At 43.0% G+C, this 144,179-nt stretch overlaps 6 protein-coding genes, 1 long non-coding RNA gene and 1 other non-coding gene across 11 annotated transcripts; 3 read left to right on the forward strand and 5 right to left on the reverse strand.

The window, feature by feature from the left end:
- Nucleotides 1-16,218: 16,218 nt before the first annotated feature.
- Nucleotides 16,219-20,395, reverse strand: LOC120052398. Of its 2 annotated transcripts, none has more exons than XR_005477366.1 (4): nt 19,546-20,395; nt 18,475-19,142; nt 18,043-18,276; nt 16,219-17,580 (listed from the first exon to the last, which is right to left on the reverse strand). It is a non-coding gene; the product is annotated as an uncharacterized LOC120052398 (long non-coding RNA). The 2 variants fall into 2 exon arrangements; XR_005477367.1 differs by having other exon boundaries at nt 16,219-17,773.
- A 10,234-nt stretch (nt 20,396-30,629) lies between these two features.
- Nucleotides 30,630-55,530, reverse strand: nfybb (nuclear transcription factor Y, beta b). 2 transcript variants are annotated; one of them, XM_038999279.1, is made up of 7 exons: nt 55,442-55,530; nt 53,239-53,332; nt 43,917-44,050; nt 38,164-38,361; nt 37,863-37,941; nt 32,678-32,754; nt 30,630-32,119 (listed from the first exon to the last, which is right to left on the reverse strand). In XM_038999279.1, the coding sequence occupies exons 2-7, from the start codon at nt 53,330-53,332 to the stop codon at nt 32,087-32,089; spliced, it is 615 nt and encodes a 204-aa protein (XP_038855207.1). In that variant the 5' UTR covers nt 55,442-55,530; the 3' UTR covers nt 30,630-32,086. The 2 variants fall into 2 exon arrangements, with proteins under 2 accessions (XP_038855207.1, XP_038855208.1); XM_038999280.1 differs by lacking the exon at nt 55,442-55,530 and adding an exon at nt 55,097-55,348.
- LOC120053082 lies at nt 32,509-32,621 on the reverse strand. The gene has a single exon (XR_005477447.1). It is a non-coding gene; the product is annotated as a small nucleolar RNA SNORD67 (small nucleolar RNA).
- Nucleotides 55,531-56,624: 1,094 nt separating the features above from the next.
- slc41a2a (solute carrier family 41 member 2a) lies at nt 56,625-67,520 on the reverse strand. The gene is made up of 11 exons (XM_038999281.1): nt 67,339-67,520; nt 66,186-66,662; nt 65,843-65,950; nt 63,403-63,474; nt 62,748-62,892; nt 58,826-58,972; nt 58,520-58,667; nt 58,356-58,435; nt 58,110-58,241; nt 57,830-57,975; nt 56,625-57,410 (listed from the first exon to the last, which is right to left on the reverse strand). Exons 2-11 carry the CDS (start codon nt 66,588-66,590, stop codon nt 57,228-57,230), a joined length of 1,566 nt encoding a protein of 521 aa, XP_038855209.1. The 5' UTR covers nt 66,591-66,662; nt 67,339-67,520; the 3' UTR covers nt 56,625-57,227.
- Nucleotides 67,521-70,266: 2,746 nt separating this feature from the next.
- On the forward strand, nt 70,267-91,446 carry washc4 (WASH complex subunit 4). Its single transcript, XM_038999282.1, has 30 exons — nt 70,267-70,368; nt 71,020-71,159; nt 71,477-71,530; nt 71,803-71,868; nt 72,035-72,080; nt 72,156-72,223; nt 72,334-72,416; nt 72,652-72,798; nt 72,875-72,995; nt 73,384-73,507; nt 73,616-73,743; nt 75,567-75,727; nt 77,622-77,748; nt 77,845-77,970; nt 78,082-78,189; nt 78,356-78,502; nt 78,709-78,788; nt 78,970-79,075; nt 79,339-79,455; nt 83,816-83,984; nt 84,156-84,310; nt 85,010-85,084; nt 85,159-85,398; nt 85,609-85,784; nt 86,006-86,092; nt 86,205-86,352; nt 86,910-87,006; nt 87,659-87,855; nt 88,100-88,196; nt 89,564-91,446. The coding sequence occupies exons 1-30, from the start codon at nt 70,308-70,310 to the stop codon at nt 89,623-89,625; spliced, it is 3,513 nt and encodes a 1,170-aa protein (XP_038855210.1). The 5' UTR covers nt 70,267-70,307; the 3' UTR covers nt 89,626-91,446.
- A 3,002-nt stretch (nt 91,447-94,448) lies between these two features.
- On the reverse strand, nt 94,449-100,741 carry cnot2 (CCR4-NOT transcription complex, subunit 2). The gene is made up of 15 exons (XM_038999283.1): nt 100,689-100,741; nt 99,483-99,605; nt 99,033-99,105; nt 98,586-98,733; nt 98,168-98,353; nt 97,938-98,017; nt 97,595-97,720; nt 97,060-97,184; nt 96,671-96,788; nt 96,347-96,503; nt 96,160-96,221; nt 96,034-96,083; nt 95,809-95,909; nt 95,407-95,551; nt 94,449-95,070 (listed from the first exon to the last, which is right to left on the reverse strand). Exons 2-15 carry the CDS (start codon nt 99,591-99,593, stop codon nt 94,984-94,986), a joined length of 1,569 nt encoding a protein of 522 aa, XP_038855211.1. The 5' UTR covers nt 99,594-99,605; nt 100,689-100,741; the 3' UTR covers nt 94,449-94,983.
- Nucleotides 100,742-108,003: 7,262 nt separating this feature from the next.
- On the forward strand, nt 108,004-109,727 carry lrrc10 (leucine rich repeat containing 10). The gene has a single exon (XM_038998662.1). It carries the CDS (start codon nt 108,466-108,468, stop codon nt 109,288-109,290), a length of 825 nt encoding a protein of 274 aa, XP_038854590.1. The 5' UTR covers nt 108,004-108,465; the 3' UTR covers nt 109,291-109,727.
- A 3,532-nt stretch (nt 109,728-113,259) lies between these two features.
- Nucleotides 113,260-133,591, forward strand: fnbp4 (formin binding protein 4). Of its 2 annotated transcripts, XM_038999285.1 has the most exons (17): nt 113,260-113,453; nt 114,013-114,093; nt 115,683-115,801; nt 121,600-121,780; nt 121,919-122,069; nt 123,727-123,820; nt 123,943-124,269; nt 124,478-124,673; nt 125,941-126,050; nt 126,189-126,293; nt 126,584-126,717; nt 127,688-127,845; nt 128,199-128,470; nt 128,769-128,895; nt 129,149-129,333; nt 131,921-132,078; nt 132,507-133,591. In XM_038999285.1, exons 1-17 carry the CDS (start codon nt 113,339-113,341, stop codon nt 132,598-132,600), a joined length of 2,607 nt encoding a protein of 868 aa, XP_038855213.1. In that variant the 5' UTR covers nt 113,260-113,338; the 3' UTR covers nt 132,601-133,591. The 2 variants fall into 2 exon arrangements, with proteins under 2 accessions (XP_038855213.1, XP_038855214.1); XM_038999286.1 differs by lacking the exons at nt 113,260-113,453; nt 114,013-114,093 and adding an exon at nt 121,368-121,467 and having other exon boundaries at nt 115,692-115,801.
- The last annotated feature ends 10,588 nt before the right edge of the window (nt 133,592-144,179 follow it).

A 144,179-nucleotide genomic window follows, 5' to 3' on the forward strand; every position in this document is an offset into this window, starting at 1 on the left:
CATCATGGCCTTACCTCCATAATCTTACTACATTTGCACACACTGTATATAGACTTTTCTGTTGTGTTATTGACTGTACGTTTGTTTATCCCATGTGTAACTCTGTTTGTCGCACTGCTTTGCTTTATCTTGTTGCTTTGTCTTGGCCAGGTCGCAGTTGTAAATGAGAACTTGTTCTCAACTGGCCTACCCGGTTAAATAATGGTGAAATAAAACATTTAAATAAAAAAAGTATAGCTAGCTATGTTGCTCTGACTCAGTACATTTATTAGCTAGTTAGCTAGCCAACTATTAGCATTAGCGGCTAACATGACTTGCGCTCCTTGATTGACCGGTGGCTGGGCTAGGTCTGTGTGGAAAGTGGCACGGAGAGGGAGTGCGGAGAAAGATGACTCAAGTAGCTGAGTAAATTATAAAAAATCCAACATGTCTGTGCATCAATACCGGTATATAGTAAAATATGGTATACCGCACAGCCCTAAATTTGCAAAAGCCATAGCTTTTTATATGCAAGTGTCTAGGTGAGAATTACAATTGCCCACACCTGTGTCAGGGTGGTGCATTGTGCTATTCAAAACATTGGTCAACCAACAATTGTTACAATACATATACAAATACACAGATCAGCAAAAAGTCTGCAAATAGCATTTAGATATCATGATGACATGTAGGACATTTTAGATATTGTGGGCAATTAGTTCCTAGTGCACAATAAAGCCTACAAAATAGATGCTTTGGGGTATGAAAAATATACGGTGCTTGTAGGAAAATATACATATGCATACAAATGACAGCGCAGCCATATAGTCTACAAGAATGGTCTAAATGAGAAATCATAATTTAGACCTTGAGGATGAATGGTATTTAATCTATCAATCCAAAACATCTCTCATTGTGAGAGCATTTTTAGGGAGGTTGCCTCCTCTGGTGGATGTAACCTGTTCTAGGCCCACAAAGTGCAAAGAGGAGAGTGGGCCTTGTTTGGCTTTGTTGTAACAAGAGCCTGCGGATGAAGTCACGCACCCCCAGTTGTGGGTAGTGGAAAACAGATATCTCCTAAGTACCACATTCCTGGCCAAGATTTACAGTAATGTTATTGACGGCACCACCTTACAAGCTATCACAAGAAAAAATAACCTGCTCTCCTTTTCTTCTTTTGCGACTGAGATGCCCTGACAGGGGGTCAGGAAATGGAAAACAGATGCCTTGTGCAAATCAGCAGACTGCCTGTGTATTCCAGGGAAAGAGAAGTCATGAATTTTTACTATTTGTAACAAAGGAAAATGGTGCAAGTAGCGCAAGGACAATTAAACACAGTTTATGAACAATGTACAGTTGAAGTCGGAGGTTTACATACACCTTAGCCAAATACATTTAAACTCCGTTTTTCACAATTCCTGACATTTAATCCTAGTAAAAATTCCCTGTCTTAGGTCAGTTAGGATCGCCACTTGATTTTAAGAATGTGAAATGTCGGAATAATAGTGGAGAGTTGTCACGCCCTGACCTTAGAGAGCCTTTTTATTTCTCTATTTGGTTAGGTCGGGGTGTGATTTGGGTGGGCATTCTAGTTTTTCTATTTCTTTGTTGGCTGGGTATGGTTCCCAATCAGAGGCAGCTGTCTATCGTTGTCTCTGAATGGGGATCATAATTAGGCAGCCTTTTCCCACCTTTAGTTTGTGGGATCTTGTTTGTGTGTAGTTGCTTTCTGCACCGCATGTAGCTTTACGTTCGTTTTGTATTTTGTTGTTTTTTCGGTGTCATTTAAATAAAAGAAAGATGTACGCCTACCACGCTGCACCTTGGTCCAATCCATCTCTAAACGAACGTGACAAGAGAATGATTTATTTCAGCTTTTATTTCTTTCATCACATTCCCAGTGGGTCAGAAGTTTGCATACACTCAATTCGTATTTGGTAGCATTGCCTTTAAATTGTTTAACTTGGGTCAAACGTTTCGAGTAGCCTTCCACAAGCTTCACACAATAAGTTGGGGGAATTTTGGCCCATTCCTCCTGACAGAGCTGGTGTCAGGTTTGTAGGCCTCTTTGCTCGCACCCGCTTTTTCAGTTCTGCCCACACATTTTCTATAGGATTGAGGTCAGGGCTTTGTGATGGCCACTCCAATACCTTGACTTTGTTGTCCTGAAGCAATTTTGCCACAACTTTGGAAGTATGCTTGGGGTCATTGTCCATTTGGAAGACCCATTTGCGACCAAGCTTTAACTTGACTGATGTCTTGAGATGTTGCTTCAATATATCCACATAATTTTCCTGCCTCATGATGCCATCTAGTTTGTGAAGCGCACCAGTCCCTCCTGCAGCAAAGCACCCCCACAACATGATTCTGCCACCCCCATGCTTCACGGATGGGATGGTTCTCTTCGGTTTGCAAGCCTCCCACTTTTTCCTCCAAACATAACAATGGTCATTATGGCGAAACAGTTCTATTTTTGTTTCATCAGACCAGAGGACATTTCTCCAAAAAGTACGATCTTTTTATGGCGGTTTTGGAGCAGTGGCTTCTTCCTTGCTGAGCGGCCTTTCAGGTTATGTCGATATAGGACTCGTTTTACTGTGGATATAGATACTTTTGTATCCGTTTACTCCAGAATCTTCACAATGTCCTTAGCTGTTGTTCTGAGATTGATTTGCACTTTTTGCACCAAAGTACGTTCATCTCTAGGAGACAGAACGCGCCTCCTTCCTGAGCGGTATGACAGCTGCGTGGTCCCATGGTGTTTATACTTGCTCACTGTTGTTTGTACAGATGAACGTGGTACCTTCAGGCGTTTGGAAATTGCTCCCTAGGATGAACCAGACTTGTGGAGGTCTAAAATTATTTTATTTTTTTAGGTCTTGCCTGATTTCTTTTGATTTACCAACTATGTCAAGCAAAGAGGCACTGAGTTTGAAGGTAGGCCTTGAAATGCATCCACAGGTACACCTCCAACTGACTCAAATGATGTCAATTAGCCTACCAGAAGCTTCTAAAGCCATGACATCATTTTCTGGAGTTTTACAAGCTGTTTGAAGGCACAGTCAACTTAGTGTATGTAAACTTCTGACCCACTGGAATTGTGATACAGTGAAATAATCTCTCTGTAAACAATTGTTCGAAGAATGACTTGTGTCATGCACAACGTAGATGTCCTAACCGACTTGCCAAAACTATAGTTTGTTAACAAGAAATTTGTGGAGGGGTTGAAAAACAAGTTTTAATGACTCCAACCTAAGTGTATGTAAACTTCCGACTGCAACTGTATATAACTGGAGGACTCATGAAATGTTGATATAACTTGAAGTATAATGTGACAAATTTCTCCTGAATTTCCTGTCATAAAAAGGGGTATAATGGGTATTTGCTGTAACATGGAAGGGATCTATTTTATGCAAAGCATGTTTAGAACCTACAGGCAACATATTTCATCCTAAGGACTGTTGAACTGTTTTCTGTACAGTAGAAACAAACGTTATGTGAACACTTATGAGGAATTCTCAGAATTATCTCATATGAACATAAATGTGTGGGGTTCTCCGAATCAATGGGGGGGTCCGGTGACGCCCTGTCCGGCCTATCAGAGCCCGCCTTCTGTGAATATCCTTATAAATTACAGGACTTGCAGGACTTGCAAACAGACAATAGGATCGAGTTTCCTCAAGGAGCGGCCACACCATGAGGAACCAATGACCTAACTCTCCTCGGAAGCCAAACACTGATCGACTAAGACCTATCCTACTCAGACCAAAGCAATCATCCAATAGGTGGTACTGCAAGAACGCACTGTTTGCATTCGAGACTAACTGACTGAGTTTGCAATCCATCCCGGCTGTGTCGCCTCTCTCCCTCCTTCGTTGACCGTTCTGAGTCAGAGCCTGAACCCATGGAGGTAGGGGCCACACGCCTCCCCACGGCTGAGCGATGCTGTCGGAGACAGATTGTGGTCAGGAGGGGCACCAGCTTCAACGGGTTCCGCTACGTCCAAACTCGGGAGCCACAAGAGCAGAGGGACGGTCGAGTGATCATCCATCTCCTGGGGTAGGTGTGAGTATTCCATCATCACTCTCCACCTAACCTTTTGTAGTACCCAATTTTCACTAGCTGGTTGTCCTTCAAGTGTTTCTATAGCTCTAGTGGACTACGGTGTCACAGGGAATTTTATTGACCAGGCCCTTCCCTCCTCCCTGAACATAACATCATACCTGCTCTCCTCTCCATTTCCAGTTCAAGAGCTTGATAACTGACCACTGGGATCTAGGACAATCACTCACATGACAGCACCACTCTTTATCACAGTGGGACCCCTGCACCAAGAAAGCCTTCCCTTCCTCATCTCCCAAACACCCGAACACAGTCATTATCTGCCTTTCGTGGCTCCAACGCCACGACCCCACCATCTCCTGGTCGAGGATGGAGATCACTGTCTGGGCACCTGGATGTCAGAAGACCTGGTTTCCCTTACCCTGTGGTTCTACATTGGTTGAGAGTCTTGTGGTTGCCCTCCAGGCCGACATCCTGGAGATTTACCAGGATCTCCGGGAGGTTTTCTCAAAGACCCTCGCCACCTGTCTCCCTCCAAATTGCACCTGGGACTGTGCCATCAACTTGCTAACAGACTCAGCGCCTCCACGCAACCACGTCTACCCTGTGTTGGTGGCTGAAACCAAGGCTATGGAGGAGCACACCCAGGAGGCTCTCCAACAGGATTTCATCCGCCCATCCACCTCCCCTGCATCGGCAAGTTTCTTCTTTGTGGCCAAGAAGGAGGGGGTCTATGTCCGTGTATTGACTTCAGAGGTCTCAATACCATCACCACCAGGTACCTCTACCCTCTCCAGTTGGTGCCGGCCACCATCGAACAGCTCCGCAGAGTCAGTTTTTTTTATACTAAGCTAGACCTGCAGAGTACCTACAATCTGATCCACATCCGGGAAGGGGATGAATGGAAGACGCCCTTCAGCATGATGTCTAGGCACTACAAGTACTTGGTGATGCCTTATGGATTAACCAATGCTCCGTTGGTGTTCCAAGCATTCGTGAACGAGGTGTTCCGGGACATGCTTGGGCATAGGTGGTCGTATAAATTGACGACGTCCTGATCTACTCAACCACTTTGGAGGAGCACATCGCCCACATCCGGGTAGTCCTGGGACGCCTCCTGGATAACCATCTGCATGTCAAAATGAAGAAGTGCCAGTTCCATCAGGCTGCCCTCTCCTTCTTGGGATATCGGATCAGCCCCCAGGGAGTGGTTATGGAGGAGAGGAAGGTCGAGGCAGTCAGGTCATGGCCAGTCCCAACCCCCATAGGGACTACAACGATTTTTGGGGTTTGCCAACTTCTACCGCCGCTTCATTAGGAACTTCAGCTCCATTGCCTCTCCCCTCACTTCTCTCCTCAAAGGTGGTGTTACGTTCCCCAGTTTCTGTGTTGTGGTTTGTTAGGTGTGTGTTTCAGGATGGCGTCCTGAAATCCCCCCCAAGCAGCTGATTGGTCGACTCCATGGCTAATTGGAGAGCTGACCCCGCACCCTCGTCAGGACACAGCTGTCTCCAATTACCAATGCCTTCTGAAGCTATATAAAAACCAGTGTTCTGTTGCTCAGTAGAAAGATCATTGCTGAAAGATCATTGCTGAGAGAGGAGGTTGATGGCTGAGGGTCATTATGTTGGTTGTTGCTAACAGAGATGGTTATTGTTGTATAGCACACTGTATTACTTATACAACTAATATAAGGACAGGACATGAGACGGAAGTAGAAATTAACGTTGGCATTGTTTAATGCATTTCACAGGAAGAACATTCCAAGCATTTCAACGTAGGTAAGCAAGGGGGGGTTACAGGTTCCCTAAAGGGACAAAACTAGAATATCAATACACAACAGTTATGTTCTGTGGTTGTTGCTGAGAGCTGATTTGATGTCCTGTCTTGGTTGTGGCTCAGAGACAGGTTTTGTTAAGTATTTTTGTAGCCGCTGATTTGAGGTATGTGTGTGGTAATAGAACTGTGTTTTTGATTCTTGAAATTGTTTAATTACATTTGGATAATTCTGTTTAATTTGTTCCCAGGGGGGAAACGGAATGCACCTAGGGAGTGCTTAGGCAAGAGGCCCGCGGGCATACATATACCCGTAGTATATTCACTGTCTAGGCACACTAGGAAAGACCTGGGCGGACTACCCCCTGTATTTTGGTTAGCGCACCAGGTGGTGCTAAGTTAGATAAGTAGTGGTTAGGCAGGTAAGGTAGGAGAGGGGGCTTTGATATTTACTTTCTTTGCTTTGGTTCCGTCCAGCCCCTTTTCCCCAAAATTACCGTGTGACAGAATACATTCCTTGTAAACGGTACAATTCTCTGCCTTTTGTCATCCTTACTCACACCTACAGTCCATACCTCTTTCACTTCACGGAGATTGAGTTGTAGCAGGGTGTTGCGTTACCTCTTCATAGAGGCGTGCGTAACAGGTGGTTCCCGTAAGTTGGTGTGGAGTCCTGTAGCCGTTGAGCCCTATGTGCATATTAATAAAAAAAACTGTCTCCAGCAGAAAGGAACTATGACGTCGGTGACCGGGAGTTCCTAGCGGGGGAAGTTGGCATTCGAGGATTGGAGACACTGGCTGGAGGGCGCCACAGACACGTTTCTCATCCTCACCAAACCAGGAGTACATACAGCCAAGCGAGGCTGTTGAACCCGCGCCAAGCAAGACGGGCCCTTTTCTTTACGTTCAACTTCACCCTGTCATACCGCCCAGGTTCAAAGAACATCAAAGCCGATGTCCTGTCGCCACGATTCGGGAGCGGTTCCTGTCCTGAGTGCACCCATCATACCGCCCTCCCGAATCGTTGCCCCTGTGCTTTGGGACATAGACGTGGACATCTGCCAGGCTCATGAGAGGGAACCCGTGTCTGCTACCTGTCCTACGGAGCACATCTACAGTACGTTCCCACGGAGGTAAGGGATTGGCTATTGACCTGGGAGCACACATCCCTTGGCACTGGACAACCCAAGTATCACCTGCACCACTCAATCCATCTCCGTTAAGTACTGGTGGCCCACCTTGGCCACCAGTACTCCTGCTTCGTATGTGCCCAAACCAAATCCCCCTTTCACGCTCCAGCAGGGAAACTCCTTCTCCTCCACGTGCCAAACAAAAGATTTGTTACAGTAAAGCCAAGAACAAGCACCTCAAAAGGAATTGGACATGTGGAAAAAGAAAGGGGTAATTCTACAAGATAATGTCTGGTATAAGGACAATTTATTAAAGTTACTGTTTAGATATGCGATAATATTGACACATGGGTAAAGCCATGTGTCAACAGGGGGGATGGTAGAGCAGGTTAGGAAACACTTTGTGGCCTATGGGGCCTATGGTATAACTAACTACTTGGAAGAAAAAAAAATGTTCACGATGTTTTATCTGTGCACAGAATACTCATCAAGGTAGAGTAAGAGCACCACTGGGGGAATACCGCCTAGGTAGAATATCCTTTCCAACAATTGGAAATGGACCTCATTGAACTATCCCGAAGTGAGGGAAATAAGTGGTGTTTAACAACAATAGATAAATATATTAAATGGGTAGAAGCGTTCCCAACTTACTTGGCGGACACGATTATGGTAGCTAAAATATTAGGTCCAGATATTATCCCTAGAGTTGGTTTACTAGGATCTATTTCTTTAAACAGTTGTTAGTTAATCAGGTTGTCACGTTTGTCATCGAACGTGGATCGGACCAAGGTGCAGCATAGTACGCGTACATTCTTATTTATTTAACGAAGGAACACTGAACAAACTAACAAAACGAACCGTGAAGCTATATGGATAATGCAGACAGGCAACTAAACATAGAATAAGAACCCACAAACACCAAAGGGAGATGGCTACCTAAATATGATCCCAAATCAGAGACAACGATAAACAGCTGCCTCTGATTGGGAACCATATCAGGCCACCATAAACATGCAAATACCTAGACCTACAAAACCCTAGACAATACAAAACCCCTAGACAATACAAAAACTAGCGTATCCACCCTAGTCACACCCTGACCTAACCAAAATATAAAGAAAACAGAGATATCTCAGGTCAGGGCGTGACACAGGTAGACCATATAGAATGCCTGAATTGGGAAGACCAGAGCAAGCAGATATAGAAATAGAATATACCCTAGCAGAACACATGAGAAGGTTGTTTGTTAACCACACCCGTATGTCAAAGCTTTTGTGTCCTAAAGGCGAGTTACAGAAGAAGGTGATTCCCTCGATCCAACCGGGAGACTGGGTGTGGATTCAATCCTTGAGGAGAAAAGACTGGAAGCAGCCCCGTTGGGAAGGCCCATACCAGGTTCTGTTAACCACCGCCTTTGCCATTAGATTAGCGGAGAGAGCCACTTGGGTCCACGTTACCCACTGCAAAAAGGTAGGAACACATACAAACACTGCTGAACACGCACAGAGTTAGGGAGCAGAACCGAGTACCAATAGGGTCCGGGGGTTACCTCCCTAACAAAGATTTCCTATCCTGACCTATCATCACTGTGTGTGCTCATAGAGGTGTGGGTATGGGGTGGTTTTTGGGAGTATTAGGGACTCTGAGCTGCATCATAGTCTTGGTAATCTTTCTGACACATCCAGATCCACCACCTTCCGGTACTAATTATACGACGCCGTTGTCATTGATAAGAAGTAAAAGACAAACTATATAACACACTGACCATCAAGGACGAGTGACTTACAGAATAGGAGTCAAAGAAGGTCAAGATGTAGGATTTAAGGTAAACATTAAACAATTCCATAGGAAAGCAGACAACTGTACAGGGATTGGGTTGGCCAGATTGAAGTTATCGGCCAACCCACCTCAGTTCACTTTAACTCCTGGTGAGTACCAGTGTTTTAGACACAAGAATGGCACCAGGACCCTAGGTGATTTTAATGGCTGTAGGACGGTAGTTAATGTGACTTAGATTCGGAAGCACGGGAGAAAATTCTTAACCTCACAGCCCCTATAATTGATAGGGGCGAAGGATGCATACGACAGACGCTACCAAAAGGGTAGGTAGGTACTTGCGCCCCGGTCTTGTTATTGCTCCAACCAGTTAGAGTTAGTAATCAGAGGCCAGTTATAGGAGGCCAAAGTAGGCACAGGAGGAGTTTTGAACAGGATGGTAGTAGCCCTGTCTAGATGGATGCTATTGGCATCCCCAGGGGAGTTCCAGATGAATACAAAGCTATGAATCAAATAGGTGAAGGCTTTACCACTACGTTCTTTTGGTGGTTGACAATAAATAAAAATGTGGATTGGATTAATTTTATCTATTATAATCAACAGAGATTCATGAATGAAACCGGGGATGCAGTAAAGGGGATCTCTGACCAATATTCCGCCACCTCCCTCATGACCTGGCAAAATAGGCTGGCTCTCGATATGTTATTGGCAGAAAAGGGCGGGGTGTGTAGAATGATAGGGGTTCATTGCTGCACGTTTATTCCTAATAACACATCACCAGATGGGACAGTTACAAGAGCTCTAGCAGGGTTAACGGATCTAAGTGAAGAATGGGCTGAGAACTCAGGGGTGGATACCTCACTGACTGGGTGGTTCGATAGTATGTTTGGAAAATTGAATTTTTTTATAATCACCGTGCTGTGGGCTGCATTCACCTGTATGAGTGTGTTGGTGTTGTGTGGTTGCTGTTTGATTCCGTGTGTGAGAGGTCTAATCACCAGGAGTCTGGAGAGGTCGATGACGCAACAAATGGTGAGATACGGACCGATTCCGAACTCCGACCAGTGGAATGATAAATACATGCCTCCAAGCTTAGTAGATGATTCGGATCCCTTCAACCCCGAGGAGCCCATGTTGGATGAGACTATCTTTAATGTTTAGAAAGACTGTTTCTTTAATGAAGATTATAACGAAAATCCCAAAAGGAAGGGTTATAATTGGAAATAGGCCTAGAACAGTTGTCAATGAGTAAATTATGTAAATACATGTATTGATTTGTGTGATATTTTCAATTAAGATAAATAAGAGTGTGTGTGTAATATTTAGTCAAAGGGTGGATTGATAAAGGAATTTATATGTTTAAAGTAATGACTAAAGTATTCCACCCTGAAACTGTATAACTGAGTGAAATGTATTAGAATTATAAGACTATAATTCTTTAATGTGTGTGCATAGGATAAGTTAAGACTAGGACAGTATGTTACTATTTAGCAATGTAAGCAGAAGTATAGTTGAGACATTCAAGGAGAAGAGGAACTGTCGACAGACAACTTGCGACAACTGTGAAACTGATAACAGGAAGGAGGTCTCCCCACCCAGGGAGGGGAGAAACCGTTAGGCTTGCAGACGATTATGAAACATGTTGCAGAATAAGATAAGGAATGTATGGGTAGAACATTGTGATAGAGTTAGAGAAGAGGAGTGGCATTCATAAAGTGTATGTTATAACCAAATGTGAGGTATAAAAGGCAATGTGTATTGTATGATTTTCAGAGCGCTCTCTGAATAAAGTATTTATCTATTGCAGACTGAGACTTTGTCTAATTATTCTATTAAACCCGAGCTTTACAACCTCTGGGAATTGGTCAAAGCTTAAGTGATTCTTGAGTTCTCATCATTGGGATTGAAAATTCTCGTGACAGTACCGCAGTGAGGCTCCTGTGTTAAATCCTGATGATCGTGTCTGGCTGTCTATCAGGAACCTCCTGCTCCACCTGCCCTGCCGGAATCTGAGGTAACATACCGGTCAATGAGGTAACATACCAATTACAGCTTCCCACTAACTACCGGATCTCACCCTCTTTTCACGTTTCCCTCCTCAGGCCGGTGGTTCCTGGTCCCCTGGCTGATTCCGTCCCCCATGACCCCCCCTCCACCTACCCTGGACATCGAGGGAGGCCCCGTCTATGCTGTCAGATCCTTCCTGGACTCCCGACATTGTGGGGTTCGGCTCCAGTACCTGGTGGACTGGAAGGGGTAATGTCCAGAGGAGCGGTGTTGGGTTCCGGTGGACGACATTCTCGATCCCAACATCATCAGAGATTTCCACCTTCGCCGTCCGGACCGGCCCGCTCCTCGCCCTGTCCTGAAGCTGGGCTGGGCGGGGGGGTACTGTCACGTCTACTCCCGCTCTAGCACTCCACGCTGCCGTTCTACTAACCACCGGTCCTGGCAACCCATCATTATGCACACCTGGCAACCCAACATTATGCACACCTGGCAACCATCATTACACACACCTGCGCCCCATTATGAGGCACACATGGACTTCATCACTGTAATCACTGATTACTACCCCTTTATCTAGCCCTCTGTTGAATCACCCATTAGGTAGTATTGTTTCCTGTTTTTCATGTTTAGACACTACTCCTGTTTTTGTATTCACTCTATGTTCGTTAAACTGACTGACTGCACCTGCTTCCTGACTCCCTGTGTCTCCGTTACGATTAATTTGCCAAAATCACAACAGCTTTTAAGTAGGGTTTTGCCATAGCATACTCAATATTGCCAGGGCGGATCGCTGTTTTGTGATCAGATATTCTTATTTTGACACGTATTTTTGTTTGGCCCACATAGGAACTTAAGCATTTACACAACGTTGGTAGAGTTACAATTGATGAGATGTCTCTGGTAACTTTCGACCAGGAAGAGGGTATGTGTAGTATTTACAGTTTGCCGTGTTACATTGAGCACATCTTCCACACTTATAGTTCCCTTGTAGCGATAACTAGTTTGAACGGTCAGGCTTTTGGAAAGAATGGACCAGTGTGTCCCTGATCGTGGATGCCCATCTGTATGAGAACAGAGGGGAATTTTACCAGATAGAAAGCACATTGTTTGATCCGCTCTCCCTCTCTCTGAAACTGTTGGATGATTATTTCTCAGTTTCTCTCCCTTGCTGTGTTTGCTGTACTAATGATTAGTAGAACTGGGGGCGGGAAGGCGAAATCGAACGAGGCAAACAAGAATTCTGAGGCAGAAGTATGTAGCTAGCGAGTGCTAGTTTTTATTAGTTTGTTCTCACACCACTTGTCATGACTGCCTGCTGCAGCGCTCTCTCGACACCAATGACTATGCTCCACACCCACACACCCCTCCGGCCCAAAAACCCACAACCCGTGACCAATACATTTTCACCCACAACATAATTTTAAAAGTAGCCCAATTTAGCAGAAAAACCTTGGACATGGAAAACCTTGGACATGGCAACCCTGTACGGCTCAAACAAATACATCCTAATGATGGGTTGAAAAATAGTGCCTCCCACAATGCAGGTGATGGTTGCATAGTGCAGTTGGTGAGAAGCAACTGCGGCGACTTTATCAAAAACTGCATGACCTTTGATCACATGATTCATGCAGTCGACATGTAGTCGCAAGTCTGCCAATTTTTCTAACCATAATGCACCACATTTTGAAAGGCAACTTGACAAAAGTGATCCGCTCGAATGCACCCTATGTGTCCATGAGCGGCCTGAGTCTAGATACAGTCTAGCTAACGTTAGCTAGCTGAGCTGTTTCATAAGAAAACGGCTGAAGTGACTCAAACCCTGTAGCTAGCTAGCAAGCCCTCCTCTGCGACAATGTTATTGGGGTGTGGGAATATTAGGTATGTCTTTTAATTTTAAGATAACTGTCATTGAAGTTGGTGGTTACTACTGGTTTTAGGTCCGAGGTGAGAGAAATTGTCCTCCATGTTTTGGTAATGGCTCGGAGTGATGTAAGACACCCAAGGGGCTCAACAATCACCCGACAGATAATGACTTTGCCTCAGGTGTGGGAGAATTTTCCAGTCATCTGGTGATTTTCAGTAACCTATACCGTTCTCTTTGAAGTAGAAAATAATCGATATAAGTTTAAATATTAGACGTGTAAACAGAATGAAGGCTGAGCCCATGTGAGTGTACAAAGCTGGATCAACATCGAATTGACCATTAGACATTTAAAAAACAGAACGTAGGCAGAATCTGTGTGGATGAGGCAAGGTAGACTAACAAGACGTGACTGGTCTGGACCATATCTGATCTTGTGAAGGCTACTGGACACGCACATGGGTTAATCATACATAGACAACATCGGCCTGAACTTGTGAAGACCTTTGGACAGGAACATTAGCTAATCAGTGATAGGCACCTGTAGGAGTATGCATGTCACGCCACCAATAGAATCTATGCCCCAATGTCTGAGCCAATAAGAGAATGGAAACTAAGTAAGACAACCAGAATCAGAAAGTGGAGTGACGATGTTATGTAAGGGTAAGACTGTATAAAAGCCAAGCACTAAGAATGAGTTAGTTCTTCCATGGAATTGCTCGGCTTTGTTACTCTCTGTAATAAAGTATTTTTGAATTCACAAGCTCCGGTATCTGAGAAGTATTTGATTCAATATTTTCCACAACACAAGCTATGTGACAAAATGAAAGTTCGCAGGCGGTGGCAACCAATTCCAGCTCTGCACAATTAGTGGCTATTTCACAGACACTGGAGGTGACTCTCATTTTTGTTGACCGCTGGGTCACTTTTTTTGCCTATGAACCCATCATGAACCGGCAGAGTTCGGCAATTGGTTGTAGCGTCGCTTCACCTTAGCTGACACGTCCTTTGTGTTGCGATTATAGATGCGGTAAAGAGGTCAATTGAAAAAGAATGTTGAGGTAAAAAATGGAGTATAATGCTTGTATGGATGTCAACCCCAACACATGTTCATGTCATCGTTACCAATAAACTGCATTACTGTAAAAACATTTGACTACCACTGACGATTTCTGTATGATAGCTATGTTAACCAGCTTATACAAATGAGAGTTAGCATTTAGTAGTCACTTCTTCTAAACCTGAAATAGGACAACTTCTACATAATTATGACGGATTTGACAAATATCCACTTTGTTAAATCAGATTGGTTGAATGTGTGCCAATCTGGTCAATGGAACGCAGACCTTCCATTGACTAGATGTGTTGGGGTTAACATTCATACAAGCATTATACTCCAAGTTTTACCGCTAACATAGTGTGAAATACACATATAAACAATAGCCTAAATGTAGGCAAATTTTGCTGTGGGGCAATGAGGAGAGTCAGGGTCTTTCCCCCACGCGTTTCTGAGGTAATTCCATTATTTTGGTCGAGTTCGATTGACCTCTTTACCGCATATATAGCGATCCTATTAAATTATTAGTGGGGCTATGTCATAAACCCTCAAAGTTCCAGAATGGAGTGAAAATGGCAGCCATATTTGTCATGTAGAAACCCAAACCAGTCTAATCTTATTGAATAGCAGTAGAGGTATAATCCAGATATTTTTTCTCCCTGGGGAAACCACTAACTTCCTACAATTCTACACATTTTGCCATGTAAGTAGCCATTATGGGGGATTTTCCAGTTCATATATTATGCATCTCAGAGCAGTAAGCAGAATCAACATAGGCTTATTATTGAATTTTTCAGTACATACGTGGCAATTATTTATTTCAGAAGGAGCCAGCAAAACTAGTGCACTCTATGTGCTCTAGTTCATTGGACACCATTAGACATGTACATGGTTATTCTTGTAACTGTTATGGCCAACTATGGTTACACCTCTTGGGTCTTTTCCAGAACAGGGGTTCCCCTTTCAGTGGAGTCAGCAGGATGTCATGTATTGGTTAATCCTGTAGAGTGCCAAGGTCTGTTGCTATGGTCCTACATGCATGAAACTATTTTTGTGACTCTACAGGTTGCATGTCCTAATATGAAGGTAATATGTTAACGGTTGCTGAATGCCAGAGGTGATAAGCCATTAAGAGGAGTTACTATGAGTATGACGTAAGGAGGACAAATCTATAAGTAGTTTGTGCCAAAACTGGAAGGCAGTTGTATTCATGATCCAGCTCGGCTTTTATTATGAAGTAATAAAAAGTATATTTGAACTCACATGCTCCGGTATTTGTGAAATATGATTGACCAAATATTTCCAAGACATCATGTGTGTATGTCTGGGCCATTATAGGCTCAAGGGAAGCCATTACCTAATCCTGTAATTGGCCTTAAGACATGCACTTGCATTATATATGTATGTATGTGACATTACAAGCTTAAGGAAAGCCATTACGTATCCCCATAAGTATCCTTAGACATGCACCTGCATTATGAGTATATGTCTCTATTATGTTTTTGTATCATTGCTATGGTTACGCCACCAATAGAATCTATGCTCTGAAGTATGTGCCAATAAGGGGAGGGGAAACCAAGTAAAGATGGGTGTAAACAAGTTAGAAGCAAGCGATAATGGTGGCTGAATACCAAAGGGTGTGGATCATTTACATAAAGAGGAGTGACTATGTATGTGATGTAAGAATGAAACCGTATAAAAGGAGTGTGCCGAGACTGGGAAAGGCAGTTGCTCAATGGACCAGCTTGGCTTGTTACTTTGTAACTCACAAGCTCCAGTATCTGAGAGATATTATTGAACCAATATTTCTACAACACCATACACAAGCATTGGTTTTTGCGAGCCAGGATGGCTCATAGGAGATAGGCTCCTGCCCTATTTCTGTAGCGCTAGCCAGCTAAATGTAAAAGTACACCCCCTGGACAGGATGTTAGTCTATCGCAGGGCCTTACGCCAAAATTTATCTCCATACATTTTGCCATGTGGCAAATGTTTTGTAGCTAATCTCATGCTATTCTTCACATTGTGCAATGTGGAGAGAATTTTGCATTAAAGCAAATTTCCTGCAATTTGACAAATATTGCCATGGGAAAGAGAGATTTAACTACATTTTAATGTCATAACCCATTATCCTTATTGTGTACCCTTCACCACACCTGGCTTGTCATTTTTTGTAGAACAACTGCGAGGAAGTCAGATCTGTTGGCTTTTCTACTCCAAAATGAGTTACAATAAAATTATGCTGACACCATCTAAAATACTGTATCATTGTCCACAACTGCTTGCAGCATAGTGAATATAAATATATAGGCTGAAGCATGGGGTTGCCATTGACATGAAAACCAGTAGATGGTGATAGCGCTGACATCATCCACACAGTGTCCGAAATTAACTTTTTGGCTCACCTGCCAAGTGGACTGGTAGATAAAAAAATCCACCAGCCAAGCATATTTTTTACCAGACAAAATAATAAATTGCCTTTTTGTGTCACATATACATTCATTTCAGTACATTTCATTGAGATAAGGTATTATGTTGAATACAAACTTAAAGAGGCCAGAGCAAACTTTTAAACAAAATTATTTTATATATTGATCAACGGTTAAACAAATCAAGTGTATTTGTAGAGCACATTTAAAAACAACTGTAGTTGACCAAAAGTGCTCTACAGAGTGCAAAAATGCCAAACAGTGGGCACACAATGAAATAAACAAAACATATCAAATACAATGAATAAGTGTACATAGAAGTCAAAACAGGACAACAATGGTAAGATACAATTATGAGAGTACATAGAACTGGTGCTCTCCTGACACAAAGGGGAAACAGTTCTACAAATCCTTTACTTCAGTAGAAAATCCCTGAAAAAATACAGGTAAAATAGAGACTTATCAGATGCTGGTTATTTTTGGATATGGCTAGATTTAATTTCCCAGCCTGAATACTACTGAAAAAGTCTTGAACTCAAAATTCCACTGAAGTATTTGCTATTAAATGTACTTAAGGCTCAAACAAAAGTAAATGTTAAGGTTTTGTATACCTATCAGATGCTTAATCATTTTAATCAACTTAAACCTCATCAGACTCCTCACTCTCTGTCACTACTCCTGCCGAAGTTGGCTCCTCCGCCTGTTCGGGTGGTGCTCGGTGGTCGTCGTCACCGATTCCTTTTTCTTTTCGGTTAGTTTTGTCTAATTAGTTACACCTGTTCCTTGTTGGTGTGTGTTTGCTTTACTTCCCTATTTAGGTTGTGAAACCCGTCCCTTTGTTGTGCGGGATTATTTTGATGTTCACGGTTGTGTCGTTTGGTGTTGTTTTTTGTGCTCTGAACCGTGTTACCCGTTGTATTGGGTTGGTCAGTGTTTTGCGCCCTGCGTGGTTGGGCATTTACTTTTGGTGCTGCATTAAAGTGCATCTTTCCACTGGACCTCTCTGCTCTCTGCGTTTGATTCCTTCTACACACCTAGTCAGCCATGACACTCTCTACCGCAATCACCCTCTTTGCACGGTCCTTGAAGTCTGGCCTCCTGACAGACCTGGTGCCACAGCATCACAGCTTTTATCGGATCATACTCCCTGATCTCTGGAGAGGACAGCTGGACCATAAAGAGATCTGACAGTGTATCAGACTTTAGGTTGGACCGCCAATCGGTTTTCACCTGTTTCATGGTATTAAAACCTCTTTCACATTCAGCTGTGGAGGCAGGGAAGGACAGGACCAGGTCAACCAATGCTAGCAAATCAGGTAAGGAATGCTGATGGCTTCTGTTGACATGGAACCAGGACATCTTCTGCAGGGACTGGGGCTCTTGGTACATCAGCACTTTCAGGACAGTCCACTGGTCAGGGATTCTTTCAACATGGATGCCAGAGGTCTCCAGCACAGGCTTGAAGTGGTCCACCAGGGTTTCCAGTTCAGTCAACAAAATCTAGAATAATTGTATACATTACAACAAGCATCATGCAGTTTTAATTCTCAAACTATAAAAATATGATCATGAACCTAATTGCCCGGTAATACAAAACATAAAGTAACCTGCTGCTGCATCTCCTGACTCTGGCCAGTTGGTGAAGCTGACCAGCTTGGTGGCACACAGGACCCCTACACTGGCATCCTGGAACCTGTCAGTCAAACTAGCCTGTTAAGCATTTTGTCCTGTGAGGTGACGAGGGTCTTGCTGTCACCTCTGGTCAGCAAAATTCCCTCATATCTGTTGGCCATTGTGGCCATCATGGGCACTTCTCTGATGAGAAAAGGCTCATTTTACCATCCTTTCAGAATTTTCCTTTACAACACTCTCACTCACTCTCTCTCCCTCTCTTATTGATGTAATCCTTTCTCTTAATTATCTTAAGGTAAGTATTTCTTATTGCAGCTTAAATAAACATACCTGGTTTTGTACTTCTTAATTAAGTAATGCCTGTGTTGAGCACAAGGAGCTGTGGGCTTCTGCTATGGTGATGGTGGACCTCTGCAGACAGGCGGATAGGTTGCTCAGGTGTGTCAGTGTGTCATGCAGGAAGCCACAGAAGCGGATAACAACAGCCTCCCTTGCAGTACTGTAGTATTTCCTGGCCTTGGCCTGCTGGACACCTCTGACATTTTGGGCATCAGCAGATTGAATCTGAAATACATAAAGAGCAGACATACAAATAGACAATTAATTGCCGTCCAAAAAAAACTATATTAGATATGACACATTTTATCAGTGCATAAAGCATTGAAACATGATGTTACCAATTGTAACTGTGTAGTTATTTACTGGACATTACATATTGATGATGACTTTTGGAGACTTAGCATTGCAATCTAGAGCCACTACCTGTTCCAGGTGCTGGACAAGCCCCTGGTAACCTCGCAGGAAGTGGTCCAGTGCACGTAATAGGTGTCCTACCCATCGGGTCCCGCCAATTCTGGTGGCCACCAGTTGTGTGTGCCCAAGATCCTGGAAGCTGTTTACCAGGTTTGCCCTGTTCAGTGGACTGGTGTGGTAGAACATGTAGAGCCCATTGAGGAGGTCTTCTATTTTCTGAAACATCACGTTGGACTGGATGGCATCAGAAAAGGTCAGTTCAAGGCAGTGTGCCATACAGTGGATGCAGATGATGTTGGCCCTGTACCCCTTCATCCGGCTGACCACACCATTCTTGGCTCCGGTCATCACTCTGTTCCCAGGGCAACCAACTTGCTCCCCCACTCATCACACCCTCCTTCCATGATGGCACTGATGGTGTTGCTTATGTGTGCCACGTCTGCCTTCGCCACCGACTTGATGCCAACAATCTTCGACTTGATCTTGCCCTTGTGACAGAATCTGTCAAACTAACTCCTCTTTCACAGAACTGTCTGTGGAGCCATCTGATATGGAGACAAATTTGGTGTTTTTCAGATTCTCTGATGTTGTTTCTCTCCACCTTTGCAATATGGTGCATAAACTATTTGGCCTGCTTCTCATTTCTATATACAGCGATTCCTTTTTTTTCATCCAAACTGAAAAAAAAAACCATCAAATTAATTCAATAATAATTAAATATACAATCATGTTATCTAATATAGCTGGCAGTTGATTGTGCTAAATTAGCCTTCTACCCTTTGATTACTTAAGGATCAACACTATAAGGCAGGTAAAGTCACAATGCTTTAAAATGTAAACAGCATCTGGAGACAAACATTAAAATAGAATGTTACAGAGCCATAGGAAAGCATGGAGATCCATGTCAGCATCAGTAGGACTATAATTTTATTGTATTTATACACTATTTTGAGGTGAACCAAAGCTTATCAAGAGTTGAGAAATAACCTACAATACTGGACCACGTCTGCTAAATAGACTTGAAAAAACTAGCTACAAAAGTACTAGTCGAGCTACAAGAGTAAAAACATGTTCACTTACTTGCACATCCACTCGAAATCAGAAAGAGGTATCGCTTTCTTTCCAATGGCATGTACAGTCCTAAACAGTATCTTCAACTTCGTTCTGGTCTGCTCTGACATTGCCATTAGCGCCGTCACAGATGGTGTCAAGAGGAGAGGCTCCGTTTGAGCCCGGGACACAAACACGCAGGCAAGTGACCATTCCTGAGTTCGTGGTCACGAATGTTCTCAAGCTTCATAGTTTTATTTCCGATGACAAACGAGTTGTTTCTGCTTTCATCTTTAGCATACTGGCGACACACAGAACAACTCATCACCATAGCCTCAGCATCATACTGTAGCCAGCCTCTTGAAACTCCTTTATCTCCAAACCTCCATTTCTCACAAAACGTTATTTTTTAAAGATTCGTCCTCCTTTTCGTCGGTGGGTTTTCGTTTCAAAGGTTGGCTTACTCCAGGTAAATGTCGCCACTTAACAGCTATTTAATGAACAGTAGCTAGCAGCAGACCCGTGGCAAGTGAGCGATGTAGAGTAGCTGATGTCCCGTATGGTAAACAGTGCCGCGAAACTAGGAGCACTAGAGACGGTCTGTGACTGGCAAACGAGTAATTTTCTCCGAGCCATCATGCCAGATATTTTATTACATTACTATTTTGGTACAAACATTTACCCCCCAGTATGGCGGATAGCCTTCTGAGATTTACTCGCCAAACGGAAAATCTACTCGCGTTTGGCGGATGTTAATTTCGAACCCTGCATCTACTTATTCCTATGTTAAACTCCCAATGGCGCATGAAGCCGGAAGAATTTGAAGTGCGCCATATTGCTTAATGACACTAACAAAATTGCCGTAACTAGCAAAGGATCATGGTCGATGAAGTTGTTTTAATACTGCCTGAGAGAGTCAACCTTAATTCATGTCTATGGAGCCTCCTTGTTGCCTGCCGGCCCATGATTGGTTTGTGTCAGCACGTGGTCCTGTGCGACGATAATGTAGTAGTCAGAATGGATCACTGTTTTATGAAATATGTTGATTTGTAGCGAACTTTAAAATAATTCACTGTGGGGTTCAAACTTGTTCATAAATTAATTTTAGAGGCCAAAACGTCCATCCCCCACAAAAAATAGGCCGTTCTGGCGATCGTAATTTACATAGGCTGTCTAGGGCAGACCAGGGCTTTCGGCACCGCTAGGTTGCCACACAGTAGCCGACCAGCAGAGCTTGTGACTTCACTCTCCAGACCAGACACTGGGAGCCTTGGGGGTTGTCCATCTGTAATTGTGCTAATCATCACCTAGATCAGTGCTTCCAAAACTTTTTCAGTCATGCCCCCCTTTCATCATCCGCGAATATTCTGTGCATTGTTTTTTAAATTTTATATAGTATAAGAACACAATTATTCAAATGTTAATAAATTGGCCTTTACGCATCAAGAAACAGCACATACAAACACCAGCACCTGCTTTCCCTTCCATATTGAAATCAAGAAAAAAAACTAATAAAAGGAGAAATGAACCAGCTTACTACTGTGCAATGTCACATGCATCCCTATAAATTAATTAGGGTGGGACAATTTCTATTGTAGATACTCGAATTGAAATAAAAACAAAGTTGATTCTGGAAATATTCTAATGGTGATTATTAGGTTGCATAAACATGATTAGGGCTTTCCCCCCACAATTTTGGCCTTCAAATTGGAATAATTAAGGAGGAAAGATTGCTGCTGTTGGTCAATGGTCAGAGTGTGGGACACAGGCGGACTGGCGAGAGAAACAGGCTTGCTTGCAGCCTAGTGCCCTAAGGTTCATAGAAACAGCCCTTCTCTAATGCTGTAGCCTACTTGAAACTAAATATGTTAAGGTTTATAATACTACCAAAGTTGTCTTTGAACTCCCAAAAATGAATCCAATATTCCCATTACCAATTATCACTAGTTTTGAGAAATAGCGCTCACCCACGAAATGCGTATTTCAGAATATAAACTTTCTCAAAATGTTTATTTTTATTTTTAATATAATTCTTATTCGTGCTCATGAATTTACCATGCACTATTTTATTTGTTCCAAGTTAGCTTACAGATGAGGGGTATTTTTAAAAGAGAGAGGAGAGAGAAATAGAAGAGATGTGCGTTTCTCAGCTCTCCTTACAATCCTTGCTTAACTTTTTTTCAAACCACGGCCTCTGGGGACCGGGCCAAACCAAAAGCATAATTGGCTATGGGGGGATCCAATCCTAAAATTTGAAATTCAGTAGCACTGTGTTATGTAAACACCCAGAAAGCCAGTATGCCGTTTTACGGTGGGAAAATTACTTCCTAACAATCAAATTCATCATGGTATATTATTGAGGGGGGTCATGTCTCTAATATTGGGGGGTCATGACCCCCCCTTCCCCCACAAGTTAGCTATTGCCTCTCCTCCACAACCAGATGATCATCTGACTGTCCCCTGTGTTGGTTGTCCTGTTGAGTGTTTTTTATTAAAGTTTTCTCCCACCCTGGCTGGCAGCCGCAGAGTGTGAGGCTTGCTCCACAGCTGCATTCAGTAAGGCACTAGGATCGGGACAAGGGCTGGAAAGGCAACAGCCGTAGCTAAGAGGCCTGAAGCAGGTGGAACCTAGGTTAGCTCACTAATCACAAAGGAGAGGTGTGAGTCTGGCAAGACAACAGGAGGTTCCTGTTGAGCTTTGGCCTATATTCTTCATGAACTGCAAACAACCCTGCTGTCAAATAAACAGCCTTTGTGTTCTTGAGCAGTGAAAGTCCTGTGTGGCTCAACCAGTAGATCTAGACAAAAGCATGGTAGTGGAAATGCAAAGGTGGGTTCCGTACTTCGAGTACTGCTGGGACCACCGATATGTAAAATGTATGCACACATGACTAACTTGCTTTGGATAAAAGCATCTGCTAAATGTTATACATTATTATACTATGAAGAAAAGTTTTATTAACAATGAGCTGAATACCCATCAGAAATCTAGGAAAGATACTTTTTTGCCATGTTGGTAACAAAATGTTTGTTACAGTAGGTGCTATTGTGGGTTTTAAAAGTCCTACTCGTCTCCTTTTCACTTAATTTATCATCTGATTGACTTAACAAAAGGGACATCTCAATAGGTGGTCCAGGTATCCGCATGACATGGCCCAATTGGCCTTGTCCTCTTTTGTTCTCTATGTCTCCTCTGTTGTTCCCTCAAGCCAGGGGGAGGCAGGTGACAGAGGGCACCATCGGACCAACTCCTTAAATGGCCTACTCCTTGAAGTTTGCAGTTGTGTCTAAAAAACACTATTTTGCTCAATACCCTTAAGTGTGTCTACATTACTATATTTATACGTGGGATGTTGTTTTTCAATAGGAAACGTTCCAACATAGCTGGAATTTGTGATGTGTTTCAGTTGTTGAAGACAGCTCCGGATACGATGAAATGCAGTTATATATTTAAGCAATAATGCACGAGGGAGTGTGGTATATTGCCAATATACCACGGCAAAGGGCTGTTCTTATGCACGACACATTGCGTAGTGCCTGGACATATTGGCCATATACCACAAACCCCCAAGGTGCCTTATTGCTATTATAAACTGGTTACCAATGTAATTAGAGAAGTAAAAATAAAATGTTTTGTCATACCTGTGGTATACGGTCTGATATACCACGGCTGTCAGCCAATCAGCATTGAGGGCTCGGACCACCCAGTTTATAATTAGAATGATCATTAAAATCACACATAGACATACATCACCACATTCACAATAGCATACTGGAGAGATGTGGATATAGCTATATAATGTGATGATCCCCATATCTTCCCTTGGGATTAAATTAACACTCAATCTCGTACAGTGCTACAGCAGGTACTGAATATACCCTCCTCACCATTCTCCCTTCACTTCAATCGAACCCCTCATCTTTCATCTATAGATACCATTCACACGTCTTCACCGCTCTCCATTGTCATGTAACCAGTCACATTCACACCTAACCATTCACTATTGTTTCACCACTCATCTTCCTCATTTCATCCCTCCTATCATTCACACCTCAACCATCATCCTTCTCACTCGACACAGAAAATAGGTTGACTGACCCTCTAGACTAGAGTCTAGACACTTTGCAAACGCATCCTCCATCCCTTGAATATTCAGATCTGGGCCCGTATCCACATTGCATCTTAGAGTAGGAGTGCTGATCTAAATAAATATACACAATAGGTTGACTGGGGAGGTGATTTCACACAGTCATAGTCCCGTGATAAGAGCTACACGCTAAAATTTGCATAAACTCTTCACAGTTGTGTTTTGTGGGTGTCACCGAGTAGACTGATACCCCATTTCATTGCTTCACATTCCAACCTTAACATTATATAGTCTAAATATGGCATGATTCCACCAATTATAACCTTCTGCATCACTTTCAAAGAGGTACCTTTATTTTGAAGGCAAACCGCAAATTCCACTATTGTGCCTAATCCTTATTATGGCTAGCTTCACAACACATAACCCGGTCCGGTCGAGGCTCACTAGCCAGATGAAGCTAGCTGGCTGCTTATAACGTTAGCTTTGGGAAACAGGGTTAAGTAGCTGGCTAGCCATTTATTTTCATGAACTGAAGTTCAATTTCAATAGGCGAACAACAAGTGGCTACCTAGCTAATACTTACTCACAAGGATTCCTAAATAATTGCTAAGAATAATAAAAATGACTGCAGTTTCTACTGGTCGAACAAATAATGCTTTATTGCCAACGCGGTATTGTAAACACATCGTTCGTGGCCGGTGTTTGCAGACTTTTTTGCGTGGCTTGCACGTGCAAATTCAGAACACACAATATTCTATAATAGAACTGTGTTATTTAACTCTGGAAACTCAGGGCAACATCTGAAAAATAGCTCACTTGGTAGTGTGTACCGGTGCTCGACCAGTCGCGAAAGCCAACATCACCCACGAGAGAGAACAGTTGATTGTCAAGGGCAATGAATTCCATTATCTTGGCGTTAATGGATTTCGCCTTTGAGTTGTCTCGCTGAAATTTTCTTACTCTTTCAAATGACTGCTCGACTTGTTGACTGCTCGATCCACAGAGCAGACATTGTGGGCGAGGTTAGGAATGCAGTGTTGCACGTGTAGTGCAACATTTTATGTGGTGTCATCACGTCATGTACCTACGTTATATTGGTATGCACGTCAGCTTTGACATCGGTTTTGCACGTCGCCGTTAAATTAGACATCGGGCCGATACCGATGTTGGCATTTTTAGCTAATATCGGCCGATTCCGATATGTTCACCGATATATTGTGCATCCTTAATTCAGATGCAAACCTCATAATTGAGAAGTGTAGACAAACAGAGATACATTTGTGGCTCTACAGTCTTTCATGTCACAACATAAACATGAATTCGACATGAGGCAGGGTTCCGACACCTTCTTAAACATCAAATAAAAAAAAATAAAAAAAACATGGCATAGTTTGAGACACAGATCAAGGTTAATTAATTACTGTTACAACACTGAGAATTTTTATAATGAAAACTAACAGGATTTACAGAAGCTCACAGACAACAATTAAAAAGAGAGAGGCTTGAATGTGTGAACACTTCTCAATTGTGCTGTGTTAGTGATGGCAGACTACGTGGTCTCTTGCCTTCTCTAACACAGCACAGCAAAACAATATATTGTGTAAGTTGAGCGACAGACTTATTTAAGAGTTGAAGAGTTAAGTAACTTTGTTTATTTCATTAGCACCAGTTTAACACCACAAAACATGTCGCAGAGCAAAGACATTACCTTTTTTTTCATGAACATGACCAAATGAAAAGATAAACAAAAACACATGACCATAAATAAAATGTTTTGCAACAATAAAAGATTAGATGAAAATAAATTGGATCAAAATGAATAAATTATTTTCCTAACCATTGTGTTCTGGGGTTGTTGGCCTTTTTGGTTCATTAGCAAAAAAAGCAATAAAAAGGTATCACTTACTCACTGAGCAGTGTTTTGCCTTTTCTCAAACTGTTAAAACAGTGCCCAACCCTTGCTTTTTGCTGCTATGCCCCTTCATCTGCTTTTCAGGTCATTCACTTTTTCATTGAGTAGTGTTTCTATTTCAGCTATGTGTGCTCTTATCTTTACCACCCTTTCTCAGGCTATTGGACTTGGCAATAAGAGTGAGGTTGCTTGTGCTCTCCACTTTTGAGTGCAAATTTGTCTGCCGAGGTCGAGAGCATTTATGTCATCAGTCAGTCTTCTTTTCTTCCCTTTAAGTTAATCTATAAGGTCTTTCCTCCTGTTTTTTTGCTCATCCATTCTTCTGTCTGTTCTTCTTGATGTGTCACGTACCTCTGCCTTGCAGATGCCACTGATATCAGCAGCGGTCTGTCAATGCACACATTATGTATGCCACCCACAGCTCTTATGTGGTCAACTATACATCTCTGTGCTACATATGAATCTTCCTTCAAGTTCTCCACTTCAATCTGCCGATTGATGGAGAATCCGCACTCTACTGAGGCTTCCCCGTGTGACTGTAAGAGGCGTTAGAGGCAAAGTCTCCATAGATTTCTGAGCTCTTTGACATATACTCATCTGAAAATGTGTCCACGCTCTCTTGGACAGGATCAAAGTTAACAAACTGAGTGTTGGGCCTGGACAATGTCATCAATAAAATGTGAGTATTGTTGAATGATGTCATCACAATCTTCTTCCTTCACCCAATGACTACTTACAAGGTAGGTGAAGGCCTTCTTCAATTTTGCTGCATCTTTCCATCTGTGCCTGCCATTTCCCTTGGATCCAAGAAAGATGCGAGACCAGAGAGTACTTCAATGGAAATTTCTCAATGAGTTTGTTAACAGTTGTGAGCATACACTTCTTGCAAACAATTTTAAAGTCCAATGTTTCTGTCCAATTTTCTTCCCTGCGTTCAAGTCTCACAATTCTTCGAGTAACACAGCCCAAGTTGACGTGATTGGATGACTGGCTCAACATCAAGAAGTTTTTGAGGGGTCTTCGCTTCTTTCGTGAGGTCTGGCTTTATGAATCTGCTCATCAAGTAGCTTGAACAAGTCTGTAGAGAGAAATGGCACCATGGGCTTATCGGTCTGGTAGCCTGTGAGGAATGGTGTCACTTCTTTGCTCGCTGACTAGATGAAATTCAGTTTTGCTGTCATGAGAGGGTCCTTAAGGGGCTCCTGAATCACCTCAAAGGACTTTGTGCCTGGATTTGAACATCTCTTCACTACAGCCTTCACATATGTTGCCATATGGGGTAAAAACTCTAAAGCTCTTTTAAGCACGGGCGCATTTTCAAAACACCGTGTCTTGCAAAACTTAAGTGGCATTGGGGGATCTGACGATCCAATGATGATAAAGTAGTCCTCCCCGCGGGCTGGAGTATCCTTCAGAAGTTGGTACATAGCATGCAGTACACTATCGACTTTCCACTGTTTCTTCCACTCCCTTCTGAAATGCTCCATGTACAATATGGAGACCGCAACTGCCAATGTTTATAAGGTGTACATCAAAATCTAGGTGGGACTATGAGTAAAATGACCCATTTATATTTGGTCCATCCATGGAGACCTGAACCATGTTTTTCTTTGGTAGATCTTCGGTGCTCTTCTCAGACCGCTTTAAGGTCCAATGGAGTCGCATATCCCATAAATTTAGAATCATAAAAACTCGTCACAACTTTGTCCTCATCCCATAAACGGACGTGGAAGTCACACTGCTTTGACTGTTTTCCTGTTAAGGCTCTCATCAAAGATAAGTACATAGTCCTCCCCAGTTTTTTTTAGACAACAAGTGCTTGAAATGAGGAGCCAAGCCATGTGTGCACATATAGCTGGACTTTGTTGCCCTGCGTGTGAAGGTCTTTGGCTATTGCACTGTCTGGAAACGTTGCTGAGAAGCACACCTAAGAATAAAACACTTATTTCTGTTTCCAGCATGTGTGTGTATGTGTGTGTCAGAGAGAATATGAAATATAAAAACAAACATAATATGCCCATAAAAATAATTTAATGTTACAGGTGAGTTTAAAAACCATGCCACTCACCCGTGTGTTCACTACAGTGGAAAGAGTAGTGAGACTCCATCATATTCAGACACCACAATGTCTCAGCCCACAATGTGTCCTCTTTGGGAATGCCAGTTATGACAGACTGTCTTTGAGGTGGTTGTCTTGTTTTGCACACTTTGTACAAAATAATAAAATGCAGTACTACAGGATATTTCTTAACGTAGCTCTTTATTAGCTAGCTATAACTGGCATGTTCATGTATCGCCAACCAGGATCAAACTGACCATGACCTACCCATTTGGATGGTCTTAACCAATCATAGCACAGTATGATATGGCGGTAAAATGGATCCAATTATAATTCAGTATGTTTACACATATGAATATTACATCCCCCTTCTTTTAAAACAAAAGAAAAATGTTTACATATTCTAAGCCTTTCTTTTGAAAACATGCTCTGCAGTTTGAACTCAAGGTAAGTAACCATTTATATTGCATACTATACCAACTGAATCAACATAGACTCTGAAACAATGATCCAACATACTGTTACTTTTCGAACAAGGGATTCTCAGCAACTCAGCTTTCACAGTAGAAATACATCTTAACATCAGCTCTTGTGGCGTTGCAGGTAAGTATGGTGTATGTTGTGCTGTATGTGTGTTTAGTCCATCACGTTCTCTTTCAGGGGAACAGTTCATCTCATCAGTGTGTTGTTCTTTTGTGTTCAGTAGGTGACGACGATTGCGGCGGTACACCGCTCCTTCTGCGGTGAGAACGTGATATGAACGTTCAGTGTCAGCTGGCTGGATGACGACTGCTGGCTTCCAGAGGCCATTCTCTTGGATTCTAACTGATTCTCCGTCGATCAGTGGTGGCAGTGGTCTAGCTGACCTGTCGTAGTATCGCTTTTGTTGTTGTTGTCTCTGTGCACGTTTTCCATGCATTTCCTTGTAGCTGACGACCTCAGGTTGCAGCTGCTGGTTGGTGCTGGGAAGGATTGAGCGAAGTCAGGGGCTCATCAACAGCTGGGCTGGTGATTTGAAGTTGTCAACTGGAGTGTTGCGGTATTCAAGGAGACTGAGGTAGGGGTCTCTCGTCTGCTTTTGCTTTATCCATGAGTGATTTAGCAATCTGCAGATTTTTCAGCAAGGCCATTACTTTGAGGGTAATGCGGGCTTGTGGTGACATGTGTGAACTCCCAAGCTTTTGTGAAGGATTCAAACTCATTTGATTTGTAACAGGGCCCATTGTCAGATATTAAAGTCTCTACAATGCCATGCCTGGCAAAGGCTGCTTTCAGCTTGTGTATCACAGCTGCAGATGTGGTGCTGTGAAGCTTGTCGAGTTCGAAGTATCTGCTGTAGTAGTCCATTGTTACAATGTAGTCCTCGTTGTTCCAGGTAAACAGATCGGTTGCCACGACCTGCCAGGGTCGGTCTGGGATACAGTGAGGTAACATGGGCTCTTTGGTGTTTGAGGGGCGTCGTTCAAGACATATGGCGCATTTACCAACAATGTCCTCTTTGTTTGCACATGCCGGGCCAAAACAAAATGTCCCGTGCTCTCTGTTTGCACTTTTCCATGCCCATGTGTCCAGCATGGATCTTTGTCAAAATCTCTTGGGAGCTGTAAGAAAATGTGTGTCTTGCCGGCATTAGTCATGTAACGTGTCACTAACAATTCTAGTTAACGTCCTTTAACTAAATGTAAACTTTCAGCTAACGTTAGCAAACTGTCAATCATTTGAAATGTTCACTGTCCAGCTCTGCTTGCCGCAAGTTGGCTAACGTAACGTTAACTTAGCTAACGTTAGCTAGCTAGCACTATATTGACAGGTGTGATTCTGTGGGAGATCTGACTGAGACATCTAGATAACGTTAGCTAACATAGCAAACGTTAATTTGACCAAATCATTCTGTAACGTTAAAGTTAATTTACCCAACCACGAAGAGACGGAATAATCTAGCTAATTAACGTTTAGTTACAAAGTATGGTTGTTGTATTCTTTTCTACATTGTCTTGTTTTGCACACTTTGTACAAAATAATAAAATGCAGTACTACAGGATATTTCTTAACGTAGCTCTTTATTCGCTAGCTATAACTGGCATGTTCACGTATCGCCAACCAGGATCAAACTGACCATGACCTACCCATTTGGGTGGTCTTAACCAATCATAACACAGTATGATATGGCGGTAAAATGCATCCAATTATAATTCAGTATGTTTACACATATGAATATTACATACATGTTACAAGGGGTAGGACTTTTAACTTCGAGTGCCATCCTGTGTGATGCTCTAGCAACATGGCTCGTCACAGCTGCTTTCGCCCACAAGCCAGTCTTTGTAAATGTCTGGTGAGCCACGAGTCCTGGAATTTACATTTTCCAGGCATAGCTGAAGATTCACTTTAACGTTAAGATTTCTCACTTGCTTGCCTTGCCTGTTTAACCTGGATCATTCGACTTCAATCACTCATGCACGCACGTGACTGTCGCACTTTCGAGGCAGGTGGCACGTGAAACAAGGACGCACAGACGGCGGGAGACACATGCAGACAGCGCAACATAGCCTATTACTAACATGAAGTATTTTTAAAAATCTAAAAATAACTTCAATTTCTATTCTTGCACAAAATATATAAATTAAAGCCCTTTCAATGGGCCAAGTCTATTTATGTTCATTTTCAAAAACCTTCACGGCCTTGATTTTTTTCTCTCAAATTCACAAACATTCAAGGATTTCAAGGACCCGTGGGAACCCTGATGAGGGTTCTTTTTGTCTCCACTGACCATTTCCACATTCTCCAATTTTGGTGGGAAAAGACCCTTTGTTCTACTAATATCTCTCCTTCCATACAGCTTGGCAAGGGAAGGTATTTATGATCAGCATAAAACTGGCCAACAGACCCAGGAGGGGGAGGGGGTCTTCAGACCTTTGCCTAGCGGGCACCACCGATCTCCATCTTAGGACTGGCAAGTCATGACACTAGGGCAGTGTCTTAAGTGGTGCTGTAGTATTAGAAGGGTGGAGAAATTAGGGTAAAAACTTCAGAAAAAACTAAATGGAGACTGGCATCACGCTTACATTTTTATTAAAAGGACCAACAGAATAACTTTACAGAAATTATAAAATAGTTAAATAACTGCATGCCACTTACAATTGTTTACAACGGAGTTTAGAGTGCAGATGTCAACTACTTTTGTTTTTATTGCTTTACAAGGTCGTCAAAGAGGTCACCAATTCCCTAGACAGACATTTCAACTTATGTTCATCCCCCCCATTCCTTCCCTCATAAAACTTGTAGTGATAGACAACATGGAGGGGGAAAAAAAGGATTTGGATAGTCCATCTGTAGATGCTCTAGAGACTATCAGTAACATTTCAAATATCTACTAACCCTAATCTTAACCCTTACCCTTGCAAACTGTTACTTATCAACGATGTTTGTTGATAGTATGACCCTCTGTAGTGTAGGGATGGGCACGGTTATTCCAATAACTGAACGGACCTTAGTATTCGATTACTTTGAGAGTATTCATTTTTTATAAAGAAAATAGCACAACAAATGTTTTTAAAGGCTTGGTCTAAAATTAACATTGTTACATAGCCTACAAGGATTTTAATAAAAACGTTTTACATAGCCTACAAGGATTTTAATAAAAAAGTTATGACAGTTAATAGTGCTCCCCATAAAAAAGACACACTGGTAGCCAACGTGAAGCTTGTTGTTGGTCAATCAAAGCGGCGCTACAGTCAGAGGCTCTGTGTAGCAAGAGAAGTGGGAGATTTATAATCAATGCAAAATGGAATTAACATTAGGGAATTAAGTTGGCTAAATGAGGAGTCCGCTACAACGAGAAACCATCAGGTAGGCTGTTTAATCTGAAAGGAGTTGTCGAGAATTAGCTTTGCTACTTTAGCTAGCTTCTTTACATCAATTTTATGGAGTCAAGACAGGCACTACCAGATGGTATGATAACCTATGGCAGCAACATGCTCGTCTATCTAACCTGCGTGAGTCTGTTTGGCTACCCTCGCTCTCCCGCCGTGCCACACAGACTGCCACAAACACACACCAGCCCCTGCTGCCCCAACAGGCTCTCGAGTCACGCGGGTAAGTCTCCATTGAAGTTTAAAAATATTTTTTTCTTTAAGCACATTTATTTAGACTATCCAGATATCCGAAATAGTCCGGATATTATTCGAAAACTGAAATAATTTCAAATGCCTTCCCTGCTGTAGAGCATATGCAGATGGACAATACAGACTATCCAAATAAAGTGACTCTGAAAATCTTCAATTAACAAAAAAAGCCAAATAACTGTCTCCAGATCGTCTCCTATCCGGTTCTTTATCATGACCAGAACATAAAACTGATTCTGATTCAAACCCACCTCTGCAAGTTCTGCATACGCTCCCCTCCCTTTCCATCTTCCCACCACTATCTTTTGACCTGAGTGTACAGTAATGCTGTAATCTCTTCCCCATTTCAAACGTGTTCCGATTTCAAATGGGGAATTCCGGAACCTACTCAAGAGAACTGGATCTGCTGCACTCCGGGAATCTGGAAGAAGAAAAGGAGGATACCTAGTCAATTGCACAGCTGTATGCTTTCAAATCGAAATGTTTATTCTGCATTTAACCCAACCCCTCTGAATCAGAGGTCAGGGGGGTTTGCCTTAACATCAACGTCATCGGTGCAGTTATTGTTGGGGGTTAACTGCCTTGCCGGCTTGGGGTTTCAACCTTTCGGTTACTGGCCCAACGCTCTTAACCGCTAGGCTACCTGCCGCCCAGAGAGAGAGAGCAGAACTAACATGTAGAGATCTTTGTTTCTCACTTTTTTTTATTGTCAGCTGCAAGCCATGTTTAGACATTTATGAACGATTTATTGATTAATCATGGTTTAACAAGTCCCGGGGTGCACAGTTGTGTGTACTTGTGGTGGTGGGGGGTGAGTCAGATGGCCCCTGTGCACATGGTTGTGTCCCCAGAGAGGTGCGGGACGGGACGCCTGTGCCACTGCAACCAGCGCCCGCCTGATGGTGCAACTCATCACTCTCACGTGTTTGGTCTTAATGATTACATGAAGCGTGGAGAGTAGACTCAGGAGCAACCTTACCTGTTGGTACGAGGTGGTGTAAACCATGACATTCTGTTGTCCATCAGCAGTTATTATTCCAGCAGGCAACTGGTTCGCTGCAAAAGGAAACAGATTTATACTTCAGATTATGGAGTTACCATTTCCATGAAGTAACGTTCTGTCAATCACTGTTACAAATTAATAAAATACATTTTAAACATACACTGAGTGTAAAGTACTGCATAAATTCTGATATGATAACTCCTGTTGGATTCTAGCTTGAAATATACTTATTCATGTTATCATATCAGAATTTATGCAGTGCTTTACATGTATAAGAAACATACAGTACCAATCAAAAGTTTGGACACCTACTCATTCAAGGGTTTTTCTTTATTTCTACATTGTAGAATAATAGCGAAGACATCAAAACTATGAAATAACACACATTCAATCATGTAGTAACCAAAAATGTTAAATCAAAACGTATTTTATATTTGAGATTTTTCAAAGTAGCCACCCTTTGCCTTGACAGCTTCGCAGACTCTTGCCATTCAACCAGCTTCATGAGGTAGTCACCTGGAATGCATTCCAATTAACAGGAGTGCCTTGTTAAAAGATAATTTGTGGAATTTCTTTCCTTCTTAATGCGTTTGAGCCAATCAGTTGTGTTGTGACAAGGTAGGGGTGGTATACAGAAGATGGCCCTATTTGGTAAAAGACCACATCCATATTATGGCAAGAACAGCTCAAATAAGCAGAGAAACGACAGTCCATTACAATAAGACATGAACGTCAGTCAATCCGGGAAATGTCAAGAACCATTAAGCGCTATGATGAAACTGGCTCCCATGAGGACCGCCACAGGAAAGGAAGACCCTGAGTTACCTCTGCTGCAGAGGACACGTTCATTAGAGTTACCAGCCTCAGATTGCAGCCCAAATAAATGCTTCACAGAGTTCAAGTAACAGATACATCTCAACATCAACTGTTCAGAGGAGACTGCGTGAATCAGGCCTTCATGGTCGAATTGCTGCAAAGAAACCACTACTAAAGGACACCAATAATATACTTGTTTGGGCCAAGAAACATAAGCAATGGACATTAGACCGGTGGATATCCAAATTTTCGATTTTTGGTTCCAATCAACGTGTCTTTGAGACGCAGAGTAGGTGAACGTATGATCTACGCATGTGTGGTTCCCACCATGAAGCATGGAGGAGGAAGTGTGATGGTGCTTTGCTGGTGTCAGTGATTTATTTTGAATTCAAGGCACACTTACCCAGCATGGCTACCACAGCATTATGCAGCGAAACGCCATTATCATTCGATTTCAACAGGATAATGACCCAACACCTCCAGGCTGTGTACGGGCTTTTTGACCAAGAAGGAGAGTGATGGAGTGCTGCATCAGATGACCTGGCCTCCACAATCACTCAACCTAAACCCAATTGAGATGGTTTGGAACACAGAGTAAAGGAAAACCAGCAAACAAGTGTTCAGCATGTGTGTGAACTCCTTCAAGACTGTCATCAAGTCAAAGGGTGGCTACTCTGAAGAACGTAAAAATATATTTTGATTTATTTAACACTTTTGGTTACTACATGATTCCATATGTGTATTTCATAGTTTTGATGTCTTTACTATTATTTTACAATGTAGAAGTAAAAATAAAGAAAAACCCTTGAATGAGTAGGTGTGTCCAAACTTTTGACTGGTACTGTCAAGGAATAGTAAAGAGGAACTTGGTGTGTGGAAAGTTACTGAGTGAGAAAAGGGAAAGTGCAGAAAGTTCATATTCAGTTCAAATATACAGTGAAGTCAGGAAGTAGTCAGACCCCTCGACTTTTTCCTCATTTGTTACGTTACAGCCTTATTTTAATTTTTTTATGTCGTTAATCTACACATGACAAAGCAAAAACAGGCTTTTAGAACAGGCTTTCCATTTTTTTATTTTTTATTAAAAATAATATATATAGAAATATCACATTTACATAAGTATTCAGACCCTTTACTCAGTACTTTGTTGAAGCACCCTTGGTAGCGATTACAGCCTCGAGTCTTCTTGGGTCTGACTATACAAGCTTGGCACACCTGTATTTGTGGAGTTTCTCCCATTCTTCTATGCAGATCCTCTCAAACTCTGTCAGGTTGGATGGGGAGCGTCGCTGTCCCGAAACCACTCCTGTGTTGTCTTGGCTGTGTGCTTGTTGTCCTGTTGGAAGGTGAACTGTTGACCCAGTTTGATGTAATGAGCGCTCTGGGGCAGGTTTTCATCAAGGATCTCTGTACTTTGCGCCGTTCAACAACATTTATCTGGTCTGAAAAGTCCTTTAGGTGCCTTTTGGCAAACTCCAAGCGGGCTGTCATGTGCCTTTTACTGAGGAGTGGCTTCCGTCTGGCCACTCTACCATAAAATCCTGATTGGTGGAGTGCTGCAGAGATGGTTGTCCTTCTAGTCTACAGTCGTGGCCCAAAGTTTTGAGAATGACAAATATTAATTTCCACAAAGTTTGCTGCTTCAGTGTCTTTAGATATTATTGTCAGATGTTACTATGGAACACTGAAGTATACGAAGTTGATGCAAAGAGTCAATATTTGCAGTGTTGACCCTTCTTTTTCAAGACCTCTGCAATCCGCCCTGGTATGCTGTCAATTAACTTCTGGGCCACATCCTGACTGATGGCAGCCCATTCTTGCATAATCAATGCTTGGAGTTTGTCAGAATTTGTGGGGTTTTGTTTGTTCTCCCGCCTCTTGAGGATTGACCACAAGTTCAATGGGATTAAGGTCTGGGGAGTTTCCTGGCCATGGAACCAAAATATCAATGTTTTGTTCCCTGAGCCACTTAGTTATCACTTTTGCCTCATGGCAAGGTGCTCCATCATGCTGGAAATGGCATTGTTCGTCACCAAACTGGTCCTGGATGGTTGGGAGAAGTTGCTCTCGGAGGATGTGTTGGTACCATTCTTTATTCATGGCTGTGTTCTTAGGCAAAATTGTGCGTGAGCCCACTCTCTTGGCTGAGAAGCAACCCCACACATGAATGGTCTCAGGATGCTTTACTGTTGGCATGACACAGACTGATGGCAGCGCTCACCTTGTCTTCTCCGTACAAGCTTTTTTCCAGATGCACCAAACAATCGAAAAGGGGATTCAGAGAAAATGACTTTACCCCAGTCCTCAGCAGTCCAATCCCTGTACCTTTTGCAGAATATCAGTCGGTCCCTGATGTTTTTCCTGGAGAGAAGTGGCTTCTTTCCTGCCCTTCTTGACACCAGGCCATCCTCAAAAAGTCTTCGCCTCACTGTGCGTGCAGATGCACTCACACCTGCCTGTTGCCATTCCTGAGCAAGCTCTGTACTGGTGGTGCCCTGATCCCGCAGCTGAATCAACTTTAGGAGACGGTCCTGGCGCTTGCTGGACTTTCTTGGGCTCCCTGAAGCTTTCTTCACAACAATTGAACCGCTCTCCTTGAAGTTCTTGATGATCCGATAAATGGTTGATTTAGGTGCAATCTTACTGGCAGCAATATCCTTGCCTGTAAAGCTCTTTTTGTGCAAAGCAATGATGATGGCATGTGTTTCCTTGCAGGTAACCATGGTTGACAGAGGAAGAACAATGATTCCAAGCACCACCCTTCTTTTGAAGCTTCCAGTCTGTTATTCAAACTCAATCAGCATGACAGAGTGATCTCCAGCCTTGTCCTCGTCAACACTCACACCTGTGTTAACGAGAGAATCACTGACATTATGTCAGCTGGTCCTTTTGTGGCAGAGCTGAAATGCAGTGGAAATGTTTTTGGGGGATTCAGTTCATTTGCATGGCAAAGAGGGACTTTGCAATTCATCTGATCACTCTTCATAACATTCTGGAGTATATGCAAATTGCCATCATAGGCAGCAGACTTTGTGAAAATTAATATTTGAGTCATTCTCAAAACTTTTGGCCATGACTGTGGTTGCAATTCTAAAGAGAGAAACTGTAGATTCTTCTAACAACTTTATTATAAGATGAGCAAAACTGGAGTATTTTAAAAGTTCAGAGTAGAAAATCCAATGAAAAGAGTTGGCTCTCTCCTTTTATAGAAGGTACATCCTCTTATCTATGTGACAGTTAGCACATGTGCAGAAACAGGGCCGGGGAACAGAGTTGTAAAAAGGAATTTAGCTCATCTGCGCAGATCAAGATAGCTGACATCGCCACCATTCTCTGTTCCTCCCTGCAATTCCCACATAGCTAAATTCCTGTCCATTGTAAACACAGGAGGTCACATACTGCTGTGGGACCCAAACGGCTCATAAATCTGTACACTCAGACTTATGACGAAGTCACACAAAACAAGTTTGTATCAGTAAAAAATACTAGCATATAACAACGGATAATTCTTTAAGTAAAAAACAGCATAGTATGTCTAATTAAACAGCATAGTACGTAATTAATTTCCTCCACATATAGCAAGTATTTCAAGTTAGAATCCAACAAAAGTAATAAAATGTAGAAAAAGGGAAGGGGTCTGAATACTTTTCAAATGCACTGTATTATTGTTGAATATGAATGTCCCTAAGGAGGGAGGCAAAGTGCAACAGTCTAGTTTCAGTTCTTGATAAGGCAGGCCAGATGCTGCGGAACCAGGACTATGAGGGATGAGCAACTCAACTCGATTGAAGGTTAACAGTTGAAGAGAGAAGATACTGCTGGAAGGGGACCCACATCGAAGAACATCTGATTACAGTCCTATCGCACACATACATACTCACTTCCACGCCCATGAGGGTCCTAGAGTTAGGCAGGGCCATAACACCAGTAAGAGGAACCTACTGTGGTTCTACCTAACACCAAAGGACGGGTTCTCTTAGACATGCAAGGTGTCTCCGCCTAGTCGGAAGGTATAAAGATGTGTTTGTGTGACTTGTATGTTGTCTTTGCAGCTGTATGACCCAGTGGTTGAATAAACTTGGTTTGAGCTTTTTACTGTTTGTTGAAAACTTAACAATCCTCAGGGTAAGAAATTGCCTGGGGCCCAGGGCTGGAGAACTGCAGTAAATAAGGCCATCATGGCAACTAGACCATAAACTAGCTTATGATCCTGTAACATGAATAACAAAGGAGTACATGTATGCATTCAGCACCTCTCATCTAGGCCTAATCCTAGAGCTTTTAACAGTGTTGGAGGATAACAGCAAATGTTAATGATTTCTATTGGGATTGAGACCCCACTTACCGAAGCTGTCGTCTGTGAGTTCTTCTCCGAGTCCCTCTGTTACAGATATGCCGCCGATTCCCTTCTCCCCTTTCATCGCCTACGGATAGAGAGAGACACATTGAGAACTTGTTAGGGTTATGAATTGAGCTGTATTTCCACAGCACCAACGGTGTGATGCCTAGAAAAGGACACAGCGATAACCAGACCTTTGTGTTTGAGCCAAGGCTCAAGGATAGTGCATAGCATATGAACTCATACACACCAGTCTGGAGAGCATGGCATGAGTTATGGCACTTGGCGCACACACACTTCCTCTCACCTCTCGGAACTTCTGTAGGTAGAGTTTGAGTGGCTCCACGTACATGTCAAAGCCCAGGGTGGACATGGCAAACAGGATGTCCTCTCCGTTGATGGTCTTCCTTTTCTCTTGGTGACAGCGCTCGCTGGCCTCCGATGTGATGAAGCTGATGAACTCGCTCACACACTCCTGAACACACTCCTTGGCATCTTTCGCTATCTGGACAGAATTAATAGGGGAAGGGGGATTTAGGTCAACATGCAGCCAAAGGTTGATGTGTAAACTACATTCAGGGCCGGTTTCCTGGACACAGATTAAGCCCAGTCCTGAACTAAAAAGCACGGTCATTGGAAAATCTCCGGAAAGTGTGTCGGGGAAATCTAACTCAGTGTTCACATAAAAATCCATATTAGGCTTTACAATAATTTACAAAAAGACATATTTAAAAAAAGATCTATTTAAAATGACAAAACATTTTAAATAAACAACAAGTAAGCATCTTTAAAAATAACTTGCAGTGTTTTGTGTTGGGGTTTGTCATATGTGTCTGTTGATGGATTTGGTAAAAAACAGATGGCCCTGTCAACCTGACCTGTGCAATTTATCAGGCATCGAAGCTGTGCTTTGGGTGGGAAAACACTGAACTAAAGTTGGCAGCAAACCTTTGAGACATTTACCACCTGGAACTAGGGAGTACCAAGAGTCTCAAGGACATGTAGCCTACTGTATGAAGTAGAATCCACAGTAACTGGAAGGGTGAGTATTATCAGTGTGACTGGTTGATGGCCAAGAAATGGACACAGCAATAAACCCTTTGTGTTTGGGCTAAGGCAGAGGAGAAATACATCAACACTGGCAAATATTCAGTCTTGAAAGAAGATACAAATGCAGTGTGTCCTTGGTGACCTGAAAGGCGCTGCTGTGCTTAAATTGAGCATTTCCATACAGGATTTACCCCAGTGTTTTACCCAAAAGGCTCAGACTTTTCTGTTTCCATCTACGCGGGCCGGCTCCCGTGTCTCACTGAGCCATGGCTCCGGCTGACCTGCTCTCACTTGGCTCTAAAGGCAGGCCACTGGTACTAGGGCTGGGTGGTATACTGTATTTTATGATATACCGGTATTGATGCAGGGACTGGTTTGAGTTTTTACTTTACCTTCTATACCGGTATTTAAATGTTTGGTTTGTTAAATGTGATACGCCATGTGTAATGTCAATTTTTATAATTTACTTCGCTACTTGAGTCATCTCTCTCCTCGCCACTCTCCACACAGACCTAGCCACGCCCCTTGTCACTCAAGGAGCGCATTTGATGTTCCTCAACCACGAGACACTTGCGTTCAGTCTACATGGCAAACGCAGCAAATGCAACAATGTTGATGACAACAATGCTGTTTTCACTTTACTTCTTAATATAAATCCACTAGCGTTCTATAATGACAATATTAGTTTGTGTTTCTTACATCAGCAAACAGCTAGTTTGTCATTTCTTAGCAAGTTGCCCTAGAATCTTGTGAGACGCTAATTGTTAGCCGCTAATGCTAATATCTAGCTAGCTAATAAATGTACTGAGTAAGAGCAAACATAGCTAGCTAATACAGCCTGATAATACCAGTGATGGTGTAGACCTAAATCAGCATGTTGTTTGTGCAACAGTATCTTCTAAATCAAAGAGGAATATGCAAAGCAAGAATATGTTAGCTACATGAAGCAGCTAAGAGAACACATGCAATCTAGCCAAAGCTTATAGGGTCCCCTAGGAAACACTTATCACAATAACTCCTCCCTGGCATTTTAATTTGTCGTCATCTCAAACAATGTATTCAAAGTGCCCACTATTATATTCTAACTATAGAATTAGAACAGTCATCTATTTCCATGATTCCAACAGTTTTGCTCGCAAGTCAAATCGCAATTGCAACATTTGGTTAAAAATAAGTCCAAGATTATTTGCCCATATCGTGCAGCCCTACGTGGCAGTGTGGAAATTCTCAATTGAGCAATGGTGTAAAGTACTTAAGTAAAAATACTTTCAAGTACGTACTACTTAAGTCGTTTTTGGGGGTATCTGTACTTTACTATTTTTGACAACTTTTACTTCACTACATTCCTAAAGAAAATACTGTACTTTTTACTCCATACATTTTCCTTGACACCTAAAAGTACTCGTTACATTTTGAATGCTTAGCAGGACAGGAAAATGGTCCAATTCACTCACTTGTCAAGAGAACAGCCCATGTCATCTACTGCCTCTGATCTGGAGGACTCACTAAACACAAATGCTTTGTTTGTAAATTATGTCTGAGTGTTGGAGTGTGCCCCTGTCTATCTGTAAATAAAAATAAATAAAAAATGGTGCCATCTGGTTTGCTTAATATAAGGAATTTGAAATGATTTATACTTTTACTTTTGATACTTAAGTACATTTTATCAATTACATTTACTTTTGATACTTAAGTATATTTAAAACCAAATACTTTTAGACTTTTACTCAAGTAGTACTTTACTGGGTGACTTTCACTTTTGCAATTTTCTATTAATGCATCTATACTTTTACTAAAGTATGACAATTGGGTACTTTTTCCACCACTGCAATTGAGTGCAGGAAATGCAGAAATGATAAAAGTGCTGAAATTTGTTTTGGTTGAAGTTGAATTGAACAGTATAAAACAATCATAATGGAGACAGACTCATTGAAATAACTTAGAATGTATGTATGCTTTGCCACCCTAGGATCACTCACTACTCAAAGCAAACGTAGAACTTTTATTATTCAAAAACAAAAAATACCGTCAAACCGTCCATTTTTTAAAATGTTTTTTATTTTATTTAAACGCCATGATATAATATTTTGGCCATATCGCCCAGCCCTAACTGGTACTTTCACCTATCATTTACATAACAAGGGCTAACTGAACTAACACTTTCTCACAAAGCAACCATTTTGATTATGCAGAGGTTGTTGATTCCGCTCTTGTCGTAGAAATATTTGCTCAATAATATTTCTCAGATACCGGAACTTGTGAATTCAAATAGACTTTATTACAAAGTAACAAGCCGAGCTGGTTCATGGATCAACTGACTTTCCAGCCTCGGCACACACTTTCTATAGTTTTCATCCTTACGTCACACACATAGTAACTCCTCTTTATGTTAATGACTCATCCCCTCTGGCATTTAGCCACCATTATCTTTTTGCCTTGCACTCACTTCAGCTTGGTTTCCATTTTCTTATTGGCACAGACATTAGGGCATAGATTCTATTGGTGGCGTAACCATAGCAATAGTACAAAAATAAACAGACACGCACAATCCCAAGCAACATGCATGTCTAATGTTGCTTAGGTAATACAAACCTATGCTCCTAATGCATGTCTAATGAGCCTCACTGGACTACGTAATGGCGTCCCTTAGCCTAATGACCCAGACACATATGGCTTCCCTTAGCTTAATGAACTATTGATTAATGGCTTCAGAGTGCACGTCTACTGACCCAGACACATATGGCTTCCCTTAGCCTAATGACCCACACATACATATAATAGTTAAGCTTGCATTGAATCTTCTTACTCCTCTAAGATGTATAATGTCCACACATGTGAAGAGTATTGGGAATTTTCTAGTACAAGTCCTCACTTTCAGCCCTAACTATGGAAACACAATTTCACTAGTATAACATAAGGGTGTATACACTGGGGTAACAGTCAAAAAGGAGCAACAGTGTACTCAGTCTAAGTGTTTCCTCTACCATTGCATAGGTTGGATGAGTCCTTCTCACTTCAAAATACATAGCCTCAATTTGGTTATGATAGTACATAAATATGTTAACGGTTAGCCGCCGAAATACATGACCAATCATGCTTATCGGTCTACAGGTTAATTTGCATTATTTTGTGGAATTAAATTGGCACGTGTATTTTCATTAGTCATCATGCATTTTATTTATCACACGTGCACAGCATACAGAGCCTAGTTTGAGGAGTAGAATAGTCTACCACCTGTCAGACAGTGCGAGAGTAGGTCCTCAAAAAGCCTGTAGGCTACTGGAGTGAAACCTTCTTTTGTAATCCCAGTCATTGCGCAACAAATAACAATTCTAAATGCAATCGGGTGTTAAAAACACGATTAAAAGGTGCTATTTTTGTTTTCTCTCAACTCGTAATTAAAGCGCTCCTTCCATTCGCTATTCGGATGCATAGGCTATAGCCTGCCTACCGTTGACTTTCAGCACGTCACCCACCACTTCGCAATGTGAGAAGTTTAAGGCAGTATAATTGTTTGAAACCTGAATTTACTTAACTTCAAATAATGAAGCATGTCTTACCTTGCTTCAAAGTAGCTTTGTGAAAATCCATCCATAGAAACGGGGAGGCAATTATTTTATAAAGACTTCCTCATGCCATTAACCAAATTTCTCTCCTGTTCTATTGACTTTCTTTTGTTGTCCAGAAGCTGAAAGGCACAATCCTAGACATATTAGCAATCCATCATAGTAGTTGCTATTAGATTCCCCCTCTTTCTACACTGAACTAAAATATAAATGCAACATGTAAAGTGTTGATCCCATGTTTCATCAGCTGAAATAAAAGATCCCAAAAAGGTTCCATAAGCACAAAAAGCTTATTTCTCTCAAATGTTGTGCACAATTTTTTTTACATCCCTTTTTGTGAGTAGTGAAGCTGATTAAACAGGATGGTCATTACACAGGCGCACCTTGTGCTGGGGGCAATAAAATAAAATGATTGCAGGGATGTCTGTGGTGGAAAATGAGTCATGCTAGAATATTCTCATTATTTGCTCGTTTTTTTCCCTAACCTGATACAAACTTGTCTGTGTGACTTAGGCATAAGACTGGGCGTATAGCTAAGATCCGTTTGGGTGCAACCGTCAGCTGTAAGGCAAACTTGCAGAAAGGAGCACATAGTGTGAGCTGTGGCAAATGCAGTTAGACAGTTGAGCCCTCGTGCCATCTTAATCTGCAGACAAACCAATCGCTTTTTACACACTATGTTCTGCCCATTTCCACACATCTGTTAAACTGCCACGAAGACAAAGAGGTTGTACTTCCTATGAAAGCCGAGAGCAAACTTTGTTCGTTGGGCTTTTAACTCTGCACTATTGAGTGATTGTTGATTGCTCCATTTTTGGTAATCTTATAATAAAGTTAGTTGCTGTTTGAGGAATCTAGTCTCCCTCTTATATAATTTTTCGACAATAGGCATGCCATTGTTGATGTTTCCATTAAGCTATTAATGAAAAATGTCCAGTCCTTGTAGTATCAGAGAGGAAGAAACCAAGCGAAAGGTTTTACTCTTGCCCAAATCTGTCCAAAATAAGCCCAATGGGAATATTCTATGGAAATATTTTGGGCCTAAGCTTCACCTCCCTTCCTGCCTTGGGACTCCCCCCATTGTTAGGGCGGAAACATAAGCATCTCGTCATTATATACAGATCTCCGATAGTATTCTCTGTTGGTCAAGTCATTTGACTGTTTGGGAGAAAAAAAGAGAAAAAAACTTGACTGTTTAATGAGATTCAGTCGGCAGCAAAATTATACGAAATTTGCATCCCTAATAGTCATTTAGGGGTGTTGGCAGCCCTAGATGATTCTGTGGTCTATGTATCTGGCTTTGTTGCTGTTTCAATCTTGAATTGTGTAGATTTATGGACTCACAGAATCCAAATACCTGTTAAAAGTAAAATAAATAAATAAAATAAAAAGATTAAATAAATAAATAATAAGCAAAAAAAGCAAAGCAAGTCATGCTCCATACCTTTCCTGTCTGTGGAACAGCGTTCTTCATGATGCGAGCCACGTTAGCGATTGGGAGGTAGATGTCCTGCTCACGGAAGTTTTCCTTGCTGCCGTTGCCTTCCTCATGGTCATGCAGGCTCTCATCACAGTCATCTGTGTCAAGGAGAGGGGCATGTTACATCTACATATTTTGCCTATAAAAATCTTCTCTACTTCTATTCACCAAGCAAGTTTAGTCTGATTGAGATCAAGTCTACATGTGACTTGATCCATGTCAAACATTGTCATTTAGAATTACTACAGTAAGTAAGCCTGATTATTTGTGAAGCGCCTTTGAAAGGTGGGAGTGCCCATGTCTGTATCTTTATATAGGGGTGCTCTGATGGTGTCCTGCATCATTGGGATACCATGTTATTCTGAAAAAGGGATTGGGACTGTGCACGTCAGAGAATAGGTAGCTGGGTTTCTCAACTCAACGCCGTGTACATCTCGGTGGAGTTGGGTTGAGACGACTGTGGGCGGAGTGTACCTCCGACTACAGTCAGTGGTTGTATTTGATTAACATTTTATTAAAAAGTAAGGGATTCCAGCAAACAGGCAGTGATTGGGAGTCCCGTAAGGCGGCGCACAATTGGCCCAGCGTCGTACTGGTTTGGCCGGGGTAGGCCGTCATTGTAAATAAGAATTTGTTCTTAACTGACTTGCCTAGTTAAATAAAAAATAACAGGCATGCAGAGGACAGAAAAAAGGCACAGAGTGGACAAACAAAGGAACACGGCAGTGGAGGCTGCTGAGGAAGGACGGCTCATAATGGCATGGAACAGAGTGAATGGAATGACATCAAACAATGTTTCATTCCGCTCCAGCCATTACCACGAGCCCGTCTTCCCCAATTAAGGTGCCACCAACCTCCTGTGGTACACCGTAAGGGTTTAAGAATTTCGATTTTTAGAAGTATAGCCTGACAGCGACTATGTAGTCGGAGATACAGTCCACACACTCGTCTCAACTAAATTCCATTAATGTAGAGTTGAGAGACTCAGCTAGAGAAGAGGGTGCTTCTGTTCTATATCGTGGAGCTCCGCCCCATAGGGGAGCTCTGCTCCTAGTGGTTTACCCCACTGCCTAGGCAGTGAACAGCCTGAGAGAAAATTATGCACACACCTGCAGCCAATAGGAGAACAGGTGTCCCTATATAAGGGGATGCTTCCCCACAATCAGCCTCCCATAATCTTCAGCAACAGGACTGGACTGAAGAAGCCTAGAAGAGAAGAGAGAAGTCTCAGGACGAACCCGCTGTCGATCTCCTGGTCTCGACGTCGTCCTTTATGAGCATGCCTTTTCCACCCCCAAAAGCTCTTTTAACCTGTTTGGGCTGCAGGGGCAGTATTGAGTAGCCAGATAAAAGGTGCCCATTTCAAACGGCCTCGTACTCAATTCTTGCTCGTACAATATGCATATTATTATTACTATTGGATAGAAAACACTCTAGTTTCTAAAACCGTTTGAATTATATCTGTGAGTGAAACAGAACTCCTTTTGCAGCAAATTTCCTGACAGGAAGTGGAAAATCTGAAATCGATGCACTCTTCTAGGGGCTGCCTATTAAAGTCCTTGTTATTTATTAGTTTAGATGCACTTCATACGTCTTCCACTAGATGTCGACAAGCAGTGAGAGAAGAAATTGAGTGTGTAACTTGATCTGGCCTCGAATTACAGCTCTTTGTATGACGTGTCACCAGTTTCCTGTTTTCTGGAGAGCGCGAGGAGGCACCTGGATTTGCCTTCTGATAAGCTGACGTTATGGATGACTAATATCTCCGGCTTTGATTTTATTTGATACATGTGACCATATCATCGTAAAGTATGTTTTTTCAATATAGTTTAATCAGATTATTGAAATTTTTTCGGGAGTTTTGCCGTGTTCCGTTCTCTGAGTTTGTTGACGATGGAGAGATTGGCGCCACTTGGCAAGTGTGCTTGCTAAATCGAGAGGGAAAGGCCGTTCTAAATCCAAACAACGATTGTTCTTGACAAAGGACCCCTTGTCCAACATTCTGATGAAAGATCAGCAAAAGTAGGAAACATTTTATGATGCCATTTCATATATCTGTCGTACATGTGAACTAGTCGTCGGCGCCCAGCTTTTGGGTACTCTATCTATACCCAACGCTGTATGTCGTAATGAAGTTATTTTTTGAATTCTAACACGGCGATTTCATTAAGAACTAATGGATCTATCATTTCCTATACAACATGTATTTTTTAGTTATGTTTATGAATAGCTATTTGGTCAGAATATGTGTGTCAGAAAAAGTGTCAGAAAAATATCCGGACGTTGTGGGAAAAAGTAGCTACGATAGCACAATGTATAACCACTGATTTCAGCTCTAAATATGCACATTTTCGAACAAAACATAAGTGTATGTATAACCTGATGTTATAGGACTGTCATCTGATGAAGAATATCAAGGTTAGTCAAATTATATATCTTTTACTGGTTTGTTACGATCGCTAACATTTGCTACTGGGAAATGGCTTGTGTTTCTGGCTATTGTGGTAAGCTAATATAACGCTATATTGTGTTTTCGCTGTAAAACACTTAATAAATCGGAAATATTGGCTGGAATCACAAGATGCCTGTCTTTCATTTGCTGTACACTATGTATTTTTCAGAAATGTTTTATGATGAGTATTTAGGTATTTGGCGTTGGTGTCTGTAATTATTCTGTCTGCTTTCGGTGCAATTTCTGATTGTAGCTGCAATGTAAACTATGATTTATACCTGAAATATGCACATTTTTCGAACAAAACAGATTTATTGAATAACATGTTATAAGACTGTCATCTGATGAAGTTGTTTCTTGGTTAGTTTGGTTGGTTCTTGGTTAGTTAGGTTGGCTTTGTGCATGCTACCTGTGCTGTGAAAAATGTCTGTCCTTTTTTGTATTTGGTGGTGAGCTAACATAAATATACGTGCTGTTTTCGCTGTAAAACATTTTAAAAATCGGACATGTTGGCTGGATTCACAAGATGTGTATCTTTCATTTGCTGTATTGGACTTGTTAATGTGTGAAAGTTAAATATTTAAAAAATATATATTTTGAATTTCGCGCCCTGCACTTGAGCTGGCTGTTGTCATATTGTGGGCGGCCTCGGGCTTGCAGCCAGAAGAAGTTAAAGAGCTCAGTGTCGCTGCGCCACTATGGCCGCTACAGACCCACTCAACTTATGTTTTGTGTGCTTGGGTTCACAGCACGCTAGGGGCGGCCTCACAGATCCCCCAGAATGCCATTGCTGTGCCCTCCTTTAAAGGCGAGGAAGCAGCAGTGGGCGTTTAACAGGGTAGATCTCCCTCTGGAGGACGCCATGTCTGTGCTAGCCTCAGGTTCTGAAAAAAGGCACCCTACTGACCGAGGCTGAAATGATTAATAAAGAATGTGTTCCATCTGACTTTGTCACAAGAGAACCTCTTTCCCATAACAAACTTGAGACCGTTCAGGTTCCTTCTCTCTCTCACATCACTCGGGTGTAGTACAGCCCACTATGAGTGCGTAGCTGAGGACGTTGTGAGTGGAAATGACATGAGGGCAGCAAAACAGACGCTCTTGATGAGCCGCCATGCTATACCTCATGAAAACCCAAAACCATACACTCTCAGGAGTAATGTGGATAAGGGTTTGAGGAACATCTTGCGTACACAGCCCCATGTTGGGCCGATGACGCAATCGCTGTTGGGGGACGGCGCACTAACTCAGGCAGATGCCTCAGTGTAGCTCAGACCCGTGCTGCGTTCACAGAGGACTGGAACCACAAGGTGTATAATGTGTATAACCAAAGTGTTGGCGCCCCCGTTTCTCACAGAACGCGCTAATATTTCCTCCCCTTTTCGAGGAGGGGCCCACCTTGGGCTGTCCCACCACTTCGGTGTCGAGGGACAGCAGCCGTAGATGAATACAAGTCCATCCTACTGTCTGTACCAAAGCTTTGCGAGCTCCCGCTCTCAGAGCATTACTACGGCACTTTAGAATGCTTACGACAAAACGTCTGCTGGAATGTATCCACAACAAGGACTTTTGTATATGCGTAGACCTAAAGGACGCATACTTTCATATGCCGGTGCATCCGCGTCACAGGAAGATTCTGCATTTCGCCTTCCAAGGGGTGGCGTACGAGGATGCGCCCTGACACCTCATCTTTTCCAAATGCATGGAGGCGGCATTGGAACCGTTGCGTCGTTCAAGGATAAGGCTACTAGTCTACCTAGACGACCTACTGGTTCTCGCCCCGTCAGCAGAGCTGGCGATTGCACACACGACACAGACAGTGATTAATCTCACACGTCTGGGGTTCGCTGTGAATTGGGAGAAGAGCGCGCCTTTGCCCAGTCATCGGATTGTCTACCTGGGGTTACAGCTAGACACTGACCATGAAGGCTCGAATTTTGGATCCTCAACGGGCTGCCTTATTGCTAGCCCTACAAAGGTTTGATCCGAACCGCACGGTGACGGCGCATTCCGTCATGACACTTGGGTCTCATGTCGTCTACCCACTCCGTGGTTCCGCTGAGACTTTTGCACATGCGCAGAACACAGCGATGGTTTGCCCAACTACGACTGGACCCAGTGAGGCACTGTTAGGAATAAATAAATGATTTATATATTTAATGACTAAATGATTTATACGTTTAAAGGATTGTGACATTTAACAGAATTCTACACTGTCTGATAAATAATGTTTCTACAAATTGTGACAAAGAAGTTGTGGCCACTGTGAAACTAATAACAGGAAGTAAGTCTCCCCACCCAGGGCGGGGAGAAACCGTTAGGCTTGCAACAGATGGTGTGATATGTGATAGCATAAGATAAGCAATGTGTATGTGTTGGAATGGAATTTAACAGCAGCTTTGTCCTTGTCAGAGAGGAGTAGGGACATTTTTGATGCTATGACGCTGTGTGTGGTATATAAACTAATGTGCATGGTATTTTGAGCAGAGCTCTCAAGAATAAACGTCACCGGCTATTTTTAACTGGTCTCCGTCTGTTTCACTTCCCCCAGAACCTTACAAACTCTGGGTGCAGACTGAGTGTTTTAATTGAATTGGTTAATGAATACATAGGAATTAAAATTCCTCTAACAGGCACCAACATCAGTTGTTGGTAGTTCCCTTCTCGCTCAGAGCGGACCTGAACTATTGGAGAGACCTGTGTGTCCCGACGCAAGGGGTCACAATGGGCAGTGTCCTCCTACATTCCAGTGTTTACAGAGGCTTGTCTGACTGGATGGGGAGGGACATGTCAAACTCACGGCGTCCCGAGGGAGGACACACCTCCGACCGCCCTTCAACCTCCTGGAGTTGGAGACAGTTCTACTGGTTCTGACCCATTTCGTGTCTACCCTATGGGGTCATGACGTGTTGGTCTGGATCGGACAACCGAACCACAGTAACCTACATACCGTAATTTCTGGACTATTAAGCGCACCCGAATATAAGCCGCACCCACTGAATTAAAAAAAAAAAGTATTTTGTACATAAATAAGCCGCACATGTCTATAAGCCGCAGGTGCCTACCGGTACATTGAAACAAATGAACTTTACACAGCCTTTAAAGGAAACACGGCTTGTAACAAAAATAAAATAGGCTTTTAAACGAAACACGGCTTGTAACAAATTTAAAAAAAATTGCAGTAAACAGTAGCCTACCAAGAAAGTCATTGGTCACTATCTTCCTCCTGTGCACTGAAACCACTGAAGTCATCTCCTTCGGTGTCGGAGTTGAATAGCCTCAGAATTGCTTCATCCGATGTTGGATCGTTTTCATTGTCGCTCTCGTCACTTTCATCCGGAGGCAAATTCCCCGCTGAGTTCATGCTGCCCTCTTCAACACGCAGCAGTCCAGCCTTTCGAAACCCGTTGATGATAGTGGATTTTTTTATTTTTTTTGACAATGCTCCACGCTGTCAGGACCCACTGGCAGACTTGACCATAAGTTGCTCTTCGCATGCGGCCCGTTTTAGTGAAGGATTTCTCCCCACTTGTCATCCAAGCCTCCCACTGAACACGGAGCGCCACCTTAAATGCACGATTTACACTGATGTCGAGTGGCTGCAAATACTTTGTTGTGCCCCCAGGAATCAAAGATAGCGGCATCAGTGAATTTGCGGAAGTTTGAAACTTTTTCCTCGTAGTCGGGAGGGAGCTGCTGACACAGACTCGTCCGTACCCTGATGGACAGGCCTTTACGTCTCATAAATCTTAGACACCAAGATGGTCCACCTCTAAAATCCTCAAACTTCATTGCGGTGGCGATTGTTTTGGCTTTCAGTCGGATCTGCACAGTTGAAACACCTCGGCCGTCTGCTCTCTGTGTGTTGACCCAGTCTTCAAGCTCATTTTCTAGTTCGGGCCATCTGCTTTTCTTCCCTCTGAAAGCTTTTGTTGTCTTTTTGCACTGAGTCAGTTCCTCACGCTGCTGTTTCCAACGTCTTATCATCGACTCATTAAGGCCAAGCTCCCGTGCAGCAGCTCTATTTCCTTTTCCAACAGCCAGATCGATCGCCTTCAACTTGAAAGCTGCATCATATGCATTTCTCCGTGTCTTTGCCATGATGAGGGTGACAAAATGACTACCGTAATCAGAATGATGGGAAGTTTGAGCGCGCTCGATTTACGTCACAATATGTGACGGTGCTCACTTTTTTGGCGGCATGAATCTTGTGAAAGCGGGAAAACCCATAAATTAGCCGCGTCATTGTATAAGCCGCGAGGTTCAAAGCGTGGGGAAAAGTAGCGGCGTATAGTCCGGAAATTACGGAAAATAGCCAAGGACGAGTCAGGTCTCCTGCACTCCACCAGCTGGCAGAGGAATTGCGGCTGTGGGCTCACGAGCACCTTCACTCGTTGACAGCAGCACACATTCCAGGCTATCAGAACGTTGGAGCAGACCTCATGTCTCGAGGGGTTCACAGAGACGACGAGTGAGCTGCACCCCGACATTGTTCTCCAAATATGGGAACGGTTTGGGAGAGCCGAGGTGGATCTGTTCGCGTCACGTGTGAACGAACAGTGATCCCTATGGTTATCCCTACGAGCCCAGGACGAACCGCCACTAGAGATAGACGCCTTTGCGCACTAACCGTGGCCAGATGTTCTCCTGTACGCATTTCCACCACTGTCCTGCATTCTCCCACTGCTAGCCCGCGTGAGAACAGGAGGGCTGTCAATCATATTGATAGCCCCCGATCGTCCAGGGGCTTCGTGGTACGCGGAGATGACTGAAATGTTGATTGCGCCATCATGGCCAATTCCACCGAGGATGCGATGTCTCAGGCGGGAGGCATGATAGAGAAATTGCCTCTAATCGGCCAACCACTGAGGGTCTGCCCCGAGAGGGACAGGTTAGAGCGCTGTGGGTCATCTGATTCAGTAATCAGAACCAAACAGGGCTTGCGTGCCAGTTCCACATCCAGGATGTATGCCAGCAGATGGTGTGCCAGAGAATGTGGACCGCCCGTATGCTGTCAGGTCGAGAGCATGCTCTCTTTCCTACAGTTCATGTTTGACAAGCAGCGCTCACCCTCTGCTATTAAGGTGTTTGCGGCAGCGATTTCAGCTTGTCGTGAGGGGTTTGGCAGAGACACCATCTTCAGCCACCCTCTAGTGAAACGGTTTCCATTGGGAACGCCGCGACTTAGGTCAACACCTAGAGCCACGCTGCCCAAGTGGGATTTAACTTTGGTACTTGAGGCACTCAGACGACGTTTGAGCCAATGAATCAAATCCCCCTCAAGATGTTATCTCTGAAAACGGCACTGTCGCTTGCTTTGACTACAGCCAAGCGCGTCAGTGATTTGTGTGCTCTTTCGACGAGACAGGACTGCCTTGCCATAAATGCCGATTTGAGCCGAGCGGTGTTACGTCCCAACCAGGCATTTATGCCGAAGGTTATTAAGAGCTTATAAAGGTCACAGGTCGTTGAGCTGTCGGCCTTCTCCCCCCTCCCCATGCGGAGCAGAGAGGAGAGGCTTCATTAACTGTGCCCGGTACACGCCTTGGCGTGTAGCACACAGTGATGATTAGGTCATCGCCTCAGCTGTTTATGTGTCACTGTGCTAGTACACCACTTTCAAAACAGCGGCTGTCTCATTGGCTTCGCAAAAGCATTGAGACGGCTTATGAGGCGCCAGGGCGACCACTGCCTCAGGGCGTAAGAGCAGCGGCGCCTACGGCCCTTTTCAGAGGAACCTGGGTACAGGATATTTGTGCAGTGGTCGTCACCGTCTCCTTTTATCCGATTCTACCTGTTAGACATGTCGTCTAACTCTCTAGCTCGTTCTGTACTCAGCGTGGCTGAAGGAAGAACTTGAGTTAAGAAAAGATGCAGAACGACTGGGCATCGTTCCCATTAGGTCCACTCTTTTTGTCAAGGAGAGACGTGTGCGACATGACCTTTGTCTGACACTGTCAGTACAGCTGGGAATATCTAGACTGCCCACCAGTGTATCACTGTGTTGGGGCGGAGTGATGAGGCAAATAGTACTGTAACTAGTATTACTTCACTATTAAACCGGTCAATGAATTTGATAGAATATTGAGGTATCATCCACCTGCTGAGGCAGAGTAGTTGGCCCAAATTCAGTTGTTATCTGCCCACGAATTATTGGCTTAACTGGTGTTACAGTACTATTAGACCAATCTTTTAATATTGACAGAGTTATGAGTTCATCTATCTGCTTGTACAGATTATTATGACTCGTATTCAACTGCCCCTAGACATTGGCTATGCCTCTCGACTGAGTAGGGCGGATTAGACCGAGGACGCAGTACATTGTAACACAGTCTGTTTTCACAGTGTGTTACAGTACTGCGGGATTTGGTCGCAGCCACTGCTGGGCCCGACCTTTTCATTAAGTGTTAGGCTCGGCAAGGAGTACATTTTGGAGCGTTGCGCTCCGCCTTAAACCACTAGGAGCAGATATCCCCTATGGGGCAGAGCTCCACGATATATAGAACGATAGTTACCAGAGTTGTAACTCCAGTTCTATGAGTGGAGCGAAGCCCCATAGGACTTAGGCCCTGCCGACCCCCAGTCTCGCTGAATATTTTTCTTCCTGGAGGCTGATTGTGGGGAAGCATCCCCTTATATCGGGACACCTGTACTCCTATTGGCTGCAGGTGTGTGCATAATTTTCTCTCAGGCTGTTCACTGCCTAGGCAGCGGGGTAAACCACTAGGAGCAGAGCTCGTCTATGGGGCTCCGCTCCACTCATAGAACTGGAGTTACAACTCCGGTAACTATTGATTATGGTGCTTGGTCTGTGAAGGGAGTTCCATCACTTACCATCCTGTGACTGGAGAACGTAGTGGCTTCCTGCCATGTACTCCCCTGGCATGCCCAACTGAGAGGCATCTGTGGTTGAACCGTCTCCCTCCATCTATAAACACAGACAAAGAATTTATAAGCCTGTTCTTTTTAGATCATGATTTAAGAAATACAGAAGGATTGACTGTATGCTAAACTGGTTCAGCTACATTAACAAAACACTGTCTGGATGAACTATCCAAATAGTCAATCAAAAACTGAACGCACAGGTTGTATGTATCTAACTAACATTAGCCATGTGCACCACACTGTAGGCTGGACAGATGAAATTTTTAACAATGCTTTTTTCTGATAAAAACTAGTTCATTGCATCCGCCGTGGAGCTCAGTTTCATAACATTACCATATGTTCCAGCTGCCTGCCGTTGTTTTGAAGTAATCACAAAAATACAGGTCTTATTTTAGGGCATTTTTCACCCTGCCAGCTCCTGTTAGTTCTATTGAGCATCATGGCACCAACTCGCCTTCCAAACTTCTATTCCCAGCTTATTGTTTTACCGTTGCCTGCTTTGCTATTGTTGGCTATGGAGACCTGCCCACATTGTTCACAAAAAATGACTCATGGAACTCTGAGGTCGTTCCATTGTTAACTATAGGGAAATATAGGTATGTCTGTCTATTTCGACAAATATCTCACAATGTGTATTTAAAAAAACAACAACATTGATACCATTTTAATCATGACAATACACTCTAATTATGTAATGCTGGACTGTGTATTTCGTTGTTATCAAACGCTAGCCCCGAAATACCTTTTGCCCTTGGAACGCTGAGCCCCCCCCCATTGTTTTCCTATGGAGAGGCATGCTGGTATATTTCGCCATGTGTGAATTTACATTTTTTTCAAGTCTTACACCATTTTAAATCATGAGAATCTCATCTTTCTAATTATGTGAGGCTGGGCAGTGTATCTCGTTGTCACCAAACGCTAGACCAGAAATAGTTATAAATTGCTTTTTTTTTTCTCTACTTCCTCGTTTTGCAGACATAATCACACATGGCACCGTCGAGGTGCGGGTGTTTACTTTCTACACGAGTTATTGTTCAGTATCGTACAAATAACAGATTGTAGTGGTAAAATAAAAAGGGATACAATACAATTGAATTCTAAGCGTCTCTCCAGTCAAAACAGGCCCTGCGAACGTTTGATTCCATTCATTTGCTATGGGCTCGCGCTAGTGTTCCAGCTTAGCCAACGTTATTCTGCCATTTTCAGCCTTGGGTGAATTTTGCCTCGTTCTATTGTGCAGCCGAGAATGTAAATCGGCGTAACGTTAACCGTTACAGTACATTGTCATTCTTCCAGTTGCATAAAATCTACATGCGCAGTGATTGTTACTAGTTCGGCCGTGGATGGTCATGAATCGATGAGCCGATTGCTATCCAGTTAGCGTCTAGTTAGGTTTTACCAAGTCAGCATGGCTCTGCTTTGGCTTTTTCTAGCAAACTGCAACATTCCCTTTTGTTCCCGCGTTGATTGACAACTAGCCAGCGTGCAAACAAAAAAGCTAACGTTAGCTAGCCAACTGGCTAGTTAGTACTACTAGTTAGCGTAACTGGCTAATGTTGTACCCAGATAAGCGTGGGGGAACAGTTATTTTTACATAAGAAGAAATGGCTACAGTAGCTAGCTAAAGACGAAAACCCGGACACAACTTTAGCTAGTTGCAATAGCTACCTAGCTAACGTCAGCTATGCTAACAAGCTACTGTCGTTAGCGATAGCAATGTGCGTTACCTAATGTTAGTTATTAACCTTAATAGCTAGCTAACCAACTCACATACAAAGCAAAAAGACTGAATCGATGAGTAACTCACGATTTCGCAAATTCGTCATGTTTACACAATATTCAAGACATCCCGTCTACTTCAACAGTCTGATTTGAGCACCCACATGGCAAACATAACATCTGCCAAATGTAACATGCTAACGTTAGATGTCTTTGTGGAGGGCCTGCTGTGTGACTGAGAACCCATAAGGGGAGACCATTTACTAGCGAGTCCTAGATAGAATTCCTCAACTCGCAGAATTCATTTCTACTTTCCCGCTGCTAATTCCCTCTCACGCTACCATCAAATAAACAGAAACAGTCAAAAGCAGAGATTTCGATTCGAGGTAACGAGAAATCGGATAGCAATCATTGGCCAGAGCCAGGCACAAACCTCCGATACTGCCCTGGTTGGTTAGCTTCTCAAAACGGCCGTGTGGTTGGACAGAAAATGGCTGCGAAGGAACCAGTCCCAGCTCGAAGCTCTGCGTCCCAAAAACACTATCTTACTTTGCCGCTAGGGGAGCAATGTTATCAAATCATAGTTCATTTGTCACGTGCGCCGAATACAACAGGTGTAGGTAGACCTTAGTGAAATGCATACTTACAGGCTCCCACCAAGAGTGCAGAAAAAGGTATTAGGTGAACAATAGGTAAGTAAAGAAATAAAAACAGTAGAAAGACAGTAGCGAGGCTACATACAGACACCGTCTAGTCAGGCTGATTGAGGTAGTATGTACATGTAGATATGGTTAAAGTGACTATGCATAAATGATGAACAGAGAGTAGCAGTAGCGAGTGGCGGGACACAATGCAGATAGCCCGGTTAGCCAATGTGCGGGAGCACTGGTTGGTCAGGCCAGGCCAATTGAGGTAGTATGTACATGAATGTATAGTTCGTGACTATGAATTAATGATAAACAGAGTAGCAGCGTAAAATAATTTTTTTTGGGGGGGGGGGGGGGGGGGGGGGCACACAATGCAAATAGTCCGGGTAGCCATTTGATTACTTTTTCATGAGTCGTATGGCTTGGGGGTAAAAACTGTTGAGAATCCTTTTTGTCTTAGACTTGGCACTCCGGTACCGCTTGCCATGCGGTAGTAGAGAGAACAGTCTATGACTGGGGTGGCTGGGGTCAATTTTTAGGGTCTTCCTCTGACACCGCCTAGTGTAGAGGTCCTGCATGGCAGACAGCTTAGCCCCAGTGGTGTGCTGGGCCGTACGCACTACCCTCTGTAGTGCCTTGCAGTCGGAGGCCGAGCAATTGCCGTACCAGGCAGTGATGCAACCAGTCAGGATGCTCTCGATGTTGCAGCTGTAGAACCTTTTGAGGATCTCAGGACCCATGCCAAATCTTTTTAGTTTCCTACAGGGGAATATGCTTTGTCGTGCCCTCTTCACGACTGTCTTGGTGTGTTTGGACCATTCTAGTTTGTTGGTGACAATAGAGTACTGTCAACACTTGTACCTGAAAGGTAGACTACTCAGACATATGCACCTGCAAGAGGCAGAAACAACTATTGTATGTTAAACTATATGCAGGAGTGAGGAAATTACCTATTAAATATCAACAAAATGAAATCCTATTTTTCTTTATTAGACAGGTTGGACCCGTTCTCAACTCTCACAAAACAATGTAATAACATACAAGAGTCACACAATAAGTAAGTAACACTGCAATATTATTGATTCACATTGTGAAAACTCACCTATGTATGTAGCTTAAAGGGAAATTATATTCTATAACAGACATTTTAGAAAACATGTATATTACATATTATGTTACAATTAAAATGCTGCCTGCCCACAATACTGAACCAAATGTACATCGCCCTCATTTTCGTTGGCACAGAATTTCTTGACGCAATATCCAAAATGCCTATTGAAGTACCTCAGCTGGTGAGGAAATTCAGCAGAAAAAAATCCAAACAGGGGGTTGGACACAGGCCCCCTTTGAGAAAGAAACCCTGAAATTAAAATAATTCTGCTGCCAGATTTTAGTAGAGCCACCTGCTTTTTCCTAAGGCCTTGCGTTCTCAGGCCTTGCTTGAATGCATCCAACCTTACTTTAAAACAAATCACAGATCCAATAGGGCTGGATTGGTGAAAGCAGTTGAAATGTCTGCTTTCACCCAGGCAGAATGAAAGGAGAATGGGAGAATATGAAGCACCCAGGGTGTCAGTCTCCAGTGGGAACTTTCTCCCCTACGAGCCAGAGCAGGAAGAAGGCCAGAACCAGGAGGGCTGTGCCCAATAGATCCGCCAGAGCAGTGAGGTAGGGGATGGAGTAACTGTCAGGGTCTTTGCCCGTCCGCCACAGACAAGGGATCATCCAGTCAGCAATACATAGCAGTGTGAAGACCTAACAGAAGGGAGAGAGAAAGATTCAGCCCTTTATTATGAACTGGGTGGTTCGAGCCCTGAATGCTGATTGGCTGTCAGTAGTGGTATATCAGATCAAAACCATGGTTATGACAAAATATTTATTTTTACTGCTCTAATTACGTTGGTAACCAGTTTATAACAGCAATAAGGCACCTCGGGGGTTTGTGATATATGGCCAATATACCACTGCCAAAGGCTGTGTCCAGGCACTCCGTATCACGTTGTGCGTAAGAACAGCCTTTAGTTGTGGTATATTGGCCGTATACCACACCCCCATGGCCTTTATTGTTTAATTATAGTATCAGTGTTAATGAAGGGGCAGAGGAGAAAGAATCCACGTATGACTACTGAGACACAGATATTGACCTAACTGATCTCTCTTGCTTCCTGATTTACCTGTAGGAGGGCTACAGCTAGGAAGAAGGTGATGAAGACAGGTGTGGGAGAGGTGCTGCCCTTCATCAAGTGGATTGTGTACAGGAAGATCAGGTGACCCGGTACGACCAACAGGAGCAGCACCTGGGCAGAGCGATGATTGGCTCCTGTCAGAGGTAGATATGGTTAACTGACAGATAGAATACACCTGACAACAGAACATTTCATTCCTTTTGTGTTCACAGGTATGTTAAATGGACTGGTCATGTGCATGAGCCTGTCTACATGTGTGTGTCATTACCTGAGCCACAGAAGGTCCTGCATGGGTTGTAGCAGCTCCTGCGATCCTCAGACACCTGCCTCGGTGGGCAGTGGTGGTACAGATCAGTGGCTATACGACTGGACTGGATGGCAACCAGGTTCCCCCCAATACCTAGATTGAGATGAAGAATACACAATGATCATACATTTGGAGAGATCTTGTGACTTACCATTTTCTTGAAGGTTCCTAAATGTAAGCTTCTAAAAATCCAGATCCTTGTCTCACCATTCATAACTGGCGTGTAGACTATCATTCCCACCATGTTCGGGTCAGATACAGTTGTGTCCAAGATGAGTCCTCCGATACTAGAGAAAAATACTTATTAAAGGATGGTATTTCCATTTGAATGCTGTGACTGGACTTCAGGGGCACGGAACAGGGAAGCAGACCTGCTGATGACCATGGCAGTGATGATTGGTTCCCAGCCTGTGTAGAGTAGAATGCGACTTGCTGGGTTTCTGGAGGAGACGACCACCCACAGAGGGGTCAGTCCGAGGAAGAACAGACACACCAGGTACGACACATAGGGATACAACTCTGTGTGGAGACAGGGAAAGGAGCAGACACACACTAGCTAAACAAATTCAGTTGATAGCTAGCCAGATGAGTCAGAGCTGTAAATGTAGCCATGACATTCCAGTAAATGGGCCCAGACTGTCCCCTAGTGGCCTAAAGCTAAACCTCTTGATTTATACCAATGCATTCGTAGAGCCCCTGGCTCAGGCAGGCCAGGATGGCCAGGGTGATGACGTCACCAAAGCTGGCAGCGATGGGCGTGGCCACGTTGTCTGGGTTGATGCCAATCCTCTTGGAGCCGATGATCACTCCCACCATGATGATCCCTGGGAGAAAACACAGTCGAGTCAGATTCAGGCTACTGTTCAGAGTTGCACAACTCTCCAACCAAGGTGCATGAATTGAGCAGCCAAGAGTTGCACAGATGAAAGCAATGTGGTGACAGCTGGGAGAAGCGTCAAACTGGGGGAAGGGACAAGGGACTGTAATGGCCTACAGTGGTATTATTCACTTCTGCTTTTATCAAGTGGTAAATGCAAATCAAGTATCTGTAAACACAGATGGTCAAGTTGAATTAGTTGATACATATTTACATTCCAAGGCAGATAAAATAGCATGTTATTCTGTGGACCGATCAGTACCCATCATTCCAATGAAAATAAACCACATTAATAATTCATTTGGGTGTCCTAGCTACATCACAAACTCTGCCTTACAGAGTCAGGTCTGCCTTTCAGATCCCAAGCATGAGTTTTATTTGAGTCATAACAAAATGGTTTTGCAACAAAAATGTCTGATACGGAAGAAACCTACAATGTCAGTTGTAGCTAAGCTTCCTGGTCTCAGATGATTATATTCTGTACGTCTCAAATAGAAAGAGCATTCAGGCTTGTCCAGGAATACAGCAGAAGTGTACTGTATTGCAATTAAGTTGGAATAATGGTACATGTAAATGGATGAGTAAGAGAATGTGCCTCAGAGAGAGGTTATGGTAGTGTATGTAGAAAAAAATACTATAGTATACTATGGTCTAAATACTGTAGTATTACTATAATTATATACTATAGTGTTCACTGTATGGTTTTTGCAGACTTTACTGTAGTGTTCACTCTAGGACAGCAGGTAGCCTGGCGGTAAGGAGTGTTGGGCCACTTGCCCTTGAGAAAGACAATTAACCCTAATTGCTCCAGGGTCGCCGTCAATAATGGCTGATCGTCCGTGACCCCATTCTCTCAGGGGGAGTGAGATATGCAAAAAAAAAAAAAAAAAAAACATTTCCATATTACACCTCACATCTGTACAGGTTACCCACTTATACATACAGTGAAGAGGGCACGACAAAACCTATTCCCCCTCAGGAGACTGAAAAGATTTGGCATGGGTCCTCAGATCCTCAAAAGGTTTTACAGCTGCACCATCGAGAGCATCCTGACGGGTTGCACCACTGCCTGGTATGGCAACTGCTCGGCCTCCGACCGCAAGGCACTACAGAGGGTAGTGCGTACGGCCCAGTACATCACCGGGGGCAAGCTTCCTGCCATCCAGGACCTCTATACCAGGCGGTGTCAGAGGAAGGCCCTAAAGATTGTCAAAGACTCCAGCCACCCTAGTCATAGACTGTTATCTCTGCTACCGCATGGCAAGCGGTACCGGAGTGCCAAGTCTAGGTCCAAGAGGCTTCTAAACAGCTTCTACCCCCAAGCCATAAGACTCCTGAACAGCTAATCAAATGGCTACACAGACTATTTACATTGCCCCATCCCCTACGCTGATGCTACTCTGTTATTATCTATGCATAGCCACTTTAAAAATCTTACCTACATGTACATAAATACGTCGACACCGGTGCCCCCGCACATTGACACATTGACTCTGTACCGGTACCTCCTGTATATAGCCCCGCTCTTGTTATTTACTGCTGCTCTTTAATTCGTTTTTATTCTTATCTCTTACTTTTGGGGGGGGATTTTCTTAACTGCATTGTTGGTTAATGGCTTGTAAGTAAGCATTTCACTTTATTCTGCCCATGTGACAAATACAATTTGATTTGAAACAGGACTATATATTATATAGTGTTTTTGCGGACATGACTGTAGTATACTATAGTATTTACTAGCGATTGCCATTAATTACGTATGTTCATTGCTGTTATTGCCTGTTATTATTTGCACCTTTTTGTCCTTTTAGATAAACCATACAACGCCAACCAAGTCTCAATTCAAGACAAGCGTCTCATGTCTACAACTGTCAATCATTCCCTGCCATGTATCATCTCCATTACCTGAATCTAGAAAGACTTTTAAACTGAACTGCATCTCTGCCTCCACCTGCTCAGTAGATGGACATCACCATAACCCTCACCTAAACCTCAGTGTTTCCCTTGGGGACCCTTATTATGGGAGGACATGTAGGAAATGTAGAAAAGCACCCCATGGTCATGTTCAGGTGAGAGCTTTTTACTTTGAATGTCCTTTGTGTGTACAGGTTGTATGGTGTTGCTGGTGGTTTATTTCTGTGAGGAACCATTTTGTGACTATGTTGTCTTGAAGAAATGTTTGGGGCGTAGTCGATTGTTCTGAATGGTAAATGTTGACTTTGACCATCAGTGAGTTTTTTCTTGAGTGACAATATTTATGATGTTCATTATGTAAGGCCACTGCAATAATGGCCTTTTATTTGAAGTAGCTTTGGAGTGGCGTTGCTGGTTTGAGGTACAGGCTGTTTATTGGCAGTGCCCTCCGATAAGGGGTCTGTCTAAGTAAAGTCATTTGTATTTCTAAAATATCTATTTATGTAAATTCTGTGGTTAACTGTTCTTTATTTTGTACCATCAGAAGTACAGTATTGTTTGTCACTGTTTCTGGTAATCTTGTGAACTTGGTCAATTGAATCTGTGAAAGCACTCTAGTATTTCAGAAAGCTATCTAGTGGAAGTAACAGATCTATGAAGTCATTTTGGTGTACTCTTGTTAATGTGTGTTATTTATCTGTGTCAAACAAGCAAACCTAATCGTCAGCTTTACCAAACTTTGCTTGTTCTTTATCTGCCTCTGTAGTGTTTTCCTTTAATGGGTCTAGAACCTGTGTCTAACGTTTAGATGTTACAATTTCTCAGAACTTTTGCCCCAACTTGGTGGGGGTGGCCTGTCATGAACCTGTGTGTCTTATGTTCTGGTTGAGTTATTCCCCTAATTAAACAGTAACTGGGGTAGTCTTGTAGTTGTGCCATTTTAGATAATCCTAGTCGGCAGGTGTTGCTACAGTCATGTCTGCAAAAAAACACTACAGTGAATACTATAGTATATAAATATAATACTACTGTATTTAGACCATAGTATACTATAGTATTTTTTAATGTGGGTTAGCTGTAAATGTGTAATATGTTTGAACTAGGACCCCTTTTTTTGTATTATTCTCATCAAATTTCTAAATGCATTGTATCCACATTTGTGCTTATATTGTGTCTTTAAAAAGTCAAATAAAATAATAAATCAAGGGATACTACAGTGTGGAGTATAGTATTCTACAGTATACTAAAAAATTATATAGAAAGCACTACACGATCGAGGGCATGAACTCCCTAAGAACGCCAGCACGTTCAAATCAAAACCGCATTGACAAAGCTAGCAGTAAAGCTAGCTAGCAGTCCAATCGATCCAAAAAGTCTAAAGTAAGCACTATGTGATCGAGGGATACTACAGTGTGTAGTATAGTATACTACAAAAGTCTATAGTAAGCACTACATGATCGAGGGATACTACAGTCTACACAGTGTGGAGTATAGGATTCTACAAAGTATACTACAGTTTACTACAAAATTATATAGAATTCTGTAGTAAAATGTAGTATTTTTTTATGTGGGCTACCCTATAATGAAGAGACTGTCGCCTCACACTAAGATGCTAGTGAAAAGGGCCTCTGCATGCATGATCCTGTGTAGGAGAATGAGAGGTGCAGTGGGGATAGACAGGAACGGATAGCTCGTCCGTTCCTGTCAATACCTAGCTAGCTGTTTGAGCCGTGACTTAAAACCCATTGTGTGGGGGTACTGTAGGTGTGATGTGGGTTAAGGGTTTGGACAGGGCTCGCTGTTCTCCTTACCCTGCAGCAAGGAAGCAAGGAAGGCAGTAGTTACGCTGGCTGAGCAGAGGAGAGCAGCGTGGTTGAGAAGCATATCTCCCTCCAGTACCCAGCCCAAGACCACCGCTGCCAGGGCAGCCAGTAGACCCAGCACTGTGGCTTGCATCTGGAGAAAGAAAACACTCTTTGGACACTAGGCATTTGTTAAGGCTAAGAAGTACAAATTAAGGTTTAGGGGACATCTTTAAAGTAACTTTCCAGTGAAAATCTCGCTTTTAAAAGTTAATATTCTCTTAACTCATACCCAAATAATGTTGTTGACTCATACTGTACTTGTATTTGTGGCCAAAGCATAAATTGGAGAAAAAAACACTTCAAAACCCCAGCTCACACAGACCATTTAAAAAATGCTTGCCATTTCCTCATAGAGGGTGATGACATCCTCCTGAGGACAAGCTAGCCAATCAGCGGTCTACTCACATGAATGACTGGTATACGCCCACACCATTCTGTTAGGGTACGCCCACACCATTCCAACACAGAAAAGCTTCTTTTTAACATAACTAATTAACATTTTTTTTAAAGGAATACTTTCCACTCATATTGTAATTCATTATAGATCATATTTCATAGAAATCTGGAAACACTAGACAGTATCAGCCATAAAGTAAATCACCTGTTTTAGTGCCAGGTTCCCAATAATCAAACTCCATTTCTCTCTGGCGGTCTCCATTTTCCCCACGTTCACCTGACAAGGACAAAATCATAAATGTTATCTTTTCAGTGTAAAAATCCCCTACTTAGTCTTGACCAAAGCATCAACATATCTGTGTCATGACTATGACCATTTATTAGGCCTGACAGCTAGGACAGGCCTATTGAAAAGCAAGCTTCCTGGAAGCCTGTGTTTCAGACATAAAGAAGCGGATGGCGGAAAATATTTACTTTTAAACTCAGGCAAAACAGAGATGCTAGTTCTAGGTCCCAAGAAACAAAGAGATCTGCTGAATCTCAATGGTTGTGCAGTCGTCGCAAATAAAACTGTAAAGGACCTCGGTGTTACTCTGGACCCTGATCTCTCTTTTGACCAATATATAAAAAATATTTTTAGAGCAGATTTTTTCCATCTTTGTAACATTGCAAAAATCTGAATTATGCTTGACTAAAATCACAAATTGACAAATTTGATCATATTACTCCAATGGTAGTCTCTCTACAGTGGCTTTGTGTTAAGGCTAGGGCTGATTTCAAGGTTTTACTGCTAATGTACAAAGCATTACTGTCACGTGTGCTCCCTCTCCGGCCTCTAAGTCACCAGGCTGCTTGTTATGGCGCTCACCTGTCACCATCGTTCCATGCACCTGTGCATCCTCAGAATCACCTGGACTCCATCACCTCCCTGATTACCTTCCCTAATACTGTCACTCCCCTTGGTTCTTTCCTCATGTGTTATTAACTCTGTTTTCATGTTGGTGTGTTGTTTGTGTTACATGTTTCATTTATTTAAAACACTCACTCCCTGAACTTGCTTCACGACTCTCAGCGCACTCGTTACAATTACATGGACTTGCTCCTACCTATTTCTATGAGTTGGTCCTGCCGTACATACCTACACGTACGCTACGGTCACAAGACGCAGGCCTCCTTATTGTTCCTAGAACTTCAAAGCAAACAGCTGGAGGCTTTCTCCTATATAGCTACATTTTTATGGAATGGTCTGCCGATCCATGTAAGAGACATAGACTCGGTATAAACCTTTAAGTCTTTACTGAAGACTCATCTCTTGAGTAGGTCCTATGATTGAGTTTAGTCTGGCCCAGGGGCACGAAGGTGAATGGCAAGGCACTGGAGTGACGAACCAACCTCGCTGTCTATGCCTGGCCGGCTACCCTCTCTCCACTGGGATTCTCTGCCTCTGACCCTGTTATAGGGCCTGAATCATTGGCTTGTTTGTGCTCTCCAATGCCATCCCTAGGACGGGTGCATCACATCATGCCAGGCTTTTTTCGCTATACTTGACTTGAGTGGGTTGTCCCTGACGTGATCTTCCTGTCCGGTTTTGCGCACCCCTTGGACTCTTGTGGTGGGGGAGATCTTTGTGAGCTATACTCAGCCTCAGGGTCACTATCTATCTAAGGGTAGTCAGTTAGTGGTCTGTTGATATCCCTTTGGTGGCTGTGCTTTGGCAAAGTGGGTGAGGTTATATCCTGCCTGGTTGGCCCTGTCTGGGGTTAACTTTGAACAGGGCCACAGTGTCCCCCCCGTCTCAGTTCCCAGTATTATGCTGCAATAGTTTATGTGCCGGGGGGCTAGGGTCAGTCTGTCCTATCTGGTGTAATTCTCCTGTCTTATCTGGTGTGCTGTGTGATTGTAGGTATGCTCACTCTAATTCTCTCTCTCTCTTTCTGACCCTGCTGGTCATCTATGAATGTTTGAACATCTTGAGTAACGATCTGGCCTTAATGGTCAAGTACTCCTATCTCCACCTGGCACAGGCAGAAGAGGACTGGCCACCACTCAGAGCCTGGTTCCTCTCTAGGTTTCTTCCTTGGTTCCTGCCTTTCTAGGGAGTTTTTCCTAGCCACCATGCTTCTACACCTGCATTGCTTGCTCTTTGGAGTTTTGGCTGGGTTTCTGTATAAGCACGTTGTGAAAACTGCTGATATAAAAAGGGGTTTAAAAATAAATGTGATTGATCTTTCTCTCTCATCATAAACTTATTAACACCGATATTCATACTGTATGATTGATGAGTGGGAGAGCGTCAATTACTAGAGCAGGTCAGGCATTCTAGAATCAGAAGCAGAAAATGCTCTCATGCCAGTCAGCAGATTGTTAAGTCTTGGTCAAAAGTCCAATAACACACCACACATCCTGTATGCACAATAGACAGTTAGGGAGGGTAGATTCAGAGTCATATATGCAGTATAGGTTGTAGTCAGATTAGTCCAGTCTTGTACTGCAGGGAGTTGTGCAGTGCTATTTTCTTCACAGGCGGGTGAGGACTTTCACACAGGGACAGAGAACTCACAATACAAGAGAGAAGCAATGTAAGGAATGGACTTCCCACTGTGTTGGTGTATGGATTAATTGTGTGTGTTTATGTGCGTACTCACTGCTGTTGAAAGTCTGGAGGCCAGGGTCATCTCTAGGTTTCCTTTCAGGCCCAGTAGAGCTGGCACCAGGATGAAGATCTCTGTGACTCTCTGGAACACCTCCCAATGCTGCCACAACAACACACAGTGGATTAATACACCAAAATATAATGCAATAGACTGACGCACGATGCAGTGGACACACCAACACCCGAAAAACTAGACAGACCAACACACAATGCCACAGAATCAACATACAGACACACAATACAATACATGAACATACCATGCAGTAGACACACCAACACATAATGCAAGAATAGATAAACAAATAGAGAAACCGTGCAATTTATAAGTAACTCACCTGAACTACGTCCAGTAACATCCCAGCTGACACCGTCCCCAGTCCAGCCAGTAGGAAGGGCACCAGTATCTGCAGAACCATGGACCTGACAGACTCATTGGGCATCTCTCTGACACCATCCTGGGTACTACAATCCTCTGGGTCCTTCTCCATAACTTTCTCATTGACCTTGGAGCCAGGCATGTGTCCATTGGGGAAAAGTGGATCTGTCTCGGTGTATGGACAGAGTTCATTAAAGATGTTGCTGTTGGATGGGGACTGAGCTCTATTTGGGAGTCGATGGTGACCCCCTGGATGTTGTGCATCTGGGGCTGGGCAGGACCCATAGTGGTGCCTGTTGTGTTTTCCTGCACCCACGCTGTCACTCTGGGCCAGTTGGTCATCCTGTTGCCCAGTGTTGGCCATCAGAACAATGATGTGTCCTGAGGGAGTTAGACACTCCTTCTGCTACTCCGAAGAAAGGGTAAGTTGATATGACTGGGTCAAAGAAAACCAGCAGGAGGTAATTAGACAGTTACAGTATATATCATCCTTGATATTGATGTTATCACTGAACACTCACGGTACTAGTCATAAACTGCTGGCAAAAAAATATATATATTTTTTTACTTGTTGCTGTGTAAGAGGTGTGGCAAAGGTAGGCTTAGTGTGTAATTTAACACACCTGTGACGCACAGACGCAGATAAATGACTAAGATACATGCCATCTCTACACGGGAGCATATAAGACAGACAAGCATACAAGAGAGTCGTGGCTATAGCACGGCAAATGCGTAACATCTGGTGCTTGTATGGTTTAATTCGTTAGGTATTCTCCCACATGGTTTTCCATGCCATCACAAAGCCGCCCCTTGTCAGACATGGAAACGATGTGAGGCCTCATGGTGCTAGCAGTCACACAATTACCAAACAACTTAAGGGAGACATTTAATTCATTATCTGGTAAGTCCAAATTGCATAGAAATCTCTCGTTGTATCCAGCACTGTACATCTGAAAACGGCAGACAATTCCCCAGGAAGTATTCAAAGTGACTGCGTCTATCTGGAATTGAGTGAGATTGACCAAATCAAAACATGTAAACACACCAACTGTAGAGAGAAAAACACTTACAAGTTCCAAGTGGCAGTACGTTAAGAGAAACAGGTGACTTACCTAAAGTGTGAAACCATAGCATATTAGAGATATGAGAGACGAAGAAATAGATTTTGGAGAAGTAGATACTCCTTCACTCTGCTTATTCTGTCCATGAGTTATTTTCCTCCTCCCTGAATGGCTGAAGCTCCTTCATAGCTATGTCATTGCTCTCTCTCTTTCACTCACTCACACAGACACACTGTGAGGAAATCCCTCCTGATTGAGCTGGTCTGTGGTTCACTGATAGCAATCTCCTATCAGAGGGATGATGCAACCTCCAAAGTATTCCAAACAGAGGACTTTATTGATATAATGCGGATTGGAATGATCTACACAGGAATAAAAATAGGAATGAATATGTAATCACAAACCTAATAGCAGAGAAGAGTACCACTGAATAGAACAGTATGAATGGATTAATGATAGTAAGTAACAACAACAAAAATAGCAGGAGTAAAGCACTGTATAGAAAATAGTGGACTATTACGCAGTAATAGGACTGTATTACACAGTAATACATGAGAGAAAAGGACTGTATTAGGAACGCAATAGATAATTAATAAGCATTAGAAAAGTGTGACTAATTATAGCAGACTATAATCACAAGGACAACACCAGGAGGAAACTAAAATATGTCGACAACTGAGGCCTATATTTATACCCTTGTAAGAGCATGGATCGGGCTAACTGACCAATAGGAATCTAGAAACAGAACTTAGCACAAGGGTGAGGTGCATGGCTACTAAATTATTGTTTGAGGCCACAATCTATCGTCTCTGACGTGAGGGGGGAGAGAGGTGAGGATGGGCAGGGGCTCGGCTTCTCTGAGCCACCAAACAAATTAACAACCAAGATGCACATGCCCATAATGTCCAGGAGGGGGTATTCTTGCACACAGACACTCACACACACAGTTCTCCTTCCACATGGTGATGTTGTTTCAAAATAAAAGTATGCCACCTGGTGTAGGCAATGCTGTTATGACAGACAAAGTAATGAGAGGAGTTACCAGTGGTTAATAATAAATCCCCTTGGAGTCGATTTCCGTGGCCCCGCAGAAATGTAATTTGCATAATAAAAAAATCCACATCAAAATCCTTCAATTTAAAATAGAGATTGATGCGTCTCAATACACCGCATCCGCCGATGTTGCTATTCCGCACCTGGGCTGAAAGGTGGCAGAGCTAGAGCAGTGTCAGACCTTGAACCAAAATCAAATCGGTCTTTTCACTAAAACGTCTGAAGTATCCCAACGGATTGGCCTACAAACTATTAGTTTGTACGTGTCTCTGGAAAGATGAGTCTCTCACGAACATCTACGTGTCGGTTGTTTTGCTCTAGGATGCCCCAGAAGACATGTCTGAAGGTTCCCCTATACCAGTTAAAAAAATTAATGGGAGTATATATGGAGATAGGTTAGTGCCAAAAATAAAGATTTAACACTCCTGTTGTGTTAGTTTCATGTTAATTAATTCTGTGTTCCCGGTCCAAAATGACCGCCCTATTATAGCTGATTATATATCCATAATAATACATATATTATCACCTAATGTTGTGTTAGATCTTTTTATCAACTTAAGTTCTTGTGAACATTACAAGTTTTGAACTTCTATTTGCTATTTATGGCCTGTAGGCCTCATTGACCTGAGCTCATATGTCTCGTTTTTGAGTATACCAGAGCTGTGAGAAAAGCATCTTCACTGTCAGTTTCCTGGCTTCTCTCCTCACCAGTGTCATGATCAAAGATATGATCAAGAGCCTCACATACAGTATATCGTTTGGTCATTGTGCTGCCACAGAATGAATTGTGAGCAAGAACTCAAAAAAGCTTGATTTACCAGAGCTGCGAGAAAAGTTCTATATATTATTGAAACAATGTTGTGATTGTTTGTGAGAATGCCAACAGGTGTGGTTCCCGTGGGGGAAAGATTCTATTGGGGAAAGGTTCCCGTGGGGGTTGTCATGGAAGCCAAGAAGGGGAGTGAGGTGTGTGTGTGTGCTCAAACACACATGCACGTGTACATTTTATACAGTAATTGTAGTCTCACCCATTTATTTCTAATGACCGGTCATTTTTGACCGGGAACACCACAGGTGTACAAAAGTTAAATAAAACACCCTAAATGTTATGAAAATCATCCAAATGTATTTTGTGGGTTCAGATGCTCTGTGTGGACAAAGTCATGAAACCTTATGACAATCAGATTAAATGAACTACATTTTTTCAGAGAGAAAACTTGTAAGTTGGTCCAATTCGACCAGAACACAACAGGAGGGTTAAATACATGTAAATAAATATTCGATTTGTTGGGGGGACTATCTGTTGTTCCATGTAGTGAATCTGTTATTCAATGTGTTTGTATGGGCTAATAGCAGTAAGGCCAAATTCAATGTTTCATCAAATAATTAAAAATAATTAAATAGCTAAATGATCCTTGATATGACCTTGTTAAAACAATTCCATATAGCTTAGTAGACACCTGCCTTTTTGTTGTCACAGCCTTATTGTATATCACGGTGGAGTATGAACAAATGGGTTATAGAGCAAACAACGCAAATATCACAACATAGGTTGTAGTATGGCTTTTTCACTGGCATGGCTTGGCTTCCCCAGTGATTTTACCCATCCACCGCTCCGGGGCTACGGATCTTTGGTAGGCCTAATATTCTCATACCATTGTGTTAAATAATAAGTATGATCGTGACACAATAAAATAGGCTATATACATTTAGGGGGAAAAAACATATTTCTCATTGTTGTATGGATATGTAATTGTCCATGATAAACCACAGTGTATATCAATTTGAGTAGTATCCCCAACACACCTGTACCAAAGACAGTACAGGTTTAGAAACACTGCGCCTGTACAGTATTTTGTAAAAACTACATTACCCATAAACACCCTGAAGTCATGGGGCAAATCATGGGATTCACGTTCACTTTCTCCAACGGTTACCGCTAACATCAGTGGAGCAATCGCACTGCGATGGCGGTGGAAGCGATTTCTCCTGACTGGGAATTCGATCGATTTGATGATGGGTCTACGAGTAAGTAACTTTTAGTTAGATTTTTAACTATCCGGATAGAAAAGTATGATTTGCTTGCCGGTGAAATTCTCATGGGCTTGAAGCCAGGCAAATTAGCTTGAGTGGCTAGTGATCTACGTTAGCAAGTTGTCTGGCCCAGCTTCGCTTTGCCTGAGCCGCAATGGGTTTTTTTTCTTACCAGACGATAATGTTAAAGCGCCTGTCAAATGTCAGAAGTTAGCTAGCTAATTTATTATATTTTGCGATGGTTGGTTTAAACGTCTTGTTAATCCTAGTGTTGTTGTTGCACAATACTGGCCAGCAACAGGCCGTCATGGCTGTCATGTTGAATTCATTATCTAGGTAACCATTGCCTTACACAGCTAGATTTTCAGGAAAGATACAGTGCACGTTTGACCCATTAAAAAAGCAATAACGACCAATTCTGTTAGCCACGTAGCTAGCTAACTTAGACCCATAACTCTCACCTCCGCATCAGCTAGCAATTCATTCATATGATTGACAGTTGAGTTGACAGGAGGCTACAGTACAGGCATCACAGTAGTGCTGTAACTTAAAAGCTAATGCATCCAAAGTGTATCCTCTTTCTTCCGGATTTACATTGCTGTGCTGCTAATCTTATGATCATGTCTTGTCTGTTTGTCCCTCCAGAGATCCATACGGAGGTGCAGCAGAAGAACTATGGGAAGTTTCTGGAGGAGTACACCTCTCAGCTGAAAGGCATTGAGGACGCTCTCGACGACTCCATAGGAGACGTGTGGGACTTCACCCTGGACCCCATAGCCCTGAAGGTATCTCTCCCTCTCTCATCCTGACATTCATTCAGGTTAACTTTCCAGAGACATTGTCCTGCTGGAACTGAATCTGGGCCAGTTTTCCAGTGCTCGTGTTTTGGCTGCAGTCAGTGTCATGACTTGGGGATCATGTTGACTGAGAATTAAGTGACCTTCAGTGATGGTGATCTCCATAATAGAATGAATAGAACAGACAGCTCTATCGATAAATCATAGAGCATGGATTTTGATTGGACTGTCCATTCTCCATTATTCTATGTGGATTCTATGGGGACATGAAACAAAACAATTTTTCAATCCTCTTCCTCTTTCAGCTTCTCCCATATGAACAGTCCTCGTTGTTGGAACTGATTAAAACTGACAACAAGGTAAATGAAGCCAAGATAAACTTTCCTCAGACATTTGAATTATGAAACTGTAATAATAGTTAATTAAGCCAGAAATATATTTGTTTCATGTATGTTATTTTGTTAGGGGAGTATTGTAAATCCCTAGCAGCACGATGCTATGAATTTGCTGGCTGTGATCCAAGAGATCATAATGAAGTCTTGCAATTTTACTAAGAAGGGAACGGGTCTAAGATTGCAACTCAAATGTACAAGTGTGCAGTTGATATTCCTTTGGTCTTTGCTCTCCACAGGTTCTGAACAAAGTCATTACAGTGTATGCAGCCCTCTGCAGTGAGGTTAAAAAGCTGAAGTATGAGGTAAGCTTGATGTTTCTTCATTGATAAAAGGTCTTGTTCAACTTTAATTGCACACTGTGTGTGTTGTTTGCACATGTAACTATTTCAGGAATGGCAGCGAGTCATTGCAACAGTTTTTGATGTATACAACTTACTGTATTGTATATGCCTTTGTCTCCCTCTGTAGGGGGAAATCAAGTTTTACAACGGCTTGCTGTACTATGGTGAAGGAGGTAATCATCTGTGATTTATGTAGCTTTATTGAATTATTGTTATTTTTTGTCTATCTAACTGTGTGTGTGTTCCAGTGTCAGACAGCTGTGTGGTTGAAGGAGAGTCACAGGTTCAGATGGGCCGGTTCATCTCCTTCTTTCAGGTCAGTAGTGAGAGAGTAAAACTGAGGAATTACCCAGGGGAGATTTATTGTAGTTCTAGGAATGTCCCTCCCTTTATCTCTCAATTTCTTTTCCTCATTCTCCGCTGTAGGAGCTGTCCTGTTTTGTGTCGCGGTGCTTTGAGGTGGTGGTCAACGTTGTCCATCAGCTGGCGGCGCTCTACAACAGCAACAAGTAAGACATGGACTCATCTTGGCACCCAGAACCAAATATCATGTGTGCGCTGGCCAGCCACTGGACAAGCACATATGCACCCCCATACAGACACACACACACGCGCACATACACACTTACCCATGCAGACACTCACACACTCACCCATGCAGACACACACACACACACACATGCACCCCCATGCAGACACACACATTTACTGGAGCTTTATTTTTTACTGTTATTGATCTTTCAGGGGAGTCACAAAAATCATTGAGTCGTCCGGAGTTCATTTTCAGACAGTGTATGAGCACCTGGGGGAGCTGTTGGTGGTTCTGCTCACTCTGGATGAGATCATGGAGAATCACGGCACCCTGAAAGACCACTGGAAGATGTACAAGAGGTACAAACACACAGATGCATGATGATATACAGAAAGATAAAGGAGATATATTTATTTAGTCTCTCTTCCGTCCTAGGTTACTGAAGTCAGTGCATCATAACCCTGGGAAGTTTGCCATCCCAGAGGAGAAGCTGAAGCCGTTTGAGAAGCTGCTTTTGAAGCTAGAGGGACAGCTGCTGGACGGCATGATATTCCAGGTGGGTACGCCCTTCAGTGGTTTCATGTTGGTGACATCACTTCCTGGTAAAGGTGACTTGGGTCTCATTCAAAATGCCTACATGTACATATTACCTTGACTAACCTGTGCCCCCCGCACATTGACTCTGTACCGGTACCCCTTGTATATAGCCTCGCTACTGCTATTTTTACTTAATACCTATTTTTCTTTAAACTGCATTGTTGGTTAAGGACTTGTAAGTACGCATTTCACTGTAAGGTCTACACCGGTTGTATTCGGTGCATGTGACAAATAAAATTTGATTTGAATATGCATGAAGGTTTCAGATTTTGTTTCTGAACACCTTGCTGAAAGGGGGTACTACTACTACTCCTGAACTCACCCATCTGTCTGTGTGTGTTGGCCAGGCGTGTGTGGAGCAGAGGTTTGACGACCCAGGAGAGGGAGTGTCAGTCTCTAAAAACAGTGCCTTCGCTGAAGAGTTTGCCCTCAACATCCGCACCATATTCACCAACGTGGAGTCAAAGATCGGTCAGTCTCTTTGGTCCAACACATTTCAGCGTTGTTTACTGGACAGAAAATGAAGCTTGAAATCTGATGTGTATATTTAGTTAGTTTGTGTGTCTGGGGTCTGTTTAGGTGAGCCCTCAGAGATAGACCAGAGGGATAAGTATGCTGGGGTCTGTGGACTTTACGTTCTTCACTTTCACATCTTCAGAACTGTCGACAAGAAGCTCTACAAAGCCCTGCTAGACATCTGCAAAAAGGTGTGTGTTTGACTTCAGGTTCTGTAGTTGTATTTGTGTGTGAACATACATTGAACAAAAATATAAACGCAACATAGACATATTAGCAACCCATCATAGTAGTTGCGATTAGATTCCCCCTCTTTCTACACTGAACTAAAATATACATGCAACATTTAAAGTGTTGGTCCCATGTTTCATGAGCTGATGTAAAATATCCTAGAAATGTTCCATATGCACAAAAAGCTTATTTCTCTCAAATTATTCTGCACAAATTTGTTTACATCCCTGTTGGTGAGCATTTCTCTTTTGCCAAGATAATCTATCTACCTGACCGGTGTGGCATATCAAGAAGCTGATTAAACAGCTTGATCGTTATACAGGTGCACCTTGTGCTGGGCACAATTAAAAAGCCAATTTGACATTTTGCCACAGATGTCTCAAGTTTTGAGGGAGTGTGTAATTGGTATGCTGACTGCAGGAATGTCGCGGCAGGTAGCCTAGTGGTTAGAGTGTTGGGCCAGGAACCGAAAGGTTGCTGGATCGATTCCCCGAACTGACAAGGTAAAATCTGTCGTTCTGCCCCTGAACAAGGCAGTTAACCCACCGTTCCCTGGTAGGCCATCATTGTAAATAATAATTTGTTGTTAACTGACTTGCCTTGTTAAATAAAGGTTACATTTACATTACATTCACAACTGCAGACTGTGAAACTACGCCAGCCCAGGACCTCCACATCCGGCTTCTTCACCTGCGGGTTGGTCGAGCCACCCAGACAGCTGAACTGTGGGTTTGCACATCCGAAGAATTTCTGCACAGAAACCGTCTCAGGGAAGCTCATCTGCATGCTCGTTGTCCTCACCAGAGTCTTGACCTGACTACAGTTCGGCGTCGTAACGTTCAGTGGGCAAATGCTCACCTTTGATGGCCACTGGCACACTGGAGAAGTGTGCATCTTCACAGATGGCAGACAGTGTGTACGGAGTCGTGTGGGTGAGCGGTTTCCTGATGTCAACGTTGTGAACAGAGTGCCCCATGGAGTCGGTGGGGTTATGGTATGGGCAGGCATAAGCTACGGACAACGAACACAATTGCATTTTATCTGGGGCCATATGAATGCATAGATATACCGTGTCGAGATCCTGAGGCCCATTGTTGTGCCAGTCATCCGCCGCTATCACCTTATGTTTCAGCATGATAATGCACAGCCCCATGTCGCAAGGATCTTTACATAATTCCTGGAAGCTGAAAATGTCCCAGTTCTTCCATGGCCTGCATACTCACCAGACATGTTACCCATTGACCATGTTTGGGATGCTCTGGATCGACATGTACGACAGAGTGTTCCAGTTCCCGCCAATATCCAGCAACTTCGCACAGCCATTGAAGAGGAGTGGGACAACATTCCACAGGCCACAACCAACATCCTTTTCTGATCCATATCTGTATTCACAGTCATGTGAAATCCATAGACTAGGGCCTAATGAATTGACTTCTATTAACTGATTTCCTTATATGAACTGTAACTCAGTAAAACCTTTGAAATTGTTGCATGTTGTGTTTTATTTTTGTTTAGTATATTTATGTTGTGGGAGTGCGGTGGTTTAACCCTTCTCAATCCTCTCCCCTTTCTCTCCCTCTCACATCTTTTCTCTCTCCCTTCTCTCGCTCCCTTCTCTCCCTCTCGCTCCCTTCTCATCCTCTCCCTCTCTCTACCTTCTCATCCTCTCCCTCTCTCTCATTTCTCATCCTCTCCCTCTCTCTCCCTTCTCATCCTCTCCTCCTCTCTCCCTTCTCCTCCTCTCTCCCTCTCTCCATCCCTCTCCCTTCTCCTCTCCCCCCAGGTGCCTGCAGTGACTCTAACGTCTAACATCATCTGGTTCCCTGACACCTTCCTCATGGCCAAGGTCCCGGCTGCAGCCAAGCTTATGGACAAGAAGAGTGTTCAGAGCGTTAGAGCACAGAGAGACGCATATCTGCAGCAGAGAGCACAGACTCTCACCAAGTAGGTCCATCAGTCAATCCATCACATTTACACGATTTGTTTTGCTTTAACCCCTGGATTACAGTTGAGCATGAGGGGAGTCATAGTTTGTTTCCTGTGTCTTCTGAGTTAACATATACAGTACCAGTCAAAAGTTTAAACACACCTACTCATTCCAGGGTTTTTCTTTATTTTGTCTAATTTCTACATCGTGGAATAATAGTGAAGACATCAAAACTATGAAGTAACACATACGGAATCATGTAGTAATCAAAAAGTTTTAAACAAATCGAAATCTTTTTTTATATGTGAGATTCTTCAAAGTAGCCACCCTTTTCCTTGATGACAGCTTTGCACACTCTTGGCATTATCTCATCCAGCTTCATGAGGTAGTCACCTGTAATGCATTTCAATTAACAGGTGTGCCTTGTTAAAAGTACATTTGTGGAATTTCTTTCCTTAATGCATTTGAGCCAATCAGTTGTTTTGTGACAAGGTAGTGGGGGTATACAGAAGATAGCCCTATTTGGTAAAAGACCATGGCAAGAACTGCTCAAATAAGCAAAGAGAAACGACAGTCCATTACTTTAAGACATGAAGGTCAGTCAATCCGGAAAATTTCAAGAACTTTGAAAGTTTCTTCAAGTGCAGTCACAAAAACCATCAAGCCCTATGATGAAACTGGCTCTCATGAGGACCGCCACAGGAAAGGAAGTCCCAGAGTTACCTGTGCTTGAGTTACCTTCTTTCTTTAACTGCACTGTTGGTTAAGGGCTTGTAAGTAAGCATTTCACGGTAAGGTCTACACTTGTTGTGTTCAGCGCACGTGACAAATAAAGTTTGATTTGCTGTAGAGGACAAGTTCATTAGAGTTACCAGCCTCAGAAATCGGCAATTAACTGCACATCAGATTGCAGCCCAAATAATGCTTCACAGAGTTCAAGTAACAGACACATATCAATATCAACATCAACTGTTCAGAGGAGACCGTGTGAATCAGGGCTTCATGGTCGAATTGCTGCAAAGAAACCACTTCTAAAGGACACAAATGATAAGAATAGACTTGCTTGGGCTAAGAAACACGAGCAATGGACATTAGATCGCAGGAAATCTGTCCTTTGGTCTGATGAGTCCAAATTTTAGATTTTTGTTTCCAAACGCCGTGTCTTTGTGAGACGCAGAGTAGGTGAATGGAGGATCTCCGCATTTGTGGTTCCCCCCGTGAAGCATGGAGGAGGAGGTGTGATGGTCTTGGGGTGCTTTGCTGGTGACACTGTCTGTGATTTATTTAGAATTGAAGGCACACTTAACCAGCATGGCTACCACAGCATTCTGCAGTAATACGCCATCCCATCTGGGTTGCGCTTAGTGGGATGATCATTTGTTTTTCTACAGGACAACGACCCAACACAAACCTCCAGACTGTGTAAGGGCTATTTGAACAAGAAGGAGAGTGATGGAGTGCTGCATCAGATGACCTGGCCTCCACAATCACCCGACCTCAACCCAATTGAGATGGTTTGGGATGAGTTGGACCGCAGAGTGAAGGAAAAGCAGCCAACAAGTGCTCAGCATATGTGGGAACTACTTCAAGACTGTTGGAAAAGCATTCGAGGTGACTACCTCATGAAGCTGGTTGAGAGAATGTCAAGAGTGTGCAAAGCTGTCATCAAGGCAAAGGGTGGCTTCTTTGAAGAATCAAAAATATGAAATATATTTTGATTTGTTGAACACGTTTTATTTTTTATATAAAAAAAAAAATGTTGGTTACTTCCTAATTCCATATGTGTTATTTCATAGTTTTGATGTTTTCACTTTTATTCTACAATGTAGAAAATAGTAAAATAAAGAAAAACCCTTGAATTAGTTACTTTTAACTGGTAATGTACATGTATGATTTATCTCTCCCTGTCAGGGATGTTCAGTCTTACTATGTGTTTGTGACGTCCTGGATGATGAAAATGGAGGCCATCTCGTCGAAGGAGCAGCGCAACGACAAGCTGTCAGAGGACCTCAGTAGCAGGTGTAACGTCTTTGTGCAGGTGTGGACTGACTATTAACTAACCTTTCAGAAACTGCTCAAACGTACCAGGGGGATGATTTTATGTCATATATTATTTTCCATGTCTCCCCTGCAGGGTATCCTGTATGCCTACAGTATCGGCACCATCATCAAGACTACCATGAACCTGTACATGTCCATGCAGAGACCCATGACCAAGGCCTCCGTCAAAGCCCTCTGCAGACTGGTCGAGCTGCTCAAGGTGTGTGTGCTAATTTGTTGTGCATTATGATAAATAATTGTAGATAAAACATTGTGAATGTATCAAACACAGCTGTTTAAAGAGGTGTGATGTCACTTCCTCCCTGGTCAGGCAGTGGAGCACACGTTCCACAGGCGGTCCATGGTGGTGGCTGACTCTGTCTCCCACATAACCCAGCACCTGCAGTCCCAGGCCCTCAACTCCATTGGCACCGCTAAGGTAACACTACTCTCATCTCAATTCAGTATCTTTTTTGTGTAGGGAAATTCAATTTACACCCAGGGGATTACAGAAATGCAACATTTATACACCTCATATTCACATCTGACAAAGAAACACATTTCTATAATTTCTCCCATCAGTTTGAATATGTTTCTTTCTGTAGAAAAGGGTGATCTCTGACAAGAAGTACAGCGAGCAGCGTCTGGATGTGCTGTCCTCTCTGGTGATGGCAGAGAACGCTCTCAATGGGCCCAGCACTAAAGAGCGCCGCCTAGTGGTCTCCCTGGCCCTCAGTGTGGGAACACAGATGGTATGACCATTATTCAAGTTTCTTCTGCCTAGGGTTGAAAAATTCTGGTAATTTTCCAGGTTTTCCAAGAATCCCAGTTGGAATATTCCTAGAATCAGGAGGGAATAAGCAGAAAATCCAGGAATCGTCCAACTGGGAATTTGGTGAAAATATTTACGTGAACTGAAGGTTATGTTGCGATGGTAACTTCCGACAAATTCTTCAAGAAAACCTTCAAAGACGAGGAGCTGCTCCCGCTGCAGTTGGTGCTAAAGAAGCTGGACCTGATCAGTGAGCTCAAGGAGAGGTGAGGGGAACACACTGCCCGGTAAAGCCTAGGCATTAGCTATAGGACCTAACACAAGTCTTCAGTTCTATTTAAGCAAACTAAAAACCCAGGAAAAACACCTGAAACCTACATTTTTTGATAAATGTAAGTATATGAATGTAATGTACCGGTATGTAATATATCACTGTTCTCTGATCAGGGTGAAGGTCCAGTGTGACTGTAGTTTCCTGTACTGGCACAGAGCTGTATTTCCCATATATCTGGATGATGTGTATGACCATGCTGTAGATGCTGCACGGATACATGTAAGCACTGAACACACCTCTATTCTCTCAGCTTCAAGCGATATCCTTACTCTCACTTTCATAACATACTATCCATAAACATGATCAACTGCCAGCACTTCTCTACCAATATGTAGCTCGCTGTTCTGCTTCTCATTGGTTCCTGTTGTCGCTTTTGATGCATTGATTGGTCCCCTTGGCTGTCCCTTGTCCTGGTCGTTGGATATGTTTCACCGGTCCTGCTGTCACTCCTACCCGTGACTGTTTATGATTGGCTCGTGCAGTACATGTTCAGCGCCCTGAGGGACAGCGTACCCACCATGCTTCACGCCAAACACATGGAGTCATGTGACCAGCTACTGGAGAGCTACGACACAGAGATCATGGAGGTGTTCAATGAGGTGAGGAGGGAAGAGGGAGGGAGAAGCAGCTGAGAGGAGAGGTGAGATGGGGTTGCTTAGGGTAGCTTTAAAAAAGATATATATACAGTGGGGCAAAAAAGTATTTAGTCAGCCACCAATTGTGCAAGTTCTCCGACTTAAAAAGATGAGAGAGGCCTGTAATTTTCATCATAGGTACACTTCAACTATGACAGACAAAATGAGGGGAAAAAATCCAGAAAATCACATTAATGAATTTATTTGCAAATTATGGTGGAAAATAAGTATTTGGTCACCTACAAACAAGCAAGATTTCTGGCTCTCACAGACCTGTAACTTCTTCTTTAAGAGGCTCCTCTGTCCTCTACTCGTTACCTGTATTAATGGCACCTGTTTGAACTTGTTATCAGTATAAAAGACACCTGTCCACAACCTCAAACAGTCACACTCCAAACTCCACTATGACCAAGACCAAAGAGCTGTCAAAGGACACCAGAAACAAAATTGTAGACCTGTACCAGGCTGGGAAGACTGAATCTGCAATAGGTAAGCAGCTTGGTTTGAAGAAATCAACTGTGGGAGCAATTATTAGGAAATGGAAGACATACAAGACCACTGATAATCTCCCTCGATCTGGGGCTCCACGCAAGATCTCACCCCGTGGGATCAAAATGATCACAAGAACGGTGAGCAAAAATCCCAGAACCACACGGGGGGACCTAGTGAATGACCTGCAGAGAGCTGGAACCAAAGTAACAAAGCCTACCATCAGTAACACACTACGCCGCCAGGGACTCAAATCCTGCAGTGCCAGACGGGTCCCCCTGCTTAAGCCAGTACATGTCCAGGCCCGTCTGAAGTTTGCTAGAGAGCATTTGGATGATCCAGAAGAAGATTGGGAGAATGTCATATGGTCAGATGAAACCAAAATATAACTTTTTGGTAAAAACTCAACTCGTCGTGTTTGGAGGACAAAGAATGCTGAGTTGCATCCAAAGAACACCATACCTACTGTGAAGCATGGGGGTGGAAACATCATGCTTTGGGGCTGTTTTTCTGCAGAGGGACCAGGACGACTGATCCGTGTAAAGGAAAGAATGAATGGGGCCATGTATCGTGAGATTTTGAGTGAAAACCTCCTTCCATCAGCAAGGGCATTGAAGATGAAACGTGGCTGGGTCTTTCAGCATGACAATGATCCCAAACACACCGCCCGGGCAACGAAGGAGTGGCTTCGTAAGAAGCATTTCAAGGTCCTGGAGTGGCCTAGCAAGTCTCCAGATCTCAACCCCATAGAAAATCTTTGGAGGGAGTTGAAAGTCCATGTTGCCCAGCAACAGCCCCAAAACATCACTGCTCTAGAGGAGATCTGCATGGAGGAATGGGCCAAAATACCAGCAACAGTGTGTGAAAACCTTGTGAAGACTTACAGAATACGTTTGACCTCTGTCATTGCCAACAAAGGGTATATAACAAAGTATTGAGAAACTTTTGTTATTGACCAAATACTTATTTTCCACCATAATTTGCAAATAAATTCATAAAAAATCCTACAGTGTGATTTTCTGGATTTTTTTTTCTCATTTTGTCTGTCATAGTCTGTCTATGATGAAAATTACAGGCCTCTCATCTTTTTAAGTGGGAGAACTTGCACAATTGGTGGCTGACTAAATACTTTTTTGCCTCACTGTACATACACACACACACACAATTTTTCTTGCCACTGTGTATGTGAACCCTTTGGAATTACCTGGATTTCTGCATAAAATGTGATCTGATCTTCATCTAAGTCACAACAATAGACAAACACATTCGGCTTAAACTAATAACACACAAACAATTATACGTTTTCATGTCTTCATTGAACACACCGTGTAAACATTCACAACGCAGGGTGGAAAAGTATGTGAACCCTTGGATTTAATAACTGGTTGACCCTCCTTTGGCAGCAATAACCTCATCCAAATGTTTTCTGTAGTTACAGAACAGACCTGCACAGCAGTTAGGAGGAATTTTGGACCAGTCCTCTTTACAAAACGGTTTCAGTTCAGCAATATTCTTGGGATGTCTGGTGTGAACCGCTCTCGAGGTCATGCCACAGCATCTCAATCGGGTTGCTTCAATTAACCGACAGAGAGCCTTACATTCTCCTGCAAAATGTCTTGATAAACTTCAGAATTCATTTTTCCGTCAATGATAGCAAGCTGTCCAGGCCCTGAGGCAGCAAAGCAGCTCCAAACCATGATGCTCCCTCCACCATACTTTACAGTTGGGATGAGGTTTTGATGTTGCTGTGCTGTGCCTTTTTTTGTACATCAGTGGCTTCTTCTGTGGTGTCCTCCCATGAACACCATTCTTGTTTAGTGTTTTACGTATCGTAGACTCGCCAAAAGAGATGTTTCCATCTTCCAGAGATTTCTGTAAGTCTTTAGCTGACACTAGGATTCGTCTTTACCTCATTGAGCATTCTGCATTGTGCTCTTGCTGTCATCTTTGCAGGACGGCCACTCCTAGGGAGAGTAGCAACAGTGTTGAACTTTCTCCATTTATATTACAATTTGTCTTACCATGGACTGATGAACATAAAGGCTTTTAGAGATACTTTTGTAACCTTTTCCAGCTTTTTGCAAGTCAACAATTCATCTTAGGTCTTCTGAGATCTCTTTTGTTCGAGGCATGGGTCACATCAGACAAACTCAAATTCAAATTTTGCGAGTGTTTTTTATAGGGCAAGGCAGCTCTAGCCAACATCTCCAATCTCGTCTCATTGATTGGACTCCAGGTTAGTTGGCTACTGACACCAATTACCTTTTGGAGAAGTCATTAGCCTGGGGGTCTTTCCAATCTGCACTGTGAATGTTTAAATGATGTATTCAATATAGACAAGAAAAATACAATAATTTGTTTGTTATTAGTTTAAGCACACTGTGTTTGCCTATTGTTGTGACTTAGATGAAGATCAGATCAAATTTTATGGCCAATTTATGCAGAAATCCAGGTAATTCCAAAGGGATCACATACTTTTTCTTGCCACTGTATATATATTAATTAATTAATTAATTATACAGTACCAGTCAAAAGTTTGGACACACCTACTCATTCCTGTTTTTATTTATTTATTTTTACTATTTTATGCGTTGTAGAATAATAGTGAATACATCAAAACTATGAAATAACACATGAATCATGTAGAAACCAAAAAAAGTGTTAAACAAATCAAAATATAGTTTATATTTGAGATTCTTCAAAGTAGCCACCCTTTGCCTTGATGACAGCTTTGCACACTCTTGGCATTCTCTCAACCAGCTTCATGAGGTAGTCACCTGGAATGCTTTTCCAACAGTATTGAAGGAGTTCTCATATATGCTGGGCACTTGTTGGCTGCTTTTCCTTCACTCTGCGGTCCAACTCATCCCAAACCATCTCAATTGGGTTGAGGTTGGGTGATTGTGGAGCACTCAGTCACTCTCTTTGGTCAAATTGCCCTTACACAGCCTGGAGGTGTGTTTTGGGTCATTATCCTGCTGAAAACAAATGATAGTCCCACTAAGCGCAATCCAGATGGGATGGCGTATCGCTGCAGAATGCTGTGGTAGCCATGCTGGTTAAGTGTGCCTTGAATTCTAAATAAATCACAGACATTGTCACCACCACACCGTCACACCTCCTCCATGCTTCACGGTGGGAACCACACATGCGGAGATCATCCGTTCACCTACTCTGCATCTCACAAAGACACAGCAGTTGGAACCAAAAATCTCAAATTTGGACTCATCAGACCAAAGGACAGATTTCCTAAGGTCCAATGTCCATTGGTCGTGTTTCTTGGCCCAAGCAAGTCTCTTCTTCTTATCGGTGTCCTTTAGTAGTGCTTTCTTTGCAGGAATTCGACCATGAAGCCCTGATTCACAGTCTCCTCTGAACAGGTGATGTTGAGATGTCCCTGTTACTTGAACTCTGTGAAGCATTTATTTGGGCTGCAATCTGAGGTGCAGTTATTCTAATGAACGTATCCTCTGCAGCAGAGGTAACTCTGGGTCTTCCTTTCCTGTGGCGGTCCTCATGAGAGCCAGTTTCATCATAGTTGCTTGATGGTGGAAAGCTGTCATCAAGGCAAAGTGTGGCTTCTTTGAATAATATAAAATATATTTTGATTTGTTTAACTTGTCTAACTTTTTTTGATTTTTTGGTTACTAAATGATTCCATATGTGGTATTTCATAGTTTTGATGTCTTCACTATTATTATACAATGTAGAAAATAGTAAAAATTAAGAAATACCCTTAAATGAGTAGGTGTGTCCAAACTTTTGACTGGTCCTGTATATCCCCTGTATAAATCTCACCCTCCACCTCCCTCCCTTCATCCCTTTCTCCTCTCAGCATCTGTTGGACAAGCTGTGTAAAGAGATAGAGAAGGACCTGCGTCTGTCTGTCCACACACACCTGAAGCTGGACGACAGGAACCCCTTCAAGGTGGGCATGAAGGACATGGCCCACTTCTTCTACCTCAAACCCATCCGCTTCTTCAACCGCTTCATACACATTAAAGGTAGCTACGTACTGCACTGGGTGGGCCCCTGGGATACAGCACTGTGGTGTGTGTGGTGTGTGTGCGGGGTTTTGCAAGTCCTTTACCAAGATGTGTGTTCAGTCTATTCTATGCATATTTGTGTGTCTTTGTCTCAGAGTATGTCTCACCGTGTGTGTGTCGTCCTCACAGCCTACGTGACTCACTACCTGGATAAGACGTTCTATAACCTAACCACAGTGGCTCTGCATGACTGGGCCACCTACAGCGAGATGAGGAACCTGGCAACACAGCGCTACGGACTCATGATGACAGAGGCACATCTACCCAGCCAGACCCTAGAACAGGTGTGTGTGTGTGTGGTGTGTGTGCGGTGTGTGTGTGTCAGTCAGTCGATGAAGTCTGCTGAGGCCAGGATTCAATCCGAGCGGCTTTTCCGGCTATGCACCTTTTTAACGCATTCGCCGGAGACTGTATTCATGGTAAAAGCTACCTAGGCTATGTCGGCTCAATCGGAAATTACCTTTTAAATGGTTTTAGGTTCTAAAACACTCAACGGACATTATGAAAGCTTAACCAAGTTTAAATCTTCCCAGAGGGTCAATACAGCTGCATTCAGACAAAACATGTTTCCATCAAAACAAGTATATTCCTCCTATTTACTCGCACTTCTCCTTCTCTCCAATCCTTACATATTTTATGGTTCGACAGGAAGACAAAGTGATAGGGTAATAAACCATTGTTTCTCCCTTAAGGGGATCTGACCTGACCTCAACCCCCTTGATGCCTTATCCAAAGATCTCCACCCGTATCCTCTATAGCAAACCTGTGACTTCCTCCCGTCCACCCAACACATTCCAAAGCCATCTGGCTCCTACAGATAACCATTAACTTCTGATGTAAAAACCACTCTCTTTCACTCGTCAGATACTACACTGCTGAGTATAACAATGTTCCAAGTTTAACCCAGAATCTAACAATGGCGAATAGTCGACACAGCGCTATTTGATTGAATCCTGGCCTAAGTGTCCTTTTGCTTTGTCCAGGGACTGGACGTGTTGGAGATCATGAGGAACATCCATGTGTTTGTATCCCGCTATCTCTACAACCTCAACAACCAGGTAAGATCTGTCTCTCTCTCCTACCTGTTCTGTCTGTCTCACCGGTCTGTCTCACCCGTCTGTCTGTCCCTCAGATCTTCATTGAGAAGACAAGCAACAACAAGCACCTAAACACCATCAACATCCGCCACATCGCCAACTCCATCCGCACCCACGGCACGGGCATCATGAACACCACGGTCAACTTCACCTACCAGTTCCTGAGGAAGAAGTTCTACATCTTCAGTCAGTTCATGTACGACGAGCACATAAAGTCCAGACTCATCAAAGACATCCGCTTCTTCAGGGAGACCAAAGACCAGTCAGACCAGAAGGTAACGGGGCTCACTTCACCTCTTCAGTTGTGGAAAAACCTGTTGTGAAGTCATACATTTATGACCGGTCTTTCCCTTTAGCTTGTAGGGAATAGAAGAACTAGTCACAAAAGGCTCCGGTTTTAAAAACAAACAGGAGTGTTGCTCCCGGTCTGACATGTCCTCTGACTGTATTGCCATATCTGTATGTCTGTGTTATGTTTGATCTAGTACCCGTTTGAGAGGGCAGAGAAGTTTAACCGTGGCATCAGGAAGCTTGGCATCACCCCAGACGGGCAGAGTTACCTGGACCAGTTTAGACAGCTCATTAGCCAGATCGGTAATGCCATGGGCTACGTTCGCATGATCCGCTCTGGAGGACTCCACTGTTGCAGCAGCGCCATCAGGTACCAGACACAGGGCATTGATAGTACGTTATAACACTTTAAGATATGGAATGTTCTACACTGTGTTTCCCAGGTTTGTTCCAAGCTTGGAGATTTAGTGCTGTAAGGGTTATGGGTAATGTTGTTTTTGGAGATGTAGTACTGTAAAGGGGGTTGTGGGTAACCTAGTTCAATAGTAAATGGTGAACCATAAACCCACTTGTATATTGTGTGTTTCACAGGTTTGTCCCTGACCTGGAGGATATAGTGAACTTTGAGGAGCTGGTGAAGGAGGAGGGGCTTTCAGAGGAGACCCAGAAAGCTGCCAGGTATGCTTGTGTGCACCTGATGATGTATTTCAATTCACACAGCTTTAACCAAAACAATTGCTCTCTATGGGCTAAAGTATTCTTATCTCTTCTGAATGTGTCTTCCTCTCAGCCTGCTGGACTCTGTGCTGGGGGATCTGACCAGTAACTCTGCCGAGGGGACAGAGTACTTCAAGATGCTGGTGGGAGTGTTCGCCCCCGAGTTCCGCAGCATCAAGAACATGCACCTGAGAAACTTCTACATGATCGTACCTCCTCTGGTGTGTCCTTTCACGCATCTCTCTATTCATCTCTTTCACCCACTCATGTCTGAGCACTTCTTCTCTGTCTTTCAGGCATTCACCCATCTCTGAGCAGTCTGTCCATCCTTCTCTCTTAGTTTGTCAACTCCTCTCTTTTGGAATATATCCTTCTCTCCTTTATGTGTATCTGTTTATTACATTTACATTTACATTTTAGTCATTTAGCAGACGCTCTTATCCAGAGCGACTTACAGTAGAGTGCATACATTTTATTACATTTTTACATACTGAGACAAGGATATCCCTACCGGCCAAACCCTCCCTAACCCGGACGACGCTATGCCAATTGTGCGTCGCCCCACGGACCTCCCGGTTGCGGCCGGCTGCGACAGAGCCTGGGCGCGAACCCAGAGACTCTGGTGGCGCAGCTAGCACTGCGATGCAGTGCCCTAGACCACTGCGCCACCCGGGAGATATCTCTCGTTTATCTCTCATTCTCTCTCCCTGTCCATCTAACTTTCTGTTCTGAAGCAGCAGATACCTTCTCTTATACAACCTTTCCTTTTCTCCTTCAGACGGTGAATTTTGTGGAGCACTCCATCGGCTGCAAGGAGAAACTCAACAAGAAGAACAAAGGAGGGGCAGCCTTCACAGACGATGGCTTTGCCATGGGTGAGTCAGTGTGGTATGATCTTTCACAGATCACTGTATGTAGTAGGATAGGATAAAACTTTCACATTAGCTGTTGATGATTTTCACTGATCGTTGTTATCTCACTCTCACCTCTCTCTCCCTTCCTCTTCTCCTCTGCTCTTTCCCCTTCCTCCCTCATACCCTCCTCCACCCTCTCCTCCCTCTCCCCTCTTCTCCTCTGCTCTTTCTCCTTCCTCCCTCATACCCTCCTCCACCCTCTCCCTCCTACCCCTCCCTCTCCTCCCTCTCCCCTCTTCTCCTCTGCTCTTTCTCCTTCCTCCCTCATACCCTCCTCCACCCTCTCCCTACTACCCCTCCCTCTCCTCCCCATCCCCCCATCTCCTTCCTACCCCTCCCTCTCCTTCCTACCCCTCCCTCTCCTCCCTCTCCCCTCTTCTCCTCTGCTCTTTCTCCTTCCTCCCTCATACCCTCCTCCACCCTCTCCCTCCTACCCCTCCCTCTCCTTCCTACCCCTCCCTCTCCTCTCTCCTTTCTCCCTCCTACCCCCCCCCCCCCCCCCCCCCCCCCCTCTCCTCCCCATCCCCCCCCAATCCCTCCTACCGCTCCCTCTCCTTCCTACACCTCCCTCTCCCTCCTACTCCTCCCTCTCCTCTCCACTCTCCTGCTACAGGTGTGGCCTACATCCTTAAGCTGCTGGACCAGTACTTGGAGTTTGATTCCCTCCACTGGTTCCAGGCAGTCAGGGAGAAGTACATGAAGGAGATGAGTGCTGTGGTGAAGGAGCAGAATGTCCAGGCCACCAGTCAGGATGAGAAGCTCCTGCAGACAATGAACCTCACCCAGAAGAGACTGGACATCTACCTGCAGGTACATGGCTGACCACTGACCTCCGATCTAGAATTAGATTATTCAACGTCAAGTCCTAGCCTTGACCATCATGGGGGTTTGACAATATCTGATCCTGGGCCAGTGATTATGGGGAATGGGTATCCTACCTACTGCTGCAAAAAGAGCAGAGGGGAATATGAGCTTGGCAGCTTTGTGTGTTGACACTGAAATAATCAATCCAACCAATCAATCAGTAATGCCCCCTCTCTGTTGTCTCCTATAGGAGTTTGAACTGCTTCACTTCTCCTTGAGCAGCGCTCGGATCTTCTTCAGAGCTGACAAGACGGCCGCCGAGGAGACCCAGGAGAGGAAGGACAGAGGTCAGGGGTCATGGGGGTGGGCAGGTAGTCTTGCCGAGGGCAGCAGGTAGCCTAGCGGTTTGTGTTGGGCCAGGAACCGAAAAGTTGATTGTTCACTTAGTCGGCTCTGGGATTCAAACTATCGTTTGATCTGCCCTTGAGCAAGGCATTTAACCCTATTTGGCGCAGGAGGGTAGGGCTGCAGTGTTATCAGCTCTTAACCAACCATGCTATTTTGTTGTTGTTTGTTGTTTGCGGCCTCCGACCGCAAGGCACTACAGAGGGTAGTGCGTACGGCCCAGTACATCACCAGGGCCAAGGTTACTGTTATCCAGGACCTCTATACCAGGCAGTGTCAGAGGAAGGCCCTAAAGATTGTCAAAGACTCCAGCCACTCTAGTCATAGACTGTTCTCTCTGCTACCGCACGGCAAGCGGTACCGGAGCGCGAAATCCAGGTCCAAGAGGCTCCTAAATAGCTTCTACCCCCAAGCCATAAGACCCCTGAACAGCTAATCAAATGGTTACCCAGACTATTTGCATTGCCCCCCCCCCTCCCCGGAACGCTGCTGCTACTCTGTTATTATCTATGCGTAGTCACTAATAACTCTACCTACATGTACATATTACCTCAATTACCTCGACACCGGTGCCCCTGCACATTGACATTGACTCTGTACCTGTACCTCCTGTATATAGCCCTATTGTTATTTACTGCTGCTCTTTAATTATTTGTTTTTCTTATCTCTTTTTTTATTTTTTATTCTTAACTGCATTTTTGGTTAAGGGCTTGTAAGTAAGCGTTTCACTGTAAGGTCTACACCTGTTGTATTCGGCGCATGTGACAAATACCATTTTATTTGATTTAATTGCTCCAGCTGTCAATAATGGTTGATCCCTAGCCATGACCCATCTCTCCAAGGGTGTCTCGGGGAGTTGGATATGCAAAAAAACTATTTCACACCACAGACTTGTACATGTGAAACAGAACAAATATAAGCCCCCCCTCCCATTTGACCTTTTGAGGAGGGTTCACTGGGGGAGGTCAATCGTGTTTTTATTTAATTTTCTATTTTACCTTTATTTAAACAGGGAGCCCTGCGCATACAATTCATGAGACAAAATTTTATCAAAATCAGATCAGTACAAAAACAATCAAGACAAATAGCCACATTCCTCAGAAGATTGTTCCTCAATCAATAATTTCTATTTTGTAGAGGAGAGATGTGGAAATACATTTTCTATTCATGTAATGATGGTTGTGTTTTGCATAATGGCTTTATAAAGAGAGTACCAATGCAATTTACAGGAAGATCAGCTGACGTTATGCCATCAGCTAATGGTGAATAATGTTATGTAAAAATGACCGTCTTTATTTCTGTCTTTCAGAAGCGGCTGCCAGAGCAGTGCCCACATGTACAGATGGCTCTGAACTTCTAAGGGACTGCTAAGGGACACTCATGAGTTCATTAGGTCAGAGTTCAAATATCAGTTCTGGGACTAATCTGGATGACAGGGGTACTCCACTGGATGGAGAGGAGGGCAAGGTGGGGAAAAACGGGGCAGAAGACTACTGTCATGTCTTGTGATACAAGAGGGAAAGTTGAAGACTGGAGTGTGTTCTTAGAGACATGGAAGCCCCCCTTAGCAGAAAACAGGACAATGATGCAGAAAAATCCATTCTTTGCCCCTGAACTGCTTGTCCTTTTAAGCTCTGGATTGGTCCTGGGAGGCTCTGGTGAGAGAGGCAGAGAGGGTTCTAGTAATGATTTGCTTCATGTGATTCTGGTCCCATGTCTGCGAAGCATCTCATGATTATGCCCCCATGGAGGTGTCTCATCGTTAATAAAATATAATCTCTTTCTCAAATGCTCAAACACTCGCTCTTTCTCTCTTTTGTCGGTCTCTTTCTCTGTATGTATGGATTAGCTACTTTGTGGCGTTAACTGGACTGCTTATCATTTATTTAGGGGGAATGAGTAGTTCATGTCAGGCAAAATGTTATTTATTTTCTGTGGCTACATTTAATTGGTTGTAATAAATAATGAGAGACAGAGGTGTGTCTTCAGACTGTTTAATCAGCCTGAATAGACTAGATGTCCAGTGGCACAACAGGCCAGAGATTATTTTGATATGATAAAATCAGCAGCTCTGTAATTAATGACTCCGATATCAGGGAGATGATGATGTAATCAATTACATTGATGGATTTGTATGTGTGTGTACATGTTACTTTCCACTTTTTGTCCTTAGACATAATGCTGAAGCTCACGTCTAAATCCTAACATGTCTGCTTCCTCTTCTGCAGTGCTGACATCATAGCCTTTGTCCCTATAATGTTGAGCATCACAATGAATGAACACACAGGATAATCAGATGTTCTTGCAGAAGAGAAGAGTGATTTGTTGTGGTAGCTTTATTCTCTGTAATGTCTCCATAGAAGATTATGACGTTGTGTGCGCATCACATTTGACTTCATGAATGTTTTCAAAGACAGACATGACTTGGTAGACATTTTATGTTTATATGAAATTCTATTGGATTTCACTCCTTGCCATTGTGATTTTCTTTAAGTACAGGCCAGGGTGCCTTTTTGATTGTTCAATGATGACTTATATTGTGTATGTTTCTATACATAAAATACTAGTTGAGAATATACTTCATAAATACAATGAAGAGTAGAAAAAATACTAACTCCCTTTACTATTTGGTTACAGTCCATTTAGAGTTTTTCTCAATGTCATTTTATGACTCAAAGCACTTAATCTTTTATGTTCAAATCAATATTTTCCTTTAAACACAAAGGGTTCCTGTATCATCATAAAGATCTATGTTTCCTTGTTGCATGCTGTCATGTTAGTAAAGGACTTGTTTTTTTGTCTACCAATGGTACGGCTAATGTGGTTTTGATATGTGTTCTTGATAGCCCTGTCTGCTGAGTATTTCATCGGTTAAAGCAGGGTCTTAACATGCCAAGTCATGATGTCATAGGGTCCTGTGTTTTGGGCAATCATGTCACATGACCTGGATTGTAACCTTTTTTTTTAAACTGTCCCCTTTTCTTTTTATGTAAATTAGCGCAGCAGCATCCTCAGACCGTTGTTTTTATTTTTGGTGTAATTCTCATTTCTGTAAAAGGCTTCAAATAAAGGTTCAAATCTTGGTCATGTTACATGATAGCAGTGTTGGAAAAAGTACCCAGACATCATACTTTAGTAAAAATACCTTAATAGAAAATTACTCGAGTGAAAGTCACCAAGTAAAATACTACTTGAGTAATAGTCTAAAAGTATTTGGTTTTAAATACACTTAAGTATCAAAAGTAAAATTATTAATAATTTCTAATTCCTTATATTAAGCAAACCAGATGACACCATTTTCTTGTTTTAATTTACGGATAGTCGGACACACTCCAACACTCAGACATCGTTTACAAACAAAGCATTTGTGTTTAGTGAGTCCTCCAGATCAGATGCAGTAGGGATGACCAGGGATTTTCTCTTGATAAGTGTGTGAATTGGACAATTTTCCTGTCCTGCTAAGCATTCAAAATGTAACGAATACTTTTGGGTGTCAGGGAAAATGTATTGAGTAAAAAGTAGATTATTTTGTTTAGGAATGTATTGAAGTAAAGGTATTAAAAAATATAAATAGTAAAGTACAGATACCCAAAAAAACAACTTACAGTAAGTAGTACTTTAAATTATTTTTACTTAAGTACTTTACAACACTGATGATAGCTGAAAACACAGGGCCGTAGACCATAAGTGCACATTGAATAGAGAAATGTAGGCAAGGTTGATCCCTCAGGCTTTGTTTTTGGTTCAACGACATGCCTACAAGTGTCTGTCCACCTTGATTATTTGATCTGAACTACATGCACAAAATTATGCTTTGATTCTATTATTGAATGAAGATGAGTTATTAAGAGAGAAAAAACTATGTTGATGAAATGGTAGCTATAAGTGATAGCTAAAATCTAAGGGACCAGTTCTGAGTGTCTTTTGACCAATCAGACTAGCTCTGAAAAAGATCTGGTGTTAAAAGATCTAATGTGATTGGTCAAGAAAACATTTGGTGGAGAAAAAAAAAATCTGAATTTGACTGCCTGTGTAAACGCAGCCATTGAGAGTGACAGGGTTGGAGTCAGTAAGGACTTTTGGGCAGAACTGTGACCCTAATCCTAACTGTAGAAGAGAGAAGTAGGTCAATGGATTGGTTTGATACCCAGGTTGGTTCATTTCAGCCATCAGCTTGGCATCCTAATTCTAATGTCTTGTTTATGTTGATTAACCTGTAGTAAATCCAAGGCATTTGTGTTTAATAACCATGATTAGTGTATTGTATACTTACAGATACGTCATGGTAATAAAAGAGAGTTCTAAAGAAATGCATTGTGTGTTTACTAATCTCTCACGAACACACTGCATCTGACCAAATTACACAAGATTTTAGTTCTGGGTTAACTGAGGTTGTGTTTACTTGTATAATTCCTCATTAGGCACAAATCACAAACCAATTATGACTTCAAGAAATATCCTCTATTTTGTGATTATCACATCTCTGTTCAAGAATGATCTATTATCAGCCTAGACCTGTATTAGTCCTACCTATTCCAACCCTACTCCTTCCTTCCACACCACTGGCCCAGAAATGGTCCTGTCTGTATCAGCAGGTCAGTAATACACTGGTTATACACAGATAATACAGATACAACTCAGAGGACCGTTGGAAATCGTTTTGTATACACTGAGTGGACAAAACATTAGGAACACTTTCCATGACAGGCTGACCAGGTGAATCCGGGTGAAAGCTATGATCTTGGCAGGTAGTCTAGTGGTTAGAACATTGGGCCAGTAGCTCCAAGGTTGCTGGTTTGTATCGCTGAGCTGACGAGGCTCTGTCGATGTGCCCTTGAGCAAGGCAGTTAACCCTAATTTCTCCTGTAAGGCGCTCTGGATAAGACCATCTGCTAAATGATGTAAATGTTAATGTCACTTGTTAAATCTACTTCAGTGTAGATGAAGGGGAGGAGACAGGATAAAGCAGGATTGTTAAGCCTGTAGACATGGACTGTGTGTGCCATTCAGAGGGTGAATGGGCAAAACAAAATATTTGAGTGCCTTCGAATGGGGTATGGTAGTAGGTGCCAGCACACAGGTTTGAGTGTGTCAAAAACTGCATCTCTGCTGGGTTGTTCACGCTCAACAGTTTGCCGTGTGTATCAAGAATGGTCCACCACCCAAAGGACTTCCAGCCAACTTGACACACCTGTGGGACGCATTGGATATGGTCCAGCTTCCCTGTGGAATGCTTTCGACACCTTGCAGAATCCATGCCCCAACGAATTGAGGCTGTTCTGAGGGTAAAAGGGGGGGTGCAACTCAATATTAGAAAGGTGTTCTTAATGTGTTGGACACTCAGTGTAAATATAGTGTCAAATGTGTTTGGTTCTCATTAAGAATGCCCCCCCCTCAGAAACCAGACAACAGTAGTTCAGGAAAGCCTTTTTTGCTTTATTAAAAAGAAGCTTTGAACGTCAGAAAATACAAGATTGGTCTGTGTGATTTTTTCCCCTTCAAATTATTATTCATTTTTCCTTTTCTTATGAAAGGCTGCTGTTTAAACAGCTTTGAGTGAAATGTGTCCGTCTGTCCTCTTGCTTTGGACTTTAGGGGTGGATGTCCTTGTTTTTCCTGAGAATCAGGCCTGTCCTTGTTTGTCTTTTTAATTTGTATTTCTTCGTAAGTGCCCACAGTGCCGAGTATGATGCCCTGTCCAGCAGATCCAGAAATGTCCTGTTTTATCTACATATTGTACTCCATGCTGACCTCCTAAAGATGAGGTACAAGGCAGGGCAATTTTTTCTCCAAAATAGATGCCATATATATATATATGTATACACATACATATATATACACATTCGTACATATATATCTTTATTCATGTGATGTTCAAAATGTTTTTTTTTGTTTTGTTTTTTTAAATGTACACGTTTACAAAATCGTAACAAAGACTGGAAAGTGTTTCGCTCGCTCTGGAACAATGAAGCTGGGTAGGTAATCTAACAACACTTCACTAAAACGGTCTCTGATTTGTATATTGAAGCCAGACAGAAAATACCAGTCAAAAGGAAGGAAAGAAAGGGATGTGGGGCTGGTGGAGAAGAAAAGAGGGAATGTACAAGAGGAGAGATGGAGAAAAAGAAGTGGAGAGAGATGTGTAGACAGGCTACTTATCTTTCCAAAACAAAACATGGGGGAGTGTTTTCACATGAAAAAAAAGCACAAACAATCTTTGTGTTCTTTTATTACTAAATAATGCAACAATGAACATTGCACTTCTTCCGCCCTTTCGTTCTCACGTGTGGGATGGTACTTGTTGGCTTAGCCTTCCCCACCTTTCTCTGTTCTTAACACTTGGGGGGTGGGGGGGAGATGAGGCATAACCCTTGTTCTGTCACTGTAAAGTGTGTCGGTATTGTCCGTTTTCCTACCTTGGACCAAACAGGCTTCTGATTCAGAGACGTAAACAAAACACAGATCCTGGTCAAAAACAAAACAAAAACGATGAAAGGAAAGGAATAAAAACAGAACAAGTGGAGGTGTTTGGGCAGCACATAATTTGGGAAAGGCAGGGCTCAATTTTCCCCACCCTTACGCGGTGGTGAGCGCCTCCTCTGAAGTCATTTTAGCCAGATCCTCAAGGAATAAAAACCAGGATGGATGCCTGGGCCGCAGCGCACCATCCTCTTCAGGCTGGGAGGAAGGTATGCAGGGACAGCGGTCCCCCTGGGACTGTACTAGGCCTCAGAAGGCCTGCTGAGCTGGGTTGTAGTTGAAGGTAGATGGGACGTGGGGCCTCTCTTCTAGCTTTTCGTACTCCAGGTGGAACTCCTGGAGGGATAGAGAACACATAATCAGCAATGGAGACGGAAGATTCCTGTTGAGTTTATATTGCCTGAGTGAGAATACTGATCATCAATATCAAGAGCTGAAAACTCAGTGACAGACATCACCAGTAACAGAGATACAAAAAGTCTATATTGAACCAACGTTAAACACGTACAAGTTCCAAAAAATATATAAAACTAGGATGTCAAGCACGTAACTCCATCAAAGGAGATTCACAACTCAAAACATACATGTAAATCTAAATAGCACACTAAGCACTTTCTCTTCATGTTAAGTGTATTAATTGAGGGTAGCAGATACTAAAGCCAATACCTTTACCTTGGCTACCTTCCTCCAGTTAAGACAATCAAAGAAGTAGTAGGTCCCCCTCTCATAGGTGTTGGTCTTTAGTGTGGGCTCCATGCCCGGCGCCCGCGTGATCCACACCCGCTCCTCTTTGTGGTACCGCCAATCCCGGTTAAAGCTGCACCAACACCAGACAGGCAGGAGAGAGATGCCATTAACGCACAGTGAGTCAGTAAAGAAAAAGGCACAAATAACTCCTTGATAACAACATATAGAAACTATGAACAACTAAGGAAAGAAACCGATAAGGTGATCCTGGGAAATAAGGTGTGCTAATGAATCCTAGTCTAATTTAGATAAGATCCATGTTCAAAGACACCTCTCTCAAGGGTGCCTTCGTGAAAGTGCCTTCAGTACTGATAGTACAGCACTTACAGCTCTACTGCTGCCAGGAGCTGTAGCAGGTCTCCTCCGTTCATGTAGTACAGATAGAACAGCAGGTCTTCACCGTACCGCGCCAGTTTAATAGCTGCCAGCTGAGGAAGAGGAGAGATGGCTTTATCAACACCATCATTTGGTTTATCCAATTATGACATTGTGCTTTCTTCCAGAGTATAAGATCAATACCACTTGAAAGGGGATTACTGATTTATCACTTACCTTGTCCCTTATGTGGATGTTGGTTAAGTACTCAGAGGGGACGTGGAAGTCTGAAAGATAGGAGGCACCAGGGTCACCAACAGGCTTAGTGTGGGGTATGTGTGTGTGGTCAGCGTAATATCTTACCAATGTCTTGAGGTCGACACGGTGCTGATGCCCAGGGGGAAGCAAACTTGGGGTACAGGTTTCTGTCAGAAGAGGAGGGGACATGTTACTATCAACAGACTTAAGATGAATAAAAACATCTAACAAAACATTGATTTTGACTTCTGTAGCCATTCAACCTAATGTTCAGACAGAGCAACCATCTTACTCTGGAGAGTTGAGGTTGAGTCCAAGCGTTGTGAGGTCACTCCCCAGTGCCAAGTGCACCATGCCCGGGTCCGTCTCCGCTGCTCGGATAAACGTCAGCAAGCCAATCATCCCAAACTGGTCCGTCACCATTCCCCCGGGAATGTTCGTCACCCGCCCTACAGATGTGGGAAAATCCACAGTGAGGGAAAATAATAACCAAGTAGAGCTTTCCCTACAGCTAATGCAAATGTGGACCATACCAACGGTCATGTAGGAACCATGTCAAAACCCACTGAGGTACCCAGGTTGAGACCGAGAGGTGTGATTGGTTTAGCGGGCTCACCGTCAGGTAACACCTGGATCCCTTTCTTCTGGCTGTTGTTCTGTGCTGAGCTCGTCTTGTCTCCGGGGAACTTAGGACCGTCTGCACTGGACGTGCTCTTGCCTGTAGAGTTTAGGTTCTGCACAAAGCAAAAAAACAATGAATGAATAATTCTCTTTTTTATTACATCTATAAGCCACATGACATCATGGAACATTGCTTTGAATATAGGATGTCCACTACTAATTCTATGGTGAAAGACTTGAATATGCAGTAGTTGTTGTTACTCAACATAAGGAGGCCTTGTATGGTTGCCTGTCCATGTATGGCATGACAACGACCAATGAAAACAGACTGACAACCAGGCTAAAGGCAGCCTGTCTGTCTGTCTGTCTGACTGTCTGACTCACTGTTTTGCTGTCATCGTTGCTCAACGTGGAGTCCTTGTAGTTGGGCCCAGGCAGTGCAGGGAAGTCCTCGTTGTGGATGGAGAAATCCTGCGTCGGCTCGTTCGATGGCTTCGTCACCATGCCAACTGATGAGGTCATGAGATGAAGAGAAGAGGCTTCTTAAATAAATCACCACAATGAGAAAGAAGTTTAGCCTTGGGTTATATATACACACACCATTGGAGAAGGCCTTCTCCCTTTCTTCATCACAATTTGCCACAGTTTATATTTGAAGAGAGACTGAAGTGGGTTGAGTATTTACACTGAGAATGTGTCTAGCAGTGCTGACTGGCCCACAGTAATATGACGAGGCAGTGATGCTTTGACATGTGCACTGCCAAGTTCCCTTTGCATCCAAGCCAAGTGCATTACAATGAGCCCTTCTTACAGGGAGCCCTTCTTTCTAGTGCACTACACTGAGCCCTTACAATGGGTAGCCCTCCTAGTCTAGTCCACTATTATAAACCCTTACTAGCGCACCATACAGAGTTCTTACCATAGGGGGCCCTTCCAGCTAGTGGGTTAAGTAGTGGCGTTGGGTTTGCGCTTCCTTCCCTCCGACTCCTGTCTGCTAACGCAGGGAAGTCAGACAGGTCTAGCCCCGTCACGTTTTCACTGCCGTCTGTGAGGGGCAGGTTAAAGACTTGTAAGAAAGTAAAATGGTGTTACTCTTCATGCTGACAGCATCTTATAGAGTGTGTGAATTTATAGGTAAAGTGGATGTTGTAAAAACTTGATGACATAAAGCCTACAGGTAAACTGCGCTGAATGTGATGTATCATTGGATGGCCAGACTGAGCATCAGATTGCTGGTTATTTTGAAGAGACACACTACTAACCTGTGCCATTGAAGATGTTGCTTGATAACGAGTTGTTCATTCCAAACGCCTGGTTCCGGTTCATCCCGAATCCCGACATGCTACAAAAATACAGAGGAGAACTTTAGCCTCCAACTGGATCACCTTCATATTCAATCATCACAAAAAACTATTGATGATTTAGACATTTAAACAGAGAGTTGAGAACAGCAGAGCTTTCAGTTGTATTGCCAGCCAGACCGAGACTGTACCTGTTGATGGTGAAGGGCTGCCGTGCAGGCTGCTGTTTGGGCATACAGATAATGCTGGGGGGGCTGCGGTTGGGGCTGCCCAGCCCTGAGCTGCCCATGCTGTTGGTCCTGCCGCCGCCCATCCCAATGCCCTGGCCCACCTGGGAGTGGTTCAGCATGTTCCTCGAGTTCATCGGCAGGATCCCCCTGTGGAGGAGACATGACGGGTTAGAGTTAGACTAATGGGTGAACAGAATGGCTTGATATGAAGCCAGGTGATTAGTTTACTAATAATGTCCTGTCCTGCTCTGGAACTACTGAACTGAACAGCTAACTAACTAACAGCAGAATAATGATTCCATAGCATTTAAACACAATGGCTTATGTGGTCTCTCGGTCTCAAGAATCTCTTTCTCCAGCATCTCCATCTTACACACACCTGCTTGGCGAGGGTGGAGTATGGAGGGACATGGTGGGTACCCCAGTGGTGGGGGTGATATGGCTCGGTAGCGGAGTGCCTTGCGTTAAGCTGCGGTTTAACTGAGGCGTGTTGTTACCCATGCCCCTTATCGAGAAGCCTAGTGCACCTGCAACAGGAGAAATAGAAACAGTCAACATGGGACTCTCATCAAATTCCAAAGTGACCAAAATATTGGATATTTCTCATAGCGATATTTTGAGATCAACAAGAAGTGTTGAAGTCTGTTTTGAATTGGGTATATTTAAATCGGGTACATTTACAGGGTAATTATTCTAAATTTATCAAATAGCTCCAGGTATGACTTGACTACAAAATTGTTACAGACCAAAATGTATTACAGCCTTAGTAGAAAAGACACTGAAAACCACAGACAGAAATGTAAGTGAACAGATGCAGCCAGCTTACTCTGTGGGCCATATAAACTGGCCCCAAGCTGGGATAGTTGACCTGATGACGACGGTGAGGGAGACGAGAGCATCTAGGAGGACAAGGAGAGAGATAAACCACAAAGTGAGAGGGAAGGACTGGAAACAAGAATACCAACAGATGACAATACCCTTATCAATAACACATAATTGCACATTAGGGCAGTTCGTATATCATTATTTACAAATCACATTACATTGGAATTACACTGTAATTGGGGTATTCAATTTAAAGGATAATAATAATAACAACATCAATGCTAAGGCAAGTTATAGTCATATAGGATGATGGAGTAGCCTAAATCTCCCTAAATATGAAAAATAACCATAAACAGATTTACATTATAGAAGGATGTGAAAACAATTTACTTACTTCAAGATCAAAGGGAGCTGTAGTAGGGATGTGCGATCGAGCAGACAGAGCACTTACGTCTTTGTCCGACCGATGTGGGTACATGGACGGCTGGCTGTAGTACATGTTCTCATCAGGGTAGTCACTTTCCACCCCCTCTACAAACTTCTTTCTCGTAGCACTGAACATGCCGTTTGTCACCTACAGAGAGTGGGAAGAAGGAACAGGTTTAAATATCTCAATTCCTCAACAGTCCATAGAAATTGAGACTGTCGACCAGCATGTCTGGATCCACTGTCCACACTGTTTATATCAGATTTAAAAAACGATAATGGACAGGACAGGAGAGAAACACACAAGCCACGCAGTAGTGTACTATGACTATGGTCTACTACACATTCAGTTTCAACTGGTCCGACATCACATCTCACTACCAGACAACACGCCCACACCTTGCGCAATGTGTGCATACCAATGCTTGACTTGGAATTAAATAGGTTCCAGTACTCATTTTGGGTGCCGGTACTGTTTATATTTAGGTGCAGGAGCTCCACAATAGTTGATAGGTAATATACTACCGTATAAGACGAACAGGAGCTCAAGCAGTAGACAATCTGACGTGCTGGTTACTCAGCTCCACTGAGCTCCTGCCCAAGTCAAGTACTGGTGTATACAGTGTGCCTTACAAAACTCATTTACAATCGCGTATATAGTGTTGTTGATTTTCCACTCACTGTTATCATGCTGGTGTGTGAAAATGCATTGGTCAACATACAAAAACTGTGTCCATCCCTGCAGCGTTGCCTCAGAACAATTCAACAAGCTTCTGCTCAGGTGACACTATAAGGTTCAGTTATTATTCTCTACACCAAACTTTCCGTAAAGCATTGTGTGGCTAACGTTAACTAACAATACAGCGCGAGTCTGATTAGTTATAATAACAGTTAGTTCAACAACAAGCATCACTAGACTAACGTTAGCTAGCTAAATCCCTCCAATTCAACAACCCTTGTCAGGCAGTCTGCTTGCCTATAGGTAGCGATGTGCAGGTTGGGCCTGTTGTGTCTCCTATCCAGTTCCCAGTACCTTTCGGTCTCAATTTACGCTAGGAGCCACAGACAAAAACAGAGCGCAGAAGACTTTTCGAATTCAAATCTGCCAACCCGGTCCAAAACACACCAAACCGAATGACAAGGACAAAAAAGATGAATGTGTTGTGATGTGACGATTCGAGTCGGACCAAACGGGGTTATATTTGAGGGAAAAATACTGTAAAAACCTCACCGCATTAATTTCCCTTCTCCTCGTAGCTAGATCCAAGATGGCTGTGTATTCAGTATTCCACAATCGAGAATCCTGGGTGAATAGCCTTTGCCCTCTGACCTCTCTACAACCTCCTAACCATTTCCGCACACAAATTTTGAACGTTCTACTTCTGTGGGTACAAAGTGGCTAATACACTACAGGATGTATTTGAATGGTCTGCAGTATTATTTTTCTAGTTACATATATTGTTGGGTGAACTCACTATCGGTAGAAAATGATCAGTGTATCAACAAACTCAGTAGGTAAACAAATCCAAAAATGATAATAAGCCACTCTCATTTATATTATTTTCAAAACATAGAGGCAATGAACCCAGGCATAAGTGATATGACATCACGGTAGTAGCCTATACATCAGGGATCATCAACTAGATTCAGCCGTGGGCCGATTTTTTCTTGAGTGGATGATCAGGGCTAGTGGTGCACGACTCCAAGATTTTTGGAATCGACTTCGACTCCTGTGGATGGAGTTGAAAGGAGTCGACTCTTGCTCAAAACGCGCTGAAACGGATGCGAACACACGTACATACAACCTCATTATTGCGGAGTCCTACTAGGAAGACTACATTTGCGTTCTAGAGGACTGACATAAGCATGATGCTGCCCATTTGCTCATCAATTTAGTCTATAAAAAGCCTGTTTTGTTTGAATATAGAAGGTGATGTGTAGGAACTAGACAATTTCATTGATATTTCTGCTGTGTGCAACCTTGACCATCCCATGGGTTGATGTGTCACACTCTACGATGATTACCGTTTTCTTTGCCATATTATAGCCCGATTCCGACGGGTATTACTAAAGAGGTTGGTTTTGTCATTATTACCCAAGTATGTGCATTATTTATTCCAGAGGACGATTCACACAGGATTCGTTTTTTCAAAACTAATTCATATGTATATTCACTACCGTTCAAAAGTTTGGGGTCACTTAGAAATGTCCTTGTTTTCCATGAAAACATACATAAAATTAATAGGAAATATGGTCAAGACGTTGACAAGGTTATAAATAATGATTTTTAATTGAAATAATAATTGTGTCCTTCAAACTTTGCTTTCATCAAAGAATCCTCCATTTGCAGCAATTACAGCCTTGCAGACCTTTGGCATTCTAGTTGTCAGTTTGTTGAGGTAATCTGAAGAGATTTCACCCCATGCTTCCTGAAGCACCTCCCACAAATTGGATTGGCTTGGCTTGATGGTCACTTCTTATGTACCATATGGTCAAGCTGCTCCCACAACAGCTAAATAGGGTTGAGATCCGGTGACTGTGCTGGCCACTCCATTATAGACAGAATGCCAGCTGACTGCTTCTTCCCTAAATAGTTATTGCATAGTTTGGAGCTGTGCTTTGTGTCATTGTCCTGTTGTAGGAGGAAATTGGCTCCAATTATGCTCCGTCCACAGGGCGTTGCAAAATGGAGTGATAGCGTTCCGTCTTCAAGATCCCTTCTACCCTGTACAAATCTCCCACTTAACCACAACCAAAGATCCCCAAACAATCACATTGCCTCCACCATGCTTGACAGATGGCGTAAAACCCTCTTCCAGCATCTTTTCATTTTTCTGTGTCTCACGAATGTTCTTCTTTGTGATCCGAACACCTCAAACATAGATTTGTCTGTCCATAACACTTTTTTCCAATCTTCCTCTGTCCGGTGTCTGTGTTGTTTTGCCCATCTTAAACTGTTATTTTTATTGGCCAGTCTGAGATATGGCTTTTTCTTTGCAACTCTGCCTAGGCCAGCATCCCGGAGTCGCCTCTTCACTGTTGATGTTGAGGCTGGTGTTTGCGGGTACTATTTCATGAAGCTGCCAGTTGAGGACTTGTGAGGCTTCTGTTTCTCAAACTAGACACTCTAATGTACTTGCCCTCTTGCTCAGTTGTGCATCGGGGCCTCCCACTCCTCTTTCTATTCTGGTTAGAGCCAGTTGGCGCTGTTCTGTGGAGGGAGTAGTACACACCGTTGTACAAGATCTTCAGTGTCTTGTCAATTTCTCACATGGAATAGCCTTGATTTCTCAGAACAAGAACAGACTGACAAGTTTCAGAAGAAAGTGCTTTGTTTCTGGCCATTTTGAGCCTGTAATCTAACCCACAAATGCTGATGCTCCAGATACTCAACTAGTCTAAAGAAGGCCAGTTTTATTGCTTCCTTAAATCAGCACAACAGTTTTCAGCTGTGCTAACATAATTGCAAAAGGGTTTTCTAATGATTAATAAGCCTTTTAAAATTATAAACACAACGTGCCTTTGGAACACAGGAGTGATGGTAGCTGATTATGGGCCTCTGTTCGCCTATGTAAATATTCCATTAAAAATCAGCTGTTTCCAGCTACAATAGTTATTTACAACATTAACAATGTCTACACTGTATTTCTGATCAATTTGATGTTATTTTAATGGACCAAACATTTGCTTTTCTTTCAAAAACAAGGACATTTCTAAGTGACCTCAAACGTTTGAAAGGTAGTGTATGTCTAGACGATAATAGACTACACTAATAACTCGTGCTTGGCTGCCAAATGTATAGGTCTCCCAATAATATTTAAATTGATGAAGTGTGATCCTAATCATTATTTTAATGATCTATGGTAGACTTCCTTTCTAATTACAATGCCCCCCCCCCCCACAAGATACCAAGATGCCTATGCCCACGGTTCTGACTATCTGTCTGCCTGCTCCGATCCTCTCTCTCCCTCGTGGTTGCCCTTGCTGGCTCGCCTGCTCCTCTTTCTCATTGCTATGAAAAACACTAGTGTGTGTTTGGTCATCGGTCTGTTGTGTGTAGAATAGCTCAGCCTACTCGTTAATAGCCCCTATGTTAGAGCCGATTTGGACATATTTGTATAAAAGACAGAACATACAGAGCTCCATGTACGTTTGTGTAAATATATTAAATATGAATGTATATGATGAAATATTAGGTACGTACCTTTATGATTTATATTTACCTGATTGAGATATATTCATTTGTTATTAGTGTAACTTAGTTTTTGGCCCCCCCTCTTGCCCATTCATTGCACTGTGGTAAATGTGTTAGGATAAAGGCAGGAAGTTGGGCCTTCGGTGGGAGGAGTCCTAGCTAGACGCGGGAGCATTATAGTCTTCTGACCATACAGACAGGTCATATTATGTATTTTCCATGTCAAGTAATCTTTGCTTAAAGTTGATTGGAGAATCAATTTTTTTGTTAGATATAAGAAGAATAAACCTTTTTGTTGTACCATATCCCTGGATCTCATTGAGTGTTTTGGCTGTTTGGAAACCTTGAATGTGGACTGTATGCGTACGAAACAACCCCGCTTTCAGGCTAGGGCAGTGGCTATGGTAAAGAGGAACGGAAGCCACTACACCATACTTTACTGAACTTGAGTGAGACATTGCAAATCAAAAAATTGCTAAATACAGGATTGTGAAAGCCTACATCTTTGTCATAAAAATTATATGAGAAACCTATCATTAGCATCACCATATCCTGTTCCTTAATTGTTTGAAACCTGGACGTTTTACTTCATATTATGAGGCATGTTTTACCTTGCCAAAATCCTACCATAAAAACCTGGTGGCAATTATTTTTTTATTAAGACTTACTAATATGTGTTTCCTGCTCTTTTCTTTAAACGTTTTTTAATTGTCTAGCTGCCAAATGCATTATCCGAATCTTATTAACAACCCATGATAGTTGCTGCACCTTTAAATCTTTCTAACTGATATTTCCATCTTTGTCCAAGAAACCACTTGCATGTGCGTTTTAGGACCGTGTTTTCTGGAAATTGCATTTTGGAACGTTCACGTGTAACCTACTGCCATGCTGTACATTGCTGCCCCTACAATGTGAATAAATAATATTTTATCAACATTTTAAGCTAAACATTCCGATCTGTTCCATCAGCCGTATTAATTGATGTGGCGTATGCCTTGACTAAACTAATTTGATACGTATCAGTCTGGATTAAGAAGTGAGTATTTGCAATGCCCACTGAAAAGTAAGTGGGTATACGGCGTATACCCTCCACTAAACCACTGGCAAATAGTTTCCTCCGTTACAAAAATACTGAATCTTAGGAGTCAAGCTTGACACCCAGAAATGCGAGTCGACGGGCAAGGAGTCAGGGAATCGATTATTTTGGAGTCAACTCCCCACCATACATGGGACCAGAACATAATTACCAATCATTTGTAGATTGCAAATTTACTGCAAGAAGCCCAAACAGATAATACTTTACTAAACACAGTCATTTCAAACCTTGCTTACATTTGGGGAACCCTGCTATACATGATATCATATTGTATCACCATATCATATTGATACAGTATGTCACTCACTAGCTACGAATCACCTTCACTAATGAATGTCAATAAGGATTCAAAAAGTATTACCTTATATCTATTCTATTTCTAACATTTGAAAGCATCTGCAAGGATTCTGATTGTTCTCCATCATTCCATTGTTCTATGTGTTATGCATAACACATTGTATAATTTAATTTATGCCATAGGCCTATCGGTTAACAGAGCATGTTGGATAAAATAAGTTGTCCTCTCCAATCTCTCTACAGTATTACATCCTATGGAGGGACCACCATATTGCCCACATTTTCTCCCTCATCAGTCGGTACCGTATTTCTAAGCCACCAGATGAAGAGTAATGTGCTGCCTAGAGAGGAGGGCTGGAGCTAAAAACAGTCTATCAGAGCACAGTCTGCCCCCCCAGGCCTGATAAGGGAAATTAAATTCCTGCCCTTTATCTGGAAAATAGCCCCTAATGAAGGTACAGGAGATAACGTAGGAAATTCACACTTCAGAGTGTACTAACGAGACAACAGATGATACCACCTTCCAGATTGCAGAGAATTACGTAACAGGGTTATGTAATTGAAAATGGTTCCCATGCACATGGTAGAGTAAGACCAGATTAAGTCACATAGTGTGGCCAAAAACAAGCTCAAACTCACTCTACAGTAGGGGAGAGTGGGGTAAGTTGAGACAAAGGGGTAAGGTGAGGGTCCTTTGTTTCTATTTATTTGTCATCTTCTTTTTCTTCTTCTATGGTATTATGGCGGTCAGCAAAGAAATGTTAGAGGTGCATGCCACCACCTACTGGATGGGTGAAAACTGATCAACTTTAATGCATAAATAACAGGGGAAGAGGAAGGGTGAACAAAAACTTCACTCCTTCAATCTCATTCAAATGTCGTCTCAGATCCCTACACAGGTTCAGGAGCCTGAGAGGGGTTGAACCTCTTTATTCAGTATTCCCTGTCATGTTTTGGCCGTGAAGTTCTGATGATCCCAAAATATTTTTGCCGCCTTCGCAATGATTTCTAGTTTCTTTGATTTTTTTATTTGTTTGTCCAGTGCAATTTATCACTTGTGCGATAAACACAATAAAGTCTACCTTCTTCACTGTTAGTATCCCAGGATCCCTCTGATGAATGACATTCACTGAGTGGCATCCACTCTCATCTTATATCCACTTGCTCCTTCCGCTACTTGCACTGCCTCCACATAGGAGACCTGCTGGATAGCCCTGATCCTAGCTAGCTACTACAACCGCTTTTACCCTATCAGGGCAATCTGGAGCGTGATTCCCATTACAATTACAGGACCATGCATCCTCAGACTCTTCAACAATAACAAATACTTGCCACATGTCCAAACGTTTTACAATTATAACACTGAAGCAGATTTTGTACATACTGTCTTCACTGAATATCTCACATTCCCAAATGTTATATGAGTCAGTAGAAAAACTTAATCAAACGACAGCAAAACTGATAGGCTTTCCAACTTCTTTCCGTCAATCATTGAGATTTAACGACGTGCGTCTACCACTCCAGGTATGTTCTCCCTAATCCACAAAGCCTCAATGTCCTACAAGACGTCAGAGATGACACCTTTATTCGGTGCCCTACTCTCAAAATCATAGCTTTCCACATCATACATTAATAGTTTGTAGAGCCACAGCGCTCTCTTTCTGTTCTCTTGACACACAGGAAATCAACATACCGCTTCTGGTCACCCTGACCGAATCCACTTTTCCCAATGTGTCCTTTACCATCTTTGAGACCACGAACAAACAGGTCACCCAAAAAAGCATCCTTGCTGGTGAAACGCACTCCAACAATATATTTATCTTAATTTCCAACTTTAGACCTATTATTTCCATTCTTCTTTCTCACCATTGTCCACTTATCATTCTCATCAACTCCACTCGCACCAACAAAATCAGACATTGTATCTGCTTCCACCATTACATGCATTTGTAGGCGGTTTAACTTACCCTGTCATGCGGCTCAACTTACCCCATACCCGGGGTAAGTTGTGGCAGGAGACCACTTTTTTTGGACAAGCTATGTTTTCAAAACTGTAATGTTTACATGAATTCTGATTATGTCCAGGGAAATACAACATCCGGAAATATATGTAGATATCTTTGATAGAAAGAATACTATATTTCCCTTGACAGAGTGATGCTGAATGTAAAAAATGGCTCAACTTATCCCACTCTCCCCTATGCAGTCTGGCTCTGGACTGATTGCATCCCACTTTAATCTTCTTTAAAAGGAATTGAAACAGAAAGACTACATACAGTACACTTCCCAGAAGCTCAGTAACCCCAGCCACCAGCTGTGGCTAGGTGTCCATAGCCCTCACACACTCACAGCTCACACCAAGTCAACGTGTGAGCGAAGCAGACAGGACTCCTTAACTTGGGGTTGACAAAGCCCAGGCCACTCTGGCATTTACATCCCCCTGATATGCCTCTTTAATTTTTTGGAGGCTGTTACTTAATTTTCCACTCCATGCAGCAAACATTTCAAACCACCCGATGATTTAAAGCTTTTCCAGCTTGACCAAAACACTCTCTGGCTCTCTCACACGGCTGCTTGCAACACTGTGCCATAGTTCAGAAACATGACAGCCTCTGCTAACAGTCACAAATTCTGCACATTATTTAAGAGTGAAAGGCCACTTGTGTGGCGATGATAAAGACTTGGCTCCCAGGCTCTGTGAGGGCTTGTAGACGGACAGAATGTAGATGACCTCCCGTGCTCTTTGATCACTTAACACCTCATACGCTTATCAACTGACTACATTCTGTTCTGCAGAACATAGACCACCCCACCCCTTGCTCTCTCACGTTATGCAGAGGGGGAAAGTCATTAAGCACAAATGGGGAGGAGTGAGCAGCTCGTCATTTGCTACTGCTTAAGAGCCTAGGCAAAGCTCAGAGCCACAGACAGAAAGAGAGCGAGCCAACAGAGGTCTGTGCAAGGGTCTGGGAATATCGGCAACACTTTCACTAGGTGGGATACAACACTGACATACCACTATTTGGGGGAAAGCTGGCAAACATAATTTGGAAGTCTTATTGTGAGAAGGATCCCCTCAATCCGCACGACTCTCTAAAGTAGGTGTTTTTATAGAGACAGTCAAGTATAATCTCCAGCTTTGTGGGGGTCACAACATGCATGGACTGGTAGTTTGACATTGGAATTGCCTTTCTGGGTTTCAGTCAAGTTGTAAGGGATTCAGTCATCTAGTCATATTTCCAGTGTTATTCTTGTTGTTTTTTGTAAAATGGCATCAGACTTGACAGCTTCTACTGCTAATCATGACAGTTAGAGAATGGACTTTCCTGGACATTCTTCCATGAGCTGCTCACTCCCCCCTCAGCTCTGCGGCTGAACCAGAGTGGGTGTAGGGCAGCATCAGGGACACTCAGGCTTCTCATGATGGGGAACGTCATACGTGGCGCTGTGGCCTTCATCCCCTCCGAGCGCTGCCAGCGTTTCCTGGTGGGCGACCTGAAGGAGATGCCTCTCGATCGGACACTAGACCTGAGCAAACTGCAGCTGCGTCGTCTTCCTGTGGCTGCCTGCCTGTTCAATGAGCTGGTCAAGCTCTACCTAAGTGGCAACAACCTGAGCACCCTACCTGCAGACTTGCAGGGCCTGAGGAAGTTGCAGCTCTTAGCTCTTGACTTCAACTGTTTCGAGGAGCTGCCTGCGGCTGTGTGTCAGCTACCTCAGCTTAACATCCTGTATCTGGGCAACAACCAGCTCTGGTGCCTCCCCCGGGAGCTGGGCGAGCTGAAAGAACTTAATACCCTGTGGTTGGAGACTAACTGTTTCACTGAGTTCCCCAGTGTGGTCTGCGACCTCCCCAACCTCAAGACGCTTCATCTGGGGTACAACCAGATAAGCAAACTGCCCATGGAGCTCGGTGGGTTAGAGGAGCTGAGGAGTATCTGGCTAGCCGGGAACCAGCTGTGTGAGTTCCCGCCAGTGTTGCTCGCCATGCACCTTCTGGCCGTGATCGATGTGGACCGCAACAAAATCCGCCGCTTTCCTGGTCTGTCCCACTTGCAGGGGTTGAAACTGGTAATCTACGACCACAACCCCTGTGTGAACGCACCTGTGGTCGGGGAGGGGGTCAGAAGGGTTGGACGCTGGGCAGACAGCTCGGATGATGAAGAGGATGGTGAGGATGGGTCGAAAGTGTGTGAGACTCCGACTGAGGTGAAGGAACTTGCCTCCGAGGGACAACTGGACTAACTACTTGAAAAGGGTTGTGGAAGCATCTGACCTTCAACCGTGGCTAAACTGGAGAACAGGATGCCAGTCAAGTGGAGCACTTACTAGAGAACGGCCACTTACTGGAGAATGGCCAGCAGCCAGGCCTGATGGTGTTTTGTTCCAAATATGGTCAGGCCAATGATATGGACCTAAACACGGATGACAAATAATAAGCTGTTACGATTGGTTTTCCATCATGATGAAGCATGGACCTCACGAAGAGCGCCAGGAGGAATCTGATATGAAGTTCTCTACTTTTACATCACTGTCTGCAGACTTGAATGATTTTATTTTGCTCGTATTCAGTTAATTTTACAGGTGATTTTCCAATTCAATCCATTTCTGGAGACATGACCCCCTGGGCACACCACGTCATTTCAACATGGAAATTGGGGTAATATTGTTGAGACGTTGATCAATGAGATTTCAACCTTTAATCACCCACTCAAAAAGACAGACAGAAGTTTGTTGTATTCCCAATGTGTTATCACTATGGTTTCAACCATCTGAAAGCACAACCAAATTCCAATGGAAAAACAATGTCTGATTTTTTTGTTTTGTTGTCATCTAAAACGTGTTATCACAGCACTTGAAACCATTTAAAAGCACAACAAAGTTAGAATGGTAATACAATGTCAGATCTTTTGTATTTATACAACAACTTAATGTGTTATCACTGTGCTTCATCTAATAGCAGAACCAAATGACTTGGATTGCAGTTGAGATTACATTAAAAGTACATATTGCAAGTGATCAATGCTGTTAGAGATTCTGCACAGATTATTTAAGCATTTGTGAAGATTTCCACAGACCTGCGACCTTTGCATCTTGAACAAGCATGCTTTCTATGATTACATAGGAAGACATTTATAGTTACATTACGGTAACCTCAACATGGGGCCATGGATGTGTTACTCATTTTAAGGTTGAATAAGTAATATTACATTAGTTTGTAAAATAGCCTTAACTTTAGGCTATTTACTGTCTTACAAAAGTAATATTGAATTGTGTTTGGTTGACAACGCAACCAAATATCAACATTTAAAGGATATCTAATGCTTGCATAGTTTCATCTGAGCCACTGGCTAAATCATATGCTTTACATTTTATTTTTGGTTTAGTTGGAGATGTGAATCCAACATAATTTGTTAACTTGTCGACAAGTTAATAGGCTATTTACTGTATTGCAAAAGTGATATTGAATTGTGTTTGGTTGTCAACGCAACCAAATATCAACATTTTAATGAGATTTATGTATCTTTTGTGCCACTGACTTGGTCTGACTTTAATTCCAGTCTGTCTACAAATTATTAATTGATATGTTGGATTAAAGTCTCAACCAATAATCAAGTTAAATAATAGGAATACATTTAAAAAAAACTTTAAATGCACTTCAAATAAAGATTGATTTAGTTCCATTCATTAATTTCGATTTTTGGTTAAGATGGAAACATGAATCCAACATATCAATGATTAACTTGTAGATTAAATTTGAAATCAACCAAAGCTTGAAACTCTAGGCCTTTATGTATTGTCTATTTTTAGTTGAACCCTGGGTTGAATTGAAACAATAGCGGTTGATTACTTAGCAAATGTTATAGGTCTGAATAGTATCATTGATGATATATGACAAATAGAGTATGGTTACCCTTTAGAATGACTTTGAGAGTAACAGTGAATATATTTAATTATTAAGAGATCTATCAATAATCATTATCATGATAGCACATTGGTAGTCGTCAGTGTCAAATATCAAAGGACTGGGCCTGCTTAAAAAAAACCTGGATGGGATATCAAATGAATAGCTGTTGTAGATAGGTCAAGTAAGAGGTGCTGCCCGGCCTATAGTTTTTTTTCTGATAGTGGATATACAATTGAAGATCTGACATTGTTTCAATGGTACAAACTCAACATGTCTTACACAAGGTTTGCCTATGTTGAAAATTACATTGATAAATTATTTCAAATCCTATGTATTTTCCATGTAGATTCCACATCAAAATAAGTTGACAAATTACATTGACACAATGTTGATTCAACCAGTTTGTGCCCAGTGGGAAGGAAATTCTGCCAGGTGACTCTATTCATGAACCTTTGTTGGGGACAGCATACTTACTGTACAGTGCATTTGGAAAGTATTCAGACCCCTTGACTTTTTCCAGATGTTATGTTACAACCTTATTTTAATATGGATTAAATAGTTTTCATTCAGGATGTCTCTGTGCTTTGCTCCTTTCATCTTTCCCTCTGTCCTGACTAGTCTCCCAGTCTCTGCCGCTGAAAAACATCCCCACAGCATGATGCTGCCACCACCATGCTTCACCGTAGGGATGGTGTCAGGTTTCCTCCAGACGTGACACTTGGCATTCAGGCCAAAGTGTTCAATCTTGGTTTCATCAGACCAGAGAATCTTGTTTCTTATGGTCTGAGTCCTTTAGGTGCCTGTTGGCAAACTCCAAGCGGGCTGTCATGTGCCTTTTACTAAGGAGTGGCTTCCGTCTGGCCACTCTACCATAAAGGCCGGATTGGTGGAGTGCTGTAGAGATGGTTGTCCTTCTGGAAGGTTCTCCCATCTCCACAGAGGAACTCTGGAGCCCGGGTTCTTGGTCACGTCCCTGACCAAGACCCTTCTCCCCCGATTGCTCAGTTTGGCCGGGCGGCCAGATCTAGGAAGAATCTTGGTGGTTCCAAACTTCTTCCATTTAAGAATGATGGAAGCCACTGTGTTCTTGGGGACCTTCAATGTTGCAGACATGTTTTAGTACCCTTTCCCAGAGCTGTGCCTCGACACAATCCTGTCTTGGAGCTCTATGGACAATTCCTTCGACCTCATGGCTCCAATCAAGATGTAGAAACATCTCAAGGATGATCAATGGAAGCAAGATGCACATGAGCTCAATTTCGAGTCTCATAGCAAAGGGTCTGAATACTTATGTATTAAGGGAATTTCTGTTTTTTGTCATTTGTCATTATGGGGTATTGTGTGTAGATTGATGAGGGGGAAAAAATATTGAATCAATTTTAGAATAAGGCTGTAATGTAACAACATGTGGAAAAAGTCAAGGGGTCTGAATACTTTCCGAATGCTTAGTATGTACTGTATAGTATTGTGAGTAGGTATTATTTTCATAAAAAGATTGAATACAGATAATGTCGTCATAGGCTATTATAATTCACAGAGGCAGTGTTGAGTCACTTTTTGGTTATCAGTTGACTAATGACTTTACATAGACCTACCTAATTTTCCACATTTCTCCAGCATATGAAAAACTGTCCCTACCTGCCAAGGCTTATTTCTGTGAGGTGATTAATATCTATGATGGATGGTTAAAGTCAAGCTATGCACCTTTCATCCAGTTATGCATAATTTAGGTTATCTGACAGATAGGGCCGTATATTTGATTCAAATACTTTTAATGGGTTTTAATATTATCACAGGAGCTTCTTATCTATAATAAAATAAAATAAAAACAGCTGTATGAGACTAGCTCTAGATATGACACACAAGTGGAATATTGTGCTATCTGAGATTGAGTAATAGGCTACAAGAACAACAAATGTTGCCTAATCAAATCATGTTGAATATTTTTTAGTTATCACACTGTTGGCAGTGCACTATTGTAAGAAAAGCTTGTGATGAAGTTATGATTATGATGATGGTGATTTTGGTCTTGAAATATAGCAAACATATGAATGTACTTCATTTAGACTCTACTACTTTAATCCAATCAAATGTTCACAAATTAAATTTATATAATCTACTACTAACGCCTACAGGACTTCCGTATGTCATCTTCCCTCAATGATGTTCCCTATACACATGTAATATAAATATAAGAAATACACAAAAACAGGTCTTATAAAACAGCATTAGAACTTTTGTACAAATACCCTCCCTTTGACACCGGATGTGTTGTGGATAGTTTCTATTTTTTATTTCCAACGGTACAAACAGCAACGCCTTTGGCTCGGTGGGCTAGTGCATAGACGCTGCAACCATATACCTCAGTGGGACCAGAGACCAGCGATGGGAAAGAAAACTCGCACAGGAACAGGAGGACGCAGAACAATACTGCAGCTTTTCCCACCTCGAAGCGGGGCCGTTTCTGGAAGAGAAGACTCTTTAGGTTCAGCATCCGAAGGTAAAAACACGATGACCATATCATATTTTATGTTTTGGTTTTCGTTCCGTGGATGATTCGTTCAAAATCGGGCCCATTTTTCGCTGATCACACATTGTAGAAGCTAGCTAACTGGCCTAGCCGGTGACGTAGCCTAGCTAGGTTGTCTAGTCAGTCGTTCAAAATGTAACGTTATGTTCCGGAAATGAATGCATTGTTTTACTTGTTCACTATATTTAAATAACTAGAAGAATACAGAAGAAGTAAAGGCAACACTATAGATTGTGGGGTGTTTCTAAAGTGTTAAGTAGCTAGGTAGCCTAGCCAGCTAACGTGAATATGTTAAGCTAACATATTGCGCAAATAGCGATTTGTTGTCGCGTGCGGCCTGTTGTCTGATTTGGTGACAAAACACTTAACACAAACTAGCACGATGACAATTTATACAATTAGCTATGCCTATCAATGGTAGCTGGACTTGCTCTACTGAGCCCTCTGCTCAATCCAGACCACATATCTAGCTAGCTAAATAATCCATTATTCAGCCATTTTAACAATTGCAATTATGCGTGTTTTGCAGACGAGCAGGAGGGTAACGGGGATGAATACAGTTTTCCAAGAGAAGTAACCACAGAAATGAGGATGCCCGTTAAGGCCACAGGTAAGATACAGTGCCTAAAGAAAGTATTCCCATCCCTTGACTTGTTCCACGTTTTGTTACAGCCAGAATGTAAAATGGATAAAATTGAGATTTTGTCACTGGCCTACACACAATACCCCATAATGTCAACGTTTGTTTAACAAGTAACAGCATAAGTTGCATGGAATCACTGTGTGCAATAAGTGTTTATCATGGTTTTTGAATGACTACCTCATTTCTGTACCCCACACATACAATTATCTGTAAGTTCCCTCAGTCGAGCAATGAATTTCAAACAGATTCAACCACCAAGACCATGGAGGTTTTCCAATGCCTCGTGATGATCACCTTTTGGTAGATGGGTTAAAATAAAAAATCTGACATTGAATATCATTTGAGCATGGTGACATTTATTACACTTTGGTTGGTGTATCTATACACCCAGTCACTACAAAGATACAGGCGTCCTTCCTAACTCAGTTTACCGGAGAGGAAGAAAATGGCTCATGGATTTCACAATGAATTAAATGGTGACTGACTATAAAATATTTAGTTTAATGGATGTGATAGAACTGAGGATGGGTCAACATTGTAGTTAATCCACAATACTAACCTAAATGAAAGTGAAAAGGAAGCATGTACAGAATACAAATATTTCAAAACATGCATCCTATTTGTAATAAGGCACTAAAGTTATACTGCAAAAATTTTTGCAAATAAACTTTATATCCTGAATACAATGTTTGGGTCAAATCCAACACATCACGGTGTACCACTCTTCATATTTTCAAGCATGGTGTCAATGTCATGTTATGGGTATGCTTGTCATCGGCAAGGACTAGAGTTTTTAGGATTTAAAAAAAAAACAGAATAGAGCTAAGCACAGGAAAAAATCATAGAGAACCTGGTTGTCTGCTTTCCAATTCACCTTTCAGCAGGACAATAACCTGAAACACAAGAAATCTACACTGCAGTTCCTTACCAAGATGACATTGAATGTTCCTGCTGTGCCTAATTACAGTTTTGACTTAAATCTGCTTGAAAATCTGTCAAGACTTGAATGGCTGTCTAGCAAAGATCAACAATCAACTTGACAGAGCTTGAAGATTTTTATAAAGAATGGGTGAACCTTATACAATCCAGGTGTGCATAGCTCTTAGACTAACTCCCAAAACACTCACAGCAATAATTGCTGCCAAAGGTGATTCTACAAGGTATTGACTCGGGTGTGAATGGTTACATAGATTTATGTATTTCATTTCCCCAAAATTTGCCAAAATGATTACATTTCACTGTCGTGGGGGGGGGGGGGTTATTTAATCGATTTTGAATTCGGGTTGTAACACAATATATAATAAGTCAAGGGGTATGAATACTTTCTGAAGGCACTCTATGCCATATTGGTGTGTGTGTCCTGGCACATCTATCTCTGCTTGTGTGAATTTGGTTCAAACCCAGGTCTCCTGCCAGACAACTGTTGTCCTGCTGAGCTCAAGCCTATGCATTAGCTGGGGGAGGTAACAAGATGTCTTCAGGGCTGTTTACTAATTGCGTGCACAAGCATAGTTGTCTATGTACATTACCTGACCAGTGACTGCGTTTCTCCTCAGAGGGTCTTTCCCTCTTGGGGGCCTATGAGGACAGTGATGAAGAAGAGGATGCCGACCCACAGCCTCCCACTGTCAGGACCCAACACCAGTCTGCAGATATACTCGCCAACTTCATGGCCGTGAGTATATCAATACTCTATTTCTGTTAGGGCTGTCCCCGACACCACATTTGTTTTGGGTCGACAGTAGTCTGTTCTTTCAACCAATCGCAATTGTTTAAAAACATTTTGTCTCTATATAGAGACACAGCCTATGTTTTAATAAATCAACTAAACTAATCAAAAAAATAAACGTCTGTTTTTCAGGACTGTCTTTCAAGGATAATTTGTAAAAATCCAAATAACTTCACAGATCTTCATTGTAAAGGGTTTAAACAATGTTTCCCATGCTTGTTCAATGAACCATAAACAATTAACGGTCGTTAATACACTAACAGCTTACAGACGGAGGCAATTAAGTTCACAGTTATGGAAACTTAGGACACTAAAGAGACCTTTCTACTGACTCTGAAAAACACCAAAAGAAAGATGCCCAGGGTCCCTGCTCATCTGCGTGAACGTGCCTTAGGCATGCTGCAAGGAGGCATGAGGACTGCAAATGTGGCCAGGGCAATAAATTGCAATGTCTGTACTGTGAGATGCTTAAGACAGCGAGACAGGACGGACAGCTGATCGTCCTCGCAGTGGCAGACCACATGTAACAACACCTGCACAGGATCGGTACATCCGAACATCAGACCTGCGGGACAGGTATAGGATGGCAAAAACTGCCCGAGTTACACCAGGAACGCACAATCCCTCCATCAGTGCTCCGACTGTCCGCAATAGGCTGAGAGTGGTTGGACTCAGGGCTTGTAGGCCTGTTGTAAGGCAGGTCCTCACCAGACATCACCGGCAACAATGTTGCCTATGGGCACAAACCCACCGTCGCTAGACCAGACAGGACTGGCAAAAAGTGCTCTTCACTGACTAGTCGCGGTTTTGTCTCACCAGGGGTGATGGTCGCATTTGTATTTTATAGTCGAAGGAATGAGCGTTACACCGAGGCCTGTACTCTGGAGCGGGATAGATTTGGAGGTAGAGAGTCCGTCATGGTCTGGGGCAGTGTATCACAGCATCGTACTGAGCTTGTTGTCATTGCAGGCAATCTCAATGCTGTGTGATCCTGACATGACCCTCCAGCATGACAATGCCACCAGCCATACAGCTTGTTCTGTGCTTGATTTCCTGCAAGACAGGAATGTCAGTGTTCGGCCATGGCCAGCGAAGAGCCCGGGTCTCAATCCCATTGAGCACGTCTGGGACCTGTTGTATCGGAGGGCTAGGGGAATTACTATCTTGTCTCATCGCTACAACTCCCGTACGGGCTCGGGAGAGACGAAGGTCGAAAACCATGCGTCCTCCGAAACACAACCCAACCAAGCCGCACTGCTTCTTAACACAGCGCGCCTCCAAACCGGAAGCCAGCCGCACCAATGTGTCGCACCAACCGTGCACCTGGCTAGCGCGCACTGCGCCCGGCCCGCCGCCGCTAGTGCGCGATGAGACAAGGATATCCCTACCGGCCAGACCCTCCCTAACCCGGACGACGCTAGGCCAATTGTGCGTCGCCCCACGGACCTCCCGGCTGCGACAGAGCCTGGGCGCGAACCCAGAGTCTGGTGGCACAGCTAGCGCTGCGATGCAGTGCCCTAGACCACTGCGCCACCTGGGAGGCCACTCTCAGTTAAGTTTGCTGAAAATAAATGCTGTTGACAGTCAGAGGACGTTTCTTTATTTGCTGAGTTTATATGCACCAAGCTTGTCTGTTTTTAAGGGCACTGTTTGAAATAATTAATACACACATGACTCCAGATAGACAGATAAAGATGACCAGAACCTGTTCCTTACCCTCCTCCTGCTGGCCTTTGCTGATTCTGCCATTACGCTCCTGAAGTTGCCTGTAATATGCTACACCAGGGGTTGGCAACCTTTCTCATGTAGAGTGCCAATTTACAGTTTCTACCAATCTAGCTGCCACTTCTGATTTTTCATATACACACTTTTGTTAACATGTTTTTTTTTTTTAAATATTTTTTTTTTTGTATTGCCATCTAGGTAAAAATAGCCTCCATAAAGCCAACAAACATTGCAGGTAGAAAATATTCTGATTTAAAATATATATATATATAATTCCTATGAATCATATTGGAGGTTTGTTCATTTTCGTTCAATCACATTCGTCCCTCTACTCTGCCTGTCTGCATCAAACTTGAAACATTGTATCAACTGGGACTGGCCGACAGCTCATGCTTAAACATTGTATTAACTATTCTGGGACCTCAGTTTCCTTCGTCAGTGAGCTCCAGACACTGCTGTATTTGCGCAAGGGATAAAAATTAATCAGATATACAGTAACAGTCAAAAGTTTAGACACCTACTCATCTTAATTTTTTTTACTGTTTTCTACATTTGTAGAATAATACTGAAGACATCAAAACTATGAAGTAACACATGGAATCATGTAGTAACTAAAAAAGTGTTAAACAAATCAAAATAGTTTTGAGATTCTTCAAAGTAGCCACCCTTTGCCTTGACAGCTTTGCACACTCATGGTATTCTCTCAACCAGCTTCATGAGGAATGCTATTTCCAGTCTTGAAGTAGTTCCCACATGTGCTGAGCACCTTTTGGCTGCTTTTCCTTCACTCTGTGGTCCAACTCATCCCAAACCATCTCAATTGAGTTGAGGTCAGGTGATTGTGGAGGCCAGGTTCTGATGCAGCACTCGTCACTCTCCTTGGTCAAATAGCCATTGTCCTGTTGGAAAAACAAATCATAGTCCCACTAAGCGCAAACCAGATGGGATGGCGTATCAATGCATAATGCTGTGGTAGCCATGCTGGTTAAGTGTTCTAAATAAATCACTGACAGTGCCACCAGCAAAGCACCATCACACCACCACCTCCATGCTTCATGGTGGGAACCACACATGCGGCTACTCTGCGTCTCACAAAGACACAGCATTTGGAACCTAAAATGTCATTTGGACTCATCGGACAAAAGGACACATTTCCACCGGTCTATTGTCCATTGCTTGTGTTTCTTGGCACAAGCAAGTCTCTTCTTATTGGTGTCCTTTAGTAGTGGTTTCTTTGCAGCAATTTTACCACAAAGACCTGATTTCATGCAGTTTCCTCTGAGCAGTTGATGTTTGTTACTTGAACTCTGAAGCATTTATTTGGGGGCTGGTAACTCTAATGAACTTATCCTCTGCAGCAGATGTAACTCTGGGTCTTTTCCTGTTGCGGTCCTCATGACATCCAGTTTCATCATAGCGCTTGATGGTTTTTGCGACTGCACTTGAAGAAACTTTCAAGTTCTTGACTTTTTCTGTGTTGACTGACCATGTCAAAGTAATGATGGACTGTCGTTTCTCTTTGCTTATTTGAGCTGTTCTTGCCATAATATGGACTTGGTCTTTTACCAAATAGGGTGATCATCTATATACCCCCCCCTACCTTGTGACAACTGATTGGCTCAAACGCATTAAGAAGGAAAGAAATTCCACAAATTAGCATTTAACAAGGCACACCTGTTAATTGAAATGCATTCCAGGTGACTACCCCATGAAGCTGTTTGAGAGAATGCCATGAGTATGCAAAGGGTGGCTACTTTGAAGAATCTCATAAAATATATTTTGATTTAACACTTGGTTTCTACATAATTCCATGTGTAATTTCATAGTTTTGATGTCTACGCTGTTATTCTACAATGTTGTAAAAATAAAGAAAAACCCTGAAATGAGTAGGTGTGTTCAAACTTTTTTGACTGGTACTCTATATCAAAAATATAAACGCAACATGTTAAGTATTGGTTTCATGAGCTGAAATGAAATGTTCTATACGCACAAAGCTTATTTCTCTCAAATTTTGTGCACACATCTTTTTACATCTCTGTTAATGAGAATATCTCCTTTGCCAAGATAATTAATCCACATGACAGGTATGGCATATCAAGAAGTTGATTAAACAGCGTGATCATTAAACAGTTGCACCTTGTACTGGGGACAATAAGGCAACTCTAAAATGTGAAGTTTTACCACTCAACGCAATGCCACAGATGTTTTGACGGAGTGTGCAATTGGTATGCTGACTGCAGGAATGTCTACTGCAGCTGTTGGCAAATTTTACGTTAATATCTCTTAGCCAGCAGTATACCACCCTGCATCCCACTGCTGGCTTGCTTCTGAAGCTAAGCAGGGTTGGTCCTGGTCTGTCTGTAGATGGGAGACCAGATGCTGCTGGAAATGGTGTTGGAGGGCCAGTAGGAGGTGCTCTTTCCTCTGGTCTAAAAGAATATCCCAAAGCCCCAGGGCAGTGATTGGGGACATTGCCCTGTGTAGGGTGCTGCCTTTCGGATGGGATGTTAAATGGGTGTCCTGACTCTCTGTGGTCATTGAAGATCCCATGGCACTTATCGTAGGGGTGTTAACCCCGGTGTCCTGGCTAAATTCCCAATCTGGCCCTCATACCATTACATTTGGCTCATTCATCGCTGTAACTATCCCCCCCCAACTTATCAGGTCAAATATGAAATGAATAAAAAATACCATAACCACGCTAGCCCAGGACATCCGTATCCGGCTTCTTCACCTGTGGGATCGTCTGCGACCCGGACAGCTGATGAAACTGAGTATTTCTGTCTGTAATAAAGCCCTTTTTGTCAGGGGAAGAACTCATTATTATTGACTGTGCCTAGCTCCACAGTGGGTGGACCTGGCTCCCAAGTGGGTGGGCCCATGTCCAGTGACGGGAAATCCATAGATCAGGGCCTAATGAATTTATTTCCTTATGAACTGCAACTCAGTGAAATTGTTGTATATTGCATTTTATATTTTTGTTCAGTAATAATTACGTTTCCACGTGATCAGAGCATGATATTTTTCCATTTCACACCGAGGTTCAGTGGCTATCGAAAGGGAGAGCGCTGGAAAGACTATTCTCAATGGATGTAAAAAGACTTAGTTTGCTTGCTGTTTTGAGGTGAAGAGATTACTTTGAGAAGTTACACGGGTCATTAGTGGTTGTGAGTTAAGGCAATCAGAAATACTATCAGACATCCCCAAATGGGCACATTTATACATTTGTCCGCAGGCCGTGTAGCCTAGGCCTACTGTTCCTTACTCAACATTGACAGGAGTGCTCCAAACAATACAATAACTACATTGACCACTTAAATTATACTGAAACTTGTTTCTCACAAGTGTAGTGTAGGTTGTGAGCTCTGCACACAACTTGTCCACTCCGACAATGAGAATGGTAAAGGACGATAATGTATTAAATTGATTAACATAATTTCTAATCGGTTTACACTAATTTATGGGAATTAGCTGTAAATGTACTACTGGTGATATAGGTAACATTGAATGATACAATTCACACAATGAAGTTATGAAACAATTTAATGCGCATGAGTTGGCGAGAGTGCGTTCTGGAGTTGGCGAGAGAGACGCGCCTTGTGCAAGCCACGCTTCCCTTCTTGACTCAACATTTTAAAATTATACCTAAGACACGTTATCTTCACACATACTGTAGGCCAAAGGAATATTCTCTCAAACGGTGTCTGGTTCAAGGCAGTAGCCATTTATGGAAAACAATGCAATTTCACTTTTTGTCCTTTTTTATCAACTTGCTTGGCATGCCAAGGCTAATTCCCTCGCGGCACGCGTGCCTTACGTTGCTGATGCCTGTCTAGAGTGATGTGCCATCCCCGCAGCCTCCGCAATGGATTAGTCTACTGATTCAGGTGCGAATCAGACGCTATACAAGTGATTGCCACGTGTTGGCCTTTATTTCCCTGATTTGTTAATGTCATTAGGCAAATTTTATCCTTTTAACAAACTAATTTAACTGTGCCACCCCCCCCCCCCCCCAATAGGAAATTGACGCAATCACTACACAGCCGGGCTCAGAGGAGCCCACAGGGGATCTGTCGGCCCCAGCCCCCACCCCACCACGTCCGGAACCCAAAGCCCAGCAACATGCCTCTGAGATGGGGACAGAGCTGGAGAGTACTGGGGCGGACTTCCAGTATGATACCCATACTTCACTCGCTGGAGGTGACCAGTTTTATTGTATTTCATACATTTGTGCAGAACTTACCTGAAGTTCAGTTGGCCAGTTGGACACATTGTTTATGACAAGTGTGCGGTTCTGCTGATCTAGAGTTCCTTCCTTATTTGTTTCCTGTCCACCAGTGGGAGGATTGGAGATGGGGGACTGGCAGGAGGTGTGGGATGACAACACAGGTTGTTACTACTACTGGAACACTCAGACCAACGAAGTGGCCTGGCAGCTGCCTTATTACCTGGCCCACCAGGTGCAGGGCCTGCAGCAGTACACAGACAGGTGAGATGTTAATTACTACCTGGTAGAGGTCGACCGATTTTTATGATTTTTCAACGCCGATACCGATTTTATTGGACGACCAAAAAAGCCGATACCAATTATTCGGCCTATTATTTTTTTTGTAATAAATGACGTTTACAACAATACTGAATGAACAAGGAACACTTAACTTAATATAATACATAAGTAACATCTATTTAGTCTCAAATAAATAATGAAATGTGTTCAATTTGGTTTAAATAATGCAAAAACACAGTGTTGGAGAAGTAAAAGTGCAATATGTGCCATGTAAAAAAGCTAACATTTTAAGTTCCTTGCTCAGAATATGAGAACATATGACAGCTGGTGGTTCCTTTTAACATGAGTCTTCAATATTCCCAGTTAAGTTTTAGGTTGTATTTATTATAGGACTATTTTTCTCTACCATTTGTATTTCATATGCCTTTGACTATTGGATGTTCTTATAGGCACTTTAGTATTGCCAGCCAAATCTCGGGAGTTGATAGGCTTGAAGTCATTAACAGCGCTGTGCATCTCAGCATTGCTAAGAGCTGCTGTTTGAATGAATGCTTACGAGCTTGCTGCTGCCTACCACCGCTCAGACTGCCCTATCAAATCATATACTTAATTATAATATAATAAACGCACAGAAATATGATCAAATCATTAATATGGTCAAATCCGGAAACTATAATTTCGAAAACGAAATGTTTATTCTTTCAGTGAAATACGGAATAGTTCCGTATTTTATTGAACGGGTGGCAACCCTAAGTCTAAATATTACTGTTACATTGCACAACCTTCAATGTTGTAAAGTAATTATGTAAAATTCAGGCAAATTAATTACGGTCTTTTGTTAGGAATAAATGGCCTTTCAACAGTTCGCAACGATCCAGGCGGCCCAAACTGCTGCATATACCCTGACTCTGCTTGCACTGAACGCAAGAGAAGTGACACAATTTACCTAGTTAATATTGTCTGCTATCATGAATTTCTTAACTTCATATGCAGGTTTTTTTTTTTAAATATACTTGTGTATTGATTTTAAGAAAGGCTTTGATGTTTATGGTTAGGTACTTTATTGCAACTATTGTGCTTTTTTTCACAAATGTGCTTTTGTTAAATCGTCAAGTTGAAGTAGGATGTGATTCGATGATAAATGAACAGGCACCGCATTGATTACATGCAAGCTAGTTAACCTAGTAATATCATCAACCATGTGTAGTTGACTAGTGATTATGTTTAGATAGGTTTAATGCTAGCGAGCAACTTACCTTGGCTCCTTGCAGCCACAAGGTCCTTTTGATGCTGCACTCGCGTAACAGGTGGTCAGCCTGCCACGCAGTCTCCTCGTGGATTGCGATGTAATCGGCCATAATCGGCATCCAAAAAGGCAGATTTACCGATTTTGTTATGAAACTTGAAATCGGCCCTAATTAATCGGCCATGTCAATTTTTAATTGGTCGACCTCTACTACCTAGCCCACCAGGTGCAGGGCCTGCAGCAGTACGCAGACAGGTGAGGTGTTAGTGGATGGTACAACATAATATAGAAATGTTAGTCATACAAGTGGATTTGTATGCTACAGCATGACTCTGAAATGTGTTTTTGTTCTTAGAAAACAAGTTAAATCTAAAACTGTTTCATCCCCTGTAGCTCAACAGTCAATGGCAATGGAGCTACACAGAGTGCAGGTTGCTATGCTGAACAACACTCCACTGTTAGTGCCCTAACATCCAAGACAAAAATGGTGAGTTATTTGACTGCTTTTGTGCTCAGTGATTCAGTGTGAATCCCCAAAAAGTACTTGACTGCCCATTTGTTGGCAAAAGTGTGTCCGTGTATGTCTAACTTTGAGTGTCTCTTTGACAGGAGGTGATGGAGAGTGTGGTGGCCCTTACCAGTGAGGAAGAGGAGCGACATGGTGTGGCCGCCTCCCTCCTCGCCCCCCTCATCCCTGCTGAGGTGAAAGAAGCGGAGGAGAAGTGGAGAAAAGGGCTGGTGGGAGGGCTGGAGGAGAGGGAGAACAGCTTGGAGGATAGCCTCCCAGGGTCCCCCGCTCCTCCACTGAATGAGCCAGACACCCCCACACACCCCCTGAGGGACCAACGCAGCAGGAACCAGTCTGAGGAGGACTCTGATGCAGAGGAGACAGAAGAGGACACCATGGAGCTGGAGCTGGCTCTGGACAGGAAAAAGGTCAGCTTATGTTTTATTCATCCTTTATTTAACCAGGGATGTTGCATGTACATCTCTTTCAAGGGAGTTTATATATTGTAACTCTTTTGAAAAGGTCACAAATGTTGACAATTTAACACGTGCAGAACTAGTGTGTACGGGTGGGAGTTATCCTTTACAACGAATCCAACATGAGTATCTTTCCTCTTTTTGTCCCTCTGCCCCCTAGGCTGAGCTGCGGGCGTTGGAAGAGGGCGATTGCAGTGTGGGGGGCTCCAGCCCCTGTTCTGAGGCCAGTCAGGAGGCCGCCGCCGGGCCTCATAGCCTGCTTCCGAAAAAGGCCATGTGGAAGACGGCCTTCCTCAGAGCAGCCAGCCCCGATTCAAACAGCAGGGACTCAGATACACGGGAAGATCCAGACACAGGTGAGTGTCTGGAGAACTGTTAGAATGCGATCCAGTCCAGATACACAAACTCTGGGCAGATTACATTATTATATTGTTCTGATGTGGTTCATCCTGGGATGTAAACTCTTCTCTAGGACCAGGGCTGGACATCCACTTTTTTACCCATTAGTCTTTTGAACAAGTAGGACTTGAGCTCAAGTCACTTGGTCTGTAACACCATAGTCCAAAAAGGTAACTGAAAATTGTTGTATGTTGCAAGGAACCACTTCACAAAATAACATTATTACTGGTATTGACAATGGAAGGCTGCTGGTCTGATCTCATGTATTACATCTCCTGCCTTTGTGGCCTTGAGCAAGCCACTTAACCCCCCCAACAAAGTAAAATACTGCACTGATGGGCTACTGTATAAAACACATGTGGTCCGTCAACCCTCCATCTGGAGCGCTACTGGGTGTGCAGGCTTTTCATCCAACCCTGCTCAAACACCAGCGGCGGCTTATCTAGGTCCTGTTGAGCAGCTGATTTTTATTTTTACTCTTTTTACAATGTGGTATGTTCAAGCAAGACTGGCTCAAAAGCCTGACACATTACAATTACATCCAACTACTTACAGTTTGTCTTCATAAAATAATTCCCTCATTCAGTGAACCTGGAATAAAATGGCTAAGATGGGTGAGGTAGCTAATTCAGTGTTCAGAGGAGTTCTTGACAGCATAGGAGTTAATTTCTCAGAATTACATATGCCAATATTGAGACTGTTTTACAACTGGAGTATGCAGCATTGGTTTTATTGCTGAACCAAAATGGATTAAAACTGGGCAAATAACTCACTAGCAATTATCAACAAATGTGCAAACGCGGCTCGCTTTGATCTCAAAAGAAAGACTGCTCATGCCTGTCAATGCAGGCCTACAATTATTATAGTCCAACACGCTCTGTAGAGATTGGTAGGGCAGAGAGCAAAACATCGCATCCGGAGGACCCTTTGGTCTAAATCTGATCCAATGTTGATTGGAGTAGCCTAATTGTTTTTGATATCATGACTTTTTTACATGATCTTTTTTACTTGTCCATTCAGACAACGGCTCTGTAATCTGCTTGTTTGTAAAAAATAAAAAAAATAAAAAAATGTTATAAATATTTTTTTTTACTTGCCCCTTGCAAGCGGACAGCGTTAATGTCGAGCCCTGAGGACTTAAGATCTGATATGCTGCCCAGACCAACTCTGTCATACACATGTAGGGTTAGCCTTAATACTAGTCCTCTTATGCATGTTTTGCAGCACATTCCAAAGTCCCAGAGAAGGACGGGGAAGAGGAGGACAAGGAAACTGGGGACAAAATGGTTACTAATGTGCCACCAAAGGAGGAAGTCGAAACTCCAGAGCTCAAGGTACTGAAACTTTATCAACTCTCGCACCAATTTAACTCTTTGTAGTAGGGCCTCGGCATGAGAACCGTGTGCCTAGTCATGAGTGATTTTTAAAATAACTGGTGGCTAACTAATTAATAAAATGTTTTGAATGTTCAGTTTCAGATCGGTGAACTTGCCAACACCTTAACCAGCAAGATGGAGTTTTTGGGGATCAACAAGAAAACTATCTCCAACTTCCAGCTTCTTCTGTTACAGACTGAGGTAGGAGGACCATAGTCTGTCAGTTTACCTACAATGACAGCCTATATCTTCAGGTCCAGATTATATTCTCTTGGCCTTTAAACTGCATTAGTTGGCTAGCTGCATGACTCAATGATGGGAACTTTCACAGACCTGTACTGAATGACTGATTGCAAGTTATTGTTCTGATGGGAGGTGTTTTTTATTTTTTTATTAATTTGATCACCATCCTCGTTTTAGAAAACAAGGTGCATCTCTAACAGTCATCCCCCCCCCCCCCCCCCCCCCTCTTTTCCCTTCCTTTCTGTCAGACGCGGATCGCTGACTGGCGGGAGGGGGCTCTGAACGGGATCTATCTCCGCCGCAGGCTGCAGGAAGCCGCCGAGCACATAAAACATTACGAACTTAACGCCGCCCCTAAAGGCTGGTCGTGCCACTGGGACAGGTACGCGCTCCTTACCTTTTAACATCTTTAATCACCCCCCCCCCCCCCAACCCCTGTGACAACGACCCCCTCAGAGCTGGGGTCGCCACCTTTTTAACCTGATATGGGGGAGATCCTAACCAATCTGTGGATTACATGAAATGGAGACACTGTGATGCAATGCTGGCACTCTGCACTGCCAGTTAAGGGAGCAGCCTGATCCCCCAACACTACCACCAGAGACAGGACAACCTGTCCTGTCCAACCATAGCCCAGACTCTGGCTCTTGTATTTTGGGGGGGAGCTCTGTAGACTGCTTTGGGGGTCCACTTAGTGGAACAGGGGTACGGTAGCTAGGAAGGTGGTTGTGCGCGAGAGCTTTGCACTTTACAGGACTACAGCCCCAGAATGCATTGCTGGGCGACAGTGACCCCCCCGGAAACGAGGAGTGTCACAAACCGTTTCAGTTAAAGCGAAGACGGAGCGTTGACGAGGACCCAGCAGGTCAGACCAACTCTATTTCATATGTTTCCTGTTTTTATTCCTTGATTGACTGAAAATTGATAGATATTTCTGATGTAAAAAAAAAACATGTATAAAGTGTTTAGTTTCTTTGCATTTGGTTGTTGAGTTGACGATGAAGATGCCTATATCTCTGGCATATATGTTTGGGGGGGCAAAAGGTTGTTTGTGTATGTTGTCATGACAAACATTATGTGAACATCTGAACCCTGCTTTGATCGACTTTACAGGACCCAAGCTGTTTGTTTTGGTTTGTTAATTTGGTTTTGAGAGCGTTAAGGTGGGTTCCCCATCAATCCAATCCGGCCCTTCTCCTGGATGGCTAACCTGGCTGTCCAGCCCAACATTCCCCCTCTGTGGCAGTCCCATCTCCCTACACCCCCCCCCCTGCCCAAAGTATACAGCGACTCAGCCAGTTATGAGGCCAGCTGTTGAGACTGTCTTGTATCTCTGTTCTCCCTCCTTCTAGAGAGCAGAGGAGGTATTTCTATACCAATGACCGCACCAGTGCCTCCCAGTGGGACTTCCCAGCAGAGGAAGACGTGGAAGAAGTAGAAAATACCAAGACATCCATAGATGGGGACCACAAACCCCCGCCCGTACCCACTGGTGGGCTTGCAGTCGCAGGTCAGTCCCCAAGACCCTTCACTGTCCTCTTACAGGCCCATAACAGCCACCGTATCTACAGGTCCAGATGAATCTCTTAGCCTTGAACCACACTAGTTGGCTAGTTGCATGACTCTCAATGAACTTTCACGGACCTGTACTGAATGACTGTGATTGCAAAACAAATCTGAAGGGAGATGGACAGCTTAGCACATTTGGCTTTCAGCAGCTAACTAGCAAGTCTTGAGCTATGGAACCTGCCATGGTCATATGTTACTAACTAGTCAATATTTGGTTAACCTTACTCCTCCCCTCTGGCAAAGAAAGGGTACACAACTAACCCCAGCTTTTATACATTTTCTATCATATTGCAGGAGCTTCAGTCTTCACACCCATCGTCCCCCCTCAGCCTGGCCTTCCCTCCTATTGGTCTGTGCCTCAGCCCCCACTTCCCCCTGACCAGCCCCCTCCCCCTGCCGACTCTCCCCCGCCTCCCCCTCCACCCCCAGAGTCACCTCCCCCTCTCCCCCCTCCTCCTCTGGAGGATGATGGAGAGATAGAGGAGGTAGAGATGGAGGATGATGATAGTGAGCCTCCAGCACCTGGAACAGAGCCGCCTCTCCCCCCAGGGGTTGTTGGCATGAAGGTATGTGACCATTCTACTAATCCAGACCTCAAATGTCATCTAGTAGTCTTGTGAATAGACTAAGAACACTTTTTAGATGACAGCCTAGTCCAGCAGTTGCCAAGTGCCAGTCAGTGGGCCTGCTGTTTTTTGTTAACTTAACTCTAAATGATAACTTTCACAGACCAGTACTGAATGAATGTGATTGCAACCCCCAAAACATCTGATCGGAGATGTGCATAACAAGCATTTCGTTGTACATTAGCATAAGATGGGCTTTTACTGTAAGCTTATCTTTTTCAGTATTTTCTCTCCTCAGGTTGTGGAGTCTACAGCCTCGCTGGGTAAGAGTCAGAAACGCAAGGCTTCAGGATCAGGTCAGCTGACCAAGGCTGTAACCATTGGCAGCAGCGCCATCATCTACACACAGACCATCGCCACAGCAGGTAAAAAGCAATGATGTCGTCAGCCTGCTGGTTTTCATGTTAACATTACTCTTGAAGTAGCAGGACTCTCAATGATGAGAACTTTCACAGACCTCTACTGAATTACTGTGATTTAAGTATTTTTCTGGTGGGAGATATAAGACACTGTCTCACAGTATAGGTGTTTGGTGTTTAGAGATCACATGGTTTGCAATTAAACTGTGTAGGGCTTGTATCAAATAGTTGACTTTTGTGTTCTGTCCTGTGATGTCAGGAGCTGCCTACTGGGGTGTGTCTGCGGTAGCTACACCTCCACTGCCTTCTGAAACCGTGGCCCCACCTCTCCCACCTCCCCCTACCCGCCCCCCGCTACCCCCCACTCAGGCCCCCTCTGCCCTGGACCCCACAGGGTTTAAAACACTGCTAACAGACAAGACCAAGAAACTAAAGAAGGATAAGGTGGGTGTCTTTGATTTTCATATCCAATTAGTGATGAGACAAAAAATGCTTGACGTTTTAAACATTAAAAAAAAAAAAAAAAAAAATCGTGATGATGCGAATTCACAATCCAGATATGGTTCTGCGTCTAACCGCTAGGTGACAATGCAGTTCAATCTACCGCAGTCCTGGCTACCTACCGGTCGTCACGAGTAACCACAGCCACAGTCATAAAGCCCACCTACTTCTACAATTTCCTGTTTTCATAAATTCTTACAATCTAGGCAATTTTGACTTTATGGCTGTGGTAACTTGTGGAAAGCCTACCTTATGGCGCTCAGCTTACTGCTGTTTTCCACCCACTCAGCAACAATGGTATTAATGCCATTTTAGATTCTCGTGTGCCTCTCTTCCATTTTTCTTAGTACGTACTTCATGTCCCACTTCTCATCAATATGATGGCTCATTTCAATAACATGACAGCATGTTAATGGATGGCCAACAATCTGTCAGCGCCACGTATGGTCTTTGAGAGTTTGCAGAGAACAGTCAAGCTCTCAAAGACCATACGTGGCGTTGTATTTTTATGATGCTCAGGACCTATTAATTGTGGTTGTGATAACTTCACTGCGACGTTGTACAAAAAAGGGGGTGGTTTCAGTTAGGATTTTTATTTTGGACGTTATTGATCCCAAATTAGTTTAAATGTCACACCCCTATATACAATAAAGCCCAGCCGTGAGCTGCCCAGTAACGTGAGCCTACCAGACGAGCTAAATGCCTTTTTATGCTCGCATCGAGGCAAGCAACACTGAAGCATGCATGAGAGCACCAGCTGTTTCGGACGACTGTGTGATCATGCTCTCCGTAGCCGATGTGAGCAAGACCTTTTTTAAGCAGGTCAGCATTCACAAGGCTGCAGGGCCAGATGGATTACCAGGACATGTTCTCGGAGCATGCGCAGACCAAATGGCAAGTGTCTTCACTTACATTGTCAACCTCTCCCTGTCTGAGTCTGTAATACCTACATGTTTCAAGCAGACCACCATAATCCCTGTGCCCAAGAAAGTGACAGTAACCTGCCTAAATGACTACTGCCCCGTAGCACTCATGTCGGTAGCACTCATGTGGCCATGAAGTGCTTTGAAAGGCTGGTCATGGTTCACATCAACACCATCATCCCGGAAACCCTAGACCCACTCCAATTCGCATACCGCCCCAACAGATCCACAGATGATACAATCTCAATCGCACTCCAGACTGCCATTTCCCACTTGGACAAAAGGAACACCTATGTGAGAATGCTTTTCATTGACTACAGCTCAGCATTCAACACCATAGTGCCCACAAAGCTCATCACTAAGCGAAGGACAATACACCTCCCTCTGCAACTGGATCCTGGACTTCCTGATGGGCCACCCCCAGGTGGTTAGGGTAGGCAACAACACATCTGCCACGCTGATCCTCAACACAGGGGCCCCTCAGGGGTGCGTGTACAGTCCCCTCCTGTACTCCCTGTCCACCCACATGCGTGTCCAAGCAGGAACTCCAACACCATCATTACGTTTGCTGACGACACCGGTGGTAGGCCTGATCACCGAGTATGATGAGACAGCCTATGGAGGATGTCAGAGACCTGGCAGTGTGGTGCCAGGACCACAACCTCTCCTTCAACGTGAGCAAGACAAAGGAGATGATCGTGGACTACAGGAAAAGGGGGGCCGAACACACCCCCATTCTCATCGATGGGGCTGTAGTGGCGCAGGTTGAGAGCTTCAAGTTCCCTGGTGTCCACCAACGAACTATCATGGTCCAAACACACCAAGAAAGTTGTGACGAGGGCACAACAATGCCTTTTCCCCCTCAGGAGACTGAAAAGATTTGGCATGGGTCCCCAGATCCTCAAAGTTCTACAGCTGCACCATCGAGAGCATCCTGAACGGTTACATTACCGCTTGGTTTGGCAACTGCTCAGCATCCGATCGTAGGGCGCTACAGAGGGTAGTGTGTACGGCCCAGTACATTACTGGGGCCAAGCTTCTTGCCATCCAGGACCTATATACTAGGGCAGGTCAGAGGAAGGCCCAAAAAATTGTCAGACTGTTCTCTTTGCTATTGCATGGCAAGTGTTACCGGAGCGCCAAGTCTAGGTCCAAAAGGCTCCTTAACAGCTTCTTAACCCCCCCCCTTTTGTTTTTACACTGCTGCTACTCGCTGTTTATTTTCTATGCATAGTCACTTTAACCCCTACCTACATGTACAAATTACCTCGACTAACACATTGACTTGGTACCGGTACCCCCTGTCTTTTTATTTTTTACTTAAGAAAATATTTACTAAATAAACTTAACTGCATTGTTGGTTAAGGGCTTGTAAGTAAGAATTTCACTAAGGTCTACACCTGATGTATTTGGCACATGTGACTAATAACAATTGATCTGTTCTATGCATTGAGGAGAAAGGATTGTAAAAGATCAGCAGTCTAATTTGATGTATATAAAAAAAAAAGATATATATTTTGCAGCATCTCCTAGTACAATCAAATCACTGATGGCATTAAATGACAATCCCCCACTCTCTCCGTTATTCCCCTGGTTGCTGTGTCCAGTCGAAGAAGAGCAAGACGAAGATGCCGTCCCTGGTAAAGAAGTGGCAGAGCATCCAGAAAGAGCTGGACGAGGAGGAGCAGGCTAGTTCTAGCGACGAGGACAGGGACCAGCTCAACAAGAGGAGCATTGAGGAGTGGAAACAGCAGCAGTTACTCACGTAAGAGCCCCCCCAATTTTTATAAGTTGTACATTTCTTGGGCCTTATTAAGAATCGCACAGTAGGCTTGCTGATCTGGGATCAGGTCCCTGTCCATGTATCTTATTCATAATGATCTAAAAGGCTGATCCTACATCAGCACTCCTACTCTGAGACACTTGATGCATACAGCCTCTGATTTTTTTTTTTTTTTTAATGTAGAAGTCTGTTTGATCTAGTCCAGCAGTGGTTACTGTTCCTTAGTGTACCTGCTGTTTTTGTTGACATGCCTTTCAACGATGAGGACTTTCACAAACCTGAGCTGAATTACTGTGATTGCACACTATTTTTGTGTTGGGAGACATGCATTAGGTTTTTATATTTTAACTTGTAATGCACACGTTTTTGGTGAAAGGCAGTAAGAAATAGATTTATCTGTTGGATTGCAGGGGTAAAGCTGGAAAGAACGCAAACTTTGAGGCTTTACCTGATGACTGGCGAGAGAGGATGTTGAAGAAGAGGAAGATGATGAAGAGCACGTAACACACACTCCCCTCCCCGCCTACACACTCCTCCTAAACCTGACTCCAAACGTTGGATAAGAATGAGAGGACTGACTGTGCACTTGACTCTCACTGTCATTTTGAAACAGGTTTTGAAAAGCCCCTCATATCTTCGTCTGTGAATACATTGGATGGGCTTGAATGTTTTTTTTATTTTCTTGGCTGTAAAACCCACTAGTGTTTTTATATGGTAACCTGGACTCTCCTACCAAACTTCCCCCTCTACCTGTTTAAAGCATAAATGCCGTTTTCTGTGAAACGTTTGGCACTAAGAATGCTGGAGTTTCTAAATCTTTGTTTGTAATGGAGATCAACTCTTTGTTTTGACCTCCCCATCTTCCTCTTGCCCATTTTAATAAACTATCAATTAATAACATCTTCCTAATAACTGCTGTTTCTCTGAGTAATCCACTGTTCCATTTTATTAGAGGGCGGATGGAAATGCAATGCGCTGTCTTTTCTAATGCTTCAACTATAGTAATTGACAGTACTTTTAGTTTATTCATGGTATGTCCTGAACATACCCTTTCATCAGGTTTTCTTATCTGACTTCAGATGGGAGTTTTAAGTGATGTATAAAAGTGAATTATCACATGGCCCTATAGTGGAACCTCTAAATTGCAAATCTTCTCTGCAGTTTTTCAATTTAAGCCAGTAGGTGAGTATGCAACCAGTACCCATCCCACTCTCTTTTCTCCTTGTCAAAAGCTAACAAATTCATGATGACACTCTAATAATACAAAATGTGCCAATTTATTATATATCCTAATTGCAAAAATATATTTTATAATTCAGAGGTCTTTTCTTGTGCTGAAAACCATCAAGACTAGTTTGGTGGCAAGGGGATTGTCTTTTTTTGGTGGGGGGGGGTGCAGTTTTTCAGCTGTGTGAATTGCTTAGGCCTATGTCCTAGTAAAACACTGGCAACAATTTTGTATTCAAGTTATTAAACTTTTTTTGGGAAACTTTAATTGTCAGCTCATTCTTAATTTGACAGTGCCATCATGGGTGTCTTCATTGACTGTTCACCTTTTTTTGAGGACTGAATTATGAGTAACCACAGGGTCAGTTGGGGGTGATGGATCATGGCAAGAAGGGATGCAGCAAATGTCAGTGACATCAAATGTTGCATGTTTGAGTCTTGCCTGAGAATCTTTGCTAACCCATAACCTGATTCTCCTAACCTGCGTAAGTTCTAACCTCTTCTGACATTGGGCTTGTTTGACGCAGCTGACAGTGCAGGGGACTGCCGACTGACTGATCAACAAATCACCTTGCATCATAAATAACGACACTGAACAAAAATCTAAACGCAGCGTGTAGTGTTGGTCCCATGTTAAATGAGCTGAAATAATGTCCCATATGCACAACATGCTTATTTCTCAAATTTTGTGTAAAGAAAAATGTTTTACATCCCTGTTAGCGAGCATTTCTCCTTTGCCAAGGAATGTCCACCAAAGCTATTGCCAGATAATTAATTGTTAATTTCTCTACTATAAGCCGCCTCCAATGTCATGTTAGAGAATTTGGCAGTATGTCCAACTGGCCTCAACTGCAGACTACGTGTATGGCATCATTGTGGGCGAGCAGTTTGCTGACAACGAACACAAATGCATTTTATTGATGGCAATTTGAATGCACAGAGATACCGTGACAAGTTCCTGAGGCCCATTTGTTGTGCCATTTATCTGCCGACATCACCATGTTTCAGCAACGATGGCGACGTGGTTGTGCACAAGATTGCAGTGGAGGAGTTAGCTGTTTAGGGTTGTATTGCACAAAGTGAGTTAATTCATGGCTGCAAGAGAGACCCTCCAGAGGCAGAGGGAATGAGATCCCAAGCCCTACTAATTGCCTACAGGAGGGGGTAGTGGGCAAACTGGCCCGGAAGATGCTATTTCAGGGCCTTAACATCCCTGATGTTCCCATGAAACTCTAAAATGGCGCCGGAGCAGAAGGCAGATGTTTTACGTGCCCCTAATCAATACGAGGCAAATAACACTGAAACATGCATGAGAGCACCAGCTGTCCGGGAAGACTGTGTGATCACGCTCTCCGCAGCCAATGTGAGTAAGACCTTTAGACAGGTCAACATTCACAAGGCCACAGGGCCAGACGGATTACCAGGACGTGTACTGCGAGCATATGCTGACCAACTAGCAAGTGTCTTCACTGACATTTTCAACCTCTCCCTGACCCAGTCTGTAATACCAACATGTTTCAAGCAGACCACTATAGTCCCTGTGCCCAAGAACACTAAGGTAACCTGCCTAAATGACTACCGACCCGTAGCACTCACGTATGTGGCCATGAAGTGCTTTGAAAGGCTGGTCATGGCTCACATCAACACCATCATCCCAGAAACCCTAGACCCACTCCAATTTGCATACCGCCCCAACAGATCCACAGATGATGCAGTCTCTACTGCACACCACACTGCCCTTTCCCACCTGGACAAAAGGAACACCTATGTGAGAATGCTATTCATTGACTACAGCTCAGCTCAGCATTCAACACCATAGTGCCCTCAAAGCTCATCACTAAGCTAAGGACCCTGGGACTAAACACCTCCCTCTGCAACTGGATCCTGGACTTCCTGACGGGCTGCCCCCAGGTGGTAAGGGTAGGTAACAACACATCCGCCACATTGATCCTCAATACAGGGGCCCCTCACGGGTGCGTGCTCAGCCCCCTCCTGTACTCCCTGTTCACTCATGACTGCATGGCCATGCACGACTCCAACACTGTCATTAAATTTTCCGATGACACAACAGTGGTGGGCCTGATCACCGACAACGAGACAGCCTACAGGGAGGAGGTCAGAGACCTGGCCGTGTGGTGCCAGGACAACAACTTCTCCCTCAACGTGATCAAGACAAAGGAGATGATTATTGACTACAGGAAAAAGGACTGAGCACGCCCCCATTCTCATTGACGGGGCTGCAGTGGAGCAGGTTGAGAGCTTCAAGTTCCTTGGTGTCCACATCACCAACAAGCTAACATGGTCCAAATAGACCAAGACAGTCGTGAAGAGGGCACGACAAAACCTATTCCCCTCAGGAGACTGAAAATATTTGGCATGGGTCCTCAGGTTCTCAAAAGGATCTACAGCTGCACCATCGAGAGCATCCTGACTGGTTGCATCACTGCCTGGTTTGGCAACTGCTCGGCCTCCGACCGCAAGGCCGAGGTTGGTGCGAATGGCCCAGTACATCATTGGGGCCAAGCTTCCTGCCATCCAGGACCTCTATAACAGGCGGTGTCAGAGGAAGGCCCTAAAAATTGTCAAAGACTCCAGCCACCCAAGTCATAGACTGTTCTCTCTGCTACCACAGGGCACCGAAGTGCCAAGTCTAGGTCCAAGAGGTTTCTACCCCCAAGCCATAAGACTCCTGAACATCTAGTCAAATGGCTACCCAGACTATTCACCCCCCCCCCCCCCCCCCCCCCCCCCCCCCCTCTCCACATCACTGCCACTCTCTGTTGTCATCTATGCATAAGTCACTTTATTTCCTCTTTAGTCACTCTACCTACATGTACATACTACCTCAACTAACCGGTGCCCCCGCACATTGACTCTGTACCGGCACCCCCTTGTATATATATATTTTTTTTACTGCTCCTCTTTAATTACTTGTTACTTATCTTATTCTTACTTATTCTTATCCATATTTTTTGAAACTGCACTGTCGGTTAGCATTTCACTGTAAGGTCTACACCTGTCGTATTTGGTGCATGTGACTAATAAAATTTGATTTGATTTTGAATTACCTTTAATATACATTATGAACTGGTGGCGAAGCTTTGACCTCTGATGGTAAGCACAATCATGCGGACTCTTCCCCTGGCTACAACTATAAGCAATCAATCACCTATTCAAGAAGCAGTGTTGTCTTCCAAGAAATTCCATGTGGAACAGCTGTGTGAGACAAACCCCTCAAAGAGAACACCGTACCCAATGTCTGAGACAAACGTCCTGGTCAGAAGGGACCATCTTTGAGTAAGATTGAATCCGGCATGCTCTCCCAGTCTACATTCCACACTGGAGATTGTTGTATACCTGGTCCCAGATTCACATTCAATTAAAAATAAATCCAATAGCTTTATTTTCAAGAACCAAATTTCTTAACTTTTTGCTTAAGGAGAAACCTAAACGGTGCAAGAACATGGAATTGTTTTAATTAAGATGGTCATACCATGGATCATTTAGCTATTTGATTTGGAATTGTAGGACCCCTTTAGGTATATCTTTTTATTTAATTTGATAAAATATAGAATTTTCCCTTTACCACTATAGCCCATAGAAATGCATTGAATAGCATGTTTATAAATGGCAAAATATACAGTAAAAAAGGTCATCATAAGGAATAAGGTTTTGAAGTGTCTTGTCTAGGAGATATAATAAAGATCAGGAAATATATATTGTTTTACACATTTAAACAAGGCTGTCAATTCAAGGCTGTTTTCATTGCCTTGTGCTGTTTGGGTACCTTTATAGCATAGTATCTTTTGTAGTGCTTCATTTGTGCCATAGCATTGCATCAACTTTCTATGCACAGACAACACCATCTGAAAGAGGTCTGTTGCCTTCAGGCAGACATTGGCTACACTCCACCCGTTCTTCACCCACACTCACAGAGCACTAGTCAACTTGTTAGTCACGTCCTCAACTAGGATCCAGCCAGTTAATCCTTAAGAGTTGCACATGTGCGTCAATCTAAGAAATATAATTTAAAAATCTGCATCAGAATCTGTCAGTTTAAGCTAGAGATATCAAATTTTTTGCATGGACTTTGTCCCCCTTCCGCATCTGCGGTGGAAGGTGACCGAGCTACACCGGTGTTTGCCAAACCATGAGACATCCCAAAAATCTGTATTCTCACGAAAACGTCTGTAGCGTCCGACCAGTTTGGCCTACAAACTGTTCTAACTCTTTGAAAAGGGGAGAATCTCCATTTTGTTGTACAAGTGTCACGGGACTCTTATGAAGTCGGTAACAATGATGTGCCAGCTTCTGTCTGTAGTGTCTAAACCGTTTGAGATACAAACTAGTATAAGGGGTTAAAGAAATGACGACCTGTCAATCTTTGAATAAGAAAGCTGAACAGAGCAGCATCAAAGCTGAGATTGAACAGCAGTTGAACAAGTGACATCCGGTTTCTCCAGCTTCATCAGGGAGCTTCTACTAGAAGTTCTGATGAAGCTTGTCTAGAAAATATGCCGCATGCCAAAAATGACCAAGAAGCGTCAGTGCATTCAAATAAGTGATCTGGTCACAGAGCTGACGAGATTGGTTGACGGTGAAGTGGGCAAAATATCTGATTTAGGACATGAGACAAGTTTGGATTCCAAGATGGCATCGAAGCTGCACAGACCTTGGGAGGGTCAAGTGTTTGAAACACTACTTGAAAATTTAGGATTTGTTTGAGGATCAGGCGATGCTCTCCATTGTGCTCAGTGCCTACCCCATATGACAGCGAGGCCTCAGACCTTGAGGACTCATGCAGTACGTCCTGCAGCAAGGATGATGTGGAGGAGGACGAATCTGAGGGGGTGAATTATGCCACTGGTAGAAAGGTAAGACAAGCCCCAGATTACTCTTGAATGGTCATTGGTTGTGCTTTTTGATATCGGTACCAGTAAGTATAATTGTATAAGTAAAGGAAGTGAGATTGAAGTTGAATTGTGCATCCTTGAATTCTGATCACAGTCCAGGGTGAGCATCGCCCTTGAAGACACTACAGACCAGCCAGAGGTGGACATTACTGTGAATTCTCCCCATGTGTGTGTATTCCTGGGGGAAATGTTCTCAGACTGGTTAGCTGACAACGTCACAGAAATGATGCTCACCCATCGCAGAGGCAGAAGGATGGGTGTTATGATTCTGAAGGGTGAGATAGCTAGCAACAAGCTTGTTGTATTTTGTTATTGATACCATGTCTTGTTTTGAGGTGTTTTGAGTCATGTCTTTTTTTATATATATATAACTCAGGTGTCCCTAAAGATACTCCATTTGAACCAGACTGGTAATCGACTAGCCAACTATTCGTTTCTACTATAAGTATGCTACTCAACACCAAAATTCCCTCTAGGTTTTGATCCCTTATCAGCTCCTACTCCGGTAACTAGGAAGGTGGTGCTTTTCAACAGGGATTGATACTGCCATACCCTCGATTGTACATCTACACCAATTTTTTTGATGTATTTTCATTTAAACTTTTGGGGCTTTGGGGTGGGGGTAATAATGTAATTTTTCAATCACTTCCATATTTTTTGCATAGCAGATTTTGATTGTATTTTTAATTTTAGTGTGTAGGTATTCATTTGAAGACATTGGACTAACGCTTCGATCACACCAACAGTGCTTTGCAATTTGGTACACCAGAAGTACATTCATTTCCAATGGAATGCTGCGTTTCAGAGGCAGTTTCAGAGCGTTCTGTGTGGTTCATATGTTTAATTTATCGAACGTATGCTTCAAATTGTATGGGTAGACGGCTTGACAGAAATGGTAGCAGAAGGTGAATGTTGAACTTTTGTTATGTAACGGATGTGAAATGGCTAGCTAGTTAGCGTGTACGCGCTAGTAACGTTTCAATCAGTTACGTCACTTGCTCTGAAACCTATTAGTAGTGTTGCCCCTTGCTGTGCAAGGGCCGCGGCTTTTGTGGAGCGATGGGTAACGACGCTTGTTGTTGATGTGTGCAGAGGGTCCCTGGTTCGCGCCCGTGTCGGGGCGAGGGGACGGTTTAAAGTTATACTGTTACATTGATGCTGTTGACCCGGATCACTGGTTGCTGCGGAAAAGGAGGAGGTTGAAAGGGGGGTGAGTGAAACGGATGTGAAATGGCTAGCTAGTTAGCGGGTACGCGCTAGTAGCGTTTCAATCAGTTACGTCACTTGCTCTGAAACCTATTAGTAGTGTTGCCCCTTGCTCTGCAAGGGCCGCGGCTTTTGTGGAGCGATGGGTAACGACGCTTCGTGGATGTCAGTTGTTGATGTGTGCAGAGGGTCCCTGGTTCGCGCCCGTATCGGGGCGAGGGGGACGGTTTAAAGTTATACTGTTACAGTTACACACATATCCAGATGGTGCTGCGTACAAATTGAGCAATAATACTATCGGTGTGATCAAGGCGCAAAGCCTAGTTTATACCCTACGTCCTTATGCAAGTAGCTACGTAAACTGGCGTTGCGTAGCAAAAGTACGCAGACGTGCAGCTCCACAATTCACTCGACGCAGGTCGCCATTTTGCGAAGCGTTCTTGCGTTGGTTACGTCGGGTATAAACTAGGCTAAAGTCATTTAATTACTTATTTTATTGTATATAGTGGTATACATAGTATAGAGATATTTACGTACTCAACAAAATCTATATTGGTGTGAGACGGTCTCAAGTTGCATAACATTCATGTTTTTCATGAGTGTAAAAACTGTATAATTGGCACTTCCCTGTAAGAGGTCGAGAAAGCCTCAAGATGGCGACAAATGTGTTCTCTATCATCTTCTTATTCTGCCATGGCAGAAGAGGGCTTGATGAATTGTATACAGTATATTGAATTCGGAGAGGTTATAATGTGAAATACAACATTATTGTCTGCCAAATTAATTAGCAGTATTAAAACAGTGTCATATATATTTATTTATTTCAGTTTGTATATATTGCAAGTTACAGTATCTTGTTAGTCTCACGCAGCCAGCAGCAACCATTTTCATGTGTGTGTTCTGCATCCGGAACCGTGAAGCCTGGCACTCGAGGCTAGTAGGATGTATAGGATATTTATGTGTAACGGATGTGAAATGGCTAGCTAGTTAGCGGGTACGCGCTAGTAGCGTTTCAATCAGTTACGTCACTTGCTCTGAAACCTAGATGTAGTGTTGCCCCTTGCTCTGCAAGGGCCGCGGCTTTTGTGGAGCGATGGGTAACGACGCTTCGTGGGTGTCAGTTGTTGATGTGTGCATAGGGTCCCTGGTTCGCGCCCGTGTCGGGGCGAGGGGACGGTTTAAAGTTATACTGTTACATTGATGCTGTTGACCCGGATCACTGGTTGCTGCGGAAAAGGAGGAGGTTGAAAGGGGGGTGAGTGTAACGGATGTGAAATGGCTAGCTAGTTAGCGGGTACGCGCTAGTAGCGTTTCAATCAGTTACGTCACTTGCTCTGAAACCTAGATGTAGTGTTGCCCCTTGCTCTGCAAGGGCCGTGGCTTTTGTGGAGCGATGGGTAACGACGCTTCGTGGGTGTCAGTTGTTGATGTGTGCAGAGGGTCCCTGGTTCGCGCCCGTGTCGGGGCGAGGGGACGGTTTAAAGTTATACTGTTACATATGCGCCACATGTTTATGTGACCACTCTGTTTTCCTAACTTGAGTAATACTTACAACAATACTTTCAAAAGGGGACTACATATAGCTCAAAAGAAGACTTACACATATCATCTATCATTGCCCATTCACACTAGCAGGGAAGCCCCTCTCTTAGGGACTGAGGAGACTGAGGCTTACGGTGAAGCCATATGAGTGGCTTCACCGTAATCTCAGGCACAGTAGAGTGAGAAAAGTGTCTCGTCTGTATAGTTGTGCTGAGGAGATCCAGACTGCATCCCAAGTGGCACCCTAGTATTCACTATACAATGCACAACTTTTTACCAGCCCCCCCTATAAATTGTGCCTTCCTGTATTATACTTATGCAAAAAATGATATTTTATTCTACTGAGCCATTTACTTTATGTTCATTTTCTTATCTTGTATAATTTCTTATTGTTACATTGTCAACAAGGAACCTGCAAGTAAGCATTTCGTTGGACGATGTATACCATGTGAATCCCATACATACAGCTAATTAAACGTGAAACTTGAAAGTATTTCGTGCAACACCCCTGCCTGTTAGTAGACTCGTAATACTTTACCTGAAGGCTACCTACATTAAGACTTCATAACACATTTATAACCCATATATACCACCCTCATATGCATTACAGGAGCCAACCAAAATATATTCTAACTTGGGGTAGTAATGCTTCATTTTAAGGGGTCCTTATTACAGTGTAATATGAAATTGCACTGCAACAGGTATTGTAATTAATTTTAATAATATATAGTTAAACTGTAATAAAAACATGTAACTGGTGGTAATTGCAGTCTGTAACTACAGAGGTGTAAAAATGAATGTTTGTTACCATGGTTGTTACAAATGTTTAAATTTCATAGAGCATGACAACCATATAATGCATCCCAATGCCTACACATTTCAGCCTGCACATTTCATCCTGCACAAACCATGTGATAAGTGTTAGCCAATTGAAAACCAACCACCTCATTGACACCATTATGCAATAAAGGGCTCTGGAGTCTGATGTCCAGGCCCAATGTCAAAAACGATTTTGCAACATCTCAAGACTTCCGGGAAAGCTTGCCAAAAAGACCAGGCCTGGGTTTGGGAAGTCAATGAGAGAAGTGAAAGATTTCTTCCTTAGTAAATTTTCAAAATCTAAAGGCACAACCTAGATTCAAGCCAGTGTCTTAAGTAGTTGAACATGTTATTACTCCACTCTCATGAAACTGACACATTAATTTTTGTCAAAAACATATTTATATCTAAGGAGCGCAGTTCGGCGCAAGGCGACCGTTAGACCCGATGATGTGTTTCTACATATGAGCTTAGCTAGCCAACGTCGCCATGACATCACCTGCAAGAGTGATCGAGGATCAATTTCTGCTTATCTTCATACTGTACTGTCTTTGGTATTACATGAGATATACCCAGCATGTTAACGTTAGCTAGCCAGCTAGCCACTTATGTCAACACACTATGCGTAACGTTAGTCCTTTTCAATCTAGCTAAACTTTAGCTAACTTATTAATGTTAGCAAGCACTATTATTGCTAGCTGGATAACACAACTACTAGCTAGGTAGCAGGCCTAAACTATAGAAATAATGATGATGATAACTACTTTAGGGTAATGTAAATTGTCATAGCTAAATTCTTCTTCTGTACCACAGATTCTTCTTCTACTACTAAGGTCTCAGACTCCAGGATGGGAAAATGCTTACAACAAAGAAACAGATAAAGGAGACAGAGCTGTCAATTTCTATTGTTTCCTCTAATGTTAAAAAGGGAAGAAAGAAAATCCTGTTCTAAATTAGTTATCTAGACTACTACTTCACCACTACTAGAATAGTTATTTTTATGTTATTGAGTAGGTCTATATCTTTGTTTAATCTAATTAATCAAGTTATGAATCTAACAATAAAAATGATTGTAATTTTATCCGAAATGTAAGGTCTTTTTACAATAAAGTTTGCAATAAAGTTGACCGAAGGATAAGCTAATCTTTTCTTTGTCAGGATTGGGTAACATAATTTGTAGGTACACAATAATTACAAGTAAGTACACCTTAAGATATACTTAATTTTAATGAGCTAAATCCTGTGTAACACCTAGTAATTACATTGTACTGATGCAGATTTTACATGTACTCTGTGGTGTACTTGTGTATTTATCCTCCCACTTTTGGATGACACCCGTATGGTAGACCCCAGTTATTGAGGTTGACCTACATCTTATCTGTTTTTGTGAACTCAACCAAGTTAACCCAGATGGTATACTTTTTGGGGGCAACAACATTGAGTGGACATTTTGACGGGTAGATAATTAAAGCCTATGTAATCTCAGGACACCCAGCGCATCTGACCACAAGAGATTACAACTTTGTGATAGTTATTACTGAATCGGTCGCAGCTGAGAAGAAGCCAAACACTAAATTGGTGAATTTAGCAGAAACTTCCCCATTTGTAACAAGCATGGTAACAATCATTTGTTGTTACACCTCTGTAATTACAGACTGCAATTACCACCAGTTACATGTTATTACAATGTAACTATAAGTTACTACAATTAACTACAATGTTTGACATATGTAATCACACTGTAATAAGGACCCCTTAAAATTAAGTGTTATCCTTGGAGTTGTTGTTATAAGTTGACAAGCATTTATGGAATGCTTTTTTCTATCATGGAGGCCAGGTTTAGGTTTCCATTGGAAACATTTGGGATCTTTTGTGTGGTGTTGACGGCCATTTGTATATGTATTTATTAGGGATCCCCATTAGCTGCTGCCAAACACATTAAGGCACTTACATGACATATAAAACAAAAGATAAAACAGTACATCATATAACATTATTACACCACTACATATCTACAATACAGCAATGTATAATACAACCATATTACAACGTGCATATTATTATTTAACTAGGCACGTCAGTTAAGAACAAATCCTTATTTACAATGACGGCCTACCCCGGCCAAACCCGCACGACTCTGGGCTAATTGCGCGCCGCCCTATGGGACTCCCAATCACGGCAGGATGTGATTCAGCCTGGATTCAAACCAGGGACTGTAGTGACGCCTCTTGCACTGAGATGCAGTGCCTTAGACAGTTGCGCCGCTCGGGAGCATATGCCTGTCTGTTCCTGTGTGTGTGTGTATCTCTTCAAAGTCTCTGCTGTTCCATAAGGTGTATTTGATCTGTTTTTTAAATCGGCTTCTACTGCTTGCAT

This window comes from Salvelinus namaycush, chromosome 8 (genome assembly GCF_016432855.1).
Source record: "Salvelinus namaycush isolate Seneca chromosome 8, SaNama_1.0, whole genome shotgun sequence".
Classification (NCBI taxonomy): domain Eukaryota; kingdom Metazoa; phylum Chordata; class Actinopteri; order Salmoniformes; family Salmonidae; genus Salvelinus; species Salvelinus namaycush.

What these genes read in the sequence shown, in the direction of transcription:
- nfybb (XM_038999279.1), bottom strand. Translation starts at nt 53,332, where the DNA reads ATGGAGGGAGACGGTTCAACCACAGATGCCTCTCAGTTGGGCATGCCA. An exon ending in CGTTCTCCAGTCACAGGATG is followed by an intron (nt 44,051 to 53,238) that starts GTAAGTGATGGA and finishes TCCTTGACACAG; the next exon opens with ATGACTGTGATGAGAGCCTG. An exon ending in CTGTTCCACAGACAGGAAAG is followed by an intron (nt 38,362 to 43,916) that starts GTATGGAGCATG and finishes AATTCTGTCCAG; the next exon opens with ATAGCGAAAGATGCCAAGGA.
- slc41a2a (XM_038999281.1), bottom strand. Translation starts at nt 66,590, where the DNA reads ATGGCCAACACTGGGCAACAGGATGACCAACTGGCCCAGAGTGACAGC. An exon ending in TGTTACTGGACGTAGTTCAG is followed by an intron (nt 65,951 to 66,185) that starts GTGAGTTACTTA and finishes TTGTTGTGGCAG; the next exon opens with CATTGGGAGGTGTTCCAGAG. An exon ending in GGAACCTGGCACTAAAACAG is followed by an intron (nt 62,893 to 63,402) that starts GTGATTTACTTT and finishes TTCTTTCTCCAG; the next exon opens with ATGCAAGCCACAGTGCTGGG.
- washc4 (XM_038999282.1), top strand. Translation starts at nt 70,308, where the DNA reads ATGGCGGTGGAAGCGATTTCTCCTGACTGGGAATTCGATCGATTTGAT. An exon ending in ATTTGATGATGGGTCTACGA is followed by an intron (nt 70,369 to 71,019) that starts GTAAGTAACTTT and finishes TTGTCCCTCCAG; the next exon opens with AGATCCATACGGAGGTGCAG. An exon ending in CCAGCCAGACCCTAGAACAG is followed by an intron (nt 84,311 to 85,009) that starts GTGTGTGTGTGT and finishes TGCTTTGTCCAG; the next exon opens with GGACTGGACGTGTTGGAGAT.
- cnot2 (XM_038999283.1), bottom strand. Translation starts at nt 99,593, where the DNA reads ATGTTCAGTGCTACGAGAAAGAAGTTTGTAGAGGGGGTGGAAAGTGAC. An exon ending in CAGCCCTTCACCATCAACAG is followed by an intron (nt 98,018 to 98,167) that starts GTACAGTCTCGG and finishes GTATTTTTGTAG; the next exon opens with CATGTCGGGATTCGGGATGA. An exon ending in GCAACGATGACAGCAAAACA is followed by an intron (nt 96,789 to 97,059) that starts GTGAGTCAGACA and finishes TGCTTTGTGCAG; the next exon opens with AACCTAAACTCTACAGGCAA.
- lrrc10 (XM_038998662.1), top strand. Translation starts at nt 108,466, where the DNA reads ATGATGGGGAACGTCATACGTGGCGCTGTGGCCTTCATCCCCTCCGAG.
- fnbp4 (XM_038999285.1), top strand. Translation starts at nt 113,339, where the DNA reads ATGGGAAAGAAAACTCGCACAGGAACAGGAGGACGCAGAACAATACTG. An exon ending in ACAGACCATCGCCACAGCAG is followed by an intron (nt 128,896 to 129,148) that starts GTAAAAAGCAAT and finishes CTGTGATGTCAG; the next exon opens with GAGCTGCCTACTGGGGTGTG. An exon ending in AAACAGCAGCAGTTACTCAC is followed by an intron (nt 132,079 to 132,506) that starts GTAAGAGCCCCC and finishes GTTGGATTGCAG; the next exon opens with GGGTAAAGCTGGAAAGAACG.